Here is a 110,353-nt window from a genome sequence, read left to right as displayed (position 1 = left end):
CATCCCCCTCCCAACCCTCTCATGCTGCTCCAGTCCTTCCCAACCCTACCTGCTTGCCCCTACATCGCACCAAACTCGTTCCTACCCCAAGGCCTTTGCACCTGCCGTTCCCTCTGCCTCGTGTGACCTTTCCTCATTCCTTAGCAAGGCCTGCTCCCTCACTTCATTCAGTTTGCTCAAATGTCACTTGGTCAGGCAGGCCTCTGGCCACCCTTGTCTAAAACTGCCCTCTGCTTCCTCTCTATTATTATACCCTGCTTAATTTGTATCCCTTTGCTCTGTGTGGAGCTCTCCAACTAGAATGTATGCCACATGAGTTAAGGGATTTGGTTCCTTCACTGCTGTCACCCCCAACACCCAGCATAGTGCATAGCACTTGTATGTTGAGTCAAAGAATGAATCAGTCTGATCATGTTGCTCTTCCAGCTACAAATCCTACAATGCTCCCTCACATCTCCATGCCTTTGCCCATGCTGTTCCCTCTGCTTGGAAGGCTCTTCCTCCTCCTAGTCTGCCTGGAAAACTTACTCATCCTTCAAGGGCCACCCTTATCTGAAAGCACCCTCTTAAAAGAAAAAAAAAAGGAAATACATCAAACTAAAAGGTTTTTGCACAGCAAAGGAAATCATCAACAAAATAAAAAGACAAACCACAGAATGGGAGGACATATTTTCCAATATATCTGATAAGGGGCTAATATCCAAATGTTATAAAGAACTTACAAAACTCAACACCAAAAAAAAAAAAAAAAAAAAAAAAGTTAAAAATTGGCAAAGGACATACAGATGGCAAATAGACAACTGAAAAGATGCTCAACATCACTAATCACCTTATGAGGTAGCTATAGTGTTATTTCCATTTTAGAGATGACAAAATGGAGCAGGTGGCCATGCTGGCATTCCAAGACAAAAATGGGATGACCTGTAAATCTGGAATACATTGTATTGCCTCTAGCCCATCTGCCTCATAGACAACATTGCCATAGTTAGCACACAGTAAGAGTTAGCCACAACAGCCTCACAAGGAAGGTACTACAGTACTTTATTCGTGGTTTCACCTTCTGTGATTTCAGTTACTCACAGTCAATTGTGGACCCAAAATATTCAATGGATAATTCCAGAAATACTCTATTCGTTTGCTTTAACGTGTGCACCGTTCTGAGTAGTGTGATGAAATTCTTGCCATCCCACTCTGTCCCACCTGGGACGTGAATCATCCCTTTGTTCAGTGTATTCACACTGAACATGCTACCCAACTCCCAGTCACTGAGTAGCCCTCTCCGTTATCAGAGAGGGAGAGAGAGGCGCATTCGCATAACTTTATTACAGTATATTGTTATAATTATTTTGTTTTATTATTAGTTATTATTTTTGATCTCTTCCTGTGCTTAATAATAAATTGAACTTTATCATAAACATGTATGTATAGGAAAAAACATAGAATATATAGGGATTCTGTAATATGCACAGTTTCAGGCATCCACAGAGGGTCTTGGAACATATCCCTACTGAATAAGGGCGGGGGCTACTGTATTCGACATTATGCTCATTTTATAGATGCAGAAACTGAGACTCAGAGAGGTTAGGTCGCCTGGCTGCTAGCAAGTGGCAGATCTTCCCCCAGTCTGGTATCTCTTCCATCACTGCTTTGGGTAGGAAATGGACAGAATCTCAGCAGAGCCAGCCCTTTGCGAGGAGCCCACTGTCCGTGCTGTCAGCATCTCCTCCCTGAGCAGATGGAGTTCATAAAGGCCTATAAAGGTGCCAGCCTGGTGACTGGTGCTAGTCCAAGAAGGTAGGAAAGAAATGGAATGTTTAGAAATGTTCATAGAAATTTGATATTGCTGCAGCATCCAAGTGTGTGATTCATATATATATATATATATATATATATTATTTAAAAAAAACTCTGTGTTCATGACAGATTGGAAATTTAAAAAAGAAACCACCTCCTTTTCATGAAAATGGCACTGAAAGTGAAGAAGGAAGCCCCTGCCCCTCCCAAAGCCAAAGCCAAAGCCAAAGCCAAAGACAAAAAGGCTTTGAAGGCAAAGAAAGCCGTGCTGAAAGGGGCCCACAGCCATAAACAAGGAAGATCCTCACATCACCCAACTAAGATGGTTTGGTCGTTGCCAACAAAATTGGGATCATCTAAACTGGGTCCAGCCGGATAATACTAGATAAAAAAGTTTTTCACTGTAAAAAAAAAAAAGAAATAACCTATCATTCACCACAGACAGTTTGAGAAGCACTGGTATAGACAAGTCCTGTCTACTATCCATGGTTAGTATTTGTCCTTTTGAGGGCAAGATTGGTCAACTCCAAACCAGAGGAGGGGGGACCTGGTTCCCAAAGGTTTATGGGAATGAGTCGACTCACGCCAAGTTGAACCTGATGCTGAGAGTTTGTGAAAGACAATAAAGGCCTGCTGTTATTCCTCTTGGGAAGTCTCCCGGAGGAATGATGAAGCTGGCTTTAAATGATAATGATGCTGGCTTTAAAGACCCAGCATCAGTTTTATTTCAAGGGCTTCCAACCAACCATCAACAGGGGGCATCGATGTGCTGTCCTCCCCATCCAGAGATGTCACTGTGGTCCTCAGTTCCAGCAGGCATTGCGTTCTTTCCAGATCCAGCTGGACCTGACCCAGTGAACTCCAGAGGGACAGGACAGACAGTGGGGAGTGGGAAGTGCAACTAGATTATAAAGTGAGTTTTAGGGGCCTGAGCTAAAGGTCTAGGCAGGTGACCAGTCTCTGGTTTTCCCTTTACACCTTCTACCAGGGCTAATGCGAAATATCCCAGCTCTTCTTCCACTTGGAAGCTCTGCTCGTCTCCTCTAAACCAAATTGTGTCTTCTTTCCCAGAATCCTTATAGTCTGTAACACCCAACACAACACTTTATCATGTAGTATCCTGAATGGTTCTCAGAGGACCACGTGTCAATTTCCCATCTAGGTTAAAAGGCAAGGATCTAGCAGCCAGAACCGAGGCGTCAGGGTGCCCCGAGGTAGAGTCCCAGAGTTCTGGGCTGGAGCTGCTGTATCCTTCTGGCCTAGAGCCCGGGGTCGGGCTGAGCTTGTGGCATAAGGGTTGGTTGATTCTTAGAAAGTGGCTCCAGTCATGGAGGGGGTGGAGCAGAGTCTGGGATCCAGGCAGGACCTGAGCTCACATTGTTCCTTCACCTGGACTCCCAGGGCCTTCCTAATCTGACTCCATCATAATGCTAACAGCACCTGGTGAATACTTTTTATGTGCCAGCCACTACTCCCAGTTCACATGTCGTCGTCGTCGTCGGCAGCCGTCCGTCTCGAGAGACGATGGTGTAGCTTCTTAAGAGTCTATCTGCACTGCCGAGAATGGCTGTGCAGTCCGACTCGGGAGTGACACGGTATCTGTCTCCTCCCATGTTGAATCGACATCTTACGATGACGCTGGAGTGTCCTCTCCAGTGAAGCTGAAGCTACAGAGCCTGGGCAGGGTGATATGGAGGGTCTGCTGTTGCCCATGCAGCAGACCCCCCACTCTCTTCGCAGCTGAAGGGTCCAAGGGAAAGACGGAGTCAATACAGCTTGGCTTCAGGTGCGCCGCAGGAGTTGCCGGTGTTGACTACAACGTCAAACCGCCTTAGGGACTCCGGCTCCGGATTTTCTGTCGGGGTTTACTCCCTTAGCCTTTCCCCTGAAGAGGTATGCTGCAAGGCAGCGGAGGTTTTTTGGAGTTCCAGCCTTACCTCCATTTTATGGATGAGAACATTGAGGCACAGAGCAGTTATGAGCATAAGTGAGTCACCCAAGATTGCACAGCTAATATGTGGTGGAGTTGGGATTCAGACCCAAGCAGCGTGGCTCAAAGGGGCAGATGTTTAGCCGATATCCTATACTCTGAAATAGAGGGTGGGGCAGAAGTAGGTTTGCAGTTGTTCATATGGGAAGTAATACAAAAATTAATACATGATAATAGAAGAATAAAGTCTGTGCTTTACGTATGTACCATTGTAAACCTACGTTTTCCCCACCCTGTATTTGCCTCGTGACAGGGGCCTTAAATCCTTAAGCTGAAGGAGTGGCTCTAATGGTGGGGATCTCAGGCATGAGGAAGCATGATAGGGGAGAGAATTCTGGTCTTGGAGACCTTTTCTGGAAGCACACTCAACTCTGCTATCTGAACCCAGCGTTTTCTGGTGGCTCCTCTGTGAGACCAAACATTCCTGAAACTTGTGCGAAGTAAATGAGAGAAGATAGTCCCCCACTTTTGCCTGTGGCATCTTTGTAAATTATCCAAGGCCTCCAAGCCTTGGCTTCAATGTTTCAGTGGCCCTTGTATGTGATGAGTTCACCTGAACATGTTTCCAACTTGAATGAGCAGAACCTGGTGAGATCTCAACTTGAAGCACTTTTGGTTGTATTTGGTATCACACCTCATTGTCATTTGTTCTGTTTCTGGAGATCAAAAAACAGGGCCTGTGACTTTATTGGCATTGAGTCTGTCGTTGTCATCTGTGACCTTGGGGAAACCACTCTCTTGCTCTGCTTTCACTTGTCAGTTAGTGCAGTTGTGGGGAGTCACTCACAATTGGTCTGCTAAAGGGCATGATCCCTCTGATGTTCGGGTTGGTAGAGGGGACAGGAGGGACTTCAAGCTGGTCACAGGCTCCCAAGAGAAGACACTGTCCCTGGGTCAGCTCTTCTAGTGGGTGGTTAGCGGTGCCCACAAACACTGGGAAGGGAGAGGGAAAGAGCACTGCAATGGGTTCCACTGCCACTGCTAATGGTTTGTGGGCCATCTTTGGCCCAACCCCTAGAAGAAACCTAATCCTGCCTGTCCCTCCCAAGACAGCGAAGGGATCAGGGTCAACTGCCTTCTGGGTGCCCAGGGCCCCTGATGTCTACAGCTCAGTATTACCTATCACAGGATGGTTCCCATGCTTTTGGAAGTTTGGCTGCTCCCTCAAGGCACAAGGAGAAATCTGCCCAGCTTGGCCACACATTCCAGTTGGCAAGCTGGAATCGTCAGAAGTTCTGTTCTTGGGTCTCCTGGCAGCCAGATTGGCAAGAGTGAGCTGGGGAGAATAGTCACTTGATTTGTTTCCTGTCTGCCAGATGCTCAGAGCTGCAGGAAATCCATGCAGATGCAATAAGTCGACATGGTTTCATTCATCGAGGTCCAAAGAGAGGACACACTCCTCTCAAAGACAGATAGGGTCCACATGCCTAATCTAGCCAGCAGGGCAAGCTTCACACTTCTGCACACTTTTCAGAGTATAATCAAATGTCGCGCCTGCCTCCTGAATCTCCTTCTGTGTTCATATATTTGTTACCTCAGGACTCTTGGGGACTGAAGAGTTTGTAAAGGAACAAAACAGACCAAGCATGCATGTAAATTAGTCATATTTATGAGTGAAAAATGAGTAAGACAACAGATCGATGAGGCTTCGTTACCAAAACAGGAATTTGATTCCAGGCAGGGAGGCACAAGAAGCCTGCTCTGTATGATGGCACAGGCCAGATCACACCTAGATTATTGTGCTTAGGTTCTGGAGCCCATCGGTAGGGTAGACTAGGAGGGAAGGGACACCTGACGAGAAATGGTTGGAAGAATTGGGAATGTTTAACTGGAGAAGAAGACTCATGCGGAACATGACAGCTGCCTTTAAGAAACCTAAGAGCTGCCCTGGCTGCTGTGGCTCAGTGGATTGAGCATCGGCCTGTGAGCCAAGTGTCCCTGGTTCGATCTGCAGTCAGGGCACATGACTAGGTTTGCACTTCAGGTCCCCAGTTGGGGGCGCAAGTGAGTGGCAACCAGACTGATGTTTCTCTCCCTCTTTCTCCTTTCCCCTCTCTCTAAAAATAAGTAAATAAATTTTTTTTTTTTTTAAAAAGAAAGAAACCTAAGAGCTGACTCGTGGGAGAGAGGGAGGGGACTCAAGGCAGAGTGGAGGAGTGCCAAGTGTGAGTTATGGACTCAGGAACTTCCGGCTGAATTCATAGCTCTGCAGTTCACTCGGCCTGCTCTCTTTGGTACGTCAATATTCCTGGGCCTCAGTTTCTTCATCGGGCGCACTGGAGAGGATAATACCTTCCTCACTGCAGTGTGTGAAGATTCGGTGATGGGGAGGTCTATAAAAGAGTGCTCGAAACCTGAAAAATGCTCAGTGATTTATAGTGCTGTGAGTCTCTATGGTTCTGGAGCACAGAGCCTGGTCTGGTGGGTGGAACTGATAGAGAAACAGATTTTGACGCAGTATAATTAAGAAGAGCTACCTGTCCGTTATAGGGATGTAAAATGGAAATGGCCACTTTGGGAAGTAACCGGTTCATAGTCACTGGAGATGTTCAAGTGGAGGCTGGACCAGCATTTCTGGGAGGCCACCTAGGGCTTTGCCTGAGGCAATTCCCAGGTACGGAAGAAAGTTGAAGTACATCTCTTCTAAGGTCTTTCCGACCTTTAGGGTCAAAGATTTTATACTGAGTCTCTGCAAAGTCCTGTTACTATAATGAACCATCCACGCTCCACTTCTGCAGTGGAACCCATTCACCTCTCAACTACTGCAACACCTCGCTCTAGCAGTTGCCTCCTCTCCTGCGTCATCATTTCTTTCTGTCTCCACTGGATCTTTTTTATTCACACACACAACATATGCTGTTTATGCTCCCACCGAAGAAAAAGAAAAATGGTTTCCTCTAGCTGTTGCCCATTTCTCTCCTTCTTTTTTCCTGAATTGTTCAACAGAGCCAACTGCATTTGATGCCTCACCTTTTCCCTCTAACCTTCTCTTCTACATAATCTGCTCTGGCTTTGACCCCCACCCCTCCACCAAAACTGTTCTCCTTAAGATCATTGTAAGATAATAGAGACCAAGGGCAGAGACCAATATATATTTTCTGTCACAGAGCTCCTAAAACCCTTATAAATTCCTGTTTGTCTTTGACCCTGTCCCTGGCACAGAGCTAAAACCCTTATAAATTCCCAAGTGATTAAGCACTAGGCCCATCTTCTGTTCTATCGAGGCGACTGTTGTTCTTAGTGGGCTCCTGGATGTTAAACTGGTCAGCAGAAAGACGAAGGCCGTGATAGAAACTGGGAATTTTCTGCCTCACTCTTCATGCTACAGAGGAGGGAGAGGGGCTGTAAATGGAGTTAATAATTCATTATGTGGAACTTCTAGGTAGGCGTGCCTTGCCTCCTCTCACGACTCCAGCGATAATTACAAATAGACTACACTAGAAATATCCAAATGGTCAGAAAATCGAGCTGTATGGAAGCCCAACAACCAAGGAGTTAAAGAAGCCACATTCATCCAGACGGCACAGATGCTGAGACGTGTGGAGAGGTGCAGAGAGGTGAGAGGCAGTGAGATGTGGGTGGCGCAGAGAGGCGCGGAGATGTGGAACGGACAGTCCCACGTTCACACGTGGTGGTTAAAAGTCAGGAGGGATACTGTGGAAGTGAGGGATCCCAGCCTCCGACCAGACCACCCAGCCCAGGGTTCGAGCGCCAGGAAGATAAGGCCTCATAACTTCTGTCTGTAAAAACCAGTGGAGGTTGGGGTGGCAGAAGAAACAGCGAGATTCTCTTTTTTTATGTGTATTTTGCTGATTATGTTGTTACAGTAGTCCCAATTTCTTTTCCCTTTGCTTCCCTCCGCCCACTAACCCCCTTCCCTCCAGCAATTGCACCCCTGTTAGTTCATGTCCATGGGTCGTGCATATAAGTTCTTTGGCTTCACCCTTTGCTATGTTATTAACTTCCCCCTGTCTATTTGGTACCTACCAATTATGCTTCTTAATCCCTGCATCATTTCTCCCTCTTAGCCCTCCCAGCTGATAACCCTCCAAATGATCCCCGTCCCTATGATTCTGACCATATTCTGGTTGTTTGCTTAGTTTGTTTTTCTTTTTCTTTTTCAGATTCAGTTGTCGGTAGTTGAGATGATCAAAACTATGAACATTAAAATGACAATAAATTCACAACTATCAACAATTGAATCTAGAAAACAAACTAAACAAACAGCTAGAGCAGGAACAGAATCATAGATATGGAGATCAGTTGGAGGGTTATGAGCTGGGAGGTGGATGGGGGGAAAGTGGGGGGAAAGGTAAAGGGATTAAGAAGCACACATTGGTAGGTACAGAATACACAGGGGGAAGTTAAGAACAGTATGGGAAATGGACTAGCCAAAGAACTTATATGCATGACCCATGGACATGAACTAGGGGAGGAGGCGATTGTTGGAGGGAATGAGGGTACCGAGGAGAGAGGGGTAAGAGGAAAAAATTGGGACAACTCCAATAGCATAGTCAATAAATATATTTTAAAAATTGATCATGTGCAGAAGCCTCCACAAAATCTCAATAGTAGGGGGTATGGAGAGCTTCCAGGCTGGTGAACACTTCCTCACCAGAAGACACACGCAACTCCGTGGAGTGGAGACAGAAGCTCCTGCATTCAGGACCCTCCCAGACCTCGCCCTATGTATCTCTTTATCTAGCTGTTCATCTTTGTCTTTTATCATATCCTTTCATATTCTGGTACACCTAAGTAAGTGTTCCCCTAATTCTGTGAGCCTGCTCTAGCAAATTAATAAAACCAAAGGAGGAGGTGGTTAGAAACTCTGCTACAGCCAGTTGATCAGAAACACCGGTGATAATCTGGGCCTGTGACTGTGTCCGAAATGGCGGGGGCGCTGGCCAGACGAGCTCTTCACCTGTTAGATCTGATGCTATCTCCTGGCATATAATATCAAAATGGAATGAAATTGCAGGACAATCAGCTGGTGTGGCAGAAAATTGTTTCATGTAAGAAAAAACATCCACACATTTGATGACCAGAAATGAAATGTTTTGGATTCTGTAGTTGCACAATTCAGACCTTCAACTTACAGAGACCCAGTTGAGTAGCTGTGATCTCCGCCTTTCCCACCAGAAATTCAGCTCTGTTGGGAGAAGGGTTTTTTTTTTTTTTTTTTTTTTTTTTTTTTTTTGTCTATCTACCCCCAGCTCTTAGACTAAGGGTAGGTGCTACGTAAACCTCATGAGTAATTTTCCTGGGGTGGGGGGAATAAAGGAGAGAGGTTGAGGGGGGGGTGTAGTCCTGGAGAGTATCAGCACACCCCTGCCCTAAGAATGGCTTTAAGCACTTACAGGGTCCTTCAAACTTTCTGTTCACTTTATTGAAACTGTTGCAACATACAATCGCATTTATTTCTTCATTTGAGAGAGAGAAACATCACATTTATTTATGTGAGAGAAACATCAATTGGTTGCACCCTACAGGCACCCCGACCAGGAATTGAACCTGCAACCTTTCAGTGTATGGGATGATGTTCCACCCAACTGAGATACCTGGCCAAGGCTCATTTTTATTTCTTTTAAATCCCACTAAAGTAATACAGGAATACGTTTTCCTGGGGGAGAAAAAGGAAATCATTTCAGATATGACTAAAGTCTCCTTTGACACTCCTCCCCCACCCAATCCCCCTGGGAATAACCGTGGCTATAGCCACTGTTATCACTTCAGCGCGATCTTCCCAGAGGCTACTGCATGCACTTGTAACCACATGCTGTATGTGTACAGATATGGAGTGGTGCTTTGTGGTTGTTCTCTGACATCAATTAGATCACACTAATTCTTGTTCTGCAACTTTTATCTGTCACTTACCGGTTCATCTGGGAGGTTAACAAGCATTTATTGAACACTTACACTGTGCCAGGCAGTGTTCTAAGAGCTGGAGAGACCTCAGGATATAACACAAAAATCCAGCCCTCCTTAGGGAGACAAGTCAATAACAAACAAAGTAAGTGAGTAAAGCATATAGTTTTGAAGGTGTGTTGTTATAGGGGACACAATTATGCCCAGAGACTGAGTTTGTTTTCTCTAGCATTTTATTTAACACTACAGGAATTACAGTAGTTTCACAAGCCAATAGCATTCGGGAAAGTGTCTCATCATAAGCCAATAAGGCAATACCATAATGCAAACCAATGATAGAATAATTCCACTATTTTTCTAGTGAAGGGGAGATGAAAGGAATAAAGCTCCAATTTAATTGAGGTGGACCTTTCTATGAGTACTTGGGAGAGAAGGCTTAGCTCACTGAGAGCTGAAGTCCAGCCCCCAGCATGGAAGTGAGCGCCCCTGGTTGCTAGAGCACATCGCTATGGAATGATGGCGCCGTGCTGATGGCCGAGGCGTTCCCCTTTGCAGGCCCGCTGCATGGATTCTGATGCTGCTGGTAACAGAATTGCTGTTACCACGGCAGGAGCTAATACCCCAAAAGTCTTGGAAGGGCTATTTACATCAGCAAAGGGCAGCCTTGACCAGACCAAACGTTCTGAGAGAGTCCACACACACTCTGGGTATTGAGTCTCAATGTTCCTTTGCCATAGTTGTTTCTTCATTACGTTCCTTTCCATAAGCCCCAGCAGCGCACCTCTGCAGCTGAGCTACTGAGTGCGTATCAATGAAAACAGCTGAGATGATGACATCCTGCTGCATACAGCTCATCGCACTCTTACAGGGAAACAACATGAGGAAACTAGGATCTCTCCTACCGGTAGGAAATGGTTAGCAGCAAAGGACAAATGTAACCTTGAATCAGGAGGTCTCCAAACCAGAGTTAACAGTATCAGCACACTTACAAATCAGGAAGGGACATTCTGCAGCTCAGCACAAATGACTCTGAGATCAAAGGGGAAAGATATTCATCTCCAAACACAGAGAAATGGGGAAATGTAGCTAGACAGCCCAGCAAACAAATTACGCAAATTTCAAAGGGGAGCCGGAGGCAGACCTATAACCAGATCACCCTTAGTTAATTACTCCCCTCAGCTGATTTAGTTAATCGCATTAGCTTATAACTCCGGAGTATCCAGCACGGAAAAACAGAGGAGGAGTGGGAGGGGGGCAGGGGAGTTCACTCGGGTTAGGATGAAACCAGCCTGCTCTGTTTTCCAGCGCGCACCTTTGGCCCTGAGCTGCAGATCTGTGAATAAAGTACTGCCTTGGTTACTGCTGAAGTCCTGTGTCCCGGTGTTTTTATTATGAGCGTTTCTCACAATATATAAATGGCTAATCACTATGCCGTACACCTGAAACTAATATAGCATGTCAAATGTACTTGAAAAATATATTTTACAATAATATTACTTATAACAACTTCATTCTTAGATCAAAACAACTTCACTCTTCAAAACAACTTCAGTTTTTGTCGTAAACAAGTAGATTGAAATCCTATGAAACTGATACGTGACAGAAGGGGTTCAGAATGAGCAGGTGTTCAATAATTAGGAGTTTTCCCTGCCCTATAGATAGGTCATAAAAAGTTATTTCTGATAATATCTCTCATTATGGGCAATTGAAATCCAGAGGGTGTTGGTTGCCTTCAGCTCAAAACAGTTCAGGTGATGAAGTGGCACATCTTGGGGAGGCTTGCTCTGGAACCCCACAGGCCTCACCAAGAAAATCTGAAGGAGGTGAGAGAGAGCAGGCCAACCAGATATCTGGGAAAACGGCATTCTAGGCCAGCAGCTTGGCTGGCGTATTGGAGGAATAGCGAGGAGTTCAGCTGATTCCCACAGCAGGTGAGTGACGAGCGAATAGTTGGAAATGAACATTTTGGCTTTTGCTTTGTAAAAGATGGAGCCATTGTGCAGTTCTGAGCAGAGAAGTGACATCATCTGACATGTCTTACCAAGAAGTGAGCTGTGGCTGGGTTCTGGATATATGAGACAGGACCTAACAATCCTGAAATGATCTTCTGGAGGGTGGGCCTCTTGTAGTACAGGCTTTCCCTGCTAGGTGAGAGTTCTAGGAACCATCTGTAACAGTGTGCCAGCTGGCGTTGTTTTGAGAGGCTGCGTTTGGCTTCAGTGAAAATTTTTTGGAAGGCTCTTTCCTCACTTGTGCCCATTTCCTGGTGGGTGATTTACGGGCACACCTGCCCATACCTCGCTGAGTGTTCAGCAGTTTTTGACCGAAAACGTCATGACCCCCGTGCCCCACCCTCCCTATTCACCTGATCTCACCCCAAGCCACTTTTTTGTCTTTGTTTCCCTGGATGAGAAAAGTCCTCAAATGGAAACATTGTGCCGATGTCAAGAGGTGAAACAAAAAACGGCAGAAGTACTAAAAGGCATCGTTAGGTTGAGCCCAGAAGGGAGGAGTCCGGTGGACCAGTTTGAAGACTTTACTGAGGGATGTTCAAGCAGGCGGCTGAGTCTGAGCAGCCTATAGCACCAAAGGGAGGGATAGAGAGAATTTTAAGGGTGGAGCAAACCGTCAGGGGGATGGGTCACCCTGCTCGTCGGCTCTGGAGTCCAGGGCACAGGTGTCTGCGAAAGAACGATGTCCCCTGATTAGGGATGGCTGTCAGGAGACTTGTGGTAAATGATTAAGGGAGAGAGGAAGGGGCCGCAGGGCTGTAATTAGTTCTCAGCAGGACGCGGCGGCTCTGCCTTAGTCGCCTCTGTTAATGGGGAACCTTGGAATCGGGTGCGTGGCTGGTGGCGCAGACCCGCTCTGTTTCAGCACAGGCCGTGGCTCAGGTCCTGCGTGACTGCAGGCCACAGTTTCCAGGACACAGTGACCGCTGGCCACAGGTGGCAGGTTACAGGGCAGGCAACATGGGGTCTCTGGCCCTAACAGGCATCAAAATCGATGAGTTCAAAAACTGTTTCGAGCAGTGGAAAAAACCTTCTCAATAGGTGTATTGCATCAAATGGAGAGTACTTTGAGGGTGACTGAAGTTTAAACATGTAAGAATAAAAACACTTTTTAAAGAATTCTGTTTGGGGGGAGCCCCCCTCCTATGTGGAAGATAGAGCTGACAGGATTTGCTGATGAACTGGATGTGGGGTGCAAGATGACTCCAAGCTTTCGGCTTCAGTGACTGAGAGCATGAAGTCACCATTTCTGAAGTGAGGAAGATTGTGGGCGGAACAGATTGGGGGGAGGCATCAAGAATTTGGCGTTGAGCCTCTTAAATATGATGTGGCAATTAGACATGCAGGTGGTGCTGTCAAGGAGGCCATTCGTTACGCACATGTGGGCTGCAAGGTAGAGGTGCCGGCTGGAGGGATGAGTGTGGGCGTTGTCCCCTCCATGCAGGCAGGAACCATGCCCAGCATGGCACTGAAAGCGGCGGGTCCGGGTGAGTCTAAGAAACACCGGGGAAGAAAGGAGATCTGAGGACACAGCCCTGGGCATTCCACCATGTAGAAGTCAGGGGATGAGGAGAACCCCGCCAAGGAGAACGAGAGCCAGGGAGGCAGGAGAAGAGCCAGGAGAGTATGTTGATCAGGGGGAGAAGGGAGAGGGCAGCTTTGTCCGTTATGCAGACGGGACAAGTCAGAGGAGGATGGAAACAATGGATCCTTGGATTCGGCAGCACACAAGTTGTTGATGTAGAGTCAATCCTGTTTTTTTCCTTCCTATGTCGGAAAGAATCCAGGTCTCTGTACTGTGTGTTTCTTCCCTGTGCCGTTTTTACCTTTACAGAGAACTCCGTCCTTCTGACACTGTGCTCATCAAATGCATGGAGGTTTTCCGCCATACCAACAAGCAATTCTTAGACGTTAGCCATCCCACAAGACCAGCCCCCATTTTCAGACCCAGTCGCAAGGCCCCATTATCACCTGGGCTCCTGACCAACTGGCTGTAGCTCAGAGGTTCCAACGACCCCCTCCTTGGGTTCGATTAATTTCCTAGAGTGGCTCACAGAACTCAGGGGAACACTTACTTAGGTTTACCAGTTTATAAAAGGATATGATAAAGGACAAAGATGAACAGCCAGAATAAGAGATACGTAGGCTGAGGTCTGGGAGGGTCCAATGAACAGTCAGAATAAGGGATACATAGGCTGAGGTCTGGGAGGGTCCTGAGTGCAGGAGTTTCTGTCTCCGTGGAGTTGGGTGGGTCCTCTGCTGTGGAAGTGTTCACCAGCCAGGGAGCTCTCCAAACCCCCTACCTACTATTGAGAGTTTGTGGAGGCTTCTTCACATGGACATGATCAATGATTAATTCAATTTCCAGCCCTTGTCTTCTCTCTGCAGAATGAAGGGTGAGGCTGCAAATTCCCAGTTTCTAAGCTGTGCTAGGTCTTTCTGCTGATCAGTTTACATCCAGAAGCCCTTGGGCAATTTGCAAAACCGGGCCCTCTGCCCCATCCTAGGCAAATGAGTTTCCTCATTTGTAGAGGTGGATGATAACAACATACCTACTATGGGCGGTGTAGTGACAATTACATGGGTCCTTTATTGCCTGCAAGACCTCTTAGAGCAATGTCTGACACAAAGCACTCTGATTGATATAATCTTATTTCATTGAATGATTATAACAGCCCTGCAGGGCAAACTTAACAGAATGGGCTTTGGAGTCGACAGACGTGGCAGACGTGGTTCGAATCCCAAGTTGGAGACTTAGGTATGTGACCTTTGTAAGGCACTGCACTGCTCTGTGCCTCAGCTTCCTCATCTCGAAAACGGGGGTGATATTAATTACACCTGCCTCCCAGTAGTGTCCTAAGAATTGAAGTCGCCCTTCCAAAGACAGCACGTACCACAATACCTGGCACACGGCAAGCCTCGGAATGAGAGCTGTATTTGGTTTGGTTTTGTGGTCCCCATCCCATTGGGCTGTTCCCTCCCTGGCTGACCTGGGGCTTCTTTGTCCCCTCCCTGGAGCTTGCTTTCTTCAGCTGTCATTCAGAGAGCAGCATCTGGCCCTCCCCTCCTGCAAACGGAGCCACTCAGCCTCCTCACTCCCCTTGGCTCCTGCCTGACAGGCTGTGGCAGGTGCCCCGAAGGGCACGTGTTGGCGCTGCCCATGCTCTGGCCCCTCTTTAGCACCTGGGTCCCTCAGCTCCACTGGGAGTGGGACTTGGGGGCTCCTGGTCTTGGCTTCGGTGACTAAACACTGAACGCTGGGTCTGTTTGTCACAATGTTGTTGAGATGACACAAATCCACCTTCCTTGCCCTGCAGCCTCAGCTCTGGAGTGAGGAGGAGCTGCAACAAGAACCACTGTTGTGCCTCCCTGGCCATTTCCGCGCCTGCAAGTAACATTCCTCTGATCAGTGTACTGTCACAAAGAAGGGTTCATGTGCTCTCTTCTCCAGAGCCTGGACTGCCCTCCCACCCGCTCCTGCCACTTCCCTCTTTCCACCAGCAGCTCAAACTGCCATGCTGAATGTCAATTCAACAGCCACTGCCCCTGATCTCTCTTCAGTGTGCGCCCCTTGCCCGTCCCTGCTCAGCAGCCACGTGGAGGATTGTGATGGTTCTCGAGGCAGCCCGTGACTGCGGCCTCTGTCCCCCCCTCAGCACCCTTGTCTTCTCTGGGGAGAGGCACACAGCCTGAGCTTGTTGGACCCCATGTCCCTGCAGTGCCCTTCCCAGGGCCCTTGGCTCCAAGTGGATGCTCTCCGTGAGCCTGGCTGCTTGACAGCTAGCCCACTCTGAAGCCCATTCTGGTGAGGGAGTCCTGCCAAGGGCTGGCCTGCATCACTGTTGTGAGAGAAGCAGCCAGCACCCCCCACAGAGACATTGGTTTCAACACTCACGAATTTGCTACCTCCAGTCCTCACACTTTGAAAACCGGCTTCAATGCGCAGCCAGGAAGAGAGGGAAACACCTGATTGTGATTGGGATTCTAAGTCTTCTGGTCACGCTGTGTGGCCTTGGCCCATTACAACTGTTACAGAACCCCTGGGCTACTCCAGTTGAAAATAAACCCACGGGCTCTTTAGTTAGGGGCCCGATTGCCCGCCGCCAAAATTATAACTCTCAATACCAGAGTTTAGCGAAAAGAAAAAGAATTGTTTATTTAACAGTTATATAGATTGAGTTACTTGCGGATTTCTGTTGTTAAGTCTTATGCTCTTTAAAATACCCACAAACACATATCCTTGCCTCCCCCCCTTCCAAACCAGGCTAGTTTTAGGGAAGCCAGAGAAACCGTTTCCCTACTTTCCCAACACAGTTCAGCTTTACCAGCAGCTGCCAATCATTCAATCTGATTGGGGAGGTCCTTTCTGTGCTGTGGTGCCCTCCAGCTGTCAATGCAGGACCGCCTGGATTCTCAGCCTCCTTGCAAACTGCCTTCTTCCTGCAAACCGCGCGGATCTCCTCTCCTTCTCAAAACCGCATGGCGAGAGCCTCTTAAAGCAGCAGCCTGGAGACCCCTTCTCCAAGCCACATGGAGAAGGCCCCTTCACCAAGCCACGTGGAGGGAGCACACGAGAGAGCGAGAGAGAGAGAGCGAGAGAGAGCGAGAGAGGGCGAGAGAGAGAGAGAGAGAGAGAGAGAGAGAGAGAGAGAGAGAGAGAGACAGAGAGACAGAGAGAGAGTGAAAGGGCGAGAGCGCCAGAGAGAGAGAGCTGAAATGTCCGCAGCTGCTTATATATCCCTGACTGCGTCCTCTGACGCAGTGGGCGTTGCAAACAGTTCTGACCATTCACAGAACCTTACGTAGGCTCTGTGTGCTTTCCATACCGTCCCCTGGTTCAAGGCTCCTCCCATCTACCTGAGGCTTTGGATGCATTAAAGCCATTTTGCATAAGAAAGACATTGGCCACCAGCCTCAGGCATGTGGAGGCATTCTGAAAGCTGCTTCCTTCTCCCCATCCCCCAGCAGCAAACTCGGGGGATTTTTGGACTCCCCTGTTTCTGTAACACAACCTCTCGGAGTCTCTACTTCTCTTCTGAAAAATGGACATGAAAGGAATTGCTACGTTACTGTACAGGCCTTTCGTTAGGATCAAATGAGGTCATGGATGTGAACACTCTTGGTAAACATACTGGTGACAAGAGATGCTGCTGTGGCTGTTTGCTGTGTGTGGTGTGGGTGCAGCATTTCAGCTAGGACGCAAAAGGCTGATTTGGGGGGAAAACATAAGATCTGCCATTTATTCCCCTCAGAAGGACTTTGCTCAAGCAAGTGTCCCCTCCTCTTCCTGCATCACCAACCCCTCTCCCTGCCAACAGAGCATTGTCGTCTCTAGATACTGTATCGTTTCTACTCTTTAAAAAGACTACAATTTTCTTGACCTAATATTCCAACTACCACCACCCCATCTCTGTGCTCTCCTTTGCAGCAAGACTCCCTGTCATTCAAGTTGTCTTTCCTATCGGTCTCTACTTCCTCAGCTCCCAATGTCTCTTGAACACATTCCAATAAAGTTCACAGCCTACAAAGCCTCAGAATCCACACTTGCCAGGGCAGGACTATCTACATAATTTGCAGGGCCCAGTGCAAAGTAAAATGTGGGGCCCCTTGTTCAAAAGTGTATTTGCTTCTAGATTTGTCATAACAAATTACCACACACCGAGCGCCCTCAAAACAACTAAATGTATTCTGTCACAATCTGGAGGCCGGAAGTCTAATGTCTTGGTGTTATCAGGGTGTGTTCCTTCTGGAGGATTTGAAAGAGAATCTGTTCCATGGCTCTCTCCTAACTCTGATGGCCACAGGCAATTCCTGGCATTCCTTGGTTGTAGATGTATCTGTGAGGGAGAAAAAATAAATTTCCTTCTACCTTTTTAAGTTCTTCTGACTGGTCCAATAATCAAATTGACATGAGACAGATTAACGGGAGAAAACTGACACATTTATTCTGTATGTATGCGTATATACAGGACTCCATAAGAATATGAGGCCATGGAACAAATTGCGTAGTGAAGTCTTTTTTTCTTTAAGATTTTATTTATCTATTTTTAGAGAGAGGGGAAGGGAGAGAGAAAGAGAGGGAGAGAAACACCAATGTGTGGCTCCTTCTTGCGCGTCCCAAGCTGGGGACCTGGTCCACAACCCAGGCATGTGCCCTGACTGGGAATCAGAGTGGCAACCCTTTGGTTTGCAGGCCGGCACTCAATCCACTGAGCCACACCAGCCAGGGTGGGTAGTTAAGTCTTAAATGCATCTTGAGCTAAGGAGAAAAGGGGGCTAGAGGTTTGGGACATCAAAGGGCAGGAGGGCAATTCACACGCAGGTTTGGTAAATACATGTGTGCTGGGCCATCTTTGACAATGGGAGTCAGAGGGTACTTGAATCACACCAGCTTTGCTAGGTTCCTCCCTGTCTATCGCACACTAGTTCATATTAAACTGTAGTTCTTCATGAAGATAGCTTTCTTCCTGGAGCAGGTTCTCTATCTAAACTCTTATGCAGTTAGCAAAAGATCAAAGTTTTTTCTGAGTCTGTTGTTTCTTACAAATAATAAGCTGAATATGATCAGCATCCCCAAAAAGCATATTCTGGGGTGGCAAAAATAGGATCCCCTGCCATCACTCTTATCTCTGTCTCCATCTTCCATCACTTTCTCTTTGTGTCTCTTTACCCTCTTCTCTCATTAGGACACCTGTCACTGGAATTTGGGGCCTACCTAGTACAATATGATCTCATCTCAAGGTCTTAATCTTCATTATATCTTCAGAGACCCATTTTACAAATCAGGTCACATTTCAAGTGGCTATATGTTTGGGAGATGGGTCATCATTCAATCCACTACAAAAATTTATTTAAGAATTTTAGTCATGGTTGGGGTGGCTCAATGGACTGAACATCAACTTGCAAACTAAGAGGTTGCCGGTTTGATTCCCTGTCAGGACACATGACTGGGTCGTGGGCCAGGTCAAAGGAGGTGTGCAGAGGCAACAAATTGGTGCTTCTATCCCCTTCGTCTGGGTTCCAGAAGGGGGTCCTGGGTTGTGCCCTGGCCCGGTAGGGAGGGGCAATTCGAGAAAGGATGGGCAGGGATTGGCCGCTGCCTAGGCCGCTGCTCCGGAGGGACATTTCAGGGTGTGCAGAATCTGCACGGCAGTCCCCGGCAGCCCAGGTCCTACTTTGAAGGCGCACCGTGCTCTCTACTCACCAACACTGCTGCCCTGACCCCTGCTCAGGTTCCATGCAGACAGATCCAGCTGCCTTCTCAGTAGCTCCAGTCTGAGAGATCTAATGGAACTCTCAAACATAGCACGTGCAAACTGAAGTCCTCCTCATCTTCCCCCCAGTCTCTTCCACCTCACTTAAGAGCATGTCCATCCTTCCAGTTGCTCGGGTGAAAACCCTGGCATCATCCTAACACCTCACTTTCCTCTCAGAGCGCAACACGCAGGCTCAGCAGTCACTTCCCATCCCGCTGAGAATGAGATCCTCAGCCCTTGCTGTGCAGTCCACGTGGCCCGACACGGTTGGGTCTCTCTGTACCTCACCCACGCCATCTCCTACCAACATCATCCCCCACCCAACCCCCTCATGCTGCTCCAGTCCTTCCCAACCCCACCTGCTTGCCCCTACATCACACCAAACATGTTCCTACCCCAGGGCCTTTGCACCTGCCATTCCCTCTGCCTCGTGTGACCTTTCCTCATTCCTTAGCAAGGCCTGCTCCCTCACTTCATTCAGCTTGCACAAATGTCACTTGGTCAGGCAGGCCTCTGGCCACCCTTGTCTAAAACTGCCCTTTGCTCCCTCTCTATTACTATACCCTGCTTAATTTGTACCCCTTTGCTCTGTGTGGAGCTCTCCAACTGGTATGTAAGCTCCATGAGCTAAGGGACTTGGTTTCTTCACTGCCATCACCCCCAACCCCTAGTGTAGTGCATAGCACATGTATGTTGAGTCAAATAATAAAGTAATCTGATTACATTGCTCTTCTGGCTACAAACGCTACAACGTTCCCTCGTATCTCTGTGTCTTTGCCCATGCTGTTCCCTCTGCTTGGAAGGCTCTTCCTCCTCCTAGTCTGCCTGGAAAACTCTTACTCATCCTTCAAGACCTGACCCTTGGTGACCCTGCAGCATCCTATCCATGCCTCAGTGAACGCTTGACTCTCATGTGATTTTTCGGTCTTTTGCAGTAAACCGCCATCTTCCTGAGGACAGATCCCATGCCATCTCATCCTGTTTCCCTAAGGCCCAGTCCAGTTCCTGAACAGCCTTCAGTAAATATTTGGTGAAGGATGGCTGACAAATGAATAAATGAACTCTGGACCAAAAAAAAAAAAAAGGGGGGGGTGGTCACTTTCCACACCTGGAAATCTCACGGGAGACCTGTGCAGTGGCCTCCTAAACTCTGAGGCCAAATTTACCACACAGGATGGTCTGAAATAAACAGTGTCTAATGACTGAAAGTGGTTCATTGGGGGGCAGTCATGTCCTAGGGCAGTATTTTCCCCAAGAAAGGTCAATCTTCACCTTAACTGAGCCTGCCATCTTTTGGCATCTGAGATAACACACCTTTGGAATTCAAAGTAATTTCCCCTCCTCACACTCCTCAAAGTACAACCACAAACCCCCTCATTGTTATTATGCTAATAGTTGGCTATGTAACTGAACAAAAAATGGAGGTTGGCTGCCTTTCACCACAAAAGCCAAATTGTGAGGCAGATGCCGATATAAAAATAAAGAGCTTTTATTCAGGTGAGGTGTGATCTGGAGAATTGCTGGAATCCTGTCTCAAAGCTCATCTCCTCTGCAAGACCAAGACAAAAGCCAGTGTCCAGAGTACACTACTTTGGGTCTGAATACAGAGACTTCCGGCCAAGAGGGAGGCGTTGGTAGACACATTTTGCCACCGTCCACAACAATAAGAAGAAGTACAACTCCCTCAAAACTAAATACAACCAGAACTACCAGAAAACTGAACTGCGTGGAAGTCCAACAAAGATATAAAGAAGCAAGAGACACCCACAGAGGTGGGAGGAGTGGAGAGGATGAGGTGCGGTGGCGGCAGCGGCAGTAAGGCAGTGGCTGTGACTGGCCAGCAGGAGGATCGGTCACACTTTATCAAAGCCAAAAGGGACAGCTGGGGAGCAAGCCTAGGCCCAGGCCAGACCGCACAGCACACAGCTCCAGTGCCAGGGAAAGTAAAGCCTCATTGCTTCTGACTGTGAAAACCCAGTGGGCGCTGGGGCTGTGGAATTAACTGCCAGACTCCCAGCAGAGTCCATTTCTTTAGAGAGCCCCCAGGGTACTAGGACGTCGGAAAACCCACCCACTCTGGGAACCACAACCAGGGCAATAGCTAGAGGGGCGCCAGTCCCATGTGGGGAGCAGGAGAAGTGCCTGGAAAAAGGGGCAGGTGCTGAGCAAGTGCCATTGTTGCCTCTCAGACCCCTCCCTCGCATGCAGCACCACAATGTGCTGAAGTGTGTGGCCGCATACTGACGAATACCTGAGGCCCTGACCCTTACAACGTTACAGGTGCAACAGCGCTACCTAATACACAGAGGCAAACACAGGACGTCGTCAAAATGAGGAAGTAGGGCCCAAATGAGGAAGCAGATCAAGGTTCCAGTGGGAGAACGAAGCAACGAGAAGATAGCCAACCTAATAGACACCGAGTTGAAAACACCAGTGATAATGATGCTCACAGATTTGACAGGCAAGATTAAGGGCAGCAAACGCATAAGGGAAGAAATGAAGGTTGTGCTAAGTGAAATGAAGAAAAGTCCACATGAAACCAATGGTGAAGTGAAGGAATCGGGGTTCAAAGCAACAATTTGGAACATAAGGGAGAACTAATTAGTCAAGCAGTACAGAATGAAAAGAAGAAGAAGTGAGAAAAATGAGGACAGGATTAGGAACCTCTGGGACAACTTTAAATGTGCCAACATCTGAATCATAGGGGTGCCAGAAGGAGAAGAGGAAGGGCAAAAAAACGGAAAACTCGTGTGAAAAGATAATGAAGGCAAACTTCCCTAATTTGTCGAAGGAAATATGCATACAATTCCAGGGGGCGGCGGGGGGATGGGGGGGACAGAGGGTCCCAAACGAGCTAGACCTCAAGAAGACCACAGCAAGACACATCGTAATTGAAATGCTAAAGGTTAAATATAAAGAGGGAATCTTAAAAGCAGCAAGAGAAAAGAAGAGAGGTACAAAGGAGTTCCCATAAGACTATCAGCTGATTTTCTTGAAAGAAGCTTTGCAGGCAAGAAGGGACTGGCGAGATGTATTCAAAGCGATGAGAAGCAAGGACCGGCAAGCAAGACTACTAGTCGTCGGCAGCCGTCCGTCTCAAGAGACGATGGTGTAGCTTCTTAAGAGTCTATCTGCACCGCCGAGAATGGCTGTGCAGTCCGACTCGGGAGTGACATCGTATCTGTCTCCTCCCGTGTTGAATCGACATCTTGCGATTACACTGAAGCTACAGAGCCTGGGCAGGGTGATATGGAGGGTCTGCTGTTGCCCATGCAGCAGACCCCCCCTCTCTTCGCAGCTGAAGGATCCAAGGGAAAGACGGAGTCGATACAGCTTGGCTTCAGGTGCGCCGCAGGAGTTGCCGGTGTTGACTACAACGTCAAACCGCCTTAGGGACTCCGGCTCCGGATTTTCTGTCAGGGTTTACTCCCTTAGCCTTTCCCCTGAAGAGGTATGCCGCAAGGCAGCGGAGGTTTTTTGGAGTCAGAGTTTTCCTTCTCTGATGTACCCTGACTGGAAGATCGAACCAGCGACACTTAGCTCGCAGGCCGACGCTCAATCCACTGAGCTAAACCAGCCGCTTGTTAAGACTACTAGTACTATCCAGCAAAGCTATCATTTAGAATGGAAGGACAAGGTAAAGCTAAAGCAGTTCCTCATCACTAAGCCATGATGATATGAAATGTTAAGGAGACTTATTGAAGAAGAAGAACGTCGACCCCATGAACATTAAAATGACAGCATACACACAGCTATCAACGACACTATTGAAAAAAATGAAATCAGGAACAAACCAAGCAAACAAGCAGGACAGGAATAGAATCATAGGTGTGGGGATCATTTGGAGGCTTAAGAGCTGGGAGGGGGCGGGGGGAGGAATGGGGAAATGGTGCAGGGATTAAGAAGCATATTGGCGCCACCATAGGAAGGAGCCTGAGGTCGAGAGCCACGCGGGGGCGGGTGTGTTCACTGGCCTGGGTTCCAGACGGGGGGCCTGGGTTGCGCCCTGGCCCGGTGGGGAGGGGAGCTTCGAAAAGACATGGGTAGGGCATGGCCGCTGCTCCGGAGGGACATTTCGGGGTGCGCTGACTCGGCGCGGCGTTCCCCGGCAGCCCAGGTCCTACTTTGGAGGCGCGCCGCGCCACACTCCAAAGCCCTTGGAGCAGCCTCATCGAGTCCGGGTACCGCTTTCGGAGTGGCAATTTGGGGTCGAGAAACCTGGGTCCTAGTATGGGCCCCGTCCGTCCCATCCGGGGACATTACGTGAACCACGCGGAGCCGGTTTGAGGGCTCATAACGTGGTTCTGAGAGGCCTGGGTACTCTCCGGTGCTTGCTTCTGGCCCTGGAGTGAGTACACCTGGGAAGGTCGTGAGGAGTTGCCGGGGCAGGGCCCTCTATGTGGAGGGAATGGCCTGGGTAAGAGGTAGCTGGGATGTCGTAACGTAGTGGCCCGGTCCTCCCTTTCAGGAATCGGATCCGCAGGCGACCCCTCCTTCCGGCGTGCTTCCCACTCTTCCTCGTCTCCAGATGGGAAAGATGGAGTGAATTAGGAGTTGAGATGTGTTTCGGGAGGTTCAGTCCCAGAGTCCCTCCTATTCCTTGCTTCGGGAGTGCCTTGGCCTCCGGTCCTCATCTGATACCTGGGGGTGGATGTTCCCACCGTCTTGGCGGAGGTGGCTGAGCCTCTGGCTCCAAGAGGGTTAAAAGCCATCTCCCTTGAGCGCCCCCGCTCTGTGGAGTACACCCCATTGTTTCCCTGAGACACTGAATGATTGCTCCACATCGGCCCCTAGGGTTTACCAAAAGCTATTCCCGTTATTCGTGAACCAACCTGGCCCTCCTGCTCTGTCCTCCAATTGCCCAGAGGCTTCCCCTTTTTCATCTCTTTCTAAAGCGGGAACCACCCTGTCCAGGGTGACAGCAGGGCTCACGCTGGCCGGGACTGCACCCCGCCATGCCATGCCTGTAGCCGAGTGCCCAACGGAGGAGTCCCCAGGTCAGGCCCAAATACAAAAGAAAAGAAAGGGAGGGTCTGGATGTAATCTCTGTTTTTCATTTTCCTCTTAAGCCTGGGGTGCCTGTCCCCTGCTTCTTCACCAGGACAGCTCCATATTAAAGGACAAACTCCAAAATGGAAATTCTTAAAATAAAAAAAAGCTAATTGTTAGGAACAAAATAGACAGGGGAATGTTAAACATAATATAGGAAAGGGTGAAGCCAAAGAACTTCTATGCATGACTCATGGACATGAACTAAGGGGGATGGGATTGCTGGAGGGAAGTGGGGGATACTGGGTAGAAGGGAGCAAAGGGGAAAAATGGGACAACTGTAACAGCATAATTAATAAAATTTACTTAAAAAAAAACAAATTCTGCTAAAGGGGGGCTGCTCTGTGTGGAGTAGCCCATTCGCTGTCTCACTGTTTCACTAATAAACTCACTTTCACTTTAATTCTAAAAAAATAAAATAAAAATAAAAATAAAAATAAAGTACAGTACTTTGGAGCCTGCAAGTGACTGCTAAGCAGTCATACTCCACATCCAGGTAGTGTAGCTTGTATCTGGCTGCTGTTCATTTCAGGCTCCCTCCTGCAGCCTGCCTGAGGAGCTTACATGACCATGGGCCATGCAGCTTCTAGGGCTTCCCAGCTTGCGTGCTCCTGGGAGAGCGTGTGAACACACCCGAAAATGCATCATCAGGTGGGCAAGAGAGCGAGAGTGGCTCCCTGCAGGAAGCCATAGGCCACGTGGCTGCTAAGACCGAGTGGTTCATGGAGGACAGGCCATTGCACAATGCCAGTGCAGGTCAGGAGCCACTGAGCCGCAAGCATGGAGCCTTTTTGTTCCCGTGGGACTATACAGTATTAGCTTCAGTGTGGGATGGACCAGACCCTTTCTCACAATGACGAATCAACTTCCTAAACTTTTGCGCGCTTCCGGTGAGTCTATCTCCCAACCAATCCCTTCTTTCCCCAGGCTAGACTGGCAGGCGTCTTTGGTCCAGCGCCTCCCACTGCACCATTTTAACTTTTATGCTGCATGTGCCTTACCTTACCCTGGTCCCACCTCCAATCTGGTTTCGGAAGTGGGGGGAGGGTTTTTTCCTATCCAATTACCTTGCTAGCTTTTTGTGTGTTCAGTTTAAGAACCTCCCTCTGCTGCCATCTTGGCTGATGGGGAGACTCCCCAGCATTCCGACAGTCTACCAATAACAATTATACCCTGAAATGTAAAGGAAGTTTGTGTGTATTCATTTTACTTTTATCCAATCCCAGAGATTTCCCCACTTTACTTTCTCCTGTCTCCCTAACCTATCACCAATGAATTTCATGTAACCCCCTTATCCCTCCTCCTTTGACTGTAGAGTGTAAAATAAGGTGCATAACTGCTGTTCTATGGAGCACTTTCCCAATCCTTTGAGATTTTGATTCCCGGCAATTGTTTTCAATTTGGCTCAAATAAACTCATAAAAATTCTTACAGGTTTGGATGTTTCTTATGTTGACACAACCAACAGATGAGGAAAGGAAGTAGAAAGGAGGGAAAAAGGGAATCATCTCTTTCCCTGCAGATGTTCTTGGGATGCCTGAAAGCTCCTCACTAGGGAAATTCCTGTGTTCTCCAGATCAGTCTTGATACCCTGCTTCCTCACCCAAACTTTCTAGAAATAAGTACTAACCTCTTTGCCATTGTATGGAATCAGAATCTAGCATTCCAAAATATGTCTCTTTGACATAAGGATTATTTTAAGCTGGTTATTTTTAAGAAACAGGAGACACGGGAGAAGCTCTGAAAACCAAGTGGAAGTAGCCCTTTGTAAAACACATATTTTTAATGGAAATCTCCATCTGTACAGGTGTTTCACTCACTGGACTGGGCTGCTTTCACTATTAATGGAGAAGTCATGGATGTACATTCTGCATAGCAACATTGCCCTTATTTACTGTGCTTTTCCTTCCTGGTAACCTCCCTTAACTGTCTTCACCCCCAAGGTCTTCTTTTGTCTTTAGGTGAAGGTGGTATTTCTGGCGATAGCTTCAACATTTTGGTGAGAGCTACTCAGTTTTCCTGGCTCTCTCCCATGTACACAGGAGGTATGCACGTTACTGAAGTTTGTTTTTCTCTTGCTAATGTCTCTGTCAGTCTGCTTAGACCAGCCAGACAAACCTTGAAAGGTAGAGTAAAATTTTTCTTTCCTCACAGTTTTGGCAAGTAAACCAGGAGAACTCACTGGTTGGGACATTGCTAGCTACTGGGAACTTCTGCAGCTAAGAAATCTGTGATGTCTGACAAAATGCTGCCAAGAGGTAAGCATTCTTATCCTGTCAGCCTTCCTGATTTCTGCCTGTAGGGTTTTGTGGAAGTGACAAGTGTTAACAGTCCTTTCTCTCTCTAGATTGGCAGGAGAAAATTTGTGAAGCTAGCTTCTTGGGCCTAGTGACTCTTGTTTATTTATTTATTTTTCTATTGATCATCCTTCCCGAGATGGTCCATTTCCCTTTGTCTATATTGGTTGTCTTGTTCTGTTTGGAGAGCTTGGGTTTCACCTCCTCTCTCGTCTCTGCCATCCTGATGGTGCACAGATTGGCATGCATTTGGCACCCACTCATCTAGTCTGGGGGTTCCAGGAAGCCATATCCAGTAGGATTGAAGCACAGGAATACCCGGGACTTGCGACTGGGTAGCTGTAGCCATTTGACTGTCTTTTTCTCACCTTTTTATCCAACCATGAGGGATGCCAGTCCATAAGGGGCCTTTGTCTTTTCAACCTTTGTTGCTTTACCACCTGTAATAATGAATGGCTTTCACTGTCTTAGACTACTCTGGGAGTGAGATTTTCGGTGTTGTGAAGGCTGCGTCCTTTGATCTCTTGTGAACTGCTCTTGCTTCCTTGATTAAATCAGAAAACATTGGCTTCAGTCACTACTGAGATTAACTGATCTTGTCAAATAGTCAGATGATGTAGCCTCTGAATTGAAAACAAAAACCTAAATTGGAAAATTTTTTGAGAGCTCTCGTCATGACAGCTGTTTTATTGGTACCTATAGAAAGAACAAATTTCAAAAGCGTATACAGAAAATTGTTAGATTCGTGCGAGGAAGAAGGGAGGGGACATGTAAATCAGTTCAAAGCCTTTATTGCAGAGGTCCAAGCAGGCCGTCTGAGTCTGGAGTGACTGCAGCCCCAAGCAGAAAACAGAGCGGGGTTTTTAAGGGCTTTAATCCTGGGTAACGGAGGATTATCAGAGTCTGAGCAAGCATAGATAGCAATCTGACCACAGACTAATGCAATTGATTTTTGCAAAACTGGGAGAGGGGGTTTCTGAGAACACAGGACCCCAGGTGTGATGACAGGGAGTGGTAGTTTCGAGTACAGAGGATGACAGACGAGACTACAGGACATTGCTTGTTTTGCAAGATCTGATGTAGGTGGCAGGTCATGGGGCAGGCAGGATGGCAGTCTCTGGCCTTTACAAGAAGTATAATGACTAGCCTTATAAACAAAAATTAGGTTGAGAAGTCTTATTGAATCCGTTGTCTCAGCTTCCCTCATGGGTTTATAGATGCCAATAAAAGCATTAGGTTAATTAATAAAGATAATGGAAAGAGGCCCAGGAGAGAGTCCAGAGGCTCTTGGAATTTTTTTTACAAAAGGGTATTAAGAAATAAGGTGAATAATGCAAATATTGATAGGAGCAAAGAAACAGGAAACAGAAAGGGAAGTTTCACAGGACTCGTCCTAGCAGGATGGACATCTTTAGATGATTATTAAGAAATGGGATAAATGGACATTGCTGGGGTTAAAATCTAAAGTTGGGCAGGCCATAGAGATCCCCTTATAGTCCCTCAATATTAAAGGGCCCTGCACATGTCATATCTATTTACCACAGTTTGAAGAAATTTAAAAAGCCAAAAGGCAAAAACTGCAATGGGAAAACTGACCAGCAATTGCTTGGGGCAGCCATTAGGCCTATTTATCAAGTTAAAGATTGACAAAATGTCATCGGTGAATTCCTGACTCAGACTATAATTAGATTGATAGAACATAAAAATGTATGGTTAAGAAGAATATGAAAGTTGGATTGTTTAAGCATCTATTATGTAAAGAAGTTATGTCAACTTTACCTGAATGTTTAAATAGGAATGGGTATTATGTCTGGCTGGGGAAAATTTCCCTTCCCTGGTACTATAAAACAAAAACTTGTTGATAAAATCTTAATGGAAGCTATAGATAAGAGTTCATTCACCTGGCACACAGCAGCACTGTAGGGGAACTCATTTTAGATGCAATAGGGATCAGCAGCAAAGGCCGCTGGGAAATGTTGGACTTTCTGTTTAACTCTGTAGTGTCAGGCTTGGCTGACTACCCAGAAAACTGGAATGCTGCCCAAAGATAAACACCATGCCCCCAGGAAGGAGGTTAATGAATGTGTAGTGTGATAACCGCATGATGTTATCTGTTAACTTAGAAATGCATTGTTCTTTCTGGTGGTCTACAAGACTACCCACCCTGTTAACCCCCTATAAAAAGGGATCCTGTCCTGGGAGGGGTTTGGATTTTTCTCCAGTTGGCCACCATTGGGAATAGCTGCCTTGCCCCTGTAAGTTTCCTCTGATGAGCTCTTATGAATCTGAATAAGGCTATGTGTCAGTTTTTCAGAATTGATCCTGAATTCAGACTTTTGTGGCTTTCCCCCAAGAAGAGCCAAACACCGAACACCAAGAATTGCAGTGGAGGAATTACGGTAGCTTTATTGCAGGGCACCATGCAAGGAGAACTGGAAGCTATCACTTAAAAACCTGGATCAACATGCACAACACCTGGACATGAACTAAGCAGGGGGATTGCTGGAGGGAAGGGGGTACTGGGTGGAGGTGGGCAAAGGGAGAAAAATTGGAACAACTGTAATAGTATAAACAATAAAATATACATTAAAAAAACCCAGATCACCAATGGCTTACAATTGGGGTGTTTAAAGGCAAAAACAAAAACAAAAATTAAAAAAAACATGAGTAAGCATGAATAAGGGATTCAAGGCTGTGGGCTATGTTGATCGGTAAGTTCTTGTGCAAGCTTCAGCAATTTTCTTAACCTCATTTTAGTTCTTGTTGGCATCCTGTCCAGGGTCTTCGTGACTATGGCCAGGTGGTCTTTTCTGCTTACAGACTTCTGCAAGACATCTTGGGATTGTGAGTTAGTGACATTATCTTGAGAGCAGGAAAAAAAGCAGAGCTATACATCCCATGCTTAACAGGTTACATTCTTGTATTATCTTAAGCAAAGTATGCTTTTATGTTGTTCCTGAAATTTGCTTTATATGCAAGCCTCAAGGCCCCAGGCCATAACTACATTCCAGTGCAACTAAGACTCTTAAAAAAGCTAATTTACTAATTTCAACTAAAACCTAAAATCAGTTTCAACAGTTCACAGTTACATAGTTTTCATTAGAAATTGAGGTTTTTAGGGGTTAAGAAATCCAATATATGTAATTGAAACTACTAGGAATATTAAGTGAATCAACTAAGAATGCAAGGAAAGTAGGATATGTTTTCAGTAGATATAAAGTATAGAGATACATTTTTGAGGGAAATTATAAGTTTGTCCTAAAATAAGTTGATTATTTCTGAACAGGTAAGAAGGCTTTTTGGTGAGCTAAAAGAGGAAATGGGAGGAAGAACAAACTTCCTGTAGGCAGCAGGCTGTGCTCCATGGACCCACTCTTCAGTGAAACTATTAAAAAAAACTGATAGGGGAACTCAAGAGTTAAAAGATTTTAGCCTTAGTTGATAGGCTTAAATGATCAATGGATGTGGAAGGCTGTTATTCCTTGAACTGGAATGAGTGACTCCAAGCAATTCAATCTTTGTGCCCCAGGGGTTCTGCAATTGATGAAAAAAGTATCTGAAATTGGTTACTCAGATAAAGAAATGTTGATTAAAAGATAAATAAGTAAAATTGTTGATCAACAGACAAATAAGTACTGTAGCTAAGAATACAGGACCTCCTCTCTATGCAGCTCCCAGTTGGGGGGCTTATCTTCCCAGCATTCCTCATTCTGCTTTCAGCTACCTGTGGCTGAGGCTAAGTTCTAGGATAGTACAGGAGAGAGGTGGGGATCCCTTCTTTCACCTAGCTCCCTCTGGTGGGACAGGGACTGTACCTTAAGCATGGTGCAGCTGAAAATAATGGGGCCCTGATACCTTTGCTCTGGCTAGTAAGTTGGTTCCACACTGGCAGAGGCAAGCTGGGACCTCTCCCGTCTCCCCTTAATACTCAGGTTCTAACATGCTGACATCACTCAGAGAAAAGCAAGTCATTTACCCCACCTCCAACTCCATAGTCTTGGTCTGGAGATTCTTCCTGGGGGAAGAAGCAGTTCACAAAATAGCTCCTAATCTCTTTCAAAGGTACATTTGCAAAACAGGATGGAGGTCAAGTTTAAAGATATTCTCTAAAACAGTGGAAGTTGTGATGAAAGGTAATTGTGAGGAAATTGGTAGATTCAGTGGAGATACAGACTAAATTATAGGCCCAATAACTCCAAGAGAGAACTGGGTAAAGAGACAGGTGGGAGAAGCCTTCCAGGGCTGAGGACAAATCTTAAACGCTGATTAGAGAACTTCCTTCAAAAGATCTCTAACTTTACTCAGGAAAGTATAACCCATACACTGGGGGGTGGCACAGGGAAGGAAGCAGGTAACAAAAACTGCGTTTGAATGCCCAAATGACAGATTTAACAAAGACTTCAAAGTATCTGTTATAAATACTTTCAGAGAATTAAGGAAAACTTGATTAAAGAAAAAAAGAAAGGTAGGGTAACAGTGTTGTATCAAACAGACAACATCAACAGATTAAAATTTATATAAAGAACCAAATGGATATTTTGGAGTCGAAAAGTACAGTAAATGAAATGAAAAACTTACTAGAGGGGCTTATGTTAGTGTGGTAGGGATGCCATCACGAAATACCACCACAGGCTGGGTAGCTTAAACAACAGACACTTTCTCACAGTACTGGAGGCTAGAATTCCAAATTCCAAGATCAAGGTGTCTGCAGGTTTTGTTGCTTCTAAGGCCTTTCTTTGGCTTGCAGATGGCTGCCTTGTCACTCACTGTGTCCTCCCATCATTCTTCTGTATACATGTGCCCTTACTGTTTTTTTTTTTTTTGTGTGTGTGTGTGTCTAAGGATACCACTTAGATTGGATTATGCCCACCTTTAGTGTTTTAACTTAGTCACATCTTTTATAAAGACCCTATCCAAATACAATCATGGCTTCTGGTCAAGATGGTGGCATAGGCAGACACAGCTCGCCTCTTCACACAACTGCATAAAAATTACAACTAAAATATAGAACCATCACTCAGAACCATCAGAAATGGAGTTGAATGGAAGTCTGACAACTACAGAATTAAAGAAACTACATCCATACAGACACGTAGGTGGGGCACAGATGTGGAATGGGCTGGTGTCTCACCCACATATGGTGAATAAAAATTCAGGAGGGATGTCTCTGGAGCGAGGAGTCCCAGCCCCACACCAGGTCCCCCAGCCCAGGGTCCAGTGCCAGGGAGATAAGTCCCCAAAACTTCTGGGTGCAAAAACCAGCGGGGATTGAGTCGGTGGAAGAAAATGCTGGAGCCCAAAGCAGTTCCTTTTAAAGACCCTACACACAGACTCACCTACTCAGACTCACTCCCTCCAGCACCAGGGTAGCAGCTTGAAAGGCACCAGTGGTACACAGGGAGAAAGTGAAGTGTCTGGCATCAAGGCCAGCAGAGGCCATTGTCCCTTTTCTAAATGTGCCTCCCCCCCAGAGCCAGCAAGATGGTACCATATCTGAGAAGCCATCAACCTGGCTAACTGTTTGACCCACCCTGGAGATCCCCAGAGACTCACCCCCCCCAAGCTGCTTTTCCGTATGAATGTCTGGTCTTGGCTCATGCTTCACAACTTCCTAAAGCACCTAAGACAAGCAACAGCTTGCCTCAGTGAGTCCCAGGCCCAGCACTACCAGCAGCCAGCCTAGTTCCACAGCTTGGCTTCACCTGGGACTCTCCAAGCCCAGCACAAGTAGCAGCCATCTCAGATTGCTTTATAACTCACACAGCTTGGCCCCAGGCAAAACACAGGTGGGGGTTGACCTTGGCCTGCACCACACAGGAAACCCCAGGGCCAGCGCACCCAGTGGACAGTTACAGACCATGTTGGAGAACCAACACCCTGTCCCTGCACAGCTGATCTGCCACAGAGGAGGTTGGTGGTCAGTGTGCACAGCCAGTCCTTGCAGCCTCCCATTGATCTGCCAACAGTAACCAAGGCTCAAGTATAAGAGGAGGGTGTACTTAGCCCACACAAAGTGCATACCTCGAGTACCCGGCTTGGGTGATAGGGGAGGCTGTGCCACTGGACCCTACAGGATACCTACTGTATTAGGCCACACTACCAAGACACAGAGTCAAAGCAGCTCTACCCAATACATAGAAACAAACACAGGAAGGCTGCCAAAATGAGGAGACAAAGAAACATGGCCCAAATGAAAGAACAGAACAAACCCCCAGAAAAAGAGCTAGACAAAATGGAGATAAGCAAACTATCAGATGCAGAGTTCAAAACACTGGCTATAAGGATGGTCAAGGAACTTAGTGAGGACATCAATAGCATAAGAAAGATCCAGTCAGAAATGAAGGATACAGTAATTGAAATAAAGAACAATTCACAGTGGAACAACAGTAGAGTGGATGAAGCCTAGAATGAGATCAATGACTTGGAACATAAGGAAGCAAAAACAAACAAGCCCTGGCTGCTGTGACTCAGTGGATTGAGCATCAGCCTGCAAACCAAGTGTCACTGGTTCGATTCCCAGTCAGGGCATATGACTAGGTTGCACGCCAGATCCCCAGTTGGGGGCGCATGAGAGGCAACCACACATTGATGATTCTCTCCCTTTCTTTCTCCTTTACCCTCTCTCTAAAAACAGAAAAATAAAATAAAATAAAAATAAAATAACCTTGTTAAAAAATTAATTAATTAATATTAAACAAACAAACAACAAAAAACCCAATCAGAACAACAAGAAGAAAAATAATCCAAAACAATGAGGAAAGTATAAGCAGCCTCTGAGACAACTTCAAGAGGTCCAACATTCTCATCATAGAAGTGCCAGAAGGAGAAGAGAAAGAACTAGAAACTGAAAACATATTTGAAAAATAATGAAAGAAAACTTTTCTAATTTGGTGAAGGAAACAGACATGCAAGTCCAGGAAGCACAGAGAATCCCAAACAAGATGGATGCAAAGAGGACCATTCCAAGACACATCATAATTAAAATGCCAATGTTTAAAGATAAAGAGAGAATCTTAAAAGCGGCAAGAGAAGAGAAGTTACCTACAGGGGAGCTCCCATAAGATTGCCAGCTGATTTCTCAAAAGAAACTTCAGGCTAGATGGGATTGGCAAGAAATATTCAAAGTCATGAAAAGCAGGGGCCTACAGTCAAGACTGCTCTACCCAGCAAAGCTATCATTTAGAATCGAAGGATAGATAAAGAACTTCCCAGACAAGAAAAAAATAAGAGTTCATTAATACAAAACCATTATTATATGACATGTTAAATGGACTTATTTAAGAAAAAAAAGATCAAAACTATGAACAAAAAAATGGCAAAACATGGGAGGGGGTATGGGGGAATGGGTGAAGAGGTGAGGGGATTAAGACTTACAAATAGGTAGTTACAGAATACCCACTGTGATGTAAAGTACAGGATAGGAAATGGAGTAGCCACAGAACTTATATCTATGTCCCATGGACATGAACAATGGTGTGGGAACTGCCTGAGAGAGTGGGGAGTGCTGGGTGGAGAGGGGCAAAGGGGGAAAACTGAGAGAACTGTAATAGCATAATCAATGTTATAATTTAAAATATTCATAAAAAGATTAAAATGCAAAAGCATCATGTGTTTATCAATTGGAAGGTTAACCTAAACATTAATATTGTTAAGATGGCACTGTTACCTAAATTGATCTACAGATACAATGCAATCTCTATCAGCCCCAGCTCATTTATTTGTAGAAATTGAGGTGATTCAAAAATTCCTAAGGGCTGTGGCTGGTCTGGCTCAGTGGATTGAGTGCCAGTCTGTGAATCAAAGGGTTGCTGATTTGATTCTCAGTCAGGGCACATGCTTGGGTTGGAGGCTGGGTCCCCAGTTTGGGGCGTGCGAGAAGCAACCATACATTGATGTTTCTCTCCCCCTCTTTCTCCTCTCTCTAAAAATAAATAAATAAAATGTTTTAAAAAATTCATAAGGAATTGTCCCTGACCGGTGTGGCTCAGTTGGTTGGGCACTGTCCCACAGAGTGAAGAATCACTGTTCAATTCCTAGTTGGGGCACATGCCTGGGTTATGGGCCCAGTTCCTGGTTGGGAGTGTGTGAGAGGCAACAGATCAATGTCTCTCACACATCGATGTTTCTCTCCCTCTCTTTTCCCTTCTCTTCTCTCTTAAAAATAAATAAATAAAATTTTAAAAATTTATAAGGAATTGCAAGAGATCCAGGATGTCCAAAACACTAGGGGGACTCACACTTCCTGACTTTAAAACTTACTACAAAACACCAGTAATCAAGACCTTGTGGCATTGGCATAAGGAAAGACATAGATAAATGGAATATGATTGAGAGTCTTGAAATAAACCCATGTGTCTACGGCCAACCGATTTTTCACAAGAGTGCCAAGAACATTCAACAGTCTTTTCAAGAAATGTGGCTGGGTCACTGGGTAGCCACGAAGGAATGAAATCAAACACTTACTTTATGCCATATATAAAAATTAACTCAAAATGAATCAAAGATCTAGTTGTAAGAGGAAAAACTATAAATATTGGACCTTGGATTTGTCAATGTATTCTTAGATATACCAAAAAACACGAATAACAAAAGAATATAAAGAAATTGTACTTCATCAAAATTAAAGCTTTTTGTGCTTCAAAGAACACCAATAGGAAAGTAAAAAGACAACACACAGAATGGGAAAAATATCTGCATATCATATATCTGATAAGGGTCTGGTATCTAGAATATATAAAGAATTTTTAACTGAAAAATTAAAGAACCCATATTAAAAATGGGCAAAGGTCTTGAATAGACATTTCTCCGAAGATGATATGGCCAACAAGCACATGAAAAGATGCTCAATGCTATTAATCATTAGGGAGGTGTAAGTCCAAACAATGAGACACCACTTCACACCCACTAAGATGACCATTAAAAAAAAGAAATAAACAGGTGTTGATGAGGATGTGGAGAAATCAGAAACTTCTTACATGCTGGTGGAAATGTAAAATGGTGTTTCTGCAATGGAAAACAGTCTGCCAATTCTTCAAAAAGTTAAGGACACTATTACCGTATGATCCAGTAATTCTCTACTCCTAGGGAAGAATACTGAAAAGAATTCAGAACAGATACTCACATCTATTCTATGTACACCCATTTTCAGAGCAGCACTATTCATAATATCCAAAAGGTAGAAAACTCACAAGTATCCATCAACAGATGAATGGATAAATTGTATATACATATGAGGTCTATCTGCAAAAAGTCCAACCATTGTTAATATAATGAGAACAGTTTGCACAACATTGATGTTACCTGGCAGCCAAGGCGAGTGGACTAGGATGCACATGCATAAACAATGACAACTTCACTGTACTAGTCAGTTGTGGTGATAGATGCTGTTGAGTGAGCATGTGTAGTGTGCGGCCATCGTATTCAAAATGACTGAGCAAGCAGAGTAATGATTCTGCATCAAATTTTGCATTAAGCTTGAATGTTCCTCTGCGGAAACTATTCAGATGATTCAGAAGGCTGCAGCTATGGGCAACTGGTGATTGGCAGCTCATGCATCACATCTCACAGAGTTTTTTTGCGAAACATCAAATCACTCGTGACTCAGCCCCCCTCTAGCCCAGATTTGGTGCCCTGTGACTTCTGGCTTTTCCCAGAACTAAAATCATCTTTGAAAGGAAAGGGATTTCAGACTGTCGATGAAATTCAGGATAATACAATGTGGCAGCTGATGGAGATTGGGAAAACTGTGTGAGGTTCCAAGGTGCCTACTTCGAAGGGGACTGAGGCGTCATTGTCTTATGTACAAAGTTTCTTATATCTTCTTTAATAAATATACCTCTTTTTTAATATTACATGGCTGGGTACTTTCTGGACAGACCTCATACAATGGAATATTATTCAGACCCCTAAAGGAAGTAGATATATACTACAATGTGGATGAACCTTGACAACATTAAGTGAAAAAAAGCCAGACACAAAAGATTATATATGGTATGATTCTATTTATATAAAATATCTAGAATAGCTAAATACATAGACATAGAATGCAGGTTGGTGGTTACTAGGGGAGTCAGGAAGCAGAGAATGAGGAGCATCTGCTTAGTAGGTATGGGGTTTTCTTGTGATGAAAATGTTTCAGAACTATGTAAATGTGGTAGCTTCACAACCCAGTGAATGTACTAAATACCACTGAATTGTTCACTTAAATTGGTTAATTTTATGTTATGTGAATCTCACTTCAGTAAAGAACATGTTTTTAAAAAGATTAAAGAGAGTTACCATATATGACTTAGCATTTCCACTCCTAGGTTCCTCCTCAAGAGAAATGACAATGTCCACACAAAACATGTGTAATGAATGTTCATAGCATCATTATTCATAATAGCCAAAATGTGGAAACAACCCAAATGAGGAATGGATAAAGAAAATGTAGTATATCCATACAATGGAATATTATTTAGCCATATGAAGGAATGTACTGATACATGCTACAACATGGATGAACCTTGAAAACATGCTAATGAAAGCAGGTACTCACAAAAGACAATGTATTATGAGATTCCATTGATAAGAAATGTCCCAAAGAAGTAAATATATGAACAGAAAGGAGATTAGTGGTTGCCTGTGCAGGTGGGGAGTGAAGGGGAATGATGGAGAATGATGGAGAGTGACTGCTAATGGGGATGGGTTTCCTTTGGAGGTGTTTAATATGTCCTTGAATTAGATGATGTTTGCATAACCTTGTGAATAGACTAAAAGCCACTCAAGTGTTTTCTTTAAAATGGTGAATGATATGATATTTACATGGTATGTGAATTATGTCAATGAAGCTGTTACAAAAGAGAGTAAATGGGAGATGAGAAAGGCAAGATATTAAGTAGACATTATCCTTGGTCTGATGAGAGGGAAGGAGAGATAAATAGCTAAAGAGGAAGGCTGGGTTAACAACAACAAAAAGTAAGGGAATTTTCCCTGGCTGCTGTGGCTCAGTGGATTGAGCATCGGCCTGTGAGCCAAGTGTCGCTGGTTCGATTCCCAGTCAGGGCACATGACTAGGTTGCACGTCAGGTCCCCAGTTGGGGGCACGAGTGAGAAGCAACCACACAGTAATGTTTAAAAAAAAAAAAAAAGTAAGGGAATGATTGCCATAAAAGTCATCAAGTGGTTACCTATGTACATGTGAGGGGGAGGGGGTGTGACCTGGAAAATGATACATGAGGGGCTTCTTGAGTGTTGTTAGTTTTGTATTTTTTAATGGTACAATCAAATATTATTAGAGTTGTAAAATTCTTTGTAAATACTTCCCTTTATATTTGTTAGAATATACACTTTCTGCTCACATCTTAAATTTGATACTAAAGCAGAATTGTTTCTTTAAGCTAAATTAAGTGACATTTCTTTAAAATTTTATGTGTATGTTTCTAACTTGTCCTGACACTTTTTGCATTTTTCCTTTGTTGTACTTCAGTCCCCGTTGTAATCTGGAATGCAAAAAGAACTCCCAGGAAGGACACAGTATTCTTTAAAAATGTAAAAATAGGAATAGAGTCACCAGTTGGTGACTAAGGGTAGCTGATTTCAATTTTGCTGCTGTTTAATTGTCAAATGTCCTGTCCTTCAGTGAGACCAACATCTGGCATTCAATATCTGTGATTGTGGGTGAGGTGAAAGGGAAGGTGAATTCTAATAATGAAGCAAGGCAGGAACTGAAGGAGGCTTTGTTTGTTTAACTTGTTTTGCACTAAGATCAGTGTTTCAGTGAATAACCAAGTTGTAGTGACATGAGGAATTGCACATTGCTTGGGAGATGCATAATGACATAGGAACTACCAAAATTATTTTCATTTATCATGAATTCCAGAAAGAGAACTTTATATCAGAGTTATCACATTCCTTTTTTTTTTTTTTTTTTTTGTTTAAACACTATTTGTTCCTTAGAGATTACAGCATTCCAACTTTACTTGAAATCCCAAATGGAATCATATTGCATGACTATAATCAGAAAAAAAATGTGTAAGTAGCACCCAAGAAAGACTCTTAAGGCTGCTTTACCAAGTTTAAATACAACTTTGTATCTCTAAGCAAATTCATAACTAATCCTTTCTGCTCCCTCCCCCAATGGTCATACCTAATTTGTACTGAAACTTTAATTCAAAATTCATACTTTTATTCTAATTGGGAAAGAGGAATTTTAGTAGGTTAACATATAATGGGCCCCTGTTTATAATTTAATTTTTTATATTAAGCTAAAAAGCAAAATAGGACCTGGGTTTCATATATCTTTTGTTTTTCTCCTTACCTCAATACTATGGATTTTTTTTTTTTTGGTCTTAAAAATTATATTTAAATTATAGCTGACAGTCAATATTATATTAATTTTAGGTGTACATCATAGTGGTTAGATATTTACATATATAACGTATGAAGTGATCTCTCCAATAACTCTAGTAACCCCCAACACCATAGTTATTACATTATTGACTATATTCCCTATGCTGTACTTTACATCCCCATAACTATTTTATAACTTCCAATTTGTACCTCTTAATCCCTTCATCCTTTTTCACCCAGTCCCCTAAGCCACCCTCCCATCTGGCAACCATCAAAATGTTCTCTGTATCTATGAGTTCATTTGTTTTGATTGTTTACTGTCTGGAATCCACATATAAATGAAATCATATGGTATTTGTCTTTCTCTGAATTATTTCACTTAGCATAGTACTCTTTAGGTCCATCCATCTTGTTGGATTCTTTGTTGTGGCTGAGTAATATTCCACTGTATATTTGATCATCTGTCAATGGGTACTTAGGCTGCTTTTGTATCTTTATCTTGTTACAGACTTTGTTTAAAAGTCTATTTTGTCTGATATAAGTATTGCTACCCTAGTTGTTTAAAAATTTTTCTATTTGCCTGAAATATCTTCCTCCATCCCTTTATGGTCAGTTTGTGTGTGTCTTTTGATTTGAAGTGGTTCTCTAGGCAGCATATGTATGGATTTTATTTTCTTCTCCATTAGCTACCCTGTATTTTGATTAGAGCACTTAATCCATTAACATTTAAAGTAATTATTGATAGGTATGTATGTAGTTACCATTTTATTAATCATATTTTTATCCTTTCCTCCTTCTTCTTGAAGAAGTGCCTTTAGCAATTCTTTGATACCGGTATGGCAGTGAATTCTTTTAGGTTTTTCTCATCTAGGAGCTTTGCATTTCTTGACCTGGGTAGTAGTTATGTAGGTGTTCCTATGTAATTACTTGTTTTACTGCAAAACCATGCTGTATGCACTTTTATGTATGTGCATCTTCCCATCTCAGTGAGTGGTACCACCTTCCACCTGGTTGCTCAGGTCAAAAATCTTGAGGTCACCCCGACCTTTCTCTTTATCTTACACCCCATATCTAACTCACCGGGAAACTTCCTTATTAGTTTTACCTTGACCCCTTTTCACCACCATCTGGCTTGAGCCACTATCATCTCTCACCTGGAAAAAGGCAGTGAGTGGCCTTCTAAGTAATCCGTCCCCTTCGTCCTTTGACCTTCCTGGCCTGTTTTATTTTCTACCTAGCAACCAGTTTCCTTCTTTTTTCCCTCCTTTGACTTGAAGATATTTCTTAATGAGATATAATCACATACAATGAAATACAAATTAGTGTACATTCCTATGAGTTTGCACAAATGCAGACACCTATGCAACAGATACCCCAATTAAGATATAAAACATTTCCTCTATCCCCCAAAACTTCCAGAAGGATTCTTTTGAAAGCCAGCATCAGATCATGTCATTCCTCTGCTCAAAACCTCCCAGCAGCTCTCCATCACACTGAGAATAAGGCTGTTAACAGGCTACCCCCTACCTCTGTTACTTCTGTTACCTAATCTTAGAGCCCTTTTGTCTTCCTTGAGTCCACTCCAATTATATTTCTTCCTCACTCTTCCTAGGACATGTCCAGTACTTTCCTGCCTCAGAGCCTTGGATATGGGTGTTTTCTGAAAGGCTCTTCTGTCAGATACCTGCTTTGTTTAGGTCTCTGCTCAAATGCCACCTTATCATAAGAGGCCCTCCCTCCCTACCTTGTATAAAATAGCATTCCCCATATGATTGCACTCTTAACCCCATACATTGCTTCATTACTCTTCATAGTATTTATTTCAGTCTGATACTATGTATATGTATGTATAAATCTGTTACTGTCTCTCATGTAAGTTCTGAGAGGAGGGACTTGAGTGCTTTTATTATGGTTCTATCTCCAGTGCTTAAATCAATCAGTACCTGACCACAAGGTGGGTGCTCAAAACTATTGATGAAAAGGATATACACAGCCTCCAGTCTTGTGTACTAGCCTAACCAATCTCTGTCTCACGTCTGGTTCCTTCAATCCATTTTCCATACCCCAGAATTATCTTTATAAAATTCAAATCTGGTCATTTCACTTTCTTTCTTAAAATCCTTTGAAGGCATCCTTTTGCCCTTCAGATAAAGTCCAAAGTCCTGAATATGACTTACAAGGTGTCTGTTCTTTGGCCTGACTACTTGGCCAACTTGTCTTTATCCTCCAGCCATCCCGGACTGCTCTGAGTTCTGAGCTGAAACCAGCCTCTCACTTCAGGTTCTTGGTATATATTGGGTTGGCCAAAAAGTCCATTTACTTTATTATGTAAAATAAAAGACACATGTTTCACTTTCACTGATAACTTTATGGATTTGGATATTTTGAGTATGTCGGCTATCTCCCATTATTGGCTTCTAGTGGGTAAAGGCCAGGGTGCTGCTCAACATCTTCCAATACATAAGACAGCCCCATAGCAAAGAATTATTTGGCCAAAATGTCAATACTACCCAGAAACTTAGGAAACCACTTTTGAAAGTTCGATCAGTTGCAGCACCTTCTCCATACACTGCACAAATTTGTTTCTTTTTTTCGTTTACGCTGCATTTTTACCTTTCTTGAAATAAAGAATATGCTGAAAATGTTCATATTTTCTTCCATATTCAATATTAAAATGCCTGCACAAAAAATCACCAATTTTGATTTTTTTAAATGTATATTGTTATGACAACTGTCACAATACAATCTAACAAAATTGTTTCAAATGAAGTTAAAGACAACTAAGCACTACTAAAGCCACCTTACAGAAACAACTAAACTAACTATGTGGCCAACCCAATACTTAGCCCCCTACCTGGGATATTCTCTCCCCCACCAGAGTCATATCCTAAGGGAGATGCCTCTGATTTCAGACTAGGTTAGCTCCTTCAGAGTCCAGCTGCAATCTCGTCTCTGTAGGCATGGCTTTTTTCCCTCCAACATAAAATTTAAAAAAAATTAACAACAACTATTTCGTTTCCACCTATGAAGAAGTTGCACCATTTGATTAAAGGTGATAAAAAAAGGCCTGACTTACAACAAGAAAAAGCTAAGAGTTCTTATTTAAAAAGTATACATTCTTGAGAAGCATCCTGCATTGTTAGCCTCTATACTGGTCTAAAATTGTAATCCTCTAGATCACTGTTAAAAAATGTAATCATAAACTTGTAAACATGAAAAAAACCTTGAGTACACCATTGATTTATGCACTTTTGTGGAGTTACGATCCCTTTAATCATCTCCTGGCCCTGGCTGGTTTAGCTCAGTGGATTGAGCGTCGGCCTGCGAGCTAAGTGTCGCTGGTTCGATCTTCCAGTCAGGGTACATCAGAGAAGGAAAACTCTGACTCCAAAAAACCTCCGCTGCCTTGCGGCATACCTCTTCAGGGGAAAGGCTAAGGGAGTAAACCCCGACAGAAAATCCGGAGCCGGAGTCCCTAAGGCGGTTTGACGTTGTAGTCAACACCGGCAACTCCTGCGGCGCACCTGAAGCCAAGCTGTATTGACTCCGTCTTTCCCTTGGGCCCTTCAGCTGCGAAGAGAGGGGGGGTCTGCTGCATGGGCAACAGCAGACCCTCCATATCACCCTGCCCAGGCTCTGTAGCTTCAGCTCCACTGGAGAGGACACTCCAGCGTCATCGCAAGATGTCGATTCAACACGGGAGGAGACAGATACCGTGTCACTCCCGAGTCGGACTGCACAGCCATTCTCGGCGGTGCAGATAGACTCTTAAGAAGCTACACCATCGTCTCTCGAGACGGACGGCTGCCAACGAATCATCTCCTGAATGCTGTGGATCCTAAGAATAGTGCTCATTTGCATATAGATTGTATATTCTCTTAAGATTCACAGACAGGTATTAAAAAACATGTGGGTTAGTAAGTAGGCTCTTCTCTCAGCTCTGTAAGACTAACTTCTTGATGTATGCTTTTAATCCCATTCCATCTCAGTTCGAGCTACCATCTAGAATTAGTCATCAAGCAGCATTCTTTCCCTTTCATCTTGTTTTCTCCTAGACCCTTTCTCTCAACGTACATAATATATAACAATTCAATGTATATATTTTTATTTTCCCCCAGAAATATAATTTCACTATTTAAACATAGTGTAAAAATCTCAAAAAAACTCAAGACAGAAAAGTCCAAAGAGAAAAGTAAGCAATTCCCTAGACTCACACCATCAAAAATAAGCAATGTTCCCATTTGATGACTATTACTTTAGACAATTTTCTATTCACTGTGTATCTTTTTATTTTATTTTATTTTTAATGTTTTTTATTGATTACATTGTTACAACAGTTCCATTTTTCTCCCCCTTGCTCCCCTCCACCCAGCACCCCCCTCCCTCACTGTGTATCTTTTTAAATAGAGCTTTATTCTATTTCTGAATAATTTTTTAGTATAAGTTCTCAGGAATATTTTTTTAAATGAGCGATTTTAATGATTAATTTGCTACTCATTGCCATATTTATTTCCTTGAGACGTTTTAAGAACACTCTTCCTTTGCCAGCCATGGCAGTATATGCTCCTGGTTCCTGTTCGACTCTGTCTCTTTGTGTCTTCCCTTAAATTCTGTTTCCGGTGTGATGCTTTCTTAAGCCCTTACCCAGTAGGCCTCTCAAGTATCTAGCATATCACCATTATACTTTTTACATTGTTATAGAATGTTTCACATTAATACACTGAGAAGAGTACAGCATCTCTCCTATAGTTTTCCTTTTAAAAATGAATAACCTGAATTTAATCATAAGGAAACATCAGACAAACCAAATCTGGAATGTAGCTATAAAATAACTGGCCAACACTCTTCAGATGTGTCATGGACATGAATGACAAGCATGGAGAGTTCTTCCAGAATAAGAGAGACTAAGGAGAGATTACAACTAAGTGCATGTGACCCTGGATGGCATTGTGGCCCAGAAAGAGGATATTAGTAAAGCAATTGAAGAAATTTGAATAAGGCCTGTGAATTAGTTAATAGTGTTGTACCACTGTTAACATTGTGATTTTACTAATAGTAGCAGTTATGGGTAAAAGAAATCTATTTATTACAAATTTATAATTTTAATGCAATCCCAAAATTCCAGCATGTTTTTGTAGAGGCTGACATGATGGATCTAATTTTTTAAAAAAATTTATTGATTTTAGAAAGGAAAGGAGGGAGGGAGAGGAAAAGGGAGGTAGGGGGAAAGAGAAAGAAACATCAATTTGTTGTTCTTATTGATGTATTCATTGGTTGATTCCTTGTATGTGCCCTGACAGGAATCAAACCTGCAACCTTGTAGCTAACTGAACCACCAGGGCCTAAAATTTTTATGGAAATACAAATAAACAAGAATAAACAAAATAAGTTTTAAGCCCTGGCTGCTGTGGCTCAGTGGATTGAGCGTCGGCCTGCGAGCCAAATGTCGCTGGTTCGATTCCCAGTCAGGGCACATTACTAGGTTGTACGTCAGGTCCCCAGTTGGGGGCGCAAGCGAGAGGCAACCACATAGTGATGTTTCTCTCCCTCTCTTTCTCCTCTAAAAAAAATAAACAAACAAATTAAAACAAAAACAAACAAAAAAACAAAATAAGGTTTACATTGTATCAAGTGAGTTTGTAATTCTCAACTCCGCCAAAGCTGAAATTAGGTTTATCCAGAGATCAAGCCAGTGCACTCTTCCTTGTACTCATCACACCTGTCACTCTTTGGTGTCTAGATCCATGAGTACAGGACTGTGTCCATTTTGTTTGCTTATATCCCCTATGCCAAGCACAGTGCCAGACACAGAATAGCTGCTCAAATATCTTTAAATGGACACATGATGTGAATTAAAAAAAAAAATCCTAACCCACAGTTTATTCTTGCATCTCTTTCCTAGGATCAGTCCAAATTCTAGTCAGATCAATTAAAATGTATTAATCATTTGGCTTAACTGGCCTCCCTACCTCTTGTCATCCATCTCCCTGCAACCTATCTGGTAGCCTGCAACCACAACATTTTTAAGAAGTCTGATTGTGTTCCCTTCCCCCAAACTCTGCTATCTCCCCATTACCTACAGAGTATAGTCAAGCTTCTCAGCTAGGATTCAAGGCTTTAGCCCCACTCTCCCTTTTGAAACTTTTCTGGTTTATTAAGGGCCTATTATATGCCAAGCACTGGACTAGTTCACAAATTAGTTGGGAATACAGGCACACAGATTAATAGTGCACCATCAACTATATTACAGGGTCTGTGAGGCCAGACTTTCAGAGAATGCATTATAAATACAGTGGTACCTCAGTACTCGTCGTTAATTTGTTCTAGAACTCGTGACAAGTGCCAAAACCGACGAGTACCAAGTGATGAAGCATTTTCTCTTGCAGGGCAGCAGCGTGACTCATACAAGTTCCAGCAAAAATGACAAGTTCCAAGCAAGCGCCCAGTGCTGAAACATTTTTTTCCTCATCAAAATGCGACAAGTACAGGGTTTGACGAGTTCTGAACCAGACGAGTACTCAGGTATGACTATATTAGGTTTTTGCTCTCTGTATGTTCGAAAGTTCAGTCTAGGACTGCAATGTCCACTGTGGTGGTTACCAGCCACATTTCAAGTATTCAACAGCACACAAGCCAGCAGCTATCATAATGGACAGCACACCATAGATCATTTCAATCATCTATGGAAGGGGGTTGGTTACTGTAGGTACTTCAAAGAGAGCAAAGACCATTTTCCATACATGCATTCTGTGGTGCTAGCCACCTGTCCCAAACAAACACATCTTGGCTAGGGTGTACACCACTGGCTCCCAATAGAGATAATGCATAAAATAAACCATTAAGTGATGGAGAAATATGATATAACAAATAAGCTCAGTTCTTCCTTTCATAATACCTTTGGTCAGAAATTTCAAGCAAATTCTAGCTCTTTCCTCGACCTTCTCTCATCCGTATAATTTATGCCAAAGAGCTCTGAAAAGTTACACACAGGCAGCATTTATACGAGGTAAAAATACAGATTACACCTACCTTGATGCTTTCACAAGCCATCTATCCAGGAACCTACTTCACCACCTGCCTTTTCCTCAGTCATTTTCCCTAGAAAGGAAGGACACAAATTAAGATTTCCAAAATATTTATTTTGAGATTGGAGAATAATGGGAAAACTAAGTAATGGGAACTGGACCCTCATCGGGGTCTTCTGGAAAATCATAAGTACCATCCTCTTCTGCAGCCTGATGCTTTTCCAGTTTAGCAATCAATTCTTTCGCTGGATTGAACACGCCATTGGTCTGCTGGTCACAGACATAGCAGCGCGAGGTGGTGCGGAAATGCTGCAGTGCACAGCTCTCGCAGAAATAATGCTTGCACTTGGTGACAACTGGATTTTGGAAGGTCTGGCGACAGATGAAACACTTGAATGGTATTTCCTCATCATCGCTTCCCACTTCATAGTTTTCGTCTTCATAGACACCATAGCGACCCTCATCAAGCTCACGTTCGATCTGCCACCCATGTTTGTAATCTGATCGGTCATGGAGGAATTTGCAGCTGTCTCCGAAGCCGCAAAAGCCAGTCTCCTTGTAGTCTTTACAAATGTCGGGCTGGTAATCCCAGCGCACGGTGGCACGTAGATGCTCGGGAGCTCGGATGGGGCCTTTCCGCACCATTCCGGAGGAAGCATTGCCCATGGAAGTATCCTTGGGCTTCATGTATTTCTGATAGTTATTGATTCCCCGATAGATCTTGTCATCTTCCTTGCCCCTCAGCTCCTCCTGGATCTTCTGGCTGCGCTCAAAGATGGCCTGTGCGTCACGCTCCTTTTCTGTGTCTAGCTCGTAGACAGCAGTCGCCCCCATATCCTCTGGCCCCACGGGTTTCGCCGAGCGCGTGGACTTGTAGAACACACGGAGGGCCTCAGACTCGTTCCCGTTCCCCTCCTCCTCTTCCTCGCTACTCAAGTTGCAGTAATGCACCTTCTGTTTACCACTGCCACGAGTCTTCTGTATCATGGGATTGTGCGTCGCCCGCTTCTTCTCTCGGCGAACCACAGTGCTTCCTTCGTCACCGCTGCTGTTGCTGCTGTCTCCGGGCTCTTGGTCGCAGACTGGGCGCTTCCTGCGGCCTGCAGGCCCCTTTCGCCCAGGTTTTTTGAATAGGAAGGTGCAAACCTGGTCTGTCGCCTTTGCTGGAGAGAGTTGCTCTGCCATTTTCCAATCCTGAGCTCCGAAACGGCTGCGGCGTTCTGGGTCGCGTGGGGCTGCTTCACGTTATCTCACGCCCTACGCTCCGCCGAGAAGAGGGAGCAAAATGAGCTCCGGAAGAACTGCGGAGCACTGAGATGATACAGTGCACCACCCTAGAGCCCTGCCGGCCACCGTCGTTACGTCCAGTGGTGTACGTGACCCCGCCCAGGCGGAGCTGCCGCAGGGCATAGTGGGAAGGGATCGAAGCAGCTCACTTTTCAGGGAGCTGGGTGGTGTTTTTTGTCCCTTAGTAACCTTGCCGCGATGTGGTTTGAGATCCTCCCCGGGATGGCCGTCATGGGCGTGTGCTTACTCGTCCCCGGAATTGCCACTGCGTACATCCACAGGTTCACTAATGGGGGCAAGGTAGGGCGGCTTCCCCGGCCCAGAGGCTGACTCCGCGGACTGACGTTATGTAATGGGCGGCGGGGTAGGGAGGCCGTTAATGTTCATACCCCTTGTCGGAGGAGGGCAATACCGAGGTCGCGCCCCGCCCTCCTTTTTTTTTTCGTGTTGTCAAAAAGCAGAGGTTTGCGGAATGAAGCCGGACGGAAACAATGTTCTGCTCTAGCTAGAAACAGCTAGTTGCTGTGTGGAGAAGAGCGGGCCAGCGGACGGAGTAGGGATTCGGGGCCTGGAAACGTAGAGTAGGTCCAAGCTCCTAGGCAGAGGAGGGAGGCGTGAGTCTTGCCCCCCCCCTTCTGAGTTCTAATCTCCTTTGTTCCTTAATTTTTATCTTAATTCCTCCTAGTCACATCTTGCTAGCTTCTCATTCTTTACTTGTTCCTCAACCTTGGTTTTTTAAAAATCGATTTCACAGAGAGAGGAAGGGAGAGAGGCAGAGAGGAACATCGATTGGTTGCTTTCTGTTCGCGCAAACTCAGCCTCTCAGTACGTGAGAGGAAGCTCCAACTAACTGGGTCACCCGGCCAGGGCCCGTAATTAGATTTTTACCTAGACATTTTTTTATCCCCCATTTTCTCTTGCAAGCTTTTAGGAATGTACTGCAAGATCCTGTTTTTCAGCACTGTAATTTCCTCCTCTTCCTAGTTCTTTTCATCATCTCAAGGGTACAGTGTATAAATGTATTTGCTTTTTGGTTTTGTGATTGTCCTTCACGTGTGATCTACCACTGTTTTCTTTCTATTAGGTCCCAAATGGAAACAAGTAGTCATGTCTTTAAAAGGGTGGGGGCGGGGAGGAAAGAAAAAAACAATGCAGGTTAAAATAGAAAGTGTAAGTTACCATCTTAATTCTAAACTTAAGTGGTCCGATTATATTTATATTGTTAATTTGGTTTTTTTATTTCAGTGATTATTCCATTATTCTAGAATGTCACTTATTAAAGTTCTAATATTCCTCTTATTGGGCCACTCATCTTAAAACTGCAATAATGATTTTTTTTAATTGTAGGAAAAAAGAGTTGCCTATTATTCATATCAGTGGCGTTTGCTGGATAGAGATAGGCGCATATCTGGAGTTAATCGCTACTATGTGTCAAAGGTAAGATGGCTCTGATGCTAGCCGTCTTGTCAGGGTGGAGGTGGGTTCTGGTAATGTTTTACCAAAGGTCTTACAGTGCTAATTGAATTTGCATTTTGTTGTCACCTAGTAAGGTTGAACAGCCTTTCACACATTTAATGATTGTTTGTATTTCTTGTTCTGTTGATTGTTTATCAATATACTTGCTCTGCTCTCTTTATTTATAGGTTTTCTTTATGTATTATTGATATTAATCTTGTCTCTTATTTGTTTATTTATTTTTAGAGAGAGGGGGAAGGGAGGGAGAAAGAGAGGGAGAGAAACATCAATGTGTGGTTGCCTCGCACGCCCCCAACTGGGGACCAGGCCCGCAACCCAGACATGTGCCCTGACTGGGAATCGAACCAGCAAGCCTTTGGTTCACAGGCCAGTGGTCAGTCCACTGAGCCACACCAGCCAGGGCATAATTTTGTCTCTTATATGTACAAATATTTTCCCCAGTCTATTGCTTGTCTTTTATCACTTTATTATAGTAGTTTTTAATTTTGATGTTTAGTTTGTATTTTATTGTTCTGGATTTTGGGTTTCATGTCTTGCTTCCAAATGAGCTTCCTATTCAAAATTATAAAAATATATTCTTTCAATTTCTCCAAACTCTGTTATAGTTTCTTTTTTCTTTACTTTTTTTTACGTTTTGTGCTTTGATCCATCTACAGGACATTTAACATTCCTTTTTTTCCAAGAGAAAGGCAGTTATCACAATTATCCATTTATAGAACAGTCCTTTTTTTATTTGAAATACCACTCCAGTAAACTAAATTTCCATATACACGTGGGCCTGTTGCACAAATGTGCTCTTTTGTACTCCATTGGTTTATAGTTCCTGCACCAGTATCATATATAATGTAAAGAAACACTATAATTTTATATTAGATTGAATCATATGAAATTGCTGTTTTGGGAGGTCAAACATGGCCAAGTAGTAGCATCTTCATATGGCTCAACCTAATAGTATGTTCTAACATCTTGTGGGAGTTCACCTTCATTACTCTTTAAAAAATTTTTAATTTTATTTATATTTATTTTTAGAGAGAGGAAGGGAGAGAGATCAATTTGTTGTTCCACTTATTTATGCAGTCATTGGTTGATTCGTGTATGTGCCCTGACTGGGAATCGAACCGGCCACCTTAGCATATCCGGATAATGCTCTAGCCAACTGAGCTACATGGCCAGGCCTGAAAAATTTTTGTGGTTACCTTTTTCTATTTTCTCTGCCTATTTATTCCTTACAGCGAACCTAGGTAAATATTAATTCCATTTTGTAGATGAGAAAACAGAGGGTCACTGGTTAAATAACATCATGAAGACTAAACTTAGGTGATCTGTCTCTCCAGTATAGTGCCATTTGAGAATCTAAAGAACATGATGATGGCTATCTGCTCATCTAGAACAGTATTTCTCAAAATATGGTCCAAGAATAGCCATCATAATCTGGCATATGATATAAAATGCAGACTCCTAGGCCCCTGGCCAAACTAAACAAATTAGTTTCTACAAGGTGGCTCCTTGGGTTGCAATTTTAATTTCTCTCAAGGTGATATTTCCTGCAGTAGTAAGCAAAATACCTTGTCTGTGTTATTATAACACCTGGGAGAAATGTCATCACTGATTAACCTTTTACTTAATAATTTCTGAAGTATTTGGTTGTGAACTGAGTAAGATAGAGTGGGTCTTCAGAAACAATAGTGTGATGCTTACACAAGGCAAGAGTTCTGGAGTTGGGGGGCCCTGGACTTGAATTCTGGCTTTGCTACTTCCTTTCTGACTTAAGTGACTTTTAACCTCTCCAAGCCTCCCTTTTTCATATGTAAAAAAAAAAGTGGAATCAGGTTAATAGTATCTCCGTTGTGTTAGTTGTTATTTTATAAAAAAACGGTTTTACCTTATTGTTCTCTGACTCTCTGAGGGTGCTTTATAGAAGGATCCATATGGTAAAAAGTTGCTTGACTTTAGTTCTTGGGGGGAGGGGAAAGTCTTTTCATATAAAGTGGTGTGTTTGCTGCTGTCAGAAGATGGAAATTAGAAGTCATAAGTTATTCTTTCTTTAGTGATTATAAAATTCAGTCCAGTTTATTGTTGCAATTAGAGAAATGTGGGATGTGAAAGTACTTTCTTTAATTACAGAGAATGCCATTTGGTGACCCTATAAATAAAAGTACATGTATATCTTTGATGGGAACAGAATTCTTACATTTCCATTTTAAACTGTTTTTCAGGGTTTGGAGAACATTGATTAAGGAAGTATTCTCCTGATTGAGGAAAAATAACTCAATTATGTTCATCTATCCCTGCAAGAAGGTTATATGGTGTATTATGTAGCATGCAGTGTATTATGTAGTGGGTAATAAACATTCAAAAGTAAAATCAAAAGTTTTCTTTACTTTTTAAAAATACAACTACTACACAAGATCAAGCAATCTACCCAAGGTAGCTTTATCACTTAAAAAAAAAAAAGAACTAGAAAGTAGCTGAGCCTTGTAAAATTATAGACATAATGTATACTAAGCACCCACCACTGCCCAGCACCTTATGTGTCATAAATGGTAGTTGCTGCTATTGTATTGGATATTTTATAACATTGGGTTTTTTTTCCTAGTTCCTCTTCTGAGTGAATCCAATAGTGTTTAAAATTCCAGTTAGGATGCTTCTCAGACTGAGACTGCACCTTTCATGCATTCTGTATCTGTATTCGCTTAAGTGTTGATTTTTGTTTCAATGGTAGAGCAGCAATAATCATTATATTTATTTAAATGAGTATACTGACCACTAGAAATAAAGCATTGCATGTTCACTGCTGAAAGTAACCACGTAATTTAAAGATCTGAAAAGTGAACAATTGTAAAGATGGCAATACTCAATGTGCATAAATCAACACCCAGGGGACTGTAGGACCTCTGAGTGAGAGGTTTCCTCTAGGATAGGTTTCCACGTGATGCCCACATCAAGCCAAATATTGAAGGTTGGGTAGGATTTACGAGATAACCAACTAACAGGAGAACACCACGCAGAGAAAACAGGATGAGTGTGGGGACACTAGCATGGCTGTGTGGGAATAATCTATAATGCAAGCCATGTGCAGAACTAGAGCAAAGATTGCGAGACAGAAGTAGAAGGAAAAGGTACTGGAGAGATTGGCAGCCTCTGCCGGGCAGGAAACAGGAGAGTGAGATGGTGACTTGCAAACATTTGCCTAGCTGCTTTGATGAGGAGGGACTGAAACAGTGGTTTTCAACCAGGGCTAGTTTGCCCCCTTAAGATGCATTTGGAAAGTTCCAAGATTTTTTTTTCATTGTTGTAACATAAGGAGTTGGGTGAGGTGTTAGTGACATGTAATGGTTAGAGGCCAGCAATGCTAACCATGCTACAATGCGGAGAACAGTCGCTCTCCAGAACAGTTTTAGGTAGCCCAAAGTGTCAGTAGTACTGAGACAGAAACCCTGAAACCAGCAGCAGGGCCTCCATCAAAGGAGGTACCAGGAAGTGGGTTTTTTTTAAAAGATCTTACTTACTGATTTTTAGAGAGAGGGGAAAGGAGGGAGAAAGGGAGAGAAGCATCAGTGTGTGATTGCCTCTCACAAGCCCCCAACTAGGGACCTGGCCTGCAACCCAGGCATGTGCCCTAGCTGGGAATCTAACCAGCAACCCTTTGGTTCACAGGCCGGCACTCAATCCACTGAGCCACACCAGCCAGGCCAGGAAGTGGTTTTAAGAAAATCCTCCTTATTCAGGAGTAAACAGGAACAATCCCCTATCTTTCTCCCACTCCGAGTTCTTTTTTTTTTTTCTTTAAGTTCTGATCCTAGGTTCTCCCTTGGCTTCTCTGTAAACCTGAACTGTATCGCTTCCCTGGAGGCATTTGTTTTCCCAAGGGTGTATTCCACCTTAATGCACTGAGTTGCCTCAGGCTGAAAAAGCAAACAACCCCTTCTTTTCGGAGGAGTTTATGTGCAATGTTGGGAGGATTGGGGGGACTGTCACATCAGGAAGCTCCACCACCTGTCAGCTGTATGGCCTTAGGCAAGTCCACTGCTCTGAGCCTCAAGTCTTCCATCTCACAAGTGAAGATAGTATGTCTTCTACATACGTCCCTGGGTATCTGAGACTAATGAAGTCACATATGTGAAATATGTAGTTTGTAACTGTAAAGCCCTGTGCATGTGGAAGGGATCATTGCTGGTGTAAGTACCCCCTAAACACTCCCAGGTACCCCAAGGGCACTTATTCAAATGTGATGTCAGGAGGTAAGTGTAGGTGGTGGCAGGAGCCTTTGGTTCTCTCTTAGAGTGATCACAACTCAAGTATTCCCAGAGCACTGCAAACAGACAACAGACAACACTAACCTCACTTGCTCTGAAGGTATTTTCTGAAAATGGAAAACCCACCTTAATGCTACTTCACCTGAGAATATTTCTTCATTGCTTTTAGAGAGGAAGGGGGGTAGAGAGAGAAACATCAATTGGTTGCCTTCCATATGCACCCCAACTGAGAACCAAACTCAACCTAGGTATGTGCCCTGACTGGGGATTGAACCCGCAACCTTTCAGTTTATGGGATGATGCTCCAACCAACTAAGCCATACCAGCCAGGGCAACCATAGGTGCCCCACCTGGAATTTGAACCCACAACCTAGGTACAGGTATCCCCTATATAACACGATACTTCTGTAGCACAGTTTTGCTCTAACACAGAGAATTGGGGGAAACTCCCGTATAACATGAAATTAGGGAAATCCCTGTATAATACTGAATATGATAAAAGCTTTTAAGAGCAAAAGATATTTAAAATTTTTAATTTGAGGAGGTAAGATGGCGGAGGAGTGAGGAGAGGTTGCGGTTTTAGGCTCTGGAGACCCGTCTGCAGTTTGGGCTAATTGCAGACAGAACATCTCAGTGAGCAGCTGGGCATTGGCGGGAGTTGAGCCAAGGCACTGCTAGATTAGAGAAAATCCATCTGGGAACAACCTGTTTAGTGAGGATAGCGGAGAAAAAGGGGACGAAACGGGATTCCTGACTGGGGCGGCTGCCCAAGCTGCGGCGGGAAGCCCACAAAGGATTTTTGGCGACCACAGGCTGCCCCGGAGAGGAGTCAGGCGGAGAGCGGATCTCTGCCCGCTGGCAGAGACGGGACTCGACCAAGTGGCATTGGCGCTGAAGGACAGGAGACAGCGTGCTGCCGGGCAAGTGAGAACATAATTCTCCTTTATATTTTTCTCTAGTGGACGGTGGAGAGGGGAGGAAAGTTTGGGGGTGGTAGGCCGTTCTGGAGGAGCCCAGGGGCAGAGGCGCGCTCATCCACTCCCTAACCCTACCCTTGGGTCGCGGGGGCGCACATAGGGAAGTGCTCTCACTCACTGGCCCAGGTGCGCGGGGCCGTGAGTCCAGGCGTCCCTCGGACACTCCCCAACGGACATAAGATCAGTGCCCCAACGGGCACAGGGAGGGCCCACTGAACAGGCAGAGAACCGTGCACAGACACCCCTAGACAGCTCCCGTGGGCGCAGGGCCCCAGGCCGGAAAGCAGACCACTAGCGCAGGCTCTGTTTGTGCCCGCCCAGACGGGTGAGGGAAGGCGGGGGGCTGCGGCACGGGAACAGCAGGAGGCAGCGACTCACGGACGCTCACTTCCACTGAGCACAAGTGTCCCCTGCCCCGCCCTAAGAGGCGAGAGACCAACTCCCGGAGCTCAGCTCAGCAGGACTAAGGGCACGGGGCTGTGCGCGAGCGCAAAAACACCTCAGTCCGGGGACAATAAGCGCCAATCCCAGGGAAAGCTCTCGGGCCGCCCACGAGTGCAGGGACGCGCGAAGGGACACCTCGGCGTGAACGCGGAACCACCACGGCCCGGCAACAATAGGCTCCAACCGTGGGGCAAACTCTCGGGCCACCCGAGGGCGCAGGGGCTCGCGCGCAAGGGCACCTCAACTGGCTCCAGTGGGCAGCAAGGGAGCGCGCCCTGCCGGCAACCGCGGGCGCGCACCATAGCGGCAACCGGGGGCGCACACCAGTCCTGCAAAAAACAAGAACCTCTGACCTGCCACACTAGACCAGCTGCGGACCCAGAAAAAGAAGGCAACACACCAAGGCTAAAACGGAGTAAAAACATCGCTTTATTTTTTTCCAATTTTTTTCTCCCTTGTTCTTTCTTTCTTCTTAATTATTTCTTTTCTTTCCTTCTTTCTTTATTCTTTTCTTGGGGTTTTTTTGGGGGGGTATATATATATTTTTTTTTTCAATTTTTTTTCTCTTTTTTCGTTCTTCTTTCTTTTCTATCTTTCTTTGTTCCTTTCTTTCTTCCCTTTTGGGGTTTTTTTTGGGGGGGGTTTGTGGTAAATTTTTTACTTTCTTATCTTTCTTCTTTTCTTTCTTCTATTTTCTTGGGGTTTTTTGGGGGGGGTGTTTTTCCTTCTTCTTTTCCAAAAATAACAAACTTTATCTCTAACGTGTTGCATATAACCTCTCCTTCTCATCCTTTCTCTTTAATCGTTGTTTATTCGTTTGTGTGTCTAGTTTAGCCCCCCTATCACTCTAAATAATATAATATAATTACTATATAAACCCAAATACAATACAATCCCACTTTCTTACTATATTATGTATTTTTCTATCCTTTTCGTCTATTTTTATTAACATACAAAGTAAATATTACTTACTGGCTTGCACAGTCTCAACTATTATTAATCTATCACACCCTCTATCAAAAATTATATTTTTCCTCCCCCAAAACAACTCTTATCTATTCTTCTTATAGTATAAAAGCTCTAATCTCTTTACATTTATATTAATACGGGCTAGTTGGCTAACGATAGCAGGATAGAGTGGGGGATACTTTTTGAGGGTGTGGATCTCCTGCCTGGGTTGTGTGTTTATGTCTTTAACAGCATATCCACAAAAGAACTCAAGACAAAGCGGATAGAGTGACTCTCAACCAACTAGCCAGAAGGAAGATCCTATCAAAGAACATCTGAAATATAATCGAACAGCATAAACAAACGACATAAAGGGTAACTCAAGAACATCAGGCTCAGGATATCAAAGAGACTGCACCACTGAAACTCCCAGACCTTCGATAAAGAATATTACACCACAAAGGAGGGAAGTCAAAGCAGACTACCCCCCCCAAAAAAAAAACCAAATAAATAAATAAAAACAAACAAAAAGAATCCAACATGGTAAGACGCAAAAATAACCCCTCAATGAAAAGAAAAGAGGAATCCTCAGAAAGAGAGATAGATGAAATAGACATAGCCCAAATGTCAGACATGGAATTCAAAACAATGGTGGTAAAGAAGCTCAATATACTCGACATCCTTAAAATCAACTATGACAACCTTCAAGGAAGTTACCAGCAGCTCCAAGAAAATTACAGGGAACTGGCAGAGAACTACACCAGCATAAAAAAAGACATAGAAACTGTTAACAAGAACCAGGGAGAACTTAAGAATGCAATCTCTGAACTGAAAAACACAGTAGAATCAGTCAAAAGCAGACTAAACGAAGCAGAGGATCGGATTAGTGAGTTAGAAGATAATGTAGAGAAAAACTCCCAGACAATACAGCAAAATGAAAAACGATTGAAAAAATATGAACAAGATGTAAGGGAATTACAGGATAGCATTAGGAAAAATAATTTAAGGATCATCGGAATACGAGAGGGAGAAGAAAAGGAGCATGGAATTGAAAATCTGATAGGAGAAATAGTGACAGAAAATTTTCCGAACCTGATGAGAGAAAAAGCTATGCAAGTCCAAGAAGCACTGAGAGTTCCAATCAAGAGGAACCCCCAAAAACCCACTCCAAGGCACATCATAGTTAAAATGGCAACATTCCAAGACAAAGAGAGAATCCTAAAAGCAGCAAGAGAAAAACAGCAAATAACATACAACGGAGCTCCGATAAGGCTATCAACTGATTTCTCAACAGAAACATTACAAGCCAGAAGGGAATGGTCAAAAATATTTCAAGCAATGAAAAACAAAGGCCTACAACCAAGAATACTCTACCCAGCAAGGCTCTCATTCAAAATAGAAGGTGAAATAAGGAGTTTCTCAGACAAAGGAAGACTGAAAGAATACATCTCCACCAAACCAGCATTGCAAGAGATGCTAAAGGGAGTGTTCTAAGAAAAAAGAAGACAAGAACAAGAGAGGAGAGGAACAGAGGTACAAAGGGAAATGAATAAATACACGTCAATAATAACCTTAAATGTAAATGGATTAAATGCTCCAATTAAAAGACATAGGGTAACGGAATGGATAAGAAAACAGGACCCACATATTTGCTGTCTACAAGATACACACCTCAAAACAAAAGATTTACACAGACTGAAAGTAAAGGGATATAAAAAAATATTCCAAGCAAACGGACCGGAAAAAAAAGCCGGGGTAGCAGTTCTCATATCAGACAAAACGGATTTCAAAGCAAGGACAATAAAAAGAGACAAAGAAGGACATTTCATAATACTTAAAGGAACAATCCATCAAGAAGATATGACTTTGATAAACATATATGCACCCAACATAGGAGCACCCAAATACACAAAAGAAAATACTAGAAGACCACAAAAAGGATATCAACAACAACACACTCATAGTAGGGGACTTCAACACTCCATTATCAACAATAGACAGATCATCAAAGCAAAGAAACACCAAGGATATACAGGCATTGAACAACACACTAAACCACATGGATCTAACTGATATATATAGAACTTTTCACCCCAAAGAAGCAAAATATACATTCTTTTCAAGTGCACATGGGACATTTTCAAAGATAGACCACATGATAGGTCACAAAACAAGCTCAACAAATTCAAGAAAATTGAAATCATATCAAGCATCTTTTCAGATCACAATGCCTTGAAACTAGAAATCAACCTCAGAGAAAAAAATCAAAGACACCCAAACTCATGGAGATTGAATAACATGCTATTAAATAATGAATGGGTTAACAATGACATCAAAGAAGAAATCAAGAAATTTCTAGAAACTAATGATAATGAGCACACAACAACCCAAAACCTGTGGGACACAGCAAAAGCAGTCCTGAGAGGGAAGTTTATAGCAATACAGGCATATCTGAAAAGGCTAGAAGAATCTCAAATAAAAAACATAACCATAATGCTATAAGAACTAGAACAACAACAACAAACAAAGCCTAGGGCAAGAAGAAGGAATGAAATCATCAAGATCAGAGCAGAACTAAATGACATAGAGACTAAACAAACAATCCAAAAGATCAACAAAACTAGGAGCTGGTTCTTCGAAAAAATCAACAAAATCGACAAGCCTCTAGCCAGTCTAATCAAGAAAAAAAGAGAGAAGACACAAATAAACAAAATCAGAAATGAAAGAGGAGAAATCACGACTGATACCTCAGAAATACAAATGATAGTTAGAAATTACTTCAGACAACTGTATGACAAGAAATTTGACAATCTAGAAGAAATGGACAAATTTCTAGAAATATACAACCTTCCAAAACTGAATCAAGAAGAAGTGGAAAGTCTCAACAGACCAATAACAAAGAAGGAAATTGAAACAGTAATCCAAAATCTCCCTGCACACAAAAGCCCTGGACCGGATGGCTTCACAGGCGAATTCTACAAAACATTCAGGGAAGAACTAACTCCTATCCTCCTCAAACTGTTCCAAAAAATCCAAGAAGAGGGGAAAATCCCAAACTCTTTCTATGAAGCCAGTATTATCCTAATCCCCAAACCAGGTCAAGACACAACAAAGAAAGAAAACTACAGGCCAATATCACTGATGAACATCGATGCTAAAATCCTCAATAAAATATTGGCAAACAGGATCCAGCAATACATCAAAAAGATCATACATCATGATCAAGTGGGCTTCATTCCAGGGATGCAAGGATGGTTTAATATTCGCAAATCAATAAATATAATACATCACCTGAACAGAATGAAAGACAAAAATCACATGATCATATCAATAGATGCAGAAAAAGCATTTGATAAAGTACAACACCCATTTATGATGAAAACACTCAGCAAAATGGGAATAAAGGGAGCATATCTTAACATAATTAAGGCTATATATGAGAAGCCTGAGGCCAACATCATACTCAATGGACAAAAACTGAAAGCATTCCCCCTGAACTCAGGAACTAGACAAGGTTGTCCACTCTCTCCACTCCTTTTCAACATAGTGTTGGAAGTCCTAGCCACAGCAATCAGACAAGAAAAAGAAATAAAAGGCATCCAAATTGGGAAAGAGGAAGTGAAACTTTCATTATATGCAGATGACATGATAGTATACCTAGAAAATCCTATAAACTCCACTAAAAGACTACTCAATATAATAAGTGAATTTGGCAAAATCGCAGGGTACAAAATAAATATACAGAAATCTAAGGCATTTCTGTACACCAACAATAAAATAGCAGAGACAGAGACAAAAAAGAAAATACCATTTACTATAGCAACAAGAAAAATAAAGTACCTAGGAGTAAACTTAACCAAAGAGATAAAAGACCTGTACTCTGAAAATTACATAACATTGAAGAAAGAAATTAAGGAAGAAACAAATAAATGGAAGCAAATACCATGTTCTTGGATGGGAAGAATCAACATCATCAAAATGGCCATACTACCCAAAGCAATTTACAGATTCAATGCAATCCCTATTAAAATACCAATGACATATTTCACAGACCTAGAACAAATACTCCATAAATTCATATGGAACCAAAAAAGACCCCGAATAGCAAAAGCAATCTTGAGACAGAAGAACACAGCAGGAGGAATCACAACACCAGATATCAAACAATACTACAAAGCCACTGTAATCAAAACAGTATGGTACTGGCATAAGAACAGACATATAGATCAGTGGAACAGAATAGAGAGTCCAGAAATAAACCCAGGCCTCTATGGTCAACTAATCTTTGATAAAGGAGGAAGGAACATAAAATGGAGTGAGAAGAGCCTCTTTAACAAATGGTGCTGGGAGAACTGGATAGGGACCTGCAAAAAAATGAAACTAGACCACCAGCTTACACCACACACGAGAATAAACTCAAGATGGATCAAAGACTTAAATGTAAGCCGTGACACCATAAAAGTCCTAGAGGAAAACATAGGCAAGAAAATATCAGATATCTCACGTAACAATCTCTTCACGGATACATCTCCTAAAGCAAGAGAAATAAAGGAAAAAATAAATAAATGGGATTACATCAAACTGAAGAGTTTCTGCTCAGCAAAAGAAAACATCAGCAAGATGAAAAGGAAACCAACCATATGGGAAAACATATTTGCCAATGACATCACAGACAGGGGACTGATTTCCAAAATATATAAAGAGCTGATACGACTCAACATCAAGAAAACAAACAACCCAATTAAAAAATGGGCAAAGGACCTGAACAAACACTTCTCCGAAGAGGACATACAGAAGGTCCATAGACACATGAAAAAATGCTCAACATCATTAGCCATCAGGGAGATGCAAATAAAAACCACAATGAGATACCATTTTACACCAGTCAGAATGGCCATCATCAACAAATCAACAAGCAACAAGTGCTGGCGAGGATGTGGAGAAACGGGAACCCTACTGCACTGTTGGTGGGAATGCAGACTGGTGCAGCCACTATGGAGAACAGTATGGAATTACCTCAAAAGATTAAAAATGGAACTGCCTTTTGAACCAGTGACTCCACTACTAGGATTATACCCGAAGAATCTTGAAACACCAATTCAAAAGAACTTATGCAGTCCTATGTTCATTGCAGCACTGTTTACAATAGCTAAGTGCTGGAAACAACCTAAGTGCCCATCTGTAGATGAGTGGATCAAAAAACTGTGGTACATTTACACAATGGAATACTATGTAGCAGAAAGAAAGAAGGAACTCCTGCCATTTGCAACAACATGGATGGAACTAGAGAGAATTATGCTTAGTGAAATAAGCCAGGCAAAGAAAGAAAGATACCATATGATATCACCTAATACAGGAAACTAAAGAACAACACAAACAAAGGAACTAAATAGAACAAAGAGCAGAATAGCAGTCAATAGGAGGGAGGGGAGAGGGAGAGAAGGGGGATAAGTAAGGGAAGGGTTTAATTAAAGAGCCTGTATAAAAGACTCATGGACGTGGACAACGGGGACGGATATGATTGCGGGAGAGGGGGTGGGTTGGGTGGGTGAGAGAAGTTAGGGGAAAAGGGGACAACTGTAATTGAAAAACAAAAATTAAAAAAAAAAAAAAGAAAGTACTTTAGAAGAAATTGACCCTAAAAAAAAAAAAATTTTAATTTGAGCATGTATGTCATATCAGGTTTGCATGTAGAATTTTAAAATTAGAATTTCAAACCCATTTTGTTCACGGAGTATTAATTACACTTTAAAACTTTCATTGTATTTTTCTTTTTGTTACAATACACATACATATATTAGCACTGATGAAAACAAAGAAGTTAAACAGTTTACTCTAAAAAGCGTTAAGAAAGACCTAGACTTAGCCAAACAGTTAAGAGTCATATTTCTTAAATGAAGATCCTTGCACTGAAAGGAGCACAAAATTTAAGAGGGAACTTCAAAGGTGCTTAGCACCATATAATGAAATTTATAAAGGTCTCTCAGCGAAAAGCAAGCAATCTAAAACAACAGATTTTTTGCCGTAAGTAGAGCATAGAAATCAAGATAATGCTGAAGAAAGGTCAGAGGAGGAGGATACCTTGTCAAAAAGAAAACACATTCGGTTAATGGAGCTTAGTAGTGATGACAAAGAAAACATTACTTAATTCATATTAATATGTAATACTTCTGATGAAAATTGCTTTAATAAAGATATTTCTCTTAATTATAAAAATATAATAGTTTTTTAAATTTTGGGAACCTAACCCCCCTTTTTGTACTAGTTCTTTGTTTTGTATGACATGGATTCGCATAACATGGCATTTGTTAGGACCCTAACAACCGTGTTATACTTGTTACCTGTATGTGACAACACTCCAACCAACTGAGCCACACTGGCCAGGACTGCCATTTGTTGTAAGGGAAGGTGGTAGCTGGATGCGATTGAAGCTTCCTACCATACTCAAGAAAGTTTCTGGATAAGGGTGGGGAGTGGGATGAGAGTTAAGCATCATTTGTTTTTTTAAAGTTTTCATATCACCCTGATACTTCTGTGACCTGAGAACTCAAATTATCCTACTATACTCTTGTGAGACACAAGACACGTGAAAATCTTAGTTTTTTCTTTCCCAAGCATGCCGATGCATATTTTAGAGAACTAAGGAGACTAGCACTCAGCTTTTTGGTTTGGGCCTGTGTGTACTTGTATAACATTCCACTCCACCCCCACCTCATCCACACCTCCTAACCAAATATTTCATGTCTGAGGTATGTATGTCCTGGAATATTCTTGTAGGATGTGCTCTTTCTTGCTTTCCACACAAAGCTGGAGCAGACCCTACAGCACACTGAACTAGGGTTGAGGCTGTTCTTACAACCTTCACATTTTGGTGCATTGTTGATAAAAGACAAGGGAAGGAAGTATCTATAAAGAATAAGTCCAGAGCTATGTTTGTATAATCTTTAACTGTTAAGGGTTTCTTTGGCATATCTGTGTATGTTCAGTGTTTGATGCTATTGGCTGTAATATAATCCCCCACCCCAAAGGCTCTTTTGCAGTGAAGAGCCAAATCACTGCTTTTTTGATTTCCACAAAACTTGATTCACGATTAAGAGACCTAATTGTTCCTTTGAAGGCATCACTGAGAATATGGCCTAGCAGATCTTATTTGTGTAAACCCATGTGACTGTTACTCTATCTGTTGTTTTGTTTCTTGGCAGGTATCTTCCTCAGTCCCAGAAAACATCAAGAAACCAATTATTTCCTATTGGCTAGAGAGTAGTCAAGTAATAAAATTTACAAACAAGTATGCAATTTAAGTCATGACCCCCCAAAATTGTAATCCCAAAAGCAGTAGGAAAAAGATAGGGAAGACAGTGGAAACACTGAGCATTACCGCCCGGACAAAACAAAAATCTTTCCCAAGTTTTTAAGATTTTCTTTGGTGTATCTTGACTGTCCCCATGTGTTACCTACCACACAGCTGGGGAGTGTCAGTTTCATTCAGCAGAGACAGTTTCCTATTAGGCCTAGTATCCTTCATTCCTATAGGCCAGAAAACAGCACAGCCTCCAGAAGCCCCCTGTCCTCTCTTATCTCTAAGAGCCTCATCTTTGGGGTGGGGTAGGTCAGGTCTGTAGGACAACCCTGGAGTTTTTATCCAGTGCCTGTAAGGGCAGCCCAGTGTAGTTATGATTGTGGATTACAACAGCAAGCCATCACCATCAAATGTCCTGCCATCCAGCCACAGCTCTGCCATAGTACTTGTAAACATGTTTAAAATTTATTTTTCGAGAGGGGGAAGGGAGGGAGAAAAACAGCGACATGAGAAAGAAACATCAATTGGTTGCCTCTCGGAGGTGCCCTGACCCAGACCAAACCCACAACCCAGCTATGTGTCCTGACCCAAAATTGAACCGGCTACATTTTTGCTTTGTGGGATGATGCCCAGCCAACCGAGCCATAGTGGTCAGGGCTGCCTTAATACTCTTACCGTAAGCACGGCACTGTTCAATGAGACACGCACACTGCGGGGCAGCTCTGCATGCTCAAGGATGGATGGAATGTTCTGAGAGGTCTTTGTGACATCATGACTGTCAGGGGTCTGCCCATCTGGGACTGACCACTACTGTATTTGGTAGGGTCTGTGGCTTTCACTGTTGAGGGATGAGCCACTCCCTTTCTCTTCTGGGTCTAGTCTGGTAGCCCCTTGATTTGCAGCAAATCACTCAGCCATATTTACTTAGATCCTGCCCAAATCCAAGACACCTTGCTAAATTTGACTTGCTAGTTATCTTTTCATGTGAGCACACCTTATCTTCCGAACTATATTGGAAGTGCATTGAAGGTAATAATCTTGTGTTATTCAGCTTCACTTCCCCACAGTACCTGCCACCCTGCATTTTGCAGGTACTTAAAAGATACGTGCTGGCTGACTGGGTTCACTTGACAAGAGAATGCCAGCATTTAGCTACAGCTTAATCCCCAAGAGCTGACATTCTTGCTAGGCATGGGCAGGAAGAAGGGAGAGGAAAGAAAGGGTAAAAGAATAAGGAGATAAATAAGGGAAGGGCGTGATAGGGTGAGCTTGAGGGTATAAAGGTGGAGAGGGAATGGACTGAAGGGACACAGGTGGGAAAGAATATTCAAGGCCCAGTGTGTAGACTCCCTGAAGAGAGGACCCAACTTTCTGTGCTCTGCCATCAACCACCTAGAGGCCTCTTCCCCAACTGTCCGCTGTTCGGGAAGAAGCCAACAATGTTGAGACCCGTTAAGTCTCCCAAAACAACTCTAGTGAGCACCACATCCATCTTACGAAATTGCACCCCCTGCCCCCACAGGCAGAGCAAGTGAGCCCTTGCCCTCTCCCCCCAGGGTCTGTCCAGCCAGGCAGTCTAGGGGCCCAGGTGAGCAGGCCAGGCCCTCTCTCTCCCAGGACCAGATGTAACACTCACTTGGCACACTCACCGGGAAGGCCTGTGCCCTAGAAGGAGACTCCCTAAGCATTGTCCTGAAGGCCCACAGTGTTTGGTAGTGGCTCATTTTGTGCATAGGCTCCTTTCTATCTAGTGAACTTACTGTTCATTGTGAACTTACTGTTCACATTGCTGACCCATGCGTGGGGCCAGGAGCAAGCGCTTGGGGCTGTGGGGAATCAGGGCTCCCTGACCATAGGGGAGGCTCAGGGCAGGTTGGGTCATCAAGGTGGGGACTGGGGCTTCACAGCTTGCAGAGTCGATTTCCTTCCTGAGGAATAAGAGGCTGAGGTGACAGGCAATGAAAGAAAAATACCATATGATATCACCTGATACAGGAAACTAATGAATAACACAAACGAACAAAATTGAACAAGGAACAGAGTAACAGTTATCAGAGGGTAGGGGGGAGGGAGAGAAGGGGCATGAGTAGGGGAAGGGTTTAGTAAAGGAACGTGTATAAATAACCCATATGGACATGCACAATGCAGTGGGGAATGACTGGGAGAAGGGGTGGGCTGGGTTGGGGGTAGCAATGAGGGAAAAAGTGGGACAATTGTAATAGAAAAACAATAAAAATAAAAATTTTTTTTAAAGGCTGGGCTGAGCAAGCCTCTGACCAGCTCCTCCTCTGTGGCCCCACCTGCCCCTCCATCTCCCTGCTCCCTCTTGGGGTCTTCCAAACCACTTCCGCACGCTTACCTGCACCGGGGAGAGCAGGGCGAGGTTTGGAAGAACCTGTCCTCAGTGCTGCCTGAGAATTCAAAAGGCCTCTAGTCTGAAGCTCCTGGAGGCCACAATTTGTCACTTCCATGAGGGCCTTGGCTGGGAGGTAAGGCTCTGACCCAGGGGAGCTGAAGCTCCTACTTCAAAGAGGAGCCTTTCTAAAATCTCCTGGCTCCCCTAGTGAAAGCATTTTGCCTCCAAGGAGTTTCTTATCCCTTGCCTGTGTCTGTCTCTCCCCTGGGCAATTAAGAATCCCACTGCCAAACGTCGCAGGCCAGGTCCTCATCTGGGGCTTCTCACGAGTGGCCTCAGGGCTTCTTAGGAAAGATCTTACTGCCCTTGCCCACAAAATCTTGACACAGGGGCCTAGTATTTCCAGCTTCCCCCTACCCTGTCCTGCAGGGAACCCAGGGGAAGGGCAGGGGTGTGGATCAGGGCCTGCTGTGGCACTAGAAGTTTCCTAGCAGTTTCTCTGATGGTTCTGTGTGGAAGTCAGACCAGAGAAGAGAACTGAGGCCATCATCAGTAGCATTCGTAGATGCAGGGCATGTGAGCTCACCAATGACAGTGTCCGTGCAAGTCCCCCGCCTCCTGGCTTGGCTGCAGGGCATTAGGCCTAAACAGTGAGAGCTTAAGACACACCTGGCCCTGTTGTCACAGGCAAATTCTCTCAGCTTTGGGGCAGTGGCAGACTCACACTGACTTTTCTACTTTTTTTTTTCAATTAGTTTACTTTCAGTATTACTTTGTATTGGTTTCAGGTTCTGTTGTGGTGAGTCTTTTCATCATCATGATTGTGATAACTAATGTTTATTGAGCATTTAGAGTGTACCTGTTTTGAGTGCTCTATATGAATTGTCTCATCTTATTTTTAAAGATTTTATTTATTTTCAGATAGAGGGGAGGGAGGGAGGAAGAGAGGGAGAGAAACATTGATGTGTGAGAGATACATTGACCAGTTGCCTCTTACACGCCCTCAACTGGGGACCAGGCCAGCAACCCAGGCATGTACTCCAACCTGGAATCAAACTGGTGACCCTTAGGTTCACAGGCCATGGCTCAATCCACTGAGCTGTGCCAATCAGGACTCATCTTCTTATCAACCTTGTAAAGTGATTTCTATAGAGATCCCCATTGTACACGTGAAGAAGCTCAGAGAGGTAAAACAACCTGCCTAAAGTTATAAAGCCAGTTTGTGCCAGAGCTGGGATTTGAAACTGGGCTACGGAAACTTTCCCCTCCCCTCAGTTTCTCTGCCTGGTCAAATAATTCAAGTGGCATAAAAGAGATTAACAGGATAAAATCAAGTTTAGTATGTGCACATGTGGAATTCACATAATCATGAAAATTCCGAAGACAGGCAAAAGGAGGTATATATGGCATTCTGGACTATGAAGATGGAGGCAGGGGTTGGGGACTTCAAATGAAAAGTAGGCAATTCACTGGTAGATGAGAAAGAGCAAAGACGTGGTAAAGAAATTCTTGCTGAGCCGCCCAGGAACAATGTTGACACAAGGGAATCTAACAGACTTTGAAGGTTTCTCCCTGTCTGCCATAGTTCATTTATGCTATGGGGGATACGCTCAGCTTCCCTCCCTGAAGCAGGATTTCTTTATGAATTCCTTTGTTGGGCTTTACTTTCAGCTCAAAATAATCTGCATGCCAGGGTGGTATGTTCTGCGGAGACTTGTTCTGGACCCCTACAAGACCCTCAAGGGTCAGAGATTGAGTTTCTCCAACTAAGCCACACTGTCTTCCACCCTTCTCTCCTCCCAATCCCAGTCCCCTACCTCGCTACACCATGTCAGCAACAGGATCTCTGTGTGTGGGATCTTGATGTATGTAGTGTCTTCCAGGCAGTGAACTCAGCAATTCTTCCTGGATAAAGAGGACACTTAGCAAAGCACTTTTCTTTCTTTTTAGGGCTTGAAACCAATTGTCTTCAGGTGACAATCCAGCCACTCCATATACAGAGCACAGTGGTTAAGGGCAGGAGCACCCAGCCTTGGAGATTTCATGGATTACTGAACTTAATAAAATAAAACTGGATCTTAACATAGGGCCAACAAATTTTGATTTCACCATTTAAAATAATACTACAGCTATTAATAATAATACTGGAAATAATATCTAATCATTATACAGTTATGACATATCGTGCACTATTCTCATTTTTTACATAAAGTATCTGATCCTCATAAAAACACTATTTTGTGGGCACTATTATCCCTATTTTATAGACAAGAAAACTTAGAAGTGTTAACTAAATTATTCCTGGGTCTGCTGATAACCATTATAGTATAAGCACATCCTGGATTCATAAGACATCTTTGGAAACAGTAAGTAAGGGGTATACCAAATATGATGTATGTTCCTTCGAACATCCAAGTAGCCCACCAAGTACCATATTTCAACTAATCTAAGACACTGCCAACTGAAAGGTGCACCTTCATTTATATTCCCTTTATGAAGAATTTTTACAAGTACTATCAATCAAATCATAATATATCATTGGTTATATAATGAATCCCCATTTCAGAGATGTTGAAATGTGGGGGCAAAAATACTGAACGTACTGTGCCACTGAACTATTCATTTTAAAATGGGTAACTATATAATATGAATTTCACCTCAATAAATTATTTTTAATATGAATCAATAAAAAATACAATCTTTGAAAATAATCAAGCACAGAGGGAGGTCCTAACCTCAGAATTTGGGAATAAATAAAAAGCTCAGTCAAGAAGTTGGACAACTCTGGGTTTGAGTTTTTGGCAACTTCTTTTCCTTTTAAAAATAAACCCTCACCCGAGGACATGCTTATTAATTTTAGAGAGAGGGGGAGAAGGGAGGGAGAGAGAAAGAGAGAGAGAAACATTGATCGGCTGCTGCCTCACACGTGCCCTGACTGGGGACTGAACCTGCTACCCAGGCATATGCCCTGACCAGGAATCAAACCTGCGACCTTTTGGTTTACTGGACGATGCTCCAACTGAGCCACACCAGCCAGGGCTTGGCAACTTTAACACTCTCTGTGCTTCAGTGTGTTCAATTGTAATGAAAACACTAATACCTACCTCATGAGGCTGCTGTGAGGAGTAAATGACTTAACACATACTGAGCCCTTCACACAGTAACTGGCACATAATGAGGACCCCAATACATAGCAGCTGCAAGGCTCATTGTTGCTATGTTCACTGGCACAGCCTGCACACTCATCTCCTGCTGGGGAGAAGCTGGGTATGGATACTATAGCTTGGTCCTTCTTTGGAAGTCAGATTATTGCTGTGACTGACTAGCTCCCCCCTTTACTAGCAGAAGTAGCCAGAGTTCTCATTTGGGCTTTGTTTCCCATTGGTTGAAACTGGTGTTGCCCTGGCAGCACTTGTAAACATTCCTTCTGGGAATCCTGGGGAAAAGCTGCTGAGAGACTCCTTCTGAAGCTTCCCTGGCTATCACTGTTTGTTTCCAACAAGGATATGGTCACTCAGGTATTGGGGGTTGTTAAGGGTGGGAAGGCTCCACAAAAAGGATCTGCAGTGGTTTTCCCAATTCATCAGCCAGACCCCACACTCGATGACACCCCTGACCCTTAACACCCATTCTGCCCACCTCTTAGGAAGGGAGGGGGAGGAAAAAAAACTAGGAGAGGCCAGAGGGACACTTAACACTTTAAGCGCCATGTCAGTCTCCGGTGACTGACACCATACTAAACGGAAAGGAAGACAAAACAGGCTTGGCATTTAACATGTTAAGAATGATTTGTGCCCACAGATGTGTATGGATAAGATCTGAACTGCTTCCTGTTGTAGCACAGGGCTTCTGGTGGGGGGGGGCGGTCTAAAAGAGGTCCTTCCGTGGATAAAGCCCCAACTTCATTTGCTTAGTGTTGAAAATCATACATTTGGCTTCCAGTCAATTTATCAAGAGGGAATCTGCTGAAAGCCAAGTCACTGAGTGACCGGGCCATTTTCTGAAGCATCGATAGAGTTACTGTATGGACTCACTAAAGCATACCGAATTTACCAAAAAATAAAAACAAAAACACTCTTGTCTTTACCTACGGAGTTTACAGCAAATCGCTTTGGCTAAATCAGGTTGAGGAAAGCCAGTTCTGCAAGGTTAAGGACTCCCTCACTCTTTCGGCCTCTCCTCAGTCTGGAATGGGCAGCCTGGGAAGGTTCCATTTCCCCCCAGCAGATGGGCCTGTCTACCCCCCCACCCCCACCCTGCTGCAGCAATAGGGAACTGAGATAGGAAAACTGAGCTCAAAGTGCTCATAATGAAGACCCAAATAAACGCAAGTCAGCATTATTACCAGAATGTTCAAAGGTTGTTCAAACCGTTCCTGTACTGATGGCCACAGGAACAGGGTTGTCTTGTGCAGTAATGCACCCCACCCTGGGAGCAATGATGACGTTGAGAAAGGGAACAAAGTGTGACCCTTTTTGAGAGAGGCTCACACACAGAGAATGAGAACATCCTGGACTCCAGATGGAACAGTTTCCTATGACTCTTTGTGGATTTTGGAAGGAGGAGAGCGGTATAGTTAAGAGCACAGGCTGCAGAGCCGGACAGTCTGGGTGTGAGCTTTGCTTCCTCCTTTCTCTGGGAACAAGAGTCCCTCTCTTTATGACCCAGGGTCCCAGCAGGAAACAGTTGGCACACTAAAAGTAGGATAGATAGGGAAGGGTCAAGGGAATATTTACAAAACTGTGGGCGGACAGTGAGGAAACAAGAGCAAAAAGGGCAAGCACAGCTCCCCAGTGCTAATAACAGTGGGGACATACCAGACTGAGTTGTGAGAGCTGCCTTGGGAGAAGCAGGGGCCTTCCTTTTCCAAATAGCCTGCCACAGGTGACCCCATTGGGGGAGAGCCCCCTAGGGAATATATATGTCAACCTCACCCTTCTTTGTTCAGCCTGGTCTCCCCACTGTGTGGAACCTCCTGGGAGACAGAGGGCATGGGAGACCCCATTGATATAATCCAGCCAGGTCATCCTTTCAGGTTGGAGAGCAGGGAGGATGGGGAGAGTGAATCTGGAAGGGTCAATGAAAGGTAGTACATGATCTCATAGGGCTGTAGTGAGAGTTGAAGCATATTAAGCACCCCCAAATTGGGAATTGCTATTTATAGAAAAATAAATAGCTCCCTTTGGAGATACTTACTTTCCCGCAGCACCCCCAATGCAAGGATTGCCTGCAAAAATTCATAACTGTGCTAGAAGTAACTGACTTCTCCTAAGTGAAGAGACTTAAGTATAGCAGGGAAAGAGAATCCACGAGTCAAGAGAAAAGATGGAAAAAATATGAAAACTGTACAAAGACTCCTAAGTCTCTCATGGAACCCTTCACAGTCCTGATAACTAATTTTCACAATATCAATAGATGTAAAAGGCACTTGGAAAATAGTAGCTATCATTTATGATGAACATCTTACTAAAACAGGAACAGACAAATATTTTCTTGATATGATAAATCTCAAGCCATAAACCAGCAGGTGTAATGCCAGAAAGCATATATCCATTGAAATTAGACAGAAAGGAAGGATGCTCCTTGTCTCTACTTTCAGTTAACATTTTTCTGGAAGTATTAACCAAAACTAATGCTTATATATTTTAGGAAAAGAGATGGTAAAAAAAACCAATAGTTTCTGGCAGATGACATAATTGTATACCTGTAAAATTCAAGAGAAAAAGTTGTAAAACCAACCCCTCCTATGCTCCATTGCCTCTAATTATTTTAGTTTGCTTTATCTTTAAAGAGCCATGTGCTCTCAGTCACATAAAGGAGGGCTTGAGGATCTGTTAAAGACTCAGCTATAAATCAATATTGTTGGAACTCCAAGGAAGTTAGGAATCCTTCTACCACATCTTGAGTCTTCATGGTTATGCAAATCTGAAAACCTTTGGTTTTCAGGAAAACTATATCTCAGTGGCCAGACACAAAAGATAAACAGTGAGGCCTCACTCCTACCCCAACCCCTAATCCCCAACCATTTTTTGTCTCTTGTGATTCTTCAAAAGGGAGTCTGTATGTATACGAATGTGTATGTGCTCTCACACATGCGTGCGCGCGTGCATGCACACACACACAAGGTAACTTCTTGAGTTTCTTTTTCCAGCCAAAAGAAAATGAAGAAGGGTAAAGGTGTCAGATTTAACCCATTGGTATATGTGTATAACCATCCTCCAATCCTGTTGGTGGATAAAGAAGGCAGAAGAAAAGTGACTAGATCAGCAAAGCATCCAGAAGACAGCCATGTGACTAGACCAGCAAAGCATCCAGAAGATGACCATATGACGGGACCAGCAATGCAAACAGAAGACGACCATGTGACTGGAACAGCAATGCAAACAGAAGACAACCATGTGACTGGAACAGCAATGCAAACAGAAGACGGCCATGTGATGGGACCAGCAATGCAAACAGAAGACGGCCATGTGATGGAACCAGCAAAGCATCCAGAAGAAGGCCATGTGACTGGACCAGCAATGCATACAGAAGATGGCCATGTGACTGGACCAGCAATGCATACACAACACATCCATGTGACTATACCAGCAGTGCTTACAGAAGACAGCAGTCAGGTGACTATACCACCAGTGTTTACAAAAGACAGCCATGTGATTGTACCAGCAATGCATGCAGAAGACAGAAATGTGAGTGAACCAGCAATGGATACGGAAGGCAGCACTGTGACTGAACTAGCTCTAGATAGAACTGAAAGGGCCCTCACCAATGCCACTGAGACTGAGGAAGGTAGTAATCCTGTTTTGGTACCTAAAGGACTGTCTTGTTATATAATGTCACACTATCAGGCAACTAACAAATTCACACCTTTTTTGCAGAAGATGGCTACATCATCAAAAACATCAACTGGCTCACACATGGTGAATTCACACCAGAAAAGGGCCGTGAACAAATTGAGGAGTTCATTTTGGTAAGTTAGTTGACCACTCCAGTTTGGTGTACAAGGGTGAAGAACAATAAACAGGCTCTTCTTTGATGGCAAGTTTAAAGTCCAGAGTTCCTAGGAGATGATATCAAAGGCAGCTAGATGTCCTCGTCTGGATCCCAAAATCAAGACTCGATAGTCTTTGAAGGTGAAAAGCACAATTGCATTTCCCTGTGTTTGTATCATCCTACCCTTACTTTTTCCTGGGAAAATCTGATATTCCCTGTTAAGCAATTTTCCCCCTTTGTGCTCTAAATGGGGGCCTACTGGCCTAAGAAGGGAGTTGCTTCTCCCAAACAAGAGTTCTCCAACACCAACTTTAGAGTTCTCAATATTAACAGAGGGGATGTACATGGATCAAGTGTTTTTGCCGTACCTTTGGAACATACTCCTTACACACTCAGATGCACAGGCCCATGAATTCCTTTTTCTTTTCCTCCTGTGCCTGGCTCTGACCCATTTAGGTAGCTTAACCTGGCAGCTCTGGTGAAAAGGCTCTGGGTTTCTTTGCATAACTGGCAGGTGGATGAAGAAGCAAGACCTGAAATCCCCACTCATTTTATTTCTTCAGAAGAGAGACAAGTTGAAATTGGTGGAGGCAAACTCCCAGCCCTGGGAGAAATTTCCTGCTGTCTCTGTTCCTCTGGTCAGCCCATTAAAGTGATGGCCCTGAGGGTCCTCAGCCCTACGCAGCCCTAGTCAGGCAAGAATGAGGAAAAGTCAGGGGTTGTGGCTCTACACCTTTTGTTTATACTCCAGTGGGCACAACTCACCATTCACATTAGAAGGGGTATCTAGAGCAGAGTGAAGATGAATGGTGCAAAATGCTAGTTACTTTTGGTTCTTGCTCTGAAGCATGTCTCCATTTGGGGTTGGGCAAAGTCCTTTCCTGCTACACCCAAGGTTTGTGAATCAGACTGGAATGGGACACAGACTAAGCAAGAAAAATTTCTCCTGCAAATCTCATTGGTTATTCTGAATAAAAGGCAAAAGTAAGTCCTGACAATGGTCTACAGGACCCAATGTGATCTGAGTCTCCTCCTCCCTCCCAACTTACTGCTCAGACTCCATCACCTACTACCTTCTCCCTTTTCACCTTTCTTATTCCAGCCACACTTGCCTCTTTGCTGTACAAAAGCCAGGCATGTCTCCACCTCAGGACCTTTGCACTTGCTCTCCCTCTGCATGGAACACTCTCCCCTGAGATCTATTCTCATAGTTCATGCCCTACCTCTCTTCAGATCTTTGTTAAATGCCACTTGCTCACTGAGGCCTTTCCTAGTCACCTCATTTAAAACTGCAACCCTCCCTCCTTCTCTGATTTATTTTTTCTTTAGCACCTAGCTCTACTTAAGATATTAGATTTTACTTATTTACTCTATTGCTCTTCTTCCACCACAAAAATCATGAGGGCAGAGACTTGTTCATTTCTCTGTCCCCAGCCCCTATAGGTGCTCTATAAATGTTAAATACACGAACAGGTTTATTCTCTCTGTACCATTATTTCTTAAAGATGAAGAGCTTACCTACTTTGTTTAAAAAAAAAAAAGATTTTATTTAGTGAGAGAGGAAGGGAGGGAGAAAGAGATGGAGAGAAACACCAATTGGTTGCCTCTTCTATATCCCCAACCAGACATCTGGGACCTGGCCCGTAACCCAGGAATCTGCCCTGACTGGGAATTGAACTGGTGACCTTTTGCCTTGTGGGATAACACCCAACCCACTGAGCCACACTGGTCAGGGTGAGCTTACCTACTTTGCAGGGCTTTTGTGAGGATAGAGACAATTAGAATGTAGAACATGACTGAAAAGCTGAAAGCTCTGTATAACTCCTGACATCAAATCACCCTGTTCCCAGACCCACTAATGCAGTGAACTGAAGTCTACCATCTAAGTGTCAGGTGTTTCTAATGGAGATTTCTCAAGCTTAGTGAAGATTTCCCAGAGTCCACCATAACCAGGGGATGGCAAATGTATTACCATTCACTGAATAGTGCTGTGTGCTGAGCACTGCTAAGCACTACATGTACATCATCTCATTTAATTCTCAGAACAAACCTGAATGCAGGTACACCAGAGTACCCATTTTATAGATGAGGAAACTAGAGGCTCATAGAAGTTGAGCAATATGTCCAAAATCTTGATCATAGGTCTGTCTGATATACTTTTCTCCACCATAGTAGGAAAAGGAATTTTTGGTGACAAAAAACATGCAGAATTTTACTATCAAAGAAAAACGCAAATTCAAAAGATTTAAAGGGATTGAAATGTGAATAAGAATGATTAAGCTTGGTGTCAGAAGGCTTGTGTGTTTGTGGGGAGGGAATATGTACACTTATACATTGATAGCAGGCACAATAGTTGGTTTATTCTCTTCAGGAACATAATCTGGCAACAGGAATAGACACATAAGTTCTTTATAGGAGAAAACCGAAAAATCCCCAAGGTCTACCACACAGTCAAAATTATTTTTATAATAAAAATAAAGCATTATTATAAAAATCCCTAGTGAGCAAAAAGGCACAAAGTATAAAATCAAAATTACCCCTTCACCTTCACAACACCCGGTTCTACTCACTCAAAGCTCACTTACCAATTAAAACAGTTTTGTGCATATATTTCTAGTGCCTGCTGATTTTGAGTGTCCAATAATTTGTAATGGGTTAAGCCATCCATGGTAGAGTAGCATAATGACATATTGTCTCCTGTAAGCAAGTATATGAAGCAAGGTTATGTAAAAATTACAAAACACAAGAGTAACACACACTCACTGGAACTACATAAGTCAACTGCCTGCACAGTGATATAAATGGAAAGGGATTGGCCTGATGGAGATAGTAGAATTTAACATGCCCAAGGCTGCCTTAGTTCACAAAAGGGGGAAAAAAACACTAGGACACAAAATTGAGAGGAAGAAAATCTTAGAACTGAGGCATCTAGCATGGTAGAGAGAGAACTGAGCTGGCTTCTGAGGAACCCTGGGTCCTCATCCCAGCTGTCATGTTGGACTGTCCTTACCCATTTCTAGGCCCTGGTACCCTCATTTGTAAAGTAAAGGGTTTCAATAGATGATCTCTAGGGACCATCCCAATGCTACAAAGTCTGTGATTGCATGACAGATTAAACATGAGGGCTGAAAAAAAAATCAAATACTATAGAAACTTTGGGAAAAAGGCATGCTTCTCTGGGCTTCAAGGGGTTGACTGTCAAACTTCATTAAAAGGAATGATAATCTCTGTAGGAAGACACAGTCTCTAATCTCAAAGAATCTAGAGTCTGGTGCTCCTCTCTGGCTGACTGAAAGTCAATTGGGTAGAGGCTTGAAATAAAGGAAGCTGAGGCAGAAGGCCAGCTTACTGCTTTTTTATTTTTTTTTAAAGGAGATCCTGAAATCATATGACTATTTCTTTCCACACTTCCTCTGTACATCACTGGGATTGTTAGACAATCCCACTTCCTTCTTTCTGTGGACCTCCACTTTAATTCAGGATCTTGTTTGATTTGGAAGTTTCCTCTGCCCTAATAGCCAGCCCAAAGGGGCTCAGTTGAATTGAACTTAGTAAATACCTATAGCATTTAAGGTCCTGTGCTAAGAATCAGGGCTGCATTATGGCTTCTGTGGACCCAAGGTGCTGGTAAGATTTGTACTTTGGAGGGAAAGCTTCTCCAGGGGTGTAGACAGGGACCTGAAGGATCTGGAAGATCCTGTTGCTTGACTCATTCCTTTTCTGACCTTATTTTATATACTACCTATGGCTGCAATGAAGTAAGTCTGATTTTCAAAAACCAGTGTGAAACCAGCTTCATTATTTTCTAGTCACACCTTTAGGTCTCCTTGAGTACAGTGAACAGACCACTTGCTCTAATCACTTTCTAATTATTTTCCAATTAACCAAACTTGCCTCCCAAGTAAGAGTCTAAAAGGAATGAGTGTGTACGTATGTGTGGTGTGTATGTACATACCCACATCTGAGCATGCAAACATACAGTCCAAAGCCCAATCTCAAGTGATCTTTGCATTCATCACTCATTCCATTTCAGCTCTATCTTTTCTCTCCTCCACTTGTGGAGATAATGGGGAGTTGACTCTAGTTTGAATACCACTCAAAAATGTCAGAAATGGACTCCAGAATCAGGGCTGTAACTCCTACTGTTGTGCGCTGCCTTTACTTGGAGGCCTTGAACATAATTCTGCTTGTCTTTCTCTGTGTGCTCTTTCTTTTTCTTTTTAAAATATAAAACAGACTTGGGAGTATCAAGACCACTGGATGCACTACACAAAGTTGATAGAGACAAGAGATGTGGTTCACAGCTTCCTCTACATCTACTCTGTACACTGGAGTGTCCCAACTACTCAGACACCCATGGCACTAAGCTCTGCCTTTGCCTTCTTCACTATCAAGTTCGACAAAAACAAACCTCCGGTAAGCTCTACCCTTTCTGCCCTGTTCCCTTTGATGAGACTTCAATGACAATGGAGACTTCTCTTGTCAAGTCCATTAATGACCCCTTCTTTGTAAAACTCGAGAGTCATATTTCTGTCCTCATCCTGCTTGGCCCACTGGCAGCACTTGCCATAGCTGACCACTCTCTTCATTAAACATTCCTCTTGACTTCTAGACTAACATACTCTCCTGGTTTTCCTCCTGCCTCATTGATCATTCCTTCTCAGTCTCTACCAGTTTCGCCTCCTCCCATCAACTTCTTCATGTTGGAATGTCCCAAAACTTAGGCCTTGGAACTCTTCTCTATATTCACTGCCTTGATGATCATATCCAGTCTCCTGGCTTTAAATGCCACCTCTAGCTTTTGATTCCCAAATTTATATCTCCAGCCCAGACTTCTGCTACTAGGATGTTAAAGAAACATCTCACTTATTGTAACCAAAATAGAACTTCCAATTTTTCCTTCCAAACCTGATCTGCAATTTTCCTTATCTCAGTTGGCCAAAATCCTTGGCATCATCGTTGACTCTCTCACATCCCTCATCCCCATCCATTAGGAATTCCTGTTAGCCCTACCTTCAAAAATAAGTCCTGAATCCAACAATTTCTTGCCATTCCATTTCTACCACCCTGGTCCAAGACACCATCATCTCTCATCAAGATGATTTCAAAAGCCCTCTAACTGGTCCTTCTGCTTCCACCCTTGCCCTTATCATGTCTCTTTTCAATACAGCAGCCAGCCACAGTGACCCGTATAAAATGAATTCATGTCACTCCTCTGTTTAAACATGTTCCAACATGTTTCTCACACTTAAAAGTGCATGCAAATATTTGGGAATCTTGTTAAAACCAAGATTCTGATTCAGCAGGTCTGAGGTGGGGCTTGAGATTCTGCATTACTAAGAAGCTCCCAGGCAAGGCTGATGCTGCAGGTCCACAGAGTATACTTTTAGAAAGGGCCTACAAGACCTTGCATGATCCAGTTCCTTATTATTTCTGCTTTCCCACTATTCCTTCTCCTTCACTTCTCTCTACAGCCACTCTTTTCTTGCTATTCTTTAATAATCTAGTTCTGCTTTAGGACCTTTGTACTTGGTGCTCCCTCTGACTGGAACACTCTCCCCTAGATATGTGCATAGCCTGCTCTCACCCCCTACACTGCCCTTTCAACCCCCACTCCCTGACCTGCCAATGCTTTTGCTTTTTCTCCAAAACAATTTGTCACCTTCTGATATTCTATATAAGTTTTCTTGCTATTGTCTGCTCCCCCTACCAGAATATAAGTTCCATGAGGGCAGGGATTTTTGTCTTGCTATAAAAACAAGGCCTAGAAAACAGTAGGCACTCAAATACTTGAAGGAATGACTGCTTATAGTCATTAGGTAGAGCATGAATATGATGTATGTTGATAGTTGGTGTGAAAAAGAGTCAAAATAACATGAATCCAGGCATAGGGTCCTCAGAGGAGCAGGGTTGATACTAAGCATAATGCCTGGAACACAGCAGACATAAAAATGTTATATCCTCCTTGCTTTCCATCCTTTCAGAAAAGCTATTTGAAGCTTTGTCTGACTAAGGCTTTATATGTGAGCACATAGTGAGCTAATTATATCCTATATTCATCCTATCCTAATACAAAGTTATCTATTCAGAGTTTGGAACCTGCAGTAACCTACAGAGGTAAAATATGTGGAGCTCTTGCTTTTCCTGGTCATATATTCCACCATCATCTGTGTTGATAACTGGCAAGTTTAGAGCACAGAAAGTAAGGCTGGTGGAGGTAAGCAAGACCATAAACCAGTGACTACATGTAGAAGGGCTCTTGCTCAGAATTCCAAATATAATTTTGGAGGGGAGAATGGGTGAGAACCACTGAGACAATATTACAGCCTACATTTTTATGCTGCTTTAAAAATGTTTTTTAAAAAATGTTTTCAAATTTGTTCATCAATATTATTTTATTCTTATGCCATTCCTAAGAGGTAAAGCAGGTACTGTCAGTTGAGTGAACTGGAATATGCGAAGGAGATAAGTGACTTACTCAAACTCCTATTAATGAGTGTAAGCCTCTCTTGGTTTGTTTCCAATGTTGGGGCGATGCTTAAGGTATCTGTTGCCAAAAAGATCCTTTGGAGAACAGAGGTTTGAAATGACAAGTAACTACCACCTACAGACTCTCAATTCACAAGGAGGATGAACTGTAGAGATTTAAGAGTATATATATGAACAAGTGTAGAGATGGAAGGAATCATGAGATGGTAGGCTGACAATTGTCCTTTTCTTTCTTAGGATGCACCCATTGAAGTCTCTTATATCTTTGAGGGCCATTCACTACTTCACAGGTAATGAACATTTGAAGACTTATTTTAAATGGGTGGTAGATAAAGGTAATCACACTGCAGGAATCCAGCAGGCCACACAGTCACAGATAATTCATGTTATAGTCATCTTTTTCATTTGGACCACCTACCCCATTAGGATGGACTAAAAGGATACTGCCATTGTTCTAAAAAATTGTGATGGGGGGGTGAGGGTGGGATGCTTTTTAGTGTCTTGTTTTTCAGTGATGAGAAACCTGAGGATTAGTTGTTGGAGTGGGGTTGGGCCTAGTGGGTCATGTCTATTGTTTCTATGGGGAAATTCACAATTACATGGAACTAACTCATGTATAATAATCCCTTTTATTTGTATAGCAGCTCTCTTAAAGGCTCTTTACATATAAGCTCATTAATTCTTTTATTGATTGGGCCTAAGGAATAGAGACAGTCTTCACCCATTCACCCCCAAAACGCTTTTTGCTCATGAGGAATGCAACAGGGTAAACAGGGAATCAATCTTTGGCTCAATGTTTTCTTTTATTTTAAAAAACTTTTGCTGTATTTCTTTTTCTTCCTCTGCAGACCAAGAATGAGTCACTTTCGAGAAAAATGGTTGAGGGACATAGCTGAGGCCAAATATATGTTAATGAAGTCACTTCCCTTCTAATTCAATTGTGTCTGATTCTTACAGAATGTGTTGGGTTTCTAATCCAAATGCATTAAAAATACGATACTGCACATCAAACCACAAAATATTTATTGAGTAATAGACTTGTGGCACACAATCCAACTGTATTTTTTTTGCATTCATTCATTTTTCACTTGGCAACTTCCATTGTGCTAACAGAATAACCAGTAAGTTATTTTCTATTTTCTAAAAGGTTTTCCCTATCACTATCTGCATCACTCAGAGTCTTACAAGTATAGAAGCTGAGTTTAGAGAGTTTCTAAAATTCTGTCAGATAAACTGAGACTGGCACTTGACTGGCTGTCCCCTCATTTGAGCCTAAGTGTCAAGCCCAGACAAACCTCTTTATGGGCACAACTGGGGAACAGAAAAATGGCAACAGTTCTATGGCTCATAATATAACCAGTCAGTCTGAAGGGTTTCTCACAGACCTCTTTATTTACTGCAAGGTAAGCCTTTTTGTTAAACACATTCTGAAACTCAAACTGGGCATGCTGCCTGCCACAACACAGCATCACAATCATGATGGCAGCAGTGTGGTTTCAGGACTGGGGCAATGAAGACATGAAAGGCTCAGTCTCCAGCCTTACTTATTTCTTGTTCTCTTCCCATCCTTGCACGAGATTATCACTTGTTTGTACCATTCCTGTGAGGCTGTTTTGCCTGGCTGGAAAATTTTAAAACACCAAAGACAAATGATTTTAGGAGTGATTACTTATAGGTACATCAGAATATGTATTTACATAGACAAGCACTGGAAGTAAACACAGAACCCTAAAGCCAGATTGGTAAGACTGTAGGTAATTTTTCTTTCTCCTTTTTTTAACTGTTACACTTATGCAACAAATAAAAAGGAGGGAAAATCTTAGAGCAACAGGCGAGGAGGTGGGAAACTAGATAAGTCTCCTTGGAGAACAAAAAATATAGTATTTCAAATACAACAGCTCTCCTATTAGACTTATGGCTCAGGTAACTAAACACAGTTTGAAGCTGTAATTCTCATGAGCTGAAAATAAAATACTTTCAGCCTTTTCATTCTTCCCTCCCCTTTCCCAAAAAATATGCTACCGAAGCTGTTCTTGGCACATCTTTCTTGAACAAACACTGATGAAAGAAATGGTAAAGCTCTGAAATTAATTAACATATTTTCTTCCATTTACTCAACAAGCATTTGTTGAGTATCCACTCTGTGGAGGAGACAGGAGAATCCAATAAGAATCCATAGTATTCATATACCACAGAATTGTTGCATTTGATCTACCTTGCCTACTGAAAATAAGAGAACAGACCCATTCAGTTTCTAGGAGCCAGTAACAAACAATAACATTCCTAGAGAACAAAAATTTTAAATTGGGATTATAAATTTAGGTTTTATTACATAGGAAAGGAGATGGATTACGACTCACAGATTTGGGACCTAGTTAGTTTCCTTTTAACTTTTGGAAAAAAGAGATTTCTGGGCTAGGCAGCAATGATGATAAATAGAAATCACTTCAAATTCCGGGGTCATAAGTGTTGCTACATGCCAAATGGCTGTTTAGTTCATGAGTTGTGGGTTAAAGGTAGACATTTTCCTAGGATATATGCTAAATAGTAAAACTTCTGACCTATGCTTTGAAATCTGACTGCCTTATTTTAAAACTTTGAAAAAACTACTTTAAATTACTCTAAGGAGAGAGATGAGGGCATTTTATAACAGCAAAGTCAGAATTTCCTTATTGCCCAGGTAATTTCAATTTATCCCAGGCAATGATAATAATGCAGCTCAAAACAACCTTAATAAAAACCCCTCCCTCTTCACTCTTGTGACCTAATGACTAAAACTGAACAACATAGGAAAGGAAAAAGATTGTAATCTCATAGTCCTAGAATTTTCTATTTCTCCCAAACTTAAAAGTCAATAGTAGCCATAAAAAAGTGATAAAGTGAGGGGGTTCAATACAAAGGTAAAGATTAAACTTAATCATAGATGTGAAAAAGGTTTGATAACATTTAAAATAAAATCTGCCTATTACAGAAAGGACAGACAAAAATGTTTAATATTATTTTAGCTTCATCCTTATAAACCGAGTTAAAATAATTATTCATTATATTTTTCCCTATTAAACTTCTGACCGCAGGTCACTCCAATTAATTTCTAGTATTCAAATTATGATCTAAGTATAGCTTAGAGGGAAATAATGTACTTACATCAGCACAACAGCAAACTTTCCAATGTTTTATATTTGAAAAAAGATTTTTAAAGTAACCTACTAAGAATTTTTAAAACTAATGTCCATATTTTCAATTCAACAAGTCTGTGGGTTAATTTTCTTTTTTGTTTGTTGGTTTGGGGATGGGGTAGGGATTAAAACCAAAATATGTTATTTGCAGGGCAAACTATTATTGTATAATAAAAGTCAGTCCTCAAATTCCAGATTTGCTTTTTTCAGCAGTGCCTTGTGCTAACAAAACTGGCCTCCTATATGTTTCTATTGAGTCCATTTATAACACATTCAACATAGAGGAATGATAATTTCCCACAAGTTCAATTGGGGTGGGGGCGGGCATCATGTAGAGCTACGAGCCGCACTGTCTCATGGTGTGAGAGTTAAGTTTCTCATCTCATTGACATTATCTCTCAATGTCACCTCTGCCAATACAGTAGAATTTCATTCAAAATTTGGATTTTTAAACCAGAAAGTTTTACGGTCAATCCAAAATAACCCGAAGAACTTGCTAAAGTCATATCAATAAGCAGCATTTTATTGAAAAACTGAAAGAATTAAATAGAAGGCACAGTAGCACTGTAAAGCTTTTCAGATCATAACCATCTTTGTGTGTGATATATATATATATATATATATATATATATATATATATATATCAAACTCAGACTTTCTGTTAAAAATGTCTGCTGAACAATCCAAGAATCTTTATTTGTCATCTTTCCCTTTAGTTTTTCTGTATACCATCTCTCGAAAACTGGCCAGAATCTTGTTTTCCCGCTTTCGTCTTTCTTCTTGGTTAAAGGATGCAAGAGCTCTCTTCTCATCAGCACTATAGATCTGGTTCTCTTTCCGTAGTCGCACAGCCTCCATTCGGCGATGCCTGGAGATAATTTTATTTTTAGCTTAATTTCTCTGTAATTATTCTCATAGTACTTCCTCACTAATCCTTTCTTAATAGTGAGTGATTCACTTAAAAATCTGACAAATAGAAACTGTTTTTGTAATGGGTTATATTTTCAAAAGATCATTCATTTCTAGTATTCAAATAATAATCTCTGATATTCTGTAAACACTGTGAATGATATTAATTTTAAATACTAAGGACAAGAGTCTAGTTCTGCTATTTCCAGTAAAACCAAAAGAAACAGGCAAATTGTTAAACCTCCTAGGTGATAGGTGGAATTTGCCTTTGTGAACTTGATAAGAGCATAGATGAGAGACTTAAGCTGTCATCAATTAGATGGAACTTCTTTAAGGTTCAAATTTATCATACATCCATAAGAACTAAGTCTACATCTACAGTTGAATTTAACTCCTTAGACTCTAGTAGCAACTGAAAGAAAATAAAGAAGGGATTTAGCACAAGATCCAAATCAGGAAAGTATAGGGGCAGTATCATCTTCAAAAGTTTGCTTATTTAGAAGGAAGACTTCATGAAAACCTGCCTCTTATGTCTATGTACCCAATCCTATGCAATCAGTTCAAGATGAAGCTTGAGTTGTCTAGAAAAATGAAGAAAAGTGAGTGAGAAGAGGGGAGAATCATTTCAGGTTAGTGTGAAAGTAGGGGAGTGGCAGGATGGAGAGTCAAGGAGATGACAATGTATTTAGGTTACTCAGGGTACAGTGAGTAGTTTATCTGGCACAGGAAGTGCTATGTGAATGATGCTATAATAAACCTTTATGTAAATGTCTCCTAGTACATGGGAAAGATTTTTCTTTGGGTATCTAGGTACAGAGTTGCTGGGTCATAAAAGTATATGAATGCTCAACTTTCCAAGATAATGTCAGACAGTTTTCCAAGGTGGTTGTACCAATTCACACCACCACTAGTAATACTTAAGGAAGCCTATATATCCACACCCTCTCAAATGCTTGGTATTGTTAGAACTATGAACCTTGTCTATCAAATGTATGTAATGAACATCTTTTTATGTATGTATAGGCCATACATATTTCTTCTTCTGACAAATGTCTGTTTGTGTCATTTTCCTATTTTTCTTTTGGGTTGTTTATAAATATCCTTTAAATAGTCTCAATGCTAACCCTATAATGGTTGTGTGTATTGCAAGATCTTATCCCACCTTGGAACTTGTCTTTTTAGTTATTTTAAGATGTCTTTTGATGAACAAAAGTTCTTACTTTTAACCTAGGCAAATCTATCAATATTTTATTTTATGGTTATTGCATTTTTTTGTCTTAATAAACACTTCTTCCACCCCAAGATCTAATAAATACTTGCTCATATTTTATACTAACAGTGTTAAAGTTGTTTCTGACATTTAAGTCCTTAATCTAGCTATACTGATTTTTAAATATGGGAATATAGGGTTCTAGTTTCATTTTTTTCATATAGATAACAATTTTTTCCTGAAGCATTTACTGAATAGTTTTTTCTTTTCCCAGTGATCCCACTGGCCATATCTTTCATATGTATACATTCCATACATGTATGGCTCTGTCCCCAGGCTCTGTATTTTATTCCATTGAATAATTCATTTGTTCCCCAATATTTTCTCAAGTACTGTAAGCTTCATAATAAGTCCTCATAACTGGTAGGGCAAATCTCATCTTCCTCCTCTTCTTCAGAAGTGACCTGGCTATTCTTTGCCCTCTAGTCTAACATATAAATTTAAAAACTTGCCCTGGCTGGTGTGGCTCAGTGGATTGAGCGCTGGCCTGTGAACCAAAGGGTCGCTGGTTCGATTCCCAGTCAGGGCACATGCCTGGGTTGCAGGCTAGGTCCCTATTCGGGGGCATGTGAGAGGCAACCACACATTGATGTTTCTCTCCCTCTCTTTCTCCATCCCTTCTCCCTCTCTAAAAATAAATAAAATTTTTTTTAAAAACTAACATTAGGTTTTATGAAGAAATCTGTTGTGATTTTGACTGGAACTGTACTGTATCTACAGATCAATTTGGGAAGAACTGATAACTTTACAATATTGACTTTTGTCCATGAACATGGTATCTCTCCATTTATTTCCATCTTTTAAAATGTCTCTTAATGATTTATAGTTTTCCCTGTAGAGCTTCTGGACATATTTTATTAAGATTTATTCCTAAGTCCTTCATATTTTCTGATACTGTTATAAATGTTATTTTCTTTTTATTTAATTATATTTTCTAGTTCTTTGTTGCTGGTGCATAGAAATGCAATTGATCTTTGTGTATAAACCTTCTATCCAATCTAGTTATCTCTAGATTCTTTAGAATAAACAATCTATATTATTCACAAAAATGACAGTGTTATATCCTCCTTTCCAGTACTTATATCTCTAATTTATTTTTCTTATCTCACTGTGCTGATCCTCAGATATAATGTTTTCAAATGTTGGTCCTCAGAATTCTAAGATTATGAAAATGCTTCAGAGGTACTGGAAATATTTTCCTCCAATTTTATTTTTAAATATTTATCTACTTTTAAAACTTCATAAAGTTTTTAAAAATCCAAACTTCAGTTTGATCTTGGTACAGATGTCCTATTCATTCTCCTTGTCCTTCTTGGTACTTTGCTTTCTCTTCCCTAATTTTATATTTATTTTCTCATGCTGAACCTGATGTCGGTCATAATTCCTTTCTGCTCTTCATTCTCAGAGTCCACAGAGAACTAGAGGCAAACTTAGAAACCAGGAAACACTGTATTATGAAAATGCTTTCCTAACTACCAGAATGCTACATTCCTTATGGGCCAGTGATAAATAGCTAAATTTAACTATATCCTCTAATGAATAAACGATCTGTACCAAAATATGAAATAAGAAAAGACACTGGAAAGACTGATTCTTTGACATAGCTCAGTTTGAGGCTGAGTTGCACACATACTTAGAATTTTAGACAACCACATTTATACCAATAAAACCCATATTAAATCAATACTTATTCTTTACTATTCATTAGGAATGGTAACTTAATGAAAATCAATCACCAAATATAATTCTGGTAGTGAGAAACTGACTTCAATGCCAAGAACATACCTGCTACCACTCATTACGTAACCCGAGCATTCAAATGATGCAATTTCTTCACTTGTCAAACCAATTTCACCTCTTCGTGGGATACGTTTTCCAGCTTTTACATATTCAGCCATAGCTGCACCTTCACCAGGTAACAGAGCATGGCCATAGCTACAAAGTAATTCAGAATTCAGAAAAGGTCCATTATAAAAACCTCATCATCTAAAGAGAGCACAAAAATTCATTTACTCTCAGCAAACAGTAGGAATAACAGTTGCTGAGCAGCAGCATGTTGGGAAGCCCAATATGAATTACTTTAATTTCATCAGTGAACAATGCACTGTGACCTAAGTAACTAACCCAGAAGTGCAGATACTTTGGAAGAACAAAAGAACTGGTGTTAGTATCTATATATTCATGTTTTATGATTATGGATCATTTATCCCTACTGACACTGTCTTTACTGCTCTTTTTGGCAAATTCATCTTCCCTTTTTCCACAAAATAAGTAAAGTAATAATATATCTCAAAGTTAACATACTGTTTAGCCTTATAACCAATAATAACAGATGTAGTAACAATTATTACCTTTCATTCAAGGGGACTTTAAAAACTATCATTCTTTGATTCAATTTATTGAATGCTTTCTAAATACCTATTAAACAAAAATCTCTGTTCTTACATATTTACATATTAATAAGGATATAACTGCAATACAATGTGGAATATATAATACATTTCATAAAAGAAATAAAACATACTATGAGGATTAAAGGATGAAAGAAGGTAGGAATCCAACCTACTCTGGAGGGAAGGTATTGCGAATCAGCACATGCCCCTCCTTTTGAAAAGGGCTTTGAAGGATGGTGAGGATTTTAATAGGAAGAAATTGGAGGTAGTGAAGAAAACAGGGCTGGGAAAAGAAGGGAAAGCATGTTGGGGGAAAAAATAACGGAAGCAAGGCACAATGTGGGAAAGTGCACAGTAAACGCAGGGAAATTTAGTTCAGTTCAGTTGGAACCTGAGGTATAAATAAGGGAGTAGAGGGAGATCAGCTTGGAAAGGTAAGTTAGGGCCATACTTTTGGGGAGGTATTTTAGATATTGTAAATACACTGTTACTTACTTCAGAGGCTTATCATCTTGAGAGGCAAGTGTTTTAGGAGCCTCTGGGCCAATTAAATCTGAGGGTTCTTCAGGCTCTGCATGAAAGATGTTCAGAAACATATTCACATTTTGACTAATTGGTTAATTTAATGTTTTCTCTGTTCTGACTCAAAGTCTATCAGGGACATCTGTAAGTCTCAACAATAAAAAAGAAAAAGAAAAAAAATCATAAGGAAGAGAAAATATATTTACAGTAATTTTGGAAAAAAATCCATATGTAAGTGGACCCACACAATTCAAACCCATGTTGTTCAAGGGTGAACTGTAGTAATAAATATGCAAATAATGAAAAAAAGTCTATCATCAGAACCTACTTGATCGATCCTTCCAAGGATTCTCCAGAAACTCTTCTTGGGAATCTTTAGAGCTTGAATCACTGGAATCTTTTCTGCTCTTCTTAGATTTCTTTTTCTTGTGTTTCTTCCTGTAATTATTATAATTTGATACAAAGTGACTTAATTTTCCCATGTTAAAGGGCGTATTATTTTTCAAGGCAATGAAAACAACTGACTAAAATTATTTGAATTCTCAGCTTATTTGAACTTCTTAGATAATAATTTTAATTTGAAAAACTTCTAACTTACTTAACCAAATCGTGTTTCACTATTTAAAAAAAAAGACCCCTAAAGGGAAATATGAAATATAGTTCTCATGTTGTAGAAAGATAACAGAAATAAAGCTCTTACCAACTTGAGCATCAATAATTTTAAGTGTAATAGGTTAAAAAACATCAAACATATATAAATACTTAGGTTCATAATGATACTAAAATAACCCAGCTCATTATTTTGAAAACTCATAAAGCAAAAAAAGTAATCATCCTGCCCTTCCTATAGAACTACTTCAGGGTAATCCAATAATTGATGAGGGTAGGTTTCTCTTATAAATACAGAGGACAGAACATGTTAAAAGGGCACCATAAGAATACAATCAGCAAAATCCATACTGCAGGAAACTCTAAGGACAAACCATTTGGTTTCTTCAACAAAATGCAAGAACAAAAAGAGAAGAGGATTTAGAGACTTAAGTAACATGTCAAACAATGGCAATTTATGGCATTACTTGGATCCTGATTTGAATAGACTCTACAAAAAACTGCCAAGAATTGAGAAATTATTGTTACATATTTTAGATGTGATAAAAGTACTGTAGTTATTATTTTTTAATGTGTATCTTTTAGAGAAACAAGCTGGTTTATGGATGAAATGATACCTGGGATTGATTTCAAAATAACACAGGATGGGGCAGTTGAGACTGCCTATGAGCTGGTAATTGTGCAAACTGGGTGATGGTTACATGGGGGATCATTTTATTGTTTTATATAATTTTATATGCATTTAAAATTTTCCATAATAAAAATTAAAGGAAAAAAAACAGACGGTCTGCGTTTCTTCTTCTTTTCCTTTTTCTTGGCTTTCTTTGATCTCCTTTTTGTATCTTCATCTGAAAATTAAAGCAATTAGAAATTTAAAAAAAAATTAACTCTAACCCCCCAATACTTCTGAGTAGATAAATATCCCACTGCTATTCTATTTGTTGTGACACAGAAATTCATTCATTTATTGCTACTTGTCAGAAACTGTGCCAGGTACTTCAGATACAGAAATTAAAGTCACACTATGTATTTGGTGATATAGGGAGGGAATTATTAATTTTATTACATGAAATAATAGTATAGTGATTAAGAGGAAAAATGTCATAAAAGAGATGTATACAGAAATCCTTAGGGTGGCAGTGTGATATTTGTAATTTACATTGACTATCTCAGCAAAAAACAAACAAACCATACTTGAAGCAAATATATCAAACCACTAACAATTGTTAAAATCTAGGTGATATGTGTATAGTATTATACTATTCTCTTTACTTCCTGCATGTTTGGGTATTTTCATGATGGAAAGAGAAAAACTTTGTGTGTGTTTGGGGGGATGCTTTCCAGGAGCGCATTCTAATGCAGGAGACAGAGCTAAAGAGATAAATAGAATCCCGAGTGACAGAGAAAGACTGGGATGCTCTAAGCCTACAAAGGAGCCTCACAGTCAGGCTGATTTGGGGAGGGTGGCTGAGGAATGGTTGACCAGGCAAAGGTGACTCTTAAGCTAGTTCTTTTTAAAATCAGTTTATTACAAAAGTCATGCATGCCCATTGTTGAAACGAGTAAGCCAAGCTGCATGCAGGGAGAGACTGGCATTGCAGGCAGATGAACCCTCTGTATCAAGTATCAAAATCAAGAGAAAGAACATGGAATATTGGGCACAGAAAGTAGTTCTCAGGCTACAGAGGATGCCACGAGAGAAAGTGACAGCATATATGTGATTAGAGTGGATCAATCAGGATCTGCTTTACTTTGAAGGCTATGGAGAGCTACTGAAGGACTTTAAGTAGGGGACTAACATGCTCAGATTTGTGCTTTAAGAAAGTTGAGTCTTCCAGCAATGAGGAAGAAAAGTGACAATGGGGGCCAGGAAACCCAGGTGACATCAGATGAAGGGGCACCTTTGTCAGTCATCGAACAGGACTGAGAAAAAAAAAAAGTTGGCTTTTGTGACACACCACCCCATGGGGGTGGCTTCCTTAAATCAGCTGCCAGTCTTAAGGGGGTCCTTAATGGTGTACCTTTTTGAAAATTGCACAAAGGTGCCCCTGAGTGTGAGAATTACACAAAAGAGTTGCTCCACTGGGCTGATGCAGCCCTGAATGGCTGGTTTGGCACCACACATCTTGCAGCCCAACCCCAACTCGGTTCAGTGCCACATGCCTTGTACACCTACACACAACCAGAGTCACACTGCTTAAGTTTGAATCCCAAATGTGTGATCTTGAGGGTGTCTTTTAGCTGCTCCATGCCTCCTTTTCCCCATTCCTAAGAACTAGTCTACAGTTACTGTGTGAATTAAATAGCAATTGCTTAGCAGGGTGCCCATCACAAAGTTAGTACGTGTCCAAAAAGCTTTGACTATTATTATTGTTCTTAAGAACCCCCTTCTGAAATAAGCTTTAAAAAGTAACAGTAGTTTTGGAGTGGGGCTTGCAGAATGATGTTGACTTTCTTACCACTGGAGTCTGTTTCAGAATCAGAATCAGAATCAGAATCACTATCACTATCGTCAGAATACTTCTTGTGTTTTCTTTTAGATGATTTTTTCTTTCTTCTTTTCTTGGACCTTTCTTTTGAATGACTAGACTTCTTCTTCTTCTTCTTTTCTTCTACATAAAATACAAATAAAGACTAACTTCTAAAGAAGTATTTCTGAGTATCAATTTTATTGTATTTGAAATACTGAAAAAGAATATGTGATAGACAATTCGAACAAAAGCAAAGTCTAACATTCAACTATTTATAGACTTATTTTTTAACTTCTAAATAAAAAACATCTCTATTTAAAACATACCTTCTGAAGTAGACGCTGAAGTGGTGCTTTTCTTTGGTTCCTCATCCTCTACTGGTGTATGTTCATCAGAGCTGAATTTAAAGAACATGGTTACTGCAGTGATCATAAACTGATAATTTGAGAATATGTGGATTACACTCAGAATGGATGATTTCTCTCATCAGCAAGTATTATTTAAATAAAATAGGAGGTGCTTAAGATAAGATAATGTTCTATAACAGTTTGCTTTTGAAGGATAGAATGATAACTTTTTTTTTTCATAAATCTTCCTTTTGAAAAAAGAAAGTACATTAACTGATCATCTTGAAAGTACATTTCTGATTGCACATCGACTGGAGTTTTTTCTTGGTGCATATAAATTAATGATGTGATTTGTAAAATGATGATTCAGTACTGGCTCACACATAACCTTTAACTGCATGTAAGATCCTTATATCCTATGTCCTGGAAACAATTCTGCCACTTGATAAAATTCTCAAGGGCTCTGATAGGCTCCTTTAGATGGACTAATTCTGTTTCTAGAACTTACCTTGAATTCACTCTTCCCTGGGAAAAATAAATTTCAAAAGCATTTCTCTCCCAATCTCACTCACAAATTTACAGAATTATTTATAGTTAGTAATACAAGGATGTCCAAAAGAAGACATGTAAATAGCATACAGTGATGTCTTAATGACTAAACAGTAGAAGGTACACGTAGAGAAACCCTTCGAAGTCATCAGATCAGCTTACCTCACAGCTTGAGTTTAAAAACGCCCCAGCCACCACCACCCACTCTTTAATACTGTATAGTCCAAAACCCTAGGAACCATGAACATCTGAGCAGTTTTGTGCTTTGAGCCACTCTGGGAAACAATGGCTCCATTTTCCCACTCTGTGGATTTCTTAAACTAGTTCAATGTTTTAGTTGCCTAGTAGTAAAGTAGTGTTGCTTTTTAAGCTACTCTAAAAAATCTTGACTTATTTGGGTGTATATAATATATATATAAAGGGAGCCTTAATAGACTTGTTTTCATAATTTAATATTTTTTGTATTTGTGCTTGCATAGTTGTTTTTAATGGAAAGTATTGCAGAATTAAGGGTGGAATTATTAGAGCCAAAATTGTTCTTTTTTATTTTAATCCTCACCCAAGAGTATGTTTATTAATTTTAGAGAGAGAGGAAGGGAAAGACAGAGACAGAGAGAAATATCGATGTGAGAAACCTCAATTAGTTGTCTCCCATATGTGCCCCAACCAGGGATCGAACCCACAACCCAGGTATGTGCCCTAACTAGGAGTCAAACCCATAACCTTTTGGTGTATGGGATGACGCTCCAACCACCTGGCCTGGGGAAAATCAAAGTTATTCTTTAAAAAAATTTTTTTCTAATTTGTATTTATTGATATGAAGAGAAAGGAAGGGAGAGAAAGAGAAAGATCAATTTATTGTTCCATTTATTATACATATTCTTTGGTTGATTCTCGTATGTGCCCTGACTGGGATTGAAACCAGAACCTTGGTATATAAGGACCATGTACAAACCAACTGAGCTACCAGGGCAGGGCCCAAAGTTATTCTTAATAAAAATCATCACATGCTTGGACCATGAAAAGAAATAAAGAAAAGACATGGTTATAAGAATCAGAAATGTGGGGGGGAGAGGTGAAGATGATGGGAGTACCTCAAGGCGGTACTCAGAACCTCCCACAATCACATCACAATTAAAACTAAACTATAGAACAACCATCATTTAAAACCACTGGAAATCTAGCAGAACAGAAGTCCTATAACTAAAAATACACAGAAGAAGCCACATCAAGACTGGTAGGAGGGACAGAGACACTGAAAAGCCTGGTCCCACACACACATGTGGCAGTTAAAAATCAGGAGGGTTATCTTGGCTGCAGAGGACCCTCCCTGAGGAGCAAGTGGTCCCAGCCCCACACCAGGCAACCCACCCCAGAGTTCCAGTGCCAGGAAGAAAAGTCCCATAACTTCTGGGTGTAAAAACCAATGGGTATTGTGGCTGAGTGAGAGGGAGGGCTTCTGGAGACTGAGACATTCCTTTTAAAGTGCCCGTGCACAGACTTACTCAGATTCACTCCCTCTGAGCTCTAGTGCTAAAACACCAGCTCGAAAGGCACCAGGAACATATGGGGAGGAATTCAATTGTCTGATATCAGGGAAAGGGCTGGAAGGGCAGCTTTCTCCCAAACAGAAGTACTGGTAGAGGCCATTGTTTCTTTGCTGAGCTCTCCCCTCAAAAGGCCAGCAGGTGGGTGCCATATCTGAAAAACCATCAACCTGGGTCACACTGTTCACAACCACCCTGGTAATTCCCTGAGACTCTGCTCCACCCAACTTGGGAGCCCAGCAAAGCCCTTTCCAGTGGCTTTTTCATACAAAGGGCCTCTCTTGCCTCATGCTTTGGACTTTTGGAAAATCTCTCAGACATGCAGCATTTGGCCTCAGCATGCCCCGTACCTCTTGCTAAGTGACCCCAGGCCTGGCACTAGCAGCAGTTGGTCTCGGTTTGCAGCTTGGCCTCTCCCAGACACCTCAAAGCCCAGCAAAAGTAGCAGCCATCTGCAGTAGCTCATGCCAGGTGGACCCAGGCAGGGTACAAGTGGTGGATGACCTTGCACCTCTTGGGAGGCCCCAGAGCCAGTGCACCTGGTGGACTGCTTCAGACCATGCTAGATTACAACTCAACCACCTCCATGAGTGACATATTCAAGAGGCAGATTCAGCGGGCACCAGAACCTCAATGAAGCAAGTGCTGCTCTGAGGGGTTGGTCCCTGCACAGCAGCTCCTCCACTGTACTTGCAGCTGGTCCTTTCAGCTGATCAGCATGATGGTCAATCCTTCCTAGTGCTGTGCCAGTAGCAGTTTGTTGTAGCTGTAGGCTCAACTACAACAGGACAATGCACACACCTTACACAGGGGGTGCACCTGGAGTGCCCAGCTCAGGTGACCAGAGACACTGTGCCACTGGGCCCTATAGGACACCTACTGCATAAGACCACACTAGCAAGTCCAGGAGACATAGAAACTCCACCTGTTACATAGAAACAAACACAAGGAAGCAGCCAAAATAGAGACAAACAGGTCCCAAATGGAAGAACAAGAGAAATCTCCAGAAAGAGAACTAAATGAAATGGAGGAAAACAAACTACCAGATACAGAGTTCAAAACAATGGTTATAATGATGTTCAAGGAACATATAAAAGGGCATGAAAACCATAAGAAAAACCTGATCAGAAATGAAGGATATACTAACTGAAATTAAGAATAATTTACAGGGAGTCAATAGTAGAGCAGATGAAGCCGAGAATCAAATTAGGGACTTAGGATATAAAGAAGCAGAAAACAATCAGAACAGCAAAAAGAAAAAAATACAAAAAATGAGGATATTGTAAGGAGCCTCTGGGACAACTTCAAGCATACCGATATTTGCATCGTGGGGGTGTCAAAAGGAGAAAAGAGAGAACAAGGAAATGGAAACGTATTTGAAAAAATAATAATGGAAAACTTCCCTAACCTGGTGAAGGAACTAGACATATAAGTCCAGGAAGCACAGAGAGTCCCAAACAAGATGAATCCAAAGAGGCCCACACCAAGACACATCATAATAAAAATGCCAAAGGTTAAAGACAAAGAGAGAATCTTAAAAGCAGCAAGAGAAAAGCAGTTACCTACAAAGGAGTTCCCATAAGACTATCTGCTGATTTCTTGAAAGAAACTTTGCAGGCAAGAAGGGACTGGCAAGAAGTATTCAAAGTGATGAAAAGCAAGGACCTACAAGGAAGACTACTCTATCCAGCAAAGCTATCATTCAGAATGGAAGGGCAGATGAAGGGCTTCCCAGACAAGGTAAAGCTAAAAGAGTTCATCATCACCAAGCCATTATTTATTGAAATGTTAAAGGGTCTTGTTTAAGAAGAAGAAGGAAAAGGGAAAGGAGAAGGAGGAGAAGGAGAAGGAACAGAAGAAGGAGGAGGAGAAGAATCAACAATATGAATAATAAAATGGCAATAAATACATATATATCAATGATTAACTTAAATGCAAATAGGTTAAATGCTCCAATCAAAAGATATACAGTAACTGAATGGATAACAAAACAAGACTCTTACCTATGCTGTCTACAAGAGACTCACTTCAGATCAAAAGATACACACAGACTGAAAGTAAAGTGATGGAAAAGATATTTATGAAAATGGAAACAAAACAAAACAAAAATTCAAGCTGGAGTAGCAATACTTACACTAGACAAAATAGACTTTAAAACAAAAGCAAAATAGACTTTAAAACAAAAGCTATTAACAAGAGACAAAGAAGGACCCAGCAACTCCACTTCTGGGTATTTATCCAAAGAAACCTAAGACACTAAATCGAAAAACCTATACATCCATATGTTCATTGCAGCATTACTTACTATAGCCAAGATACAGAAGCAACCTAAGTGTCCATCAACAGATGAGTGGATAAAGAAGAAGTGGTGCATACATACAATGAAAAATGATTCAGCCATAAAGAAGAATGAAATCTTCCCATCTACAACAACATGGATAGACCTAGAGGGTATTATGCTAAATGAAATAAGTCAGACAAAAACAAATGCCAGATAATTCACTTATATGTGGGAATCTAAAAAACAAATAAGTAGAACAGAAACAGACTCAAAGATACAGAAAACATTTTGACAGTTACCAGATAGAAGAGAGGTGGGGGGAGAGGGTGAAAAAGGTAAAGGGATTTAGAAGTACAAACTGGTAGTTACAGAATAATCACAGGGATGTAATGTACAGCATAGGCAATACAGTCAATAATATTATAATAACTATATATGGTGCCAGATGGGCACTAGATTTATTGGGGTGATCGCTATGTAAGTTATGTAAATGTCTAATCACAGGATTGTACACCTAAAACTAATGTAATATTGTATGTCAACTGTAATTAAAAAAAAAAAAAAAAAAGAATCAGAGGCCTGGCTGCTGTGGCTCAGTGGATTGAGCATCGGCCTGCGAGCCAAGTGTCACTGGTTCGATTCCCAGTCAGGGCACATGACTAGGTTGCACATCAGGTCCCCAGTTAGGGGTGCGAGTGAGAGGCAACCACACATTGATGTTTCTCTCCCTCTCTTTCTCCTTTCCCCTCTCTCTAAAAAAATAAATAAATAAATAAAACAAATAAATAAATTATTAAAAAAAAAAGAATCAGAAAAGTGATAAAATATGGACCATGGAGTATAAAAATATAGTTAAAAATTTTCAAACTGTAATTGAATAACCAAAAAATAAAAATTAAAAAAAAATTTTCAGTAACAAATAATTTCCAAGGACCATCAAAAGCAAACACTGGAATAATTCTGTAAGAGTACAGTTCAATAGTCTACCACCTTCATAATAACATAATAATCATTTACACTTGCATAGTACTTTAGCATTTACAAAGTGCTAGTCAAACTGAAAGCATCATGTAAGATTTATATTTTCAGAAGAAACCTCAGAGCAAATGTTGGGAGCCATAAGGAAAGATGAGAGAAAGTGGAGATAAGAAAGCTGAGGGAAGATGCCATAATTTTATTCTACGTGTGTAAAGGAGATATGGCAGAGCAGCAACTGTTCTGTCTCCCCAGCGCAAGAGAAACGTTACACACTACAGTAGAGAATTCTGAAAATGAGTATTATAAAAAATTCTATAATAATTTAGAAAGGGAATATAATCTTTTTTCTGAAAATTACATCTGGAATAATTTAGGTACATATTGCTTAGAAAATTAATTTTAGGGTTCTTTCCAACTTTAATTCTTTGAGGTCAGAGTCTTCAAGCATTTTCCAATGGTATTTGTAAGAACAAGTTTATCACCATGTAATAAATGACAAGTTTACCAGTGAAGCCTACTTTTTCAACTCAACCTGAAGTAGACACAGAAACAGGAGAAGGAAGAAGCAGCTTATGAACAGAACCAAAGAAAAAAAAATAAGGAAAGGGAAAAATGATTAAGCCTTCATATACTATTTTATACAGGAGAACTAAACAAAACCATATCAGTATATTTATTGAAGAAAATTCCTTGGGGAACAGAATAGTGGGTCCAGAAATAAACCTAAACAGAAGGGGGGGGATCCAAAAAACCCTGGAATCTATAAAAAATTGTGTATTCATTCTTACATGTTTAAACTTCAGTCACCTTCAAAGTACTGTCCATTTGATGCAGTATAACTATCAAGATGTTTTTTCCACTGCTCAAAACAGTTTTTGAATTCGTCGATTTTGATGCCTTTTAGTGTTTCTGCCATTTTTTGTTTTACCTTTTCCGCATCAGCAAAATGTTTCCCTTTAAGGACTTTTTTCATCCAGGGAAACAAAAAAAAAATAGTTGCTCAGGGTGAGATAGGGTGAATGGGGAAGGCGGGGCATGGTCAAAAACTGCTGAACACTCAGTGCAGTGTGGACAGGTATGCTCATAAATCACCCATCATGAAATGGGCAAAAGTGCTGAAAGAGTCTTCAAAAATAAATTCACTGAAGCTGAATGCGTCCTCTCAGAACAATGCCAGCTGGTACACTGATATATATGGGCTCCTAGAATACCCACCTAGTGGGAGAAGCCTGTACTACAAGGAGCACACCCTCAAGAAGATAACTGTGGTCTTTTGGGGGTCCTTCCTCATATATGATCAATTAATTTACAACAAAGGAGCCAAGAATATACAGGGTGAGGCAAAAGTAGGTTTACAATTGTGAGTACATGAAACACAGTTTATTCTTGTATTATTTTCCATATGAATAACTATAAACCTACTTTTGCCCACCCCTGTATAAAAACATCAAATCATTATGTTGTACACCTGAAACCAATATCATGATGTATTTCAATTATACCTCAAAAAATCCCTTTGTAATGCTAATATCTGACATGCAATCTGCTACTGGATTGAAAAAATATAATTAGAAATAGTATAAAAGTATTTCTTTTAACACTGAATCCTTCTATGAACAGGAAATTAGCATCCTGTGAATAACAATTTAAGAAAACTATTAGAATGCTAGAATCTGCTAGCAACAGGTATGTTCAATATTTTTAAAACTTAAGGGGTAGAATAGCATAAATCACAAGAAAGGAGAAAAATGTGAGCTGTACTTAATAAAAATTTTGACAATAGACTCTCAATTTAAACAAATGTTACATTTAAAAAATATATATTTTAATCACTTACTCTAGTTCCGGATTCTTTGGAGAAAGTCCCCATACTTCAGGAGCTCCCAATTCTCCAATCCTCTCTCTCTCACTTAATCTCCTAGAAGACATAGGCATGTAAATTATAACTCCAAGGATAAATTTATTTATTTTAAATTTGTCTCCTAAATATATAATGAAATTCAAAGAAGTCCAGTTAAGTCCTGTTTTCCCTTTACATTTTAAACTTTAAGTTAATAAAAACTTGACTTAAATGTAAACTCAACAATTACAATCTGATGTTTTGATAGTACTATCATATGGTAGAAACTACAGACAGCCTGAGAGGCTGGGCCAGAAATGTAGCCCGGGAGGCTGTCAAATGCATCCTTTCTAACACATGCATGATGTAGTTCATGTCATCTTCTGCAATATGTGAGTGACGGAGACAGTTTTACAGTTGTAAATAACTTCATTTGTTTACACACACTTATGAAAATAAAGAGGTCAATACTTTTGTTGGGTCAAACCTTCCATTTGCTGACACTCAAGAATTAATGAAGAAAATAGTTTCAGTGGGTTGGGCATTATTCTGCAAAGCAAAGGGTTGTTGGTTCAGTTCCGGGTCCCTGGTTAGGGGTGTGCGAGAGGCAACCAATTGATGTTTCTCTAGCACATCGATGTTTCTCTCCCTTTCTCCCTCCCCTCCTCTCTCTCTAAAAGTAAATTAATAAATAAAGTATTTTTTAAAGAATAAAATAAAAATGAAGCATTAGAAGTAGAAAATAAATATAGCTATGAAAAAGAAGTTTTATTTGACAAAAATTGTATTCAGTGAGAAAAAGGGTTTGTTTTCTCTTTCTGTTGTTCCAACTTAGTCCCTTTTTAGAAAAAGATTACATCTCTATCTACTCCTGGAGGACACAAAAATTTTGTTTTATGTTTGTGATTTCTTCACTTAATTTTTGCTATTACTCATAAACAAACACAAAAAACTAAGGCTCAATTCCTCAAAGTTTGTGATTCCATTTCTTTTAAAAAAACTTACAAAATAAGTATAATTCTTTATTCAGGGGAAGAGGTATTATAATCGTGTAGAATCAGAGTCCCCACTTGAAGAAACAGACAGTTTAAAAAGAGACATACTTATAATTGAACTTGGAATACTATGCATATATTCCAAGGAAGAATGCCTGACAGGCTGTAAAGAGCAAGCAGTCAAATTCTTACCCCTGTTGCCATCTGTCTTCTTAAGATATTTATCTTCTAAATGTACAAATGCAAATTTCATCCAAAATTTCCAACATCTTTTGGTGATGATTGTCTAGTAAGAAGCTGGTTGCTTTTTGATTGACACAGCCTGGGTGATAACTTTCAGGACCATTTTTACTGTTTCTGTTCCCATGCAGGAAAACCTAATAATTAACACTTTAAGGACTATTTATAAGGTCCCAAGCACTAAATCATTACAACTATAAAATTAATTGTACTAATTTTATCCTCTTTTAAGTAGTGAAGAAATGAAGTTCAGAGAGGTTAAGTAACTTGCCCAAGTTCACACAACTATTAAGTAGGGCTTTGAATTCAGGCAGTCTGATTCAGAAGTCTGTCCTCTTCATCACTATGCTTTACGGACTTCCCTCCCCTGGAAGAAAAAAATTCATGGGGACATCCTCCAGCTGTTGAAACCTTAACCTCAATGCCTGTAATACTTTTAATTCTTTTGTTTTTAACACATAGTGCATGTGCAAGCACTTAGTACAGTGCCTGACACATAATTTAATCCTTATTAAGTATTAGCTATTAAGACTTAGCAATAATTAGAACTCATTTCCTTTCTACTTCTTAAACTATTCATTTTTCCACTTCAATATTCATTTTTATTAGAGACCTGATCTCACCCTGACCTTGCTTTTCATGGTCAAGATTGAGAACACTTAACAAGACCTTTCTCAATGTAGCTTAATCTACAGTTGAGCAGACCCCTTTTCCCGCATTCATTCAATTATCTTGTCTCAGAGGTTTTTCTCCTCTCCAATTTAAACCCTTAATCTCAACCTCCAAATTTACTACAAAACAGTTCTATTTCCATATCCTGTTTTCATCTCAAACCTGTCTGATTATTCAACAAGCAATGGTTGCACTCCTACAGAGTGCTAAGCACTGTGAATTTTGTAAGCAATACAACAGGATTCCTCCTTTCCATTGGTACAGTCTAGTAGGAAATAAAAACATGCTCACAAACGATAACCACGCAACCAAGTAAATGCTATATGATTCAGTAGGTCTGAGACTCTCGGTCATGTCCGCTACAAGTCAGGCAGAAGCGGGTAGCGGCACACCAGGGCACTGTATAAAAGGGCCTGAGGAGTGAAAACCTAAGGGAATTAAAGAGCGAATAAGGCGTTGTAGTGGGTGCACTGAAGGAAGGGATGAAAATGGGCACAAGGAAGGCAGAGAGCGAAATGCGAATAGTCAGTAGGGATGAACTATAAAATCGGACTTGGAAAGCAGGTGGGCGCAAGAGAGGGCGCGCCCATCTCACTCACTTCTGCCGCAGGCTTTCCTCCCTCTCCTTGTCCAAGAGGCTAGGCCAAGGCTTGTCGCTCCCGTAGGGGCGTGAGTAGCCGCCATAATAGGCGGACGAAGAAGCAGAAGCGAAGGGGGTGCCCCGCGATGCAGAGGGCCGCTCTCGAGAGCGTGACCGTGAGCGGGAGCGGTAAGACTGGTTTCGGGAGCTTTGGCTGAGGCCATTGCGATCCCCAGACCGAGAACAAGAGTGCGAGCGAGAGCGGCGGCCCCGCGGGTAGCGGGCGGATTTGCTAGGCTTAGGGCTCCTCGACGAACTGCGACGCTTCACCCTGAAGCCCGAGGCCTCCCTCTCCGGGCTGCGCGAACCAGACACTGGAGCCATCACTGCCGCTGGGTTCCCGAAGCCGGGGGAGAAGGGGGCGTTTTCGCTAGCCTGGGAAGATATCGGCTGCCTTGGCTCCTGGGGAGGACCTGTCACCGCGCCACAACCGGAACCTGCGGAAACCTTGGAAACAGTTCTGGGTACGTCGACAAATACCTCCCTCTGACCAGGCTTGTGACGACCGGATGTGGTGTGTGTAACGGTATAAAGAACCGGTGGGGCAACCGGGTCCGTGCGTCATTCCAGTTCTCAGAGAGGTTACTGCAGTCTAAACTGGACTGGGAACCTTGTCCTTTCTTCAACCTTGATTTGAAATACTCGATGGAAAGGACGGGATAACAGGACACAGGACACTTTTCACTGAGAGGCCGCATGAACAACAAACTCAATGTAATTTTACATACACGTTTGTGTATATGTGTGTGCGTGTCTGTATGTATGCGCCCGTGCGCACATGCACACGCACACGCAATTTTTCTTTCCAATCCCAAGCAAAATAAGTAAGGTTTATCTTAATTGGTGGTTAGCTATGATGTCTAAGCTCCATATTGCCCAATTAGCTTAGAGGACACAAATTCTATGTTAATGGCTTGAGCCTGATATACTCCAGCTAAGTTTTCAGCTTAGAGAAAAATTGCATATTTATCCTTCAGACACTCATTTCCCCCAGTGTACTCCAGTAAAAGGAATTTGTAACCCCCTCTCCTTGTCCAGCCCCTTAAACTAGTCCCATCATATACTAACTCAGCAATACACAGTTAATGATCATTATTTCTATTCATTTTACACTTTTTAAATGAAAGAGCACTGGAGCACTAGTTCTACTGACTTTAATTTTTGAAGGCACAATGAGTTTGCTGTGAAAATCCTGAACACATTCTACTAGCAGCTGGATGTCCCCTGGGCCTTTCCTCCCAAGAAGTAACATCAGACAGTGAAAACCAATACCATTAATTATTGAAAACCTCCTTTTTAAAAAATTTAAATGAAAGATGTATTACATAATGTTAAATGGAAAAAGTGGACGCTACTGGATATCATTTTTTCTCCAATTGGTTAATAGAGGTAGAATTTTATTTGATGGTAAAATACACCACGAATTATTCACATTGGCACTTCACTCAGGACTACAGAGATTTTATTTAACCTCAGTAATATTATATCTGTATTGCCTTTTTTCCACACAAAAATTCCAGCTCTCAATTTCCCTACTATAATTACTCGTTTAGTTTATCCTATAATACACATATAGCAGAGTCAGTGTAAAAACACCAACACTACCACCAATGAAAGAATTACTGAAAAGAGTTGAAGATTTTTTCTTTAATTATTTTTATCCTTTGGGCATACCCCCACTAGGGATGGGTGATGAAATTACTGTTTCTTAAACTGACATGAAATTGTTTATCTCTGTGGGGTTATGCCATTAATTTAGTACACAAGTTCATTTGTTTAATTTTACTTTCAATATTTAGGGACTAATTTTTATTTTTGTTGTGTAATTATGTTGGATATCTTCTATGTAAAAACAATTGGTCATGGGTGAGGACAAAGACATGAAGTAAGATAGAGTTATATTATTTAGTTTGGAGATTTGGGGGAAATTTTTATTAAAGTTTTGAATGGAAAATATACGCCTAACTTTTGTGACACCAGGCTGTACACTTTCACATCAATTACCTCTAAAAGTGAACTATGCAACAGTGCTTGTTCTACCTGCCCATTATCATGCACTTTAGTTTCAATGAGAAAACACCTGACCCAGCACCTCTGATTGGTATGATACTATTTTTTCTCAGTTTCCTCGGAGAGCCTGTGTTTCTCGAATAGGAAGTGAGGGGAAAGTCAGAGCACACAAGTAGGTACAGGCAGTGACTGGGGTGGGGCAGAGGTTGAGTCCTATGGAAACCCAACCTGGCCAAGACAAGAAAAAGCATTCATACTTACATGGATCCATTCTTTAGTGTTTTTTTTTTAAATATTTTATTTATTTTTAGAGAGAGGAGAAGGGAGGGAGAAAGAGAAGGAGAGAAACATCAACTTGTGGTTGCCTCTCTCATGTCCCCAACCGGGGATCCAGCCTGCAATCCAGGCATGTGCCCTGACTGGGAATCAAACTGGTGACCCCTTGGTTCATAGGCCAGCACTCAGTCCACTGAGACACACCAGCCAGGGCGATACATTCTTTATAGGATTTAAATAGTTCATGTGTTATGGGCTATGATATATTCAGTTTCCATTAACTACTTCTCTTTGCAATCTGAGTTGCTTGGGCACGTGCATAGCTTCCACCCAGAGCACCAAGATAGGGATTGGGTTGTGGAAATGGGGGTTGAGGAAGTGGGAGTTGGGAAGACTGGTTTGTAGTCTGTGTCCATTTGAGTTTGTAGGTACTTTCCAATTATACCAACACTTGTTTAAGAAGTTGCAAGACTTAAAAAAAGTTCTAAATCACTAATCTGTTTTTAAAGTATTTATGGGCTCAAAACCTGAACTACATACTTAAAATAAGTTTCTTCTCAAATACTTCTTGGTTGATACAAACTTGTACTCTCTAGTAACTTCACTTGGATGCTGGCTTTGTTGGTTCCTCTAACACCTGAATTGATACTCCATTTATAGGAAGGAGTTTGATGTATGGAAAATTCTCAAACTTTTGGTTCAGCCAATATGAATTTCACATTGGAAATACCATGCCATAAATGGACAATTATTTCTAATTTAACCTCATTGGAAGGAGTTATGTCTGCCAACAGGTATAAATGTGGATGGAGCTTGTAAGAATGTTCTGATGACCAAACATAACACAGGATGAAATGGAGTGATGTGTCCATTCCAGGATATATTTGACCTAATTATCCTCTGTGTGTGTGTGTATGTGTGTGTGTACATGCATATGTATACAAAAGACAGAGAGAGGAAAGAGTGACTAATGCACCAGGCCCCTAGAAAATAGGATGTTGATCAATTATACTAGAGGCTAATGCTGAGTGTGAGGAGGCTCATCCTCCACATCTGAGAGGGTGGAGAATGAGAAAGTGCCAAAACTTGGCAAATAACCCAGATCCTGAAGCAAGCCAATGATTGTGGTGTCACAGATTCCAAATAAAATTGAACAACTATTAATTTGTATTTATGTATGAAAGAGGAGAAATGGGAAAGGAAGATAAATACAAGTAAAGAAGATACAGCCCACTTTTCTGCATTGCTTAACTCCAATTTACTGATGTTCTTTATCTGCGGCATTTAGGCACAAAACTTTTGTGTGATGTGCTGCACCTTTGCTATTTTTTTAAGGGCAAATGTTAATATGGAATGGTAGCATTTTAGTTCGTCAGGTTGTAGTCTTCTTCTTCTCTTCCTCCTCCTTCTCCTTTTCCACTTCCCATTTCCTCCTTCTTATGCTTTAAAAATGAAAGAATGGGAGTTACTTAAAATGCAGTTTTGCAAAATTTAACCAACACCATATGAAGTATTTTTTATATCTATTATCAAATAAACCACACCAATAAACCAACCCCCCCCAAAAGGCATATATTGAAAACATTGGATTCAAGTGAATGGAGATGCTAGCACTGTTGCAATGTTTATACTTTGACCTTCTCTTGTGCTTTTTTTTTTTTGGTTTTGCTTTTTTACCTTAACAAAACGGTGGGGAACCACTCCTTGTGGTTTAGGGAATTGTAGCCCTGGCAGTGAGCTGGACTTGCCGCCCCCCCCACTTGTCTTTAAGTCTCAACAAAAGGTTGCAAGGAAGACATAACCAAAAGCCACTCAGAGGGTTTCCATAAGAATTGGATTTAAAGAATGCTTATTATGCTTTAGAACTTGCTCTGCTTTTCTTATATCTTAGTTAAGTATAAACAGTCTCTAGCAAGGAATGTATGAAACCTTGCACCTAATGCCAGTGTGGCATCAAGATGTTTATTAGAGCCTGACACAGACTGGTCACTGTGCCCTCTGTACTGGTACTTGTAATCTGTTATTGTCAACTGTAATCCAGGTGCCCAAAAGCTATTGATGATTCATAAATTTTTACCTTATATCTCCCATGCATACCCTTCTCAATAAAAAGCATGAGGAATGGAGGTCTTGTGCTTTCTCCACTAGAGGGAATAGCCACCTCCCTTACTCCCCAGACAAAATACAGTGTCCTGGATAGATTAGTTCTGCTGTGGTTGTGAAACCTCTGCTGGACAGAGTAGTTTCCAACTGAGCCTAGGGTGTTGAAGGCAACTCCGCCTCACAAAACTAATAGACTATTTTTAGAGCAGTTTTAGGTTTACAGAAAAATTGAGAAGGAAGTACAGAGTTCTCATATACTCCCTCTCTTCCCCCACCTCCCACTCCTCCCCAAAGTTTCTCCTATTATTAATATTTTATATTAGCATATATTAGTTACAATTGATGAACCAATATTGATAAATTATAATTAACTAAAATCTATGGTTTACATTAGAGTTCACTCTTTGTGTTGTGTTTTCTATAGTTTTTGTCAAATGCATGTCATGTATCTACTATTACAATATCATACAGAATAGTTTCACTGGCCTAAAAAGATCCCCTGTGCTTCACCTACTAATCTGCTCTCTTCCCCTTCCACTCCCCCCCCCAAACTCTTACTAACCACTTATCTTTTTAATGTCCTTAAAACTCTTCCTTTTCCACAATGTCATATAGTTTGAATCAGACTGGCTTCTTCCACTTAGCAATAAATATTTAAGGTTTCTCCATGTCTTTTTCATGGCTTGATAACTCATTTACTTTTATCACTGAATAATCGCTCTTGCCCGCCTGCAGACCCTTGCTTCCCGCGTCTACCCAGAGTCCCAGTGTGGCTTCAGAGCTGGCCGATCAACAGTGGACATGATCTTCTCCCTACGCCAGCTGCAGGAGAAGTGTCACGAGCAGCATAAACCACTCTACCTCGCCTTTATCGACCTTACGAAGGTGTTTGATCTGGTCAGTCGAAGCGGTCTCTTCAGCTTGCTACGGAAGATTGGCTGTCCACCACATCTGCTTGCTGTGGTCATGTCCTTTCACGACAACATGCACAGCACGGTGTCCTACAACGGCGCAACCTCTGAGGCCTTCCCAGTCAGCAGCGGAGTAAAGCAGGGCTGCGTCCTCGCGCCTACGCTGTTCGGAATCTTCTTCTCCATGCTCCTCCAATACGCCTTTAAGGACTGCAGGGAGGGTGTCTTCATTCACACCAGATCCGATGGCAAGCTCTACAACCTGGCCCGTCTACGAGCCAAGACCAAAGTCAAAGAGGTGCTCATCCGTGAGATGCTCTTCGCCGACGATGCAGCCTTGACATCACACTCCGAAGAGGGACTCCAGCAGCTAGTCACTTGCCTTTCCCACGCATGCAAGGAGTTCGGACTAGCCATCAGCCTGACGAAGACAAACGTTATGGCTCAAGGCACGGGGACTCCCCCATGCATCACCATCGACGGGTACACCCTGGAGGTTGTCAACGACTTCACTTACCTCGGGTCCACCATCTCGAGCTCTCTGTCAGTCGACTTGGAGGTCAACCGGAGAATCGCCAGGGCAGCCACAGTTATGGCCAGACTGAACCGGCGAGTGTGGAACAATTCCAGCCTCACTGAGAAAACCAGACTGCGCATCTACCAAGCCTGCGTACTCAGCACTCTCCTCTATGGCAGCGAGACGTGGACCACCTACGCAAGGCACGAAAGGAAACTCAACAGCTTCCACATGAGGTGCCTGCGACGCGTCCTGCAGGTCGCCTGGCAGGATAAGGTCCCCAACACCGAGGTGCTGAAGCGAGCCAATATGAGCAGTTTGCATGCAGTTCTTAGCGAGAGACGCCTCAGGTGGCTCGGCCATGTCAAAAGAATGGATGCAGGCCGTATCCCCAAAGACCTCCTCTACGGCGAGCTAGCAGAAGGCAAGAGGATGACAGGGCGCCCAAAACTGCGGTTCAAAGACATCTGCAAAAAGGACATGACACAATGCTCCATCAATCTCAACACATGGGAAGTTCAAGCAGACGACCGCCTAGCCTGGAGGCTCGCGGTCAGGCAAGGTACGTCACGTGCAGAGGCTGCGCGCAACGAGGAGGCGGTCCAGAAAAGATCGAGGCGGAAGCAGCGTCTACAGCAGCAACAACGGCCATCTGCCTTCACCTGTAACAAGTGTGGCAGGGATTGTCACTCCCGAGTCGGACTGCACAGCCATTCTCGGCGGTGCAGATAGACTCTCAAGAAGCTACGCCATCGTCTCTCGAGACGGACGGCTGCCGAGGACGACGACGACGATGACGACGACTGAATAATATTCCATTGTATGGATGCATCACAATTTATCTATTCACCTATTGAAGGACTTCTTAGTTGCTTACAGGTTTTAGTGATTATGAATAAAGTTACTATAAATATTCATGTGCAAGGTTTTGTGTAGTTGTTCCAGCACCATTTGTTGAAAAGACTGTCCTTTCTCCATTGGATTGACTTTGCTCATTTGTCAAAGATCAGTTGGCTATATATACATGAGTCTATTGCTACCCTCTCTATTCTGTTCCAGTTACTTATTTGTTTACTCATTAGGCAATGCCACAATATTTTGATTATTGTAGTTTTATATTGAGTCTTTTTAAAATATGCTTTATTGATAATGCTGTTACAGTTGTCCCAATTTCTTTTCTCTTTGTTCTCCTCCACCCAGTGACTCCCCTCCCTCCAGTTGTCCCCCCTCTTAGTCCATGCCCGTTGGTTGTGCATATAGTTCTTCTCAACATCTTCCTATCTGCTCCACTCCCTCCTACTATCCTTAATTCCTGTTCCATCTCCCTCCCTTTTCCCCTTCCCCCTCCCTGCTGATCTCCCCCAAATATGTTCCCCATACCTATAATTCTTTTCACACTCTAGTTGCCTACTTAGTTTGCCTTTGTTTCAGTTCCATAGCTTCTGTTGTTGGTTGTTGCAATACAGTTTTCATTTTAATGTTCATAGTTTTGATCTTCTTTCTCCTAAACAAGTCCCTTTAACATTTCATACAACAGTGGTTTGGATCTGATGAACTCGTTCAGTTTTACTTTGTCCTGGAAGCACTTTCTCTGCCCTTCTATTCCGAATGACAGCTTCACTGGATAGAGTAATCATGGTTGTAGGTTTTTGCTTTTCATTACTTTGAATATTTCTTGCCAGTCCCTTCTTGCCTGCAGAGTTTCTTTGGAGAAATCAGCTGACAGTCTTATAGGGACCCTTTTGTATGTAATTATCTTCCTCTCTCTTACTACTTTTAAGATTCTCTGTTTATCCTTAATTTTTGACATTTTGGTTATAATGTGTCTTGGTGTGGTTCTCCCTGGGTCCAGTTGCTTTGGAATGCTCTGTGCTTCCTGGACCTGTAAGTCTATTTCCTTCCCCGAGTTAGGGAAGTTCTGCTTCATTATTTTTTCACATAATTTTTCCATTTCTAGTTCTTCTTCACCTTCCGGCAACCCTATGATTTGGATGTTGGCCTGCTTATAGCTGTCCAATAAGTTTCTGAGCCTCTCCTCATTTTCCTCACTTCTCGTTTCCTCTTTCTGCACTGGTTGACTGTTTGTTCCTTCCCTATGTTCCGATTTGTTGATTTGATCCCTGGTTTTCTTGCCCTCACCACTAGTTTTGTATGTTTTTGTTCATTTCAGCAGGACTAGCCTTCATTCCTTCCCCGTCTTGTTTAAGATCTGCTGTTAGGTCTGTAAGCACTTTCATAAGCAAAGCTCTGAACTGTGTCTCAGAAAGATTTCCTATCTGCTGCTTCGTTAGATTAGAAATTTGCTGTCTGGTCAGCTGCATCACTAGGATCTCTATCATGATCTGTGCCATCCTGAACTGTTTTGTGTTTACCTTTGCTTCCTGGGCAGCGCTGTCACACCTCCTACACTATAGAGGGCGGAGCCCTGTGCACTCATCACAACCAGGCATTTTCCGAGGGGGTGGGAGTGCAAGATGGATTCCTGTTGTTCAGTCTCCACTGAGAGACTGGGTACCTCCTCCTCCGTCCCTGCCCCTACTGGGCCTCACAGTCCAAGGCAATGGGGGTCTGTCTTCACCGGCTTTAGAATCACAAGCTGACGGGTCTGGTCTGCAGCCGGGGGTGCTCCCCAGGCGCTTCTCGCCTCCCCTTAAGTACAGGTGTCTGTGTTTATTGCTGCCCTGCCATCGTCACTGCTGCTGCCATGGACAGCACAGCTTGACCTCTCCTCCCCGGCTTTGCCCCTCCTACCTGTCCGGATGAGCACCACTTCTTTATAACTTCATACGTTGGACTTCCATTTATTTTCTGGAACTTCTGGTTATTGCTGGTTTTGCAGGAGTTGTATTCCTTCTTAGTTGTGGAGGGAGACGGAGTGTGTCAGTCTTGGCCGGAAGTCTCCTGTGTTTGTTTTTATATTGAGTCTTGAAGTTAGGTGGTGTCAGTCTTCTGGCATTGTCCTTCTTCAGTATTAATTTGGCTGCTTTGGGTCTTTTGCTTTCCCATATAAACTTTAAGATCAATTTCTCAATTTCCACAAGGTAATTGCTGGGATTGTATTCAATCTATAGATCAAGTTGGAAATAACTGACATCTTATCAATATCAAGCCCTCCTATCCAAGAACATAGAATATCTCTGCATTTATTCAGATCTTCTTTAATTTCTTATATCAGAGTTTTGTAGTTTTCCACATATAGGCATTGAGATATTGCACATATTTTGTTAAGTTTATACTTAAGTATTTCAGTTTTTAGTACTAATATAAATGGTGTGTTTTAAATTTCAAATTCCAATTGCTTGTTGATGGTATATAGGAGAGTGATTGACTTTTGTATATTTAACTATGTTCTGCAGTCTTGCTATAGTCATTTATTAGTTCCAGAAGGTTTTTGGTCAATTCCTTGAGAATTTTTACCTAGACAATCATGTAACTGTGAACAAATACAGTTTTATGTCTTCTTTCCATGTCTGTATACCTTTTATTTTACTTTTTCTTATTGTATTAGCTAAGACTTCTAGTACGATGTTTAGTAGGAGTGATTAGAGGGGACATCCTTGTTTTGTTTCTAATCTTAAAGTGAAGACATCTAGTTTCTCATCATCAAGTATGATTACAGTTGTAGGTTTTTAAATAAATGTTCTTTATCACATTGAGGAACTTTCGCTCTATTTCTAGTTTGTGAGAGTTTTTGATTTGGATTTTGTCAAATGATTTTCTACATCTGCTGATATGCTTATGTAAGTTGATTTTTCTTCTTTATCCTGTTGATGTGTTGAATTACATTAATTGACTTTTGAGTGTGAACCAGCCTTCTGAACTGGATAAATTCCAGTTGGTCATAGTATATAATTCTTTGAATACATTGTTGGTTCAATCTGTTAATATTTTGTTGAGGACTTTTGCATCTATGGTCATGAAAGATATTGGTCTTTAGTTTTCCTTTCTTGTAAGTATTGTCTGGTTTTGGTATGAGTTTAATGCTAACCTCATAGAATTAGTTAGGAAGTGTTCCCTCTGCTTCTATTTTCTGAAACAGATTGTAAAGAATTGGTGTCACTTCTTTTTTAAATGTTTGGTAGAGCTCCCCAGTGAACCCATTTGTGCCTCATCCTTTCTGTTTTGGAAGATTATTAATTACTGACCCAATTTAAAATATAGACATAGGCCTATTCAGATAGTTCATTTCTCTTTGTATGAGGACATTATCTATCAAGGAATTTCTTAGAAGGAATGCTTCTAAGTTACCAAAATTGTGTCCATAGAGTTGTTTTGGTATTTTATTATCCTTTTAACGTCCATGGGGTCGATAGCGATGGCTCCTATTTCATTTCTGATATTAGCAATTTATGTCTTCTCTCTTTTTAGCTTGGTTAGCCTGGAGAGGGATTGATCACTTTTACTGATATTGTCAAAGAATCAGCTTTTGGTTTCTTGTAGACAACATATAGTTGGGTCTTTTTTTTAATCCACTCTGATCATCTCTGTCTTTTTTTATTTTTTTTTAAGAACATTCTTTTTTTAAAAAAAATTATTTATGTTTGCTTGTTTGTTTATTTATTTATTTATTTTTTGAGAGAGGGGAAAGGTGAAAGAGAGGGAGAGAAACATCACTGTGTGGTTGCCTCTCACTCGTGCCCCCAACTGGGGTTCTGATGTGCAACCTAGTCACGTGCCCTGACTGGGAATTGAAACAGCGACACTTGGCTCGCAGGCCGATGCTCAAATCATCTCTGTCTTTTAATTGATGTATTTAGACCATTCACATTTAAAATGATTATTGATACAGTTGGATTAATATCTAACATTTTTTAACTGTTTTCTATTTATTGTCATTATGATACAGAGAGATCTGATTAAGATCACTGGGGAGAACTAGGAGGGGCCATAGGAAGAGTTTGCCAAGGCAATGGAAAGCAGTCTAGGACAGGATTGGCTGAGAAGCTGAATGCCT

The 110,353-nt window shown here is 42.0% G+C and overlaps 4 protein-coding genes and 1 long non-coding RNA gene across 6 annotated transcripts; 3 read left to right on the top strand and 2 right to left on the bottom strand.

The window, feature by feature from the left end:
- Nucleotides 1-28,642: 28,642 nt before the first annotated feature.
- On the bottom strand, nt 28,643-46,979 carry RNF113A (ring finger protein 113A). 2 transcript variants are annotated; one of them, XM_090264610.1, is made up of 3 exons: nt 45,812-46,979; nt 45,622-45,690; nt 28,643-29,124 (listed from the first exon to the last, which is right to left on the bottom strand). In XM_090264610.1, the coding sequence occupies exons 1-2, from the start codon at nt 46,800-46,802 to the stop codon at nt 45,632-45,634; spliced, it is 1,050 nt and encodes a 349-aa protein (XP_090120736.1). In that variant the 5' UTR covers nt 46,803-46,979; the 3' UTR covers nt 28,643-29,124; nt 45,622-45,631. The 2 variants fall into 2 exon arrangements, with proteins under 2 accessions (XP_090120736.1, XP_090120735.1); XM_090264609.1 differs by having other exon boundaries at nt 28,643-29,097.
- Nucleotides 46,980-47,055: 76 nt separating this feature from the next.
- NDUFA1 (NADH:ubiquinone oxidoreductase subunit A1) lies at nt 47,056-50,750 on the top strand. The gene is made up of 3 exons (XM_090264611.1): nt 47,056-47,204; nt 48,252-48,341; nt 50,597-50,750. Exons 1-3 carry the CDS (start codon nt 47,103-47,105, stop codon nt 50,615-50,617), a joined length of 213 nt encoding a protein of 70 aa, XP_090120737.1. The 5' UTR covers nt 47,056-47,102; the 3' UTR covers nt 50,618-50,750.
- On the top strand, nt 47,345-47,909 carry LOC149990850 (uncharacterized). Its single transcript, XR_016508584.1, has 2 exons — nt 47,345-47,729; nt 47,829-47,909. It is a non-coding gene; the product is annotated as an uncharacterized LOC149990850 (long non-coding RNA).
- Nucleotides 50,751-71,270: 20,520 nt separating the features above from the next.
- On the top strand, nt 71,271-79,103 carry AKAP14 (A-kinase anchoring protein 14). The gene is made up of 5 exons (XM_090264721.1): nt 71,271-71,450; nt 71,540-71,631; nt 75,891-76,070; nt 78,381-78,433; nt 78,992-79,103. The coding sequence occupies exons 1-5, from the start codon at nt 71,330-71,332 to the stop codon at nt 79,074-79,076; spliced, it is 531 nt and encodes a 176-aa protein (XP_090120847.1). The 5' UTR covers nt 71,271-71,329; the 3' UTR covers nt 79,077-79,103.
- A 2,850-nt stretch (nt 79,104-81,953) lies between these two features.
- NKAP (NFKB activating protein) lies at nt 81,954-100,056 on the bottom strand. Its single transcript, XM_090264996.1, has 9 exons — nt 99,542-100,056; nt 97,033-97,113; nt 89,820-89,890; nt 89,482-89,634; nt 87,807-87,870; nt 86,742-86,851; nt 86,387-86,462; nt 85,284-85,433; nt 81,954-82,187 (listed from the first exon to the last, which is right to left on the bottom strand). The coding sequence occupies exons 1-9, from the start codon at nt 99,904-99,906 to the stop codon at nt 82,013-82,015; spliced, it is 1,245 nt and encodes a 414-aa protein (XP_090121122.1). The 5' UTR covers nt 99,907-100,056; the 3' UTR covers nt 81,954-82,012.
- Between the last annotated feature and the right edge of the window lie 10,297 nt (nt 100,057-110,353).

This window comes from Furipterus horrens, unplaced genomic scaffold, assembly GCF_987537825.1.
Source record: "Furipterus horrens unplaced genomic scaffold, mFurHor1.1.pri manual_scaffold_17, whole genome shotgun sequence".
Lineage (NCBI taxonomy): Eukaryota > Metazoa > Chordata > Mammalia > Chiroptera > Furipteridae > Furipterus > Furipterus horrens.
Note: the sequence above shows the minus strand (reverse complement) of the source record. Positions and strands in the feature narration are given on the sequence as shown.

Excerpts from the sequence above, each read along its gene's own strand:
- NDUFA1 (XM_090264611.1), top strand. The coding sequence starts at position 47,103 with ATGTGGTTTGAGATCCTCCCCGGGATGGCCGTCATGGGCGTGTGCTTA. Across the intron at positions 47,205-48,251 it reads GGTTCACTAATGGGGGCAAG|GAAAAAAGAGTTGCCTATTA; the intron begins GTAGGGCGGCTT and ends TTTTAATTGTAG. Across the intron at positions 48,342-50,596 it reads ATCGCTACTATGTGTCAAAG|GGTTTGGAGAACATTGATTA; the intron begins GTAAGATGGCTC and ends ACTGTTTTTCAG.
- RNF113A (XM_090264610.1), bottom strand. The coding sequence starts at position 46,802 with ATGGCAGAGCAACTCTCTCCAGCAAAGGCGACAGACCAGGTTTGCACC. Across the intron at positions 45,691-45,811 it reads TCAGGCTGCAGAAGAGGATG|GGAAAATGACTGAGGAAAAG; the intron begins GTACTTATGATT and ends CTTCCTTTCTAG.
- NKAP (XM_090264996.1), bottom strand. The coding sequence starts at position 99,906 with ATGGCTCCAGTGTCTGGTTCGCGCAGCCCGGAGAGGGAGGCCTCGGGC. Across the intron at positions 97,114-99,541 it reads GAGGAAAGCCTGCGGCAGAA|GAGATTAAGTGAGAGAGAGA; the intron begins GTGAGTGAGATG and ends TATGTCTTCTAG. Across the intron at positions 87,871-89,481 it reads TTCTGAAACAGACTCCAGTG|ATGAAGATACAAAAAGGAGA; the intron begins GTAAGAAAGTCA and ends TTTAATTTTCAG.
- AKAP14 (XM_090264721.1), top strand. The coding sequence starts at position 71,330 with ATGCATGCAGAAGACAGAAATGTGAGTGAACCAGCAATGGATACGGAA. Across the intron at positions 71,632-75,890 it reads AAATTGAGGAGTTCATTTTG|ACTTGGGAGTATCAAGACCA; the intron begins GTAAGTTAGTTG and ends AATATAAAACAG. Across the intron at positions 76,071-78,380 it reads TCGACAAAAACAAACCTCCG|GATGCACCCATTGAAGTCTC; the intron begins GTAAGCTCTACC and ends TTTCTTTCTTAG.